This window comes from Malania oleifera, chromosome 2 (assembly GCF_029873635.1).
Source record: "Malania oleifera isolate guangnan ecotype guangnan chromosome 2, ASM2987363v1, whole genome shotgun sequence".
Lineage (NCBI taxonomy): Eukaryota > Viridiplantae > Streptophyta > Magnoliopsida > Santalales > Ximeniaceae > Malania > Malania oleifera.
Window position 1 is genome coordinate 101,665,891 of NC_080418.1, and position 144,179 is coordinate 101,810,069.

The 144,179-nt window shown below is 35.2% G+C and overlaps 1 protein-coding gene across 1 annotated transcript; it reads left to right on the forward strand.

Moving 5' to 3' along the window:
• The first annotated feature begins 99,452 nt into the window (after positions 1-99,452).
• Positions 99,453-101,426, forward strand: LOC131148290 (scarecrow-like protein 14). The gene has a single exon (XM_058098008.1). It carries the CDS (start codon positions 99,453-99,455, stop codon positions 101,424-101,426), a length of 1,974 nt encoding a protein of 657 aa, XP_057953991.1.
• The last annotated feature ends 42,753 nt before the right edge of the window (positions 101,427-144,179 follow it).

The following is a 144,179-nucleotide window of genomic DNA, read 5'->3' on the forward strand; positions in this document are numbered from 1 at the left end:
AATGGGGCTTGATGAAACTTATAAGGCTATTAAGGCACACATTTTACTGATCAAACCTTTTTCCAGCCTGAATGAGGTTTACTCTATTATTCAGCAAGAGGAAAAGAGAAGAGAAATCTCTATAAACAGCCTAGGGAGTGATTCTATGGCTATGGTGAGCAAAGGGAATTTTAGCAAACAATCTACTAGGCAACAAAGAAGGGAAAGGTATTATTGTACCTTCTGTAAAATTCCAGGACACTCTTTGGAGAGATGCTTCAAAGAAAATCCGAACAAGCCCACATGTACTCATTGCCAAATGTTGGGCCACACAGCAGACAAATGTTTCAAACTGCATGGATACCCAACAAGATATAAGGGAGAAGGGAGGAACAAACCTGTCATAAACCTGGCAAATGCAAATGCAGCAGTTGGTCTAGAGTAGGAGGTTCTAAAAGACAAACCTCAAATGTCACTGACTCAAGAGCAGTGTACTCAGCTTCTCACTCTCCTGAAACCTGTCTCTAGCAACCAAGTCTTCACTCCCTTAGTCAATCATGTCCATGCCATGGTTACACCTTCATCCTCAAATGCAAATACTCACAAAATCTCTGGTATATCACCGTGTCTCTTTGCTTTTACTACCAAATCCAGCAATATCTCAGAAACTCCTTAGATTCTTGACACTAGAGCAACAGACCACATGATCTGCTCCAAGTCTTTATTCCATTCTATCCCAAGAACTATTTCCTCCTTTGTAGCCTTGCTGAATTGTGAGATTGTGCCTGTTACTCATATAGGAACAGTCAAAGTCACCAAAAATCTTACACTGCATGATGTCCTTTGCATCCCCAGTTTCTCTTTTAATCTGATTTCAGCAAAGAAAATGACTCAAGAACTAAATTGTTGTCTTGTTTTCTTCTTTGATTGCTGTTATATTCAGGACCTTTTGACTTGGAAAACAACTAGCATGGGTAAAGTAAGGCAAGGACTCTATCATATGCTGCAAAAGGAAGTCTCTCCTTCAGCTTTATCTGATGCTTAATCCAAATACAAACTCAAAACCAGCCTTTCAGCCTCTGTCAGCAACAACAGTGAATTTTTTTTTATCTCTGGCATTATAGATTAGGCCACTTTTCTTACTCTCAATTTGACACAGATACCAAAGTTAGCTTTCCAAAACCTTCTGATGATCACCCATGTCTCATTTGTCCTATAGCTAAACAACACAAGCTGCCATTCCCTACTAGCCAGCATCAATCTAAGAAATGTTTTGAACTGATACATTGTGATATATGGGGTTCTTGTAATGAGATTAGTCATGATGGCTGTAGATATTTTCTGACTATTGTGGATGATTTCAGTAGGTGTACTTGTACTTATACCCTGAAATTGAAATTAGAAGCCAGCATCAATTTGCAAAACTTTTGTGCAATGGTAGAAACTCAATTTGAAACAAAAGTGAAAACTATTCGAAGTGATAATGGAGGTGAGTTTGACATGAAAGAGTTTTATCTAAAACATGGGATTTTGCAGCAAAGAACATGCATGGAGACACCTCAACAAAATGCTACTGTTGAAAGGAAACATCAGCATATTTTAAATGTTGCAAGAGCATTAAAATTTCAAAGTAGCATTTCATTGAAGTATTGAAACCACTGCATTCTTATGGCTATATATCTCATTAATAGAACTCCATCTCCACTATTAAATCATAAAAGCCCTTTTGAGATTTTTTTCAAAAAAAAAAAAACCCAGCTATGCTCATTTAAAGGTTTTTGGGTGCCTGGCTTTTGCTACCACCTTGGTCAATGGAAGACATAAATTTGATCCAAGGGCTAGAAAGTCTGTATTTATTAGCTATCCTTTTGGTGTCAAAGGATATAGACTTCTGGACTTAGATACTGAAAAGATTTTCATCTCTCGAAATGTTGTGTTTTATGAAACTATTTTTCCATTCAAAACAGACAAAATCTGCCATCCTGACACTAATCTCAACAACACTGATCCACTTCCAAATCCAAAAAAACTAAGTTTTACTCAGAACCCTGTCATTTCCATTCCCACTCTTGTTTATAACCACTCTGAAGACATTATCAACCCCAATATCATTTCAGAAGCAGAGCCAATGCCTACTGTGTCACTTGATTCTCAAAACAACGAACTGATCAGTTATCAAAATGACTCTAGACCAGAAACAGAAACTCGTGACAACCTCCATACACACTTACCCCGAAGATCAACCATAATAAGGAGAGCTCCTACCCATTTGCAAGATTTCATATGTCAGCAGTCAACCTTTCTTCTCCCATCTCAAGCCTTGGAGAAGTAGAAAAGCCAAATCTTATTAGGTAAGCCCTCTCCCCTAAGTGCCAACATATCTAATGATAAGTTGTCTACACCGCACAAGACTTATGTGACCTCCATAAGCTCACACACTGAACCTAGAACTTACCTAGAAGCCAGTACATCATCTAAGTGGGTCGAGGCCATGAAAACTGAAATTGCTACCCTTGAACTCAATGACACTTGGGTTATTATGGATTTACCTCCTGAAAAAGAACCAATAGGCTATAAATGGGTTTACAAAATCAAATTTCTTACTGATGGTAGCATAGAAAGATACAAGTCCAGGCTTGTTGCTAAGTGGTACACACAGCAAGAGGGGCTGGATTATCATGAAACTTTTTCTCTCGTGGCAAAAATGGTTACTGTGAGAACCTTGTTAACCATTGTAGCAGTAAAAGGGTGGTTTTTGCAGCAGTTTGATGTCAATAATGCCTTCTTGCATGGGGATTTAGAGGAGGAGGTGTACATGGAGTTGCCCCCGGGGTATCCTAATGAAAGTGGGAGAAAAGTATGCAAGTTAAACAAAATCTTGTATGGTCTTAAACAAGCTTCATGTCAATGGTACTCAAAGCTCTTAAATTTCATCATTCACCAAGGATATGTTCAGTCCAAGGCAGACTACAGCTTGTTCACAAAGATAACTGAAGGTTCTTTCATAGCTATTTTGGTATATGTGGATGATATAATTGTTGCTGGAAATGATATGGATGCGATTGATCAATTGAAGAGATCTCTTGATGATCAATTCAAAATTAAAGACCTTGGTAAGTTAAAGTATTTTATGGGTATTGAAGTGGCTAGGACAGCAAAGTTAATTTTTCTATGCCAACGCAAATATGTTTTATATATTTTAGGAGACTCGGGTACCATTGGCTCCACTCCATCAAAGATTACTTTAGATCAAAATGTGAGAATGTCCAAAGAAGAAGAAGAATTACTTCCTGAGCCTGCTCTTTACAGAAGGTTGATCGGCAGATTATTGTACCTGACCATAACCAGGCCTGAACTAGCTTACTCAGTCCAAATGCTAAGTCAATTCACGAACAATCCAAGAGTGTCACACCTGTAGGCAGCTCACAAGGTGCTACGGTTGATCAAAAGGTCACCAGGACAAGGTTTGTTCTATCCAGCAGACTCAGAAATTCAACTTAGAGGTTTTAGTGATTCAGATTGGGGGGCTTGTCCAGACACTAGGAGGTCCATAAAAGGCTATTGTGTGTTCCTTGGGAAATCCTTGGTATCTTGGAAGTCAAAGAAACAAAGTGTGGTCTCTAGGTCTTTTGCAGAGGCAGAATACCGAGCTATGGCAAATGTTAGCTGTGAATTGACTTGGCTGAGGTATCTACTTAGAGACTTACAGATTGCTCATTCACAGGCCGCCTTCTTGTCTTGTGACAGCAAATCAGCTATACACATTGCCACCAATCCCATATTCCACGAGAGGAAAAAGCATATAGAAATAGATTGCCGCTTGATTAAAGACAAGATTCAAGAATGTTGCATCTCATCGAAGCATGTGACAAGCAAGCGGCAAGTGGCAGACATCCTCACAAAGAGCTTAGGCTCACAAGCCTCTTATTCGTGTTTATCCAAGATGGGAGTAGAAGACATCTACTCTTCATCTTGTAGGGGGCTGTTGAAGATTGAAGGAAGTTGAACTGCTTGCGAGCAGCAGTCCATAACGGCTCAGATTCCCTTCCCTTTCTTTGTTTTTTATTTATTATTCTTCTTTTCCGTTACAAAAATTTGTTAGGAATACCAGTTTTTTTTATTCCTTCAGTTTGCAACTAACTCCTTCCTTATTTCCATTTTTTCTTTCTATATATACTGCTCTTGTACAGTACTTTAACACAGAAGAAATACACGTAAATTCCTTTCCATCTCTCTTTCTCTGTTCTCCCCTTCTTTCCCTCTTTTCGATCTGTCTTGCTCTGCAATTCACACTCACAGCAAGCAGAGGCAAAATCTTATATTAGAAGGGGAGCAGCTGAAACAGAGTGAGACCCACTTGCTTGATCCAATTCAGCTTTTGTCAGCCCCAAATGAGTAGCATTACTCTATCTTTTTCTATTATGTTAAGGCTAGCTAATTGAGCTTGTTCAAGGTATTATGTTTGTATATGATCGCTTGTTTTATGCATATATGAGTAGCCATTATGTAATTAATAGTATAGGTTTTATATAAGGGAAGAATGCGTGGATCACAATCAAACCAAAACATAGCATGTCTAGCCTAAAATCATGTCACATATTCTTTCATTAATTCTATATTTGTAATTGATTCTAAGTTTTTACATTATGATAGCAACATACATTTAGTTTCAATGTTTGTATAATTCCTAAATTAGCTACTCAACTATTGTGTATATAAGATAGAATTGTTATCAATGAAATGTGTGGGAAATTATTCATTGAAACTACAGTAGCATATGTTTCTTTACATGGTATCAGAGCACAATCTCTAATGAGCCTACTATCCAAGTCTCCACAACGTCTTCCTCCTATAATCAAAATCCAACCTTTAACCTCCACACCCAACCTTCTTCTACAATAGATAAACCACTCATTGCTCTCAATATCACTGCCCAAATCAATGAAAAATTAACTCCCTCCACCTTTCCTCAATGGCGTGCTCAATTTGAAGCATTCCTCATTGGTTATGATTTACTCGGCTATGTCAAAGGCACCCTTCATTGCTCCTGTTCTGTTGGTACCGGCGCTGATGAGCTGCGCAAGACCCACTAGAAGCAATAGGATAAACTTATCATGAGTGCTATTCTAGTCTCCACATCTCCTTCAATCACACCACTCATTGCTACGACAAAGACCTCTTATGAAGCTTGGAAAAAGCTAAAAACCCTATATGCTAACCGATCAAGAACTCGTGCTATGCAGTTAAAAGAGGAGCTCACCTTAATCCAGCGCGACGATCGATCGATCACATACTATCTCCATGTTGTGAAGGCCTTGGCTAATGAAATAGCCATTATTGATCATTCAATTTTGGATGATGACCTAACCCTTTATGTGTTGAATGGTTTAGGTCCAGACTTTCAGGAGATCGCAATGCCAATTTGAGCCAGGGAGTCATCATTGGCCTTTGAGGAGATGCACGATCTTTTGGTTTGACATGAGGCGTATCTGAGGCATCTGGAAGCTGCAATGCAACACATGGTTACCTCTGTAAACTACATGAAAACGAAGCAGTCCACGCATAGTGGGAGTCACCAGTGGTCTTCTAAGCAACATGGGCCAACTACTAAACATGGGTCTCAAGGCTCCAGCACAGGCTAAAACTCAAGTGGAGCCCAATGTGATGGACACAATTTTGACAACTTTGGCAAGCCCAACAATTCAAATTGGCGTTGTCAGCCCAAATGCCAAATTTTAGACCAATTGGATCACATCGCCAAGTCCTGTCCTCAATTCAATTCACAAAATGTCTCCATCAATTATGCTACAACCTCTAACAGACAGGACAAATATTGGTTACTTGATTTGGTCGCTTCTTATAATATCATGGGTGATCTTTCAAATTTATCCATTCATTCTGAATATGATGGAACTGATGAAGTAATTCTCGGTGATGGTTCAGGTTTTGCAATCTCACACATTGGTTCTTTGGCTTTGCCCTCTCCTCAGTGAACTTTTACATTGCATGATAATCTTTGTGTTCCAAACCTTTGCAAAAATTTAATTTCACTTCATCATCTCACCAAACAAAATAATGTGTTTGTTGAATTTCATCCTTTTCATTTTCTTATGAAGGACAAGATCATGGAGGCGATCCTACTAAAAGGAGCATGTAACAATTGCATCTATACCTTCCCGGAATCAACGGTGGTGTCCTCATCCAATAAGGTTGCTAATGTGCATGAACAGACTTCAATTAATGGATGGCACAAGTTTTTTGGGCATCATTCTCTTAAAATAGTCCATCATCTTGTCAAGAATTTTTCTCTTCCTATTTCATTGAATAAAAATTTTTCTTTACTATGTCGTTCATGTTCTATTAATAAAGCACATCAACAACCATTTCGTGTCACTAGTCTCCAAAGCCATGAGCCACTTGAACTTATTTACACTGATGTGTGGGATCCCTCTAGTTATACTGAAATTGATGGATCATGATATTATCTTCTTCTTTTTTTTTTTTTTTTTTTATAATTATACAAAATATACAGGGTTTTATCCAATGGTCACTAAATCAGGTGATTCTAGTATTTTCCCGCATTTCAAAAAGTTTGTTGAAACCCATTTTCAAAAAATCATCAAAACACTATACTCCGACAAAGGTGGTGAGTTCATTGCCATTACACTTCTTCATGATGCAAATCTCGATTTCTCGTATTGGCCCTATGCTTTTCAAACAACATCTTACCTCATAAATAGACAATCAACTCCTCTTCTCCAAGGAATATCACCTTTTGAAGCTCTCTTTGGTCAAATACCAAATTATTTGAAATTCAAAAAATTTGGGTGTATTTGCTACCCTCTCACACAGCCCTATAACTCCAATAAAATGCAGCCCAAATCCAAAGCATGCATTTTTCTTGGCTATTCCCCAACCCAAAATGCATACAAGTGTTTTGAACCTCAAACCAAAAAATTCTTTATTTCGCGACATGTGTTTGATGAAAATTAACACCACTTCAGCTTGTCCAAACTTGTGCCTTCCGTGACAAATCATAAAACTCAAGACAATCGCAAATGTCTTCCTCTCTTCTTCGATGCTCAGCTGCCTGCAGTGCATCCACCAATGAGGTCCAGTGTGCGAACCTCAAAATTGCATCCGAAAGGTTCACTTGCCATCTTTGTATCCTCCTTAGGTAATTTCGAACACTCTCATGAAAATCCAAATGGTTCTTCAAATTTTCAATTACAGTCTCATGATTCAAACCTAGCTCCAAATCATAATTTCCCAAACCCGAATTCTACAACCCTTACCGAAACAAATAATCCTCCCCAACGCACACATAACATGACCACAAGATCAATGAACCAAATTTTCAAACCCAAACAAATCCATATCATGTCCAAATATCCTATTCCCCAAACCATTGAACCAATGAGTGTGCACTAAGCAATATATCAACCTCACTGGTGTGAGGCCATGTCCAATGAGCTTATTGCTCTAATGAAACACGGGATTTGGGACCTCATTTTATCATCTTCAAATTGTAAACTAGTGGGTTGTAAATGCGTATTCTGAGTAAAAAGGAAAGCCGATACGTCAGTGGATAGATTCAAAGTCTGTCTATTTGCTAAGGGCTATAATCAACGTCCTGGTGTTGATTACAAAGAAACCTTTAGCCCTTTGGTGCAACTATTCGAGCTGTTTTATCAATTGCAGTCATGAATGGATGGGATTTGAGGCAAATGGATGTCAACAATGCCTTTCTAAATAGTGAATTAACTGAGAATGTGTTTATGGAGCAACCCTAGGGTTCAAAGATTTGTCCAAACCTAACCATGTTTGTAGGCTAAAAAAAGGCAATCTATGGGCTTAAAAAAGCCCCACAGGCTTGGTACACAACACTTAAAAATGCCATTATTTAGTTGGATTTTTCCAACTCCAAAGAAGACTCCTTTTTCTTTATTTACAGACAAGGATTAACTCTTTGTTATTTCCTGGTTTATGTTGATGATCTTATAATTACAGGAAATAATTCAAGCTCTGTGGCCTATATTATTAAATAGCTGGGTGACATGTTTTATCTTAAAGATATGGGTTCCCTTCATTTTTACTTAGGGATTGAAGTGATCCCTACCTAGGCAGGATTATTCGTATCACAACATAAATATTGATGCGGTACCCCAAGAAAGAACGTCCGGAAACCCCAAATCAGATTTATCAAAACCTCAAATCCAAAATAAGATTTGGCATGGTAGTGGATCCTTGACCTATTGTTTGATGTGAAGCACAAACCAAGAATATCAAATTAATGGATGAACGCCAAAAAGGTAGCACCTTTGATAAGTTCAGTGAAAGTTCAATGAAGAGCTTGAAGAGAAATAAACCTCACTTGGAATTGTATTCAGCCAAAAATATTCCTTTTCAATACGATAGAGAGTTGGCTACTTATAGAAACTAAAATAAACCCATGATATAAGTTCAGCCAATAAAAATAGGCTATGACATCAATCTGGCCAATAAAAATTTCCCAAACAGCCCCTATTGGCTTAAGGTTCCAACTTCACATGTCTTTAGACAATTTACCATCTTAGGCTCTTTAAGAAAGTCCTTTTCTTTAGTGTTCATTGCCCTTATTGACTCTTGCCCACGCAACTTCTCAATTAGTCCTTGCGTAGCCTCCTTGACCTTCTTGACTCTAGCTCTTGTGATGCGTCCGCTTGGCATGTGTAGAACTTCCTATGCAATTGGAGTTTGTTGGTTCATATCATTCCCCCTCTCCTCAGAAGGATTCATCCTCGAATCATTACCTACATGAAAAGGGGACAAATCAGAAATGTTAAAAGTTGCATTGACCTTATACTCACCTGGTAGATCCAACTTGTATGCATTGTCGTTGATCTTTTCTAGAACTTGAAAAGGTCCATCACCCCTTAGGTGTAGCTTTGTTCCTTTTAGTAGGAAACCTCTTTTTTATCATATGCATCCATACCCATTCTCTTGGTTCAAAAGGAACAAACTTGCACCCCTTATTGGATTTAGATGAATATTATCAGTTTTTCTTTTCAATGTGCTGCTGTGCTTGCTCATGGATCCTCTTCACCAAGTCAGCCTCGTGTCGTCCGTCTAAGCTAGCTATCTCATTCACAGGTAGCGGCATCAAATTCAATGGAGTCAAAGAATTAAAATCATAAACAATTTCAAATGGAGAAAAAATAGTAGAAGCATGCACAATTCTATTATAAGCAAACTCAACAAGTGGTATGCATTCTTCCCATGATTTTAAATTCCTTTGAATGATCGCACGCAATAAGGTAGCTAAGGTCCGATTAACTACTTCGGTTTGACCATCTCTTTAAGGATGACAAGTAGTAGAAAACAATATCTTAGTTCCTAACTTTTCCCACAAAATCTTCCAAAAGTAGCTAAGGAATTTAACATCCCTATCACTCACAATTGTCCTAGGAATGTCATGTAATTATATAATGTCCCTAAATAATAAATTGGCTATCTTTGTGGCATCATTAGTTTTATGGAAAGGAATAAAATGTACCATTTTAGAATATCTATCAACCACCACAAATATAGAATTCATACTCCCTTTGGACCTAGGCAAACATATTATGAAATCCATTGAAATGTCTACCCAAGGTTCACTAGGTATAGGCAAAGGAGTATAAAGGCCATGAGGTAAGGCCTTAGACTTAGCTTGATTACATGAAATGCATCTAGAACACACACTCTCTACATCTCTATGCATATATGGCCAAAAGAAGTGTTCATGCAGAATATCTAAAGTCTTTTGTACCCCAAAATGTCCTATCAAACCCCCGCTATGTGACTCTCACACAAGGAATTCTCTTAAGGAGCAGTTAGGCACACAAAGTCTATTCTCCCTAAACAAATATTCATCATTCCTATAGAATTTATGAAACACAAATTTATCACATGCCTCATGCACATTTAAAAAATTAGAATCTTTAGCATATAAATCCTTTATGTACTCAAAACCCAATAGCTTAGTGCCAAGTGTAGTAATTAAGGCATGCCTGCGAGAAAGCGCATTAGCCACGACATTATCTTTCCCTTGCTTGTACTGAATGACATGTGGGAAGGTTTTGATGAACTCTACCCATTTTGTGTGGCGATGATTTAGCTTACCCCCCTTCAAATGCTTTAATGATTCATGATCAGAGTGGATCACGAATTCTTTAGGCCACAAGTAGTATTGCCACGTCTTCAATGCCCTTACCAAGGCATACAGTTCTTTATCATACATGGAGTAGTTCAATGCTGACCCATTGAGCTTTTGTCTAAAATATTCATTGGGATGCTTATCCTGCATCAAAACAGCTCCAATACCAATCCTCGAGGCATCACATTCAATCTCAAAAGTTTTAGTGAAATCAGGTGAAAGCAACAATAGAGCAGAACATAACCTATCTTTAAGCATTTTAAAGGCATTTTCTTGTGCCTTACCCCATTTAAACCCCACGTTCTTTTTTATCACCTCAGTTAAAGGTGTAGCAATGGTGCTAAAATCTCTCACAAACCGCCTATAAAACTAGCCAACCCACGAAAACTACGTACATCAGTTACAAATTTAGGTGTTGGCCAATCTTTTATTGCTTTCACCTTTTCTTCATCCACTTCTATGCCTTTAGCACTCACCATATAACTCACGAAAATAACCTTTTTCCATGCAAAAATTACATTTTTTTAGATTAGAAAATAATTTTTCTTTTCTAAGAACATCCAGTACACTTTTCAAATGATCCAAGTGATCATCAAGATTCTTTCTATACACTAGGATGTCGTCAAAGTAGACAACAAATTTGCCTATAAATGCACGCGACACATGATTTATCAAGCGCATAAAAGTACCAGGTTCATTTGTGAGACCAAATGGCATAACTATCCATTCATACAAATTGTACTTTGTCTTAAATACAATTTTCCATTCATCACCCGGTTTCATTCTTATTTGATGGTAGCCACTTTTTAAATCAATTTTAGAAAAGATGCAAGAGTCATGCAGTTCATCTAACATGTCATCTAATCTAGGGATAGGATGGCACGATACATTATAATGATTTTATTGATGGCTCTACAGTCTATGCACATCCTCCATGATCCATCTTTCTTCGGTACCAATAGCATGGGTACCACACACGGGCTCATGCTCTCCCTCACATGCCCCTTGGCTTGAAGTTCCTAAACTTGTCTTTGAAGTTCCTTAGTCTCTTCAGGGTTGCTCCTATAAGTCGAACGGTTGGGAATCGTAGCCTCAGGGATGAAGTCAATTTGATGCTCAATTCCTCTAATCGGTGGCAAACCATTGGGCATGTCTACAGGAAAGACATCCTTGTACTCCTACAATAAAGAAACAATAGCACTAGGCAAGGAAGAGGTGAGTTCATTACTACTCAAATATGCCTCCTTGTACATGAGTACAACTAGAGATCTTTGTGCGTAAAAAACTTTCTTACACTTTTTTTCTTTGGCATACAAACTCACTTTTTCCTTTTTTACTATTTTTCCATCATTTTTACCACTTTTCTTTTTTTTTTTCTTTCTATTTTTAGCTCCTCTCTTGCCCTCATTTTCACTCCTCTCTTTTCTTTTTCAATGCTCTCTACCTCTCCTTTTGTTTTATTCTCAGTCTTTTTTTTTTGTTTTTCTCATCATTTGCTTTTTTCAATCTTAATCGATCTTCATACACTTGCTTAGGAGTCAATGGTACAAGGGTCACACTCCTCCCATCTTTTATAAAGGAATAACTATTCTTGAACCTATAATGATTGACATGTCGATCATATTGCCATGGCCTATCCAATAAGATGTGACTAGCATGCATAGGGACCACTCAACATAGAATCTAATCCAAATATTTTTCAATTGAAAATACAATCAACACTTGCTTATTCACCCTAACCTCCTCACACTCATTCAACCATTGAAGTTTGTAAGGCTTAGGATGTTTTATGCATTGAAACCCCAACTTCTCTACTAATGTGGTACTAGCTACGTTAGTGCAGCTTCCTTCATTGATGATCATGCTCCACACCTTATCATGGATGTAACATCGAGTATGAAATACATTCTCACGCTGCTCCTCATTTTCATCTTTCCCCACATGCATATTTAAAGCTTTCCTAGTTACTCATGCCTCACCATGGACAACATACTCAACATCACTAGACTCTTCTAGTGAAGGCATGGACTCATGATCACTCTCTTCATCATCGGTCTCAATAGTACCATCATCTCTCATAATCATTACTCTTTTATTTGGGCATTGTGATGCAATATGGATAGTCCCCAAACACCTAAAACACTTGGTATTTCTATACCTACTAGGTTGAGAAGAAGTTGTACCTTTTTCATGGCTTCCCGCTTTGTCTTTGCCTTTCTCCTTCTCTTCCTTGGATTTGGAAACAACTCTTTCTTCTTTTGATTTCCCCCAATTCGGTTTCCATGTGGACTGGGAAGTCGAAGTTGTTATAGCATGCTTGTTTCCACCCTTGTGTTTGAGTTGCCTCTCCACTTTCATTGCCATATGCACCATGTCCTCTAACTCCACATAGTGCTGCAGCTCCACTATGTTAGCAATTTCTTGATTCAACCCATATAAGAATCATGCCACATTTTTTGTGGCTACCCACTTTGTCTTTGCCTTTGCCTTTCCCCTTCTCTTCCTTGGATTTGGAAACAACCCTTTCTTCTTTTGATTTCCCCCAATTCGGTTTCCATGTGGAATGGGAAGCCGAAGTCGTTGTAGCATGTTTGTTTCCACCCTTGTCTTTGAGTTGCCTCTCCACTTTCATTGCCATATGCACCATGTTTTCTAATTCCACATAGTGCTGCAGCTCCACTATGTTAGCAATTCCCTAGTTCAACCCATATAAGAATCGTACCATTGTAGCTTCTTTATCTTCCTCAATATTTGCCCGAATCATAGCCATCTCCATCTCCTTGTGGTAGTCCTCCAAATTTTTGGTACCATGGGTAAGGCTTTGAATATGTTGGTGTATGTCTCGGTAGTAGTGGTTTGGAACAAACTGCTTCTCATCACCACCTTCATTTCAGCCCATGTATCAAAATGGCCTTTCCATGTTTCTACACCTACTAAGAAGAATTTGATCCCACCATACCAGTGCATAGTCAGTGAACTTCACAACTTCCAATTTCACCTTCTTTTCTTTGGAGTAGTTATTGTTGGACTTACAAGGCTTAACATCCTATTTTGATGCTAACAAACAAGTGGAACTTAACATATTTGATTAAGTGATGATATTTCAAGACTCAACTATGAGAAAGTAAGGTCAAGTGTTCAAAAGGATTCGTGAAAGCTTATATTTCAAAGAAGGATGATCATATGAAGCTTAAAGCATGGATTCAAGGATGATTTATTAAAGCTTGAAGACAAGAGAGCCAAAGAAAAGCAAAAAAAAAAGACCAAAGAAAAGCAAAGCAAAAGAGCTCAAAGAAAAACAAGCATGAAGACTCAAGCACTTAGAATGTCTAAAGTCATAATAAAGTCTTTATGTAAGTATTTCATATTTTAAATATCTTATGTAAATATGTTTGAAGCACTTCTAGGGTTAATTATGGACTTAGAGACCTTATTTCTAAACCCGGAAAATGTTTTATGAAGAAGCAAAGTAAGAGAGCAAAAATGACTTTTGAAAATAAAGCTGAAAAAACTGAAAGTGGTCTGCTTAGACGATTGAGGAAAATCCTCAGACGACTGAAGAATTCTTTCAGAAGTCTAAAGATTTAACTCAGAAGACTGAAGATTTTATTTTTGAAACACAAAACAAGCAGAACACCGTCAGACGTCTGAATGGTCAGTTCAGTCATCTGAACAGGAACTTCAGAAGTCTGAACCTATGCTTCAGATGTCTGACCCTGTGACTAGTTCAATTTTTTCAAAGCATTAAAGAATCTCAGATGACTGAAATCGATACCTCAGACGTCTAAACACGGTTAACGGTTATAAATTTTAAATGTTTTAAATTTCAAATAAAGGTTTCTTGTGCCCTAAAATAAATGAAAAGTTGAGAAATACTCGAAGTAAACTTGGGCATCAAGAAAACACTTTTCTAAGCCTATGAATATATGATTTTGCAAATCAACATCAACATGAAGAACAAAAAGAATTGAAAAATCTGTTTGTTAGCTGAAAGCTCTTGCTGTTCTTTCTTGCTCACTCATTGAAAAATCTAAATTGATGAATTTTTGAGTTGCTGATCCATCCTACTATGAGTTTCTACTGCTGATATTCATTTAGAGAACAAATTGGTGAAATCTATACTTGAGCTTCAATTGTATTTCATCTTGATATTTAATTATTGAAGTATATAGTACTGAATTTGTACTAATCTGCTCTGTTTGAGAGTGTTCTTGTATGCAACATTTATTTCGTATTTCTTGTAGTTCTTGGACAATTCCAGGTTGTTGGATTGTTGACCAAGCGTGGGGTATCGCTTGGAGAGGTGATTACTCTAACCTATTGAAGGAGTGCCCAAGCGTGGGGTATCACTTGGAGAGGTGATTACTCTAGCCTATTGAAGGAGTGTGTAAGGTTTTGTTCCACCCAGAAAGGAACAAGTATAGTGGAATCCTTATGTGGTTTTCCTAAAGTGAGGACATAGCCTAGGGATAAGCCGAACCTCATAAAAATCCGGTGTCACTCTCTTTCCCTTACTCTCTTTATTTTCAGCATAGATTAACTGCGTGGATGATTTATATTTCTTAATCATAAAAACTACGTGGATTGGATTTTAAATAAGCTGAAGTTTAATTTATCTTTGAGATTATGGAAACCGAAAGGAAGTATGTTGGTTGATCAATAATTTGTGGAAACCTTAAGGGAGTACGTTGATTGGTTAACAACCCAAAACCTATTAACAGAACGTTTATTTGAAATCTGAATTTTGTGAATAGTGTGAATGTTATATTGATTATCATATAGAAAGATCAATTACATTAACCACAAGGCTTGAATCAAATTATCATAAATACCAGGCTGCATACAACTCAATATCTTGAATTCTTGAAAAGTTGTAAATTGCCAAAAGAAGTTGCATAATATATCTTGATTTGAATATTGATTGGTTGATTACCTTTTGTTGTGCGATTGTGGATTGAATAAGTAAGTAAACACTTTGCTGTGTGATTGTTAAATCAACAAGAGGTTAAGAATCTTAGAGAGAATTAAAAGAAAATTTTAAATAACCCAATTCACCCCCCCTCCTCTTCGGACTACATATTAGTTTTCAGTTATGACACTCAAAGATGAGCTCAACCTTCCCCTCCCATTCAAGGTTTACATCCGGGTTATTTTTTACTTAAAAAGGAGGGATCTTCATTTTGATGCTTTCAATGTTTCTATCGATGTTATCTTGACCCATTGGCTCCCATCGAGGTTGCCACTCTTGCCTAGCACCTCGATAAGCAAATATGCCCATACCATCATGTTCATCATCACTTGCTTCATTGCTACCTATATCATGTTTAGATTCAGCAATCGAAGGAGTAGGTGGCATTTGCCACCTTTCATTGGATTGCCCTCTTCTTAGTCCATCAATTGCAGTGTCTTGTCTATCCAATCTGTCTTTTAATTCTCTAACAACCGTATTAAGTCTTTCAAACTACTGTTGAATGGCTTGTAAGGTGAAGAATGAGTCTTGTGGAGGGTTCTCATTCTTGCTACCTTTGTTGGAAGTTTCCGCGCTAACCACCTTTCTACTTATGATTTCAAATCTGCAAAAGGATATTAGAGAGAAAAAAATTCCTCACTCACTCCCTTATGTGTTTACCCTCAAACAATGACACTCAACGCTTATGTTTTGACACAACTTTTTTTTTTTTTTTTTTTGGCTTTTTCCCTCTGATACGCTCACACACTTGGGCCTATTACCACTCATGATTTCTCTTTTAGTTCTTTAATGAACTAATACCAAACAAACCCATAGTTCAACCAAATGCAGCAATTGAATCAATGAACTAGAAACAAGATATCAATGAAAACAAAAATAGAACAACTAAATTAGGACACAAAACAACGAAGGAAAGACAAAAAGAAGTCAAGAAAAAAATAATGACGCAAACGAAATAAGAAAAAATTCAATGGAACAAAATAACCAACTCGACCAAGGATATATTCAAAGAAAAATTGAATAGATTTTAGAATTGACTAAGATAAATTCAAAGGAGAATCCAAGTTAAGTGCAGTCACAAATTGCACAAACCTTCAAGTTGCTGCCTTCTCTTTTTTTTTTTTCGAATGCACAAAATGGTGTTTTTGTGTGTGTGTGTGTGTGTGTGTGTGCTCTAATTGGCCTTGCTGTGTTTCTTGCAATTTCTAGCCACAAAAGATTCAATCTTGGTGGTGGATGATATTAAAAAAGAGATGGAAAATTTTAGAAACAAGAAAACAAGATAGGTAGATCAGATGATAGAAGAATATGAAATAAGGATAAATGATTATAAGATAAAAGAATTTTCAAAAGCAAACAAGAAAAATAAGATAGATAGAACCTGATTTGAACTAAAGCTCTGATACCAAATGATTCGGAACCCCAAGAATGAACGTTTGGAGACCTCAAATTAGATTTATCAAAACCCCAAACCCAAAATAAGATTCGACATGGTAGTGGATCCTTGACCTATTGCTTGATGTGAAGCACAAACCAAGAATATAAAATTAATGGATGAACGCCACAACGGTAGCACCTATGATAAGTTCGGTGAAAGATCAATGAAGAACTTGAAGAGAAATAAATCTCATTTGGAATTTTATTAAACCAAAAATATTCCTTTTCAATACAACAGAGAGTTGACTACTTATAAAAAATAAAAGAAACCTATGACATCAGCTCGGCAAAAAAAAAAAGGCTATGACATCAATCTAGCCAATAAAATAGCCCCACATAACCTTAAGCATGCCATGTCATTTAATGAAACATGTGCAAGTCACATGCCATATGTCATGTCATTTAATGAAACATGTGCAAGTCACACGCCAATTGACACAATTGGCCCACTATTTAGCCTATACTTTAATTAAAATAATAAAAATTTCCCAAATAGCCCCTATTAGCTTAAGGTTCCAGCTTCACATGTCTGTAGACAATTTACCATCTTAGGCATTTCAAGAAAGTCCTTTTCTTTAGTGTCCATGGCCCTCATTGACTTTTACTCAAGCAACTTCTCAATTAGTCCTTGCATAGCTTCCTTTATCTTCTTAGCTCTACCTCTTGTGATGGGTCCGCTTGGCATGTGCAGATCATCCTGTGCAATTGGAGCTTGTTGTTTCATATCAAATATGTTCGTGAACTTTTTGCCAACACAAGTATGAGTGGTGCAAAAAAATGTCTCAACACCTCTCTCTAAAACTCAATCTCTTCAATTAGTTGATGGCACCGCTGCTATGGACAGCTTAGAATTCCGTAGAATCATTGGTAGCCTTCAATACATTTCCCTGACGCGTCTTGATATCTCATTTACAATCAACAAACTCTCTAAATTCATGCACAGTCCAACTACAAATCACTGGACATCAACCAAAACGCTCCTTCACTACTTAAAACAAACCATTTTTCATGGTATCCAGATCACCAAAGATGGAACTTTGATATTAAGGACGTACTCCGATACTAATTGGGCTAAAATATTGATGACCGCACGTCATCATTTGCATATATAAGTTTTTTAGGTTCTAATCGCATTTCTTGGAGCTCAAAGAAACAAAGAGTAGTTGCACAATCCACAATAGAAGCTGAATACCAGGCACTAGCAAATGCAGCTTTCGAGACGATGTGGCTCTCCACTCTTTTCAAAGAACTAGCATTTCAAGTCAAAGAATCCCCTCAGCTGTTATGTGAAAATCTTGGAGCCACACATCTCAATTATAACCCAGACAATCATTCACGCATGAAACACATTCAAATTGATATTCATTTTGTGGGTGACTTAGTGCAAAACAAAAGCCTCAAAGTCAGACATGTACATACTCAAGATCAACTAGCTGATCTGTTAATGAAGCCCTTATCAAAACAATGCACAGAAATACTCCGCAATAAGATTGGTCTTGTCGATGGAAACTCAATCTTGCGGGGGTGTATAAGGGAAGAATGCGTGGATCATAATCAAACCAAAACAGAGCATGTCTAGCCTAAAATCATGTCACTTATTCTATCATTAATTCCATATTTGTAACTGATTCTACGTTTGAATTCAATAGCTGTACATTGTAACAATAGCATAGATTTAGCTTCAACGTTTGAATAATTCCTAAGTCAGCTCCTCAACTATTGTGTATATTAGATAGAATTGTTATCAATGAAATGTGTTGGAAATTATTCATTGAAACTACAACAACATCTATTTCTTTACATTTTATTTATTGACCGTGATAATGCATTTATGTAAAATGGGAATATGACTGCTCGGTCAATTTTATGATTCCTAGTGCCAGAGCTAGAATAGTGTAGAAATCTCTCTAGGACAGGGTGATTGAGCATTTGTCAATTTGTTTATCCCACATGTCTCTCTTGCTAAACACATGTTACCTATGGAAGTGTTAAAGATGAATTACATTGTTTTACTATTCACCGCATAACTCTAGAATACTTGCTTATTAGTTTATTACTTTTGCTTAAATTTCTATTCAGTGGTTAAGAATTTGTTCATGTGAAAAAATCATGGCACCCATTTGGTTTACTAGTTAAGTAAGAGTGTTATAAATAATGTTGCATGGTCCTTCACAATGTGAAGAATTCGGCCCATGACAATTGGTAGTTTGATTAATTGCTTCATGAATTTATTTGTCTTCATATTGTGAGATTGTGTGAAGCATCAGCAAGAGATTATGTCAACGAATATTGAGAATTGTGTAATTAGATGGTGCAAGCTGAGATGAAAGATTAAAGAGATCACAAAAACATCAACAGGGCTCTGCTGTGGAAATGCCATAGGACTTTTCATGTTATAGTAGAAATTTTACAAATTCATATGCAGGACTTAATGCTAAGATAGTTCGTGCTATTGGAAATTTCAACTTTATAGGGATAGAATATATATATATATATGGAAAAAACAAGAGTCCTATAGCTAGTGTGGCATGACCCAGACAAGACGTGAAGTGTTTGGCTCATAATACAAGCCAAACATTATATAATGTTTTTAGAATAAATTAAAATACTATATAACAACATTAACAACCAATAAAGAAGAAGAAGAAGAAGAAGAAGCTAGTCATCATCATTATCTCCATAGATCAAAGCCAAATAATGGCCTGGGAATTTTGAATAATTATAATCTAATCTGCCTTAGACCTCAATAAGAGGAGCTAGGAAGTTGGGAGCTTTTGTCTTCAGATGGCGTGCGACTTCTGCATTAAAATAGCTATCACGCAACTCTAATTGATTGGTATTCAAGATCATTTCCCTCTAAAATATATATATACACTCTACTACTTGGGCTTCAATCCTGTTCCTAATTTTGGAGTCTGAAGTTCAACGATCTATGCTTTGAAATCAAAATTAAATTGAAAGAATAAAAGTAAATGAATATATATATATATATATATATATTTCTTTAGATTGGATTTTAATATCAAGAAGACCCATGGATGTTATTATTAGTAGCAAAAGAATGATCGTCATTTATATCCCGTCAAAAACATTGCGACCCACTTCTAAGCATATAGTGGATGAATTTTCGAGGACCTACGCTTAACTTGAAATCAAAAGTCAAAAGTAAATAATATAATTTTTTTTTTAAGAATGATATCAATTTTTGTAATTGAGTAAAAGTAATTAACTTTTTTAAATACGAAATTTTTTTTTTGTAAAATTTTAAAAATTTCACGAATCTCTCTTCATATTTGATCTTAGAATGCTTGTGTCCGTCTCTTAATTTTGTATATTTCATGGGAGGTTAATATTTCTTCTGTCACCTTATTTTATTTTATTTTTGTGAAAAATCTATGTTCAAATAATTATCTTATCCTTATATTATTATTATTCACTGTAAAAAAATGATAATATACATGTAATATTACGTCAAAAAAACATCTATGCTGCTATCTCAACGATTCAAATGGGTGGGAGTTTAATCATTTACCATAAAAGAAAAACGTACTGCACACCAGCACATGCAAAGCATAAGTACTATTAACTCCCATGGAAGAGCTTAAAAGCTGGGCCTACAACATGCGTTGCATTCATAAACCATGCTTCTAGATATATCTATATATATATTCACTAATTTTTCTATGGAACTTGATTGGCTTGTGTGCTGACTGGGGCACTAGGAAGTCAAGCATCCGCAGACACGCATGATCTAGATGGAATGAGGAGTCAAAAAACCAAAAAAAAATTATAAATAAACAGAATAGAAAAATTCCAAGTCGTGCATAATGAAGAAGAAGAAATTGAAGAAGAAGAAGAAGAAGAAAAAGAAGAAGTTGAAGCTACAAATTTTGAACTTGTTCTACTAGGACCGTGGGAGGAATTCAAATGGGATTTCTAATTAAGGAGGGCAATTAAAATGAGATTGAGATGCTGTGTGATATCAATCCTTGTGGTGTAATATTTATTTTTAATCCGATAATGCAATTGATTGTGATGCTTGATACACTGAAAAAGGATAGATTGGGTGTGAAATAAAATAAAAAATTATATAAGGAACATTTAAAAATATTAAATTTCATTTCATTTTATTCAATTTGTTCTTCTATATGAAACTATTGCAAATAAAAAATTGAAACTATTGCAAATAAAAAATTGATCAAGTTAATCGGATCAACCACGATCTCAACCACCTATTAAGAATAGAAAAAAAAAAAAAACTTGGAGTGCCTATGTGTACTCTCGGAGATAACTCTAATACCTAAATTAGGGAATATATATGGAAAGATTGAACTATTGCAACACTAAAAGTATATGTAAGAATGAGATACCTTGACTTTTCTTATGAAATCACTTTTATAGGCATTCAAGGGATATTCTTATTGATTTCTTCATATATAAATGAGAAATTATTAGAACTGTGGGAATTATGGCTTGATTTGTGGTATTTATTGGGTTGAATTGATTTAAATGTCATATACCACTAAACGCGTCTTGTCCCTCGAAGCAGGTTCTTCCTCTTTTAATCTTTTGCATGTCAACATTGAGATCCTTTTGTGTTATATCAGTTGTCCCCCCCCCCCCCCCCTCCTTTTACTTTTGAGCTTTAAAATTACTTTCTTTAGCTTGAGAGCGATCCATATTATTCACTTAATCCAATTTCGTTGGAGTCAAAAAATTCGAACAAAATCCAAGCCAGCAAATGAGCCTCAAGCGAATGAAGGAGTCCCAAACTAGCTTTTTGGTAAGGCCTAATCTAAACCTAAATTTAAAAGGTCTTGAGTTAACTTTGGGCTCAATCCGCTCCGAATCATGAACAACTAAGCTACATTTGGTGGAGACACTCCAATCGAGTCATTATATGGGCTACTAAGTTGGCATGAGTTGATGAGGCTCAATTTGAGCTATTGAGTCGATATCCTTTGGATGTGACTCAATCAGAGTCGTTATGTGGGTTGTCAAGCGTGCATGAGTTAAGGTAGCTCAATTTGAGTCATTTTGTTGAGCTGTCGAGCTGGGAAGGATGAATATGGTCCAATTTGAGCCATTCAATTCAGCTGCTGAGTCGAGGTAAGTGAATTTGGCTCAACCCAAACCATTCTACTAAGTTGCCATGTCAGCATAAAGAAATATGGCTCAATTTGAGCTGCTTTGTTGAGCTACTAAGCTGGAAATGAATTTGGCTCAATCCAAGTTATTTGGTTTAGCTGTCGAGCCGATGTAGGTGAATTCGACCTAACTCGAGTCATTTTTCTAAGCTACTGCATTAGCATGAGTTAAGGTCGCTCAATCCGAGTTGTTTTGTTGAGCTATTGAGTTGGAAAGAATGAATGTGTTTCAATCTAAACCATTCGGTCTAGCTCTGATCTGAGGTAAGTGAATGCGGCTCAATTCAATTTGTTCTTGGTTGAGCAATCATGCCCTTTCTTGATCCGAGCAACCTTATGGAGGAATTAATGATTTTTTCTTCTAACCATATCTTTATGAACTGAGCAATTCTTTGATTGAGCAAATTCTATCTACTGCGTAGCTCCTTTATTTGCTAAGTAGTTCTTTAACTAAGTAGATTCTATCTGCTAAGCATTTATTTAGTCAAACAGATTTTATCTGCTAAGCTACTTTTTTATCTGCTAAGTGGTTCTTTAACCTAGTAGATTATATCTACTAAGCAGTTCTTTAGCTGAGAAGATTCTATCTACTGAGCATCTCTTTATTTGCTGAGAAATCTTTGATCAAGCAAATTCTATTTGGTAAGTAGCTCTTTGGCCAAGAAAATTATATATGTTGAACAACTATTTTATCTACTGAGCAGTTCTTTCACTGAGCAAATTTTATCTATTGTGTAATTCTTTTATTTATTGAGAAGTTCTTTAACTGAGCAAATCTACTAACCAGCTCTATAAGGAAGGAAGTCGGAAGACATGAACGACACATGTTGGAAATAGTTGGAAGCGAAAGTTGTGGCTACTATCAGGCTTTGTTCGATCGATGACATGATGGTGTAGTAAGGTATGGTGAAATGGATGACATGAGTTGGAAACAAAAGTTGTGGTTACTATCAAGCTTTGTCTGGCCGATGATGTGATGTATCATGTCATAAATGAGGAATCACTGGCAGTAGTTTGGCTGAAACTGGAGAGCCAGTATATGTCCAAGTCTTTATCAAACAAGTTGTATCTTAAGCAAAGACTTTATGAACTTAATATGGGAGAGGGTTCATATCTGAATCAACACATCAATGTATTCAATCATATCATACAGCGATTTGAAGTGAGTTGATGTGAAGTTCAAGGATGAAGACAAGGTGTTGATGCTGCTAAATTCCCTACCTAAGTCTCCTATATATAAAAATCTAGTTACAACTCTCACATGGGAGAAAGAAACCCTAAAGTTGGAGGATATTACGAGTGCTTTGTTGGGTTCCATCAGAGGAAGAGGGCAAGTGATAAGAGTTCACAAGGTGAAGGGCTTGTGGTGAAGGGTAATCAAGATCGTGGGAGAGGCAAGTTCTAGAGTGGATCAAGTAATAATAAAAATCAGTCCTAGTCTAGGAGAAGGAAGGACATTCGGTGTTTTAAGAGCAGGAAATTGGGCCCATAAAATCAGAGTTTCTGAAGTGGAAGAAGGAGAATGCAAAAACTTAAGACGGTTCGTCAAAATCAGTGCATGTAGTGGAAGAAGGAGACTCGGGGAGCAGTGATTGTGATATGATTTCTATTTTATTAGGTTCAGAATGCTTTACGGATTTGTGGATCCAAGACTCGAAATGTTCTTATCACATGATACCCAGCAAAGCCTGGTTCACCACTTACATATTGGTGAGTTCTGGTTCTGTTCTGATGGGAAATAATGTTACTTGCAAAGTTATCGAAACGGTAGATATTAAAATCAAAATGTATGATGGTGTGGTAAATATGTTATGTGATGTAAGGCATGTGTCTGATCTACCGAAGAATGTGATTTCATTGGATACTTTAAATTGTAACGGGTACAGTTATAAGTCTGAAAGTGGGACAATGAAGGTGTGTGAAATCGCCTTGCTAGTGATGAAGGGACAGAAGTTAGCGGAGAATATCTATGCACTACTTAGTAACACAATTTTTGGTGGAGCTGCAACTACAAATTCTGAGTCATGTAATATTGTTTTGTGTAAAATAACTACACACAAAATGGAGGGTATTCTCAACTACATTGTTTTGGATGCTTGGGGACTGGTGAGGGTAGCATCATGGGTTGGACATAAGTATTTCTTGTGTTTATCACGAAAGGTCTGGGGGGTACTTAATGCACCATGTGAGGAATAGTGTATTCCCAAAAAGGGAGTGAATTGGGTATTTAAAAATTTCTAGGTCAAGTGTGTCCTATTTTTAGAATCACAACCAGTATTACACAACCCTAGGGTCTTTCTAAGCAATCGCAAATGCCACAAATATTAAATAAAAAATATTTAAATAAAATATAACAATCATAATGAATTAAATATTAACATGCAAGTGCTGAAAATTAACATTCCACTACCCTGCTCACTTAATTAGGCAGAATAGAAAGCCGTTTACTGCTCCTTATAGGGTGGAGTCCTCCTAGCTCCTTTAAGTGGGTGGAGCCAAACCATTACAACTACTCCTTATAGGATTGAGCACCACCTCCTCACGCAATAATCCACGCCTGGAACATGGTTCACTACTCGAACCGTAGGGATACAAAGATATGAAATAAATTTTTGTGTACAACAAGATGCTTCTCAAAATAAGTTAGTGTGTACAATGAAGTTCTATATGCGCTCTTGTATAATAGGATTTATGCTCAAAAGAGTTTGTATGACTTTTCTCTCAACTATATATATATATATATATATATATATATATATATATATATATATGAAATATATGAGAGAATAAGAAACTAAATGATTTTTTATTTAAATAAGAAGTATGCAATATATGCTTTCAAATATCTTTAAAACCCCAAGTGATTTCTTCCAAAAATAATATTCAAAAGTTTGTTCGAGGGAAGCTAGGGTTTTTGCTCAAAATGATTTTGCAATAAAGACTATGTGAGCTTTTGAATCTTGCAATGGAGATGCACAAAGATTCACAAGCTATAAGAAATTTCTCCAAAAATATTTATCAAGAAAATAAGTAAGAGAAACTCTAAGCTTACTCTCAAAAATGATTTTCAATATAGAAGATTGAGTGAGTAAAAGCTTTAAGATGATAGAATAAATGGCCAAATAAATGATTCTTCAACAACCTTCAAGAGCAATAAATTTTCAAGTGAAGGAAGTGAGAAATAATCAAAGCGCTCTTTTAAAAATATTTTTCAAATGATTAAGAGAAAGAAAGTAAAATGCTTGCTTGAATGTGTAAGTATGGGAGAAATAAAACACAAAATACTTTAGAGGATTTTTAAGATAATCAAAAGTTGTTAAATGTGTTTTGAGTGGGCTATTTATAGAGTCTCTGAAAAAATTGACTGTTAAGGGACCTTTTGGGCATTATTGGATTTGTTTAATTAAAAATTAATGACCATTTTTGGCTAAAAATTTGCCGAACTCGAGAGGTCTGGTTGACTAGGCAAAGCACCAAACAGCTGAGCCAAGGTGATTTCCAAATCACCAAGGTTGGCTCAACTGGGGCTCAAGATACGGTCTATCAGATCATGAGGCCGATCAACTAGCCTTTTCAAGTACAAATTGGGCCAGTCGGTTAGGACTTTATGAATCAGGTCAAATTTGGTTGACTGGGGCTTATTAAGCATTAAGGGGGCCGGTCGACTGATGCTTTGAAAACATTGATTTCTGGCCTAAGGGCAGGGTCGGTTGACTAGGGCTTATAAAGCATATAAGGACCTGTCGAATGGGCTTAGATAAAATATGATTTTGGCCTTGTTTTGAATTTAAAACTTTTCAAATCTTTTGTATATGAGTATGACATTTTATGAAAAATTTTTCCTACAAAGTTTTGGTTCCCTAAGGTCAATCTATGGTCTATGTTGAGCATCCAATCACATCATGAAAGATATGCAATATTACATACCAAACTTAATGCATTACAATTCAACTAAGATATATTCATTCATTGCTCTTCACTTTGCCATGCCGCAAACCAAGTGATGTGAGCTTTCAGTTCCTTATGACTTCCATTGCACCTCAAATCTATGTGCCTTCTAAAAGAATTTTCTGTTCAAGCACTAGATGCACAAGTGAGATACTTTGGATTTTTCATAATCAAAATGGGATATGACTCATAAAGTTAACAATCTCCCCCTTTTTGATGATGACAAATACAAGAGTAAAAGTGGATACAGCCTGAAAAGGCTCCCTTTAAGAACATGCATAATTAAAATTTCACAGTAGTTAAGGCATATCTAGGAAAGAAGACATTACAAAACAATATGCATTTAAGTTTGACATTGAAGCTCAGATACCAAGTGTAGAGAAAATCAGATACACAGGAGAATGCAATAGGAAACATTTTTCTCAATTAATTCTCTCCCAAGATTTCTTACTCAAGTTTTATGCAATTTTGCTAAGATATTTCTCCCCCTTTGGGCATTAGAAAAAGAGGCGAGGTAAGTATAAAATGATTTGAACATAAAAAAATTTAGCTAAAAAAGAGAGCTCCCCCTTTGACATAAATAATTGGGCATAAAAATTTATAGCTATTTGAAAAAATATTTTGCAATTTTACACACAAAAATGGTATAACTGACCATTTAATATTAAAATGACATGTTAAACATGGTTAGACTAGAAATATCCACAAACTATTTCAATTCAAACATTTCATAAGACCCATAAAAGTTTGGAGTTCATAACGTATGACATATGATAGTTAAGTGTAGGTTTGAGCATAAATTCATTGTAACTAGTTTGTATGTTTTTTTCATATATAATCAACAAACCAGTTATGCAATTCCCTTTAGAAAAATCATATAAACAATAAAGCAAAAGATAAGATGTATCTTAGTTAAAAAAATAAAAAAAAAACACTTCTTACCAAACAAAATTTATTTTGTAGAAATATTTCCCCTTTTGATATGCACAAAATATACTGGGGACTATGCTTGCTATATAATAATTTTAATCACTGAGGTTCAAGCAAGCATAAATTTTTCTGGTAAGCATTTAAGAACATTTCAAAATATAACAAAAAAAAAAAAAACAACCATACAGATCTAAAATATCATAAAATATTAATGTGAGATCATATGGCCAGGAGAAGTCCTATTTTCATTTTAAAAATTACTATGAGCAAAGAGACAAGAGATTATGCTTTGAAAACAATATGCCACAGTAAGTCGTTAATCTAAGCCGAAAGTAGGGTGAGCATAACAAATGAAATTTTTACAACATCTCCCCCTTTTGATCTGAATGCAAGCATGGATGAAATGAACCACTTATACTTATTAAGAAATGATTTCACTAAGTATGCCAAGTAGTATAAGCTATCATTTTAAAGCTTTTAGAACAACTATTTTGAATATAAAATAAACCTTTTTTTTTTTTAACAGGCATCTAGTATAATCATTCCTATAGACCAAAAATACACTAGAAAATACATACTAAGGCATAATATAGCGTTCATAAACTTGAGAACAATCCATATATATATATATATATATATATATATATATATATATAGAGAGAGAGAGAGAGAGAGCTTTAAGAGTAGGATATGATGTTCAGGGTTTTCAGAAGAGTCTCAATATTCATAAAGCGAAACATGATGCATATGAGTCCTTTATGCTCTTTCTCTAAGATAGGATGTAATGACCCAAAGATTAGTGTTAGTTAAATAATAAAGAGAGAGGGAAATGAAAACAGAATAGAAGGAGGCATCAGACTTCGTTGACGAACACTTTGTGTTCGTCGACGACCTTGCACTTTGGGCTCGTTGGCAAGGGTGTGCTTCGTCGACGAGTAGATACTAAGAGGATACCTGAGTGACTCTGAATTTCGTCGATGAGGGGGGAAGTTCTTTGACGAGTTGCCTTCTTAACCTCATCGACGTGGTGACATTGCTCGTCGATGAAGGCCACAGTATAAATAGTGCTAAACTTGGATTTTTGCACGAAAATATCAGCAGAAACCCTCTCTCTCTCCTCTCCACGGTCCCTCCTTCCTCTCACTTCAATTTCGGCCCCGTTAGTCACCAAATCGACAATATGAGGCCACCACAATGCTCCTAATAAAGTTCTCTCCAAGTCTGTCGGAACGTATCGTTGGTGGAACGAAATTGAATTTCATTCCAGATTCAGGGTAAGACCTTTTATTCAAAATTAGGCTTTACAGTAGTTATAGGAAATATAGTAGACATAGAGATAATGATATTTTTTTTCTAGGAAATGTTGCTTTCAGGATGTTGAGTGGGGAATCCTGCGGGTGTAGGACCCGTCATAATAGGGGGATTTTCGCAGGAAGCAGGTAAGGGAAATATGCTATACTAGGTGTCACGAGCTAAGCTTATTCAGGGCATTATGCTTGCCTGTGACCGCTTATCTCGTGTGCTTAGGATGGGTTTTCATCATGTAAATACTAGTGTAGGGTTATTTTCTACTAGTAGAGTCGTTGTAAGCCAAATAAGGCGGTATGACTCCTCGGTCACTTTGATGTTTCCTAGTGCCACGATGATAATTACATAAAAACCTCTTTAGGGGAGGGTGAGTGTTCATCATTCATTGTAAAACTCACTAGCAATTGTCAACGTGCTTAGCCTACTTGCCTCGCTTGCTAAGTACAACATGTCAATGGAGGATTTGTTAATGAATTATGTTTGCTTCAATGTTTACTACTTGGTTACCATGGCTTTCATGAATTGATTATTATCTCCGCTGCCATCTAAATGAATGTTAATGAAAGTGCTTTGTGGATGAATGTTGGGAAATGATAGGCTGGCTAGTTAAGCAAGAGTGCTTTAGCTAGCACCGCACGACCCTTCACAACGGTGTGAAAAGATTCGGACCGTGACATTTGGTATCAGAGCCAAGTCGGTGACACTTGGTGAGAGCCCAAGGCTCAGTTGCTATGAGAATTTAGGTACCTTCGTTGTGGGATTTTGGAAGCTTTTGTAATTGACCATGGCACCAAACAATGCTAAAAGACTTAGTGCACTGGAAGCACAGGTTGAAGAGACAACCAACAACAAGGCCAACGAGATGGCCCAACTAAGGGGACTTGTTGATGAGGTGATGGGATCACAGCAACATCAAGCAAGTTTGACAAGTGAAATGTCAGAGGACTTTCACCACACTGTGGAAACTTTGCAAGCCCGGATGGCAGATCTAGATGCAAAGGTAAATGTGATGGTTCTTGCTATGGGGAACTCCAACACTTCGAGAGTTAGCAAGACCAAGGTGCCAGAACCCAGGACGTATAGGGGTGCCCAAGATGCCAAGGAGTTAGAGAACTTCTTGTTTGATATGGAGCAGTACTTTCGCATTGTGAGAATGGCCTCAGAACAGGCAAAGGTGGATACTGCGACCATGTACTTGGTTGGTGATGCCAAACTGTGGTGGCGTACCAAGTACAGAGAAATTGAAAATGGAAACCGTGTAATTGATAGTTGGGCAGACTTGAGGAAAGAGCTCAAGGCCCAATTCTTTCTTGAAAATGTTGAGTATAATGCAAGGAGAAAACTGAGAGATCTCAAGCATACGGGGTCAATCAATGAATATGTGAAACAATTTTCTGCTTTAATGTTGGATATTCGGGATATTTCGGAGAAGGACAAGTTGTTCTATTTTCTTGAGGGGATGAAACCATGGGCAAGAACTGAACTTCATAGACAAAGGGTTCAAGACTTGTCAACTGCACAAGTGGCTGCAGAATGCTTGATAGACTACGTTGGTGATAAGACCGCTTCTTCCAAACGGTTTGGCAAAGAGGGAAATAGTGGAAAGTCTTTCAGGAATGGCAAACCCAAGAGTGGGGGAGCCGACTCTAAATCATCAACCTCACAAGAAGCTTCGTCGTCTCAAGGGTTCAACACACCCAATGGAAAGGGAAAAGGTAAACTTGGGTGTTTCTTGTGTCGAGGTCCTCATAGAGTTTTTGAGTGCCCTCACAAAGCATCACTCAATGCTTTACAGGCTTCCATTGCAGAATAGGTAGTGGAAGACGATGGAGAAGAGGATGATGCCCCAAGGGTGGGTTCAGTGCAGTTGGGAACGCACTGGAAAAGCAGACAAAAACACCGAAAGTTACACGAGCAAAAGTGTTAATGTTTATGGAATTGAGGATAAATGGGAAGAGTACTCGCGCTATAGTGGATATGGGGGCTACTCATAATTTTTTTTCACAATTCGAAGTAGTGAGACTCAACTTATCCTTAGAGAAGGATACAAGATGCATAAAAGCAGTTAACTTTGTAGCCCAGCCTACTCTAGGAGTAGCCAAGCAAGTGGCTATAAAGCTTGGACAGTAGAAAGGTCATGCGAATTTCACAGCGGTGCCATTGGATGACTATCCAGTCATTCTAGGAATGGAGTTCCTAATGGGGACAAGGGCAGTGCTGATGCCTTCGGCTGGTTCCCTGGGTCTGATGGGAGATCACTCGTGCATGATGCAAGTCGTTGCAGTGAAAGGAGATGACGGGAAGTCCCTTTCAGCCATACAACTCAATGAAGAATTAGGTCAGGCTGAGCAGACACGTCTAGCCACGGTGGTGGCAGACAAAGAAGTAGGCCAAGATCTGGAGCCTACGACCATACAAGCGGTGTTGGATAAGGATAAGGAGGTGTTGCCGGATAAGCTGCCTCAAAATTTGCCTTCACGACGGACTGTGGAGCAAGAGATCAAGTTGTTATCAGGAGTGAAACCACCTGCTAAAGGCCCATGTTGGATTGCACCTCTTGAGATAGTAGAGTTGGGGAAACATCTTGATGAAGTGGAAGTTGGATGTGTTCTCCCTTCCAAAACACCATTAGGAGCATCGGTGTCATTTCAGAGGAAACATAAAGAGCATCTACGGAAGGTGTTCGACAGGTTGAGGGGAAATAGTATGGATTTGAAGAAGGAGAATTTCTCTTTCGCTCGGCGGAGCAACAAATTCCTTGGTCAAGTTGTTGAGCAAGGTTGTATCCGGAGGGGTATGGAGAAGGTGAGGATGATTCAAGAACGAAGATCCCCACGACAGTGAAGGAGTTGCGTTCCTTTCTTGGCCTTACTAGATATTACAGGAAGTTCGTTGAGGGGTATTCGCAGAGAATAACTCCAAGGACAGGACTACTGGGGAGGTATTATTGGCCACACACGCGGGATGATGTGGTTGATTATACCAAAACTTGTCTCACTTGCCAACAAGACAAAGGGGAGCAGAAGAAGTATGGTACTTTCATGGCCGCACCAAAGTACTGTTCAGTAGAGGGGACGACACAATTGTTCCTTGTGACTATTGTGAGATATTGGGGTGTTCCCCAAGTTATTATTTGTGACCAAGATTTAATATTCACTGACAACTTCTTAACAGAGTTTTTTAGGATATTCAGGTCACACCTTGACATCCCTTCGAGTTATCATCGACAAACAGACGAACAGATGAAGAGATTCAGAGAGCTGCTAGATGAGTACTTATGCCATTTTGTCAACGACAACCAGGAGAATGGCGTGCAACTACTTGATGTGGCTCCATTCTGTGGCAACGCCCAAAGGCGCTCAACAACCAACAAGAGCCCTTTTGAGCTTGTTATAGGCCAGCTTCCACTGTTACCTCACACAGTGGGCGAGCCGTACAGACGAAAGAGTCTAGGGCGTACATCTTCACCAGTGAAGGGAGACAGAATGTAGACTTTGCCCAAGCCTATCTGGAGAAAGCTTCTAAGCAGATGAAGAAGTGGGTAGATCAGGAGAGAAGACCGTAGTTTCATGTCAGCTGCCTCAAGCCATTCAACGCCAACACCAACAACCTGAGCAAGAGTCAGTCAAACAGCGCAGAATTGAAGATAGTGCAACTTGACAGACATGAAGTTGAAGAGATCCTTGTAGAAAGAAAGTTCATATCCTCAAGGAAGAAGCGGCAGAAGTTCCTAGTGAAGTGGAAGTGCCTTGATGACAAAGAAATCAGCTGGATTTCAACAGAAGATTTGAAGCCATTCGTGGACAAAGTTGAAGTGTACCTACCGCCAAAAGTTTATGAGGACGTCGACCACATAAGTGGGGGAGAATGTCACGAGCTAAGCTTGTTCAGGGCATTATGCTTGCCTGTGACCACTTATCTCGTGTGCTTAGGATGGGTTTCCATCATGTAAATACTAGTGTAGGGTTATTTTCTGCTAGTAGAGTCGTTGTAAGCCAAATAAGGCAGTATGACTCCTCGGTCACTTTGATGTTTCCTAGTGCCAGGATGATAATTACATAAAAACCTATTTAGGGGAGGCTGAGTGCTCATTAGTCATTGTAAAACTACCTAGCAATTGTCAACGTGCTTAGCCTACTTGCCTCCCTTGCTAAGTACAACATGTCAACGGAGGATTTGTTAATGAATTACGTTTGCTTCAATGTTTACTACTTGGTTGCTAAGGCTTTCATGAATTGATTATTATTTCCGCTGCCATCTGAATAAATGTTAATGAAAGTGCTTTGTGGATGAATGTTGGGAAACAATAGGCTGGCTAGTTAAGCAAGAGTGCTTTAGCTAGCGCCGCACGGCCCTTCACAACGGTGTGAAAAGAGTCGGACCGTGACACTAGGCAATTCTAGTATAATTTCAATGCGAATTATATGTTTTACCAGATTATTATTTTGAGCAGGAATTTATACAGTTTATCAATTATGTTTAATATGTTTTAAATTACAATGTGGCATAAGAATATGGATACAATATAGAATCATGTTTTATAGTATTTACACAGAAACATGTTTTATAGTATTTTTAGGATTATATTTTCTAGAATATACAAACAGGGAACATGCTTTACAATATTTTTTAGAATACCATGATTATAAAGTTTTACAGTACCATGACACAGATTTACAATTTATTTCAGAAATACAGTTAATATAGATACAATTTATTACAGCGACATGGTTAATATCGTTATTACAGAATCATGGTAAAATAGATAGTTGTATATAGAAACGTATTATGTAATATCAAACCCTGATGGACCATTACAGATACAATTTATAGAGCACGATACCATAGCTATTTATAGTTTAGAGTGCAACCACATAACTTAGATAGTATGTGGATTATAGCAGTCGATCGTGCCTACGAAATGGACAGGCTCCCCATTAGATATGGGTTGAGAAGTCCGATCGGACTTTTGTGGAAGAGTGATTTATCTTGGTAGGCTAGCCAGTGATAAGTCTCGCCCACGGGCCGCACAACCCTGTCATGATGGGTCAAATCATGACATGCAGTCATCCAAGGAAGTTTCCTAGTTATTATATGTACATACAGTTTTACAGAAATAGATAATACACTTATCTATATTAAAAGTATTATGAATAGAAAACCTAAAAAAAAGATATGTTAAGCAACATGGATAAAGAGGGTGTTGTATATTATTTGCACTGTATTTTATGATTCAGTTACTCATGTATATATATTTAGATTTTTATAGAAATGTAACTCAATTGTCACACACTAGCAATAGAATATTTCGTCTTGCTGAGCGTTTTCATTCCATTACTTTAACATTTTTAAGGTGATCCAGCTAGGTGAGTTGATGAGGCTCGCAGGTAAAAGGGCTTCAGTGCTGGCCTGACAATAAAGTGAGTATTTTGGTTGATAAATTTTTGTATAGTTCTAGTATAGAAGAAGGTGTTTTTGAGGAACAGTTGTATATGTATATTTTGGGGAACATCTTAGTACTCTGGTATTGTGTATTTATGTGTTAATGGTTATATGGATATAGTTTCCTGCTACTTAGGTTGATGGTTGCATATATATGTCAGAAGGTATCAGAGATATGGAATTTCATAGTATTTAATATTGGAAAGTTATAAAATATAGTAGGTCATTACATGGGAGCTCAGCTCCCCTATATATGTTCTTACTCATGCATTTTCAGATAGCGATGAAGATCATGTCGCGACGTTTTCAGACGGGAACTGGACGAGAGGTGGTGAAAGGTGGTTTTGAAAATATTTTCTTGGAAAACATGGTGTAATGGAGTCACCACTAACCTTTTGGGGTGTGGTTAGAACATTTGATTGCTACCAAATTAAGGGTAGAATAGGTTTGTGTTACAAGAGTCGGGTTTGGGAGTTCGATTATGCGAGGGTAAGTTAATAGCACCCCCTACGTGTCCATTCTTACGAACGGTACATAATTAATTGAAAATTATCTCATAAATTAAATTTAATAAGCCTTTGAAATTACTTCCTTTAAAAAATTTGTAAAGAAATGCACAAAATAAATACTCGATAAGTATTTACTCAGAATCGGGGCATATCGTACTCTAAAGAGCTCAAGCCTCCCTCTAAAATCATTGGGATTGGAAAATCGAGAAATTATGGTGCAGAATAAACTCCCGACATCTTGAAATTTCGTAGGGTTTTTCTAAGTACGAAAATAATATTTTAAGAGGTCTTCGACTTTATTTTGGATAGAAAAGAGTGCCAAAAATGATTTTTAAGTCTCAAGATATTTTCTGATTTCTTTTTTTTTTTTTTTTCTATTTTTTGAATTTTTTTAATATTTTTAATATTTTTTCGAAACTTTGAAATAACAAAAAGACAACTAAAGCAAAATAGTGAAAATCAAGTCCCAAAAGCATTTTTAAAATTTTATCTTGAGTTTTTTGAAGTTTTTATGATTTTTAGAATTTTTGTGCTTTTTATGATTTTTCCAAGTGCCCAAATAATTTTCTAACCTTAAAAAATATATTTTTTTAGAAATTTTCTATAATTTATTTGAATTTTTTTTTCCTGATTTTTTAGATTATTAAAACAAATAAAATAAACCAAATGAGAAGAACTGGTGGAAACCGGTTTAGGAGGGAAACCAGCCAAACTTTGACCAATCTAGGGGGAACCGATTTAAGGTCTGGTCAAAACCATACACATGGCAGTGCTCGATTGGGGGTGCACGTGGGCGATGTGGGTTGATCCAAGCCATCAGGCGGAGGAGATGATCGGATGGATTATGAGAAGCCTTGTGAGGTGTTTGAAGGAAAGGCACATGGGAATCCACGTGTCAGCGATCAGGTGGGGGAGCGATGCTCGAGGCGAACTCTTGACACGAGGTCAACCATTGATGCAAAGTCGTGATCCAACGACTGTGGAGTGGCCGCGTGAGGTGCCATAATGAAAGGAAGGCAGGGCGCCACGTGTTGGTCTGCGGTCGGATGGGTGGATACTGAGGCTACTGCTAATGTGAGATGATCTTGGCCGTTGCTGAGGAGTGGTAATCCAACGGCAGTGATGAGGCATGCACGAATTGTTGACATGTCCAGATCTGGAACTGTTGCTAGGAATTTTGATCGTGTTATGAGCATTCAAGGCACTTGGATTAATTACATGGCATGATCAGAGTCGTATGCAAGAAACATAATATGGACGGAGATTAAGAAGCCATGTATGCCTTCTAATCGAACGGACAAAGACATGCCACATGTTTGAATTCGGCGGTCCCTAGGCAAAGCATACTTAAACTAAGATTTTTTTTCTCCCTTCTCATTTTCACACTCTCTCTGAAAACTCTCTCTCTCTCTCTCTCTCTCTCTCTCTCTCTCTCTCTCTCTCTCTCTTCCTCTTGTCTTCTCTTGTGCAAATAGAAGGCTTAGGGTTTCTTGTTCGACTCCCTCTCGTCTCCTCTGCAACTCATCATCTTCTCCCACTCATCTCCCTTTCCTCTTTCAATTCTCTTTGTTTTCTCTTTAACTTTCTCTCAGAAACCCTAACACCCCTCTGAAACTTGCCATCTTTTCAAAGCTTTCCATCTCCTTTTCACAGAAACTCTCTTAATCTCTTCTTTGCCCATTCTCCTTTGAACTTTTCTTTAAAACCCTCTGTTCAATTGAAGCCTAATCTCAACTTCTGTGAAGAAATGATATCTTGATCCTTCGAACATTCTGAAACATCAGGGTTTCAGAATCTTGGCTAGTCTTCTTCTAAAACTCTCAGTCATTTTGAAAAGTTAGGAGACTACCAACCCTATGCCTTTCCATCCCTAACAATCAGAGATCCTAGTTTCACCTCCATGACATCTTCTCTCGAAATCCTCACCAACCTAGTTCATTTTTAGGATGGTGTATGGTTGAATACCTGAAGGCGTTTGAGGATTCGAGATACAAGGGAGATATTATGTTCATTTCTTGCATCCAGATAAGTATCTAACTCCCTCCCGCTCTGGTGCGAGTGTGATTGGTGAATACTGGTCGTTTGATGTTGTTTTCTAACTCTTCTAATTTTTGCATATTGGATTTTACACTTGGATCTACTAGGGTTTCTTGATAAGAGCTCTTGGATTGTTAGGGTTAGGGCTAGGTTTCAGGGCAAGAGGTGGAAGACGAGTTAACTCATCTCCACTTGGTGAGTGGCATCGAGGTGAGTCAACCCAATGAGTTGTAAGGCATCAGGTTAGCTCAAGTGGGCTCAAGGTGATTTGATAATGGGCTTTGGCTGATTTATTAATGGGCTTCGACTAAATTTCTAAAAATGGGCTTGAGGTTATTTTTCAAATGGGTTTGGGGTTGATTTTTTAAAATGGGCTTGGGCAAAATTTCTAAAAACGGGCTTAAGGTTATTTTTCAAATGGGCTTGGGGTTGATTTTTTTAAATGGGCTTGGGACAAGTTTTGAAAACAATTGGGCCTCAGGTATTTTTGAAATGGGGTTGGGTTGGATTTTTTTTAAAAATGGGCTTCGAGTTAATAGTTAAAAGTGGGTTGGGGGCTAAAAAATTTTATAGGCTTGAGTTAAAACATTCCAATGGGTTTGGGTTTAAACATTTTAATGGGCTTGAGTGTCAGGCCAAAACAGGGTTCTGATCTGGGAGGTGACTCGAAGCTGGTTCAAGTCTAGATTGGTTATGGGGTGAGTTAGGTGGCTCAAACTTGAGTTCGGGTATGGGTGGTTTCTCAACATGGGTTCGAACCCAAATTCAGGTTCGGGTCAAGGGTCTGAGAAACTGGGATTCTGGTTGGACCCCATAATAGTTCAAATTCAAACCTAAGATGTGGGATGAGCACCTATATTCAAACTCACCAGTAGCATGTATTGTGTTAGCATTATAACTTTAGAGAAGGGTACATATATATATATATATATATATATATATATATATATATATATATAACCTAAATCCTCTTTTTCCTTCGATCTTCTCTTCTAGTGAGTGGATCTGAGCTAGTTTGCTTCTGCGTTGTGACCGCGTGAGTGCACTAAACAGTGCTCTGAAAAGCAAGGTGTAGTCCCAAGAGGGGGGGGTGAATTGGAGTTTAAAATTTTCATCTAATTCCTTTTGAAACTTCTTAACTTCTTTTATTTATTTTAACCAATTCTTGATTTGTTTGTTTAATTTGTCAATAACACTGGAACTTAGTTTCTTTTATACCTCAACAATTTAAACAATCAAATATCTAATTAATCAACCATACTATCCAAACTAATCAAAAAATTCAATCAAGATATACGTTGTAACTTAATGAAAATTCTCTTTGTCTAATCCACAGCCACAAAACAAATGACCAATACAAAGTTCAATCAAAGAACCAATTGATTTGCCAAGTACAAGTTAATTGCAGCACTATTTAGTTTGATGAAAGCTTGCAAGATTCATCTCTTCTGGGAATATAAACACATTCCAATCAATATCAAACTTTAAACCATTCAACAACAATATTTTTAATCAATATATTAGGTTCCACTTTCAACTTTTGTTGTCGGCCTTGGGTATATAAATTTGAATCAAGCCTTGTATATATGAAATTTTTTCTTCAATGCAATCCACATCTCAAATCCTAAACAACTTAGAATTTAAATAAACTTTTAGTTAATTTTTCTTTGGGTGTTAACCAACCAACGTACTTCCTTTTGAGGTTTCCGCAAAAATTTGATCAACCAACATACTCCCTTTCCATTTCCACAACCCCAAATCAAAATTGAACTTTAAGTTTATTTAACTTCCAAATTACGTAGTTTGTATGACTACCAATTAAACCATCTGCGCAATTTATATGTACTGAAAATAAAGAGAGTAAGGGAAAAAGAGAGTGAGATCGGGATTTTTACGAGGTTTATCTTATACCTAGCCTACGTCCTCGCCTTTGGAAAACAACCAAAGGATTTACTAAACCTGTTCCTTTACCAGGCAGAACAAACCTTTACACACTCCTTCATTAGGCTGGAGCCCGCCTGTCCAAACGATGTACCCTCGTTCGGTCACTCCTTCAATTAGGCTAGAGCCCGCCTCTCTAAGCAATATCCCCTTGCTTAACCAATGATCCAAACAATCCTTTGAATCATCAATCTACAAGATACAAATCAAATATTTGTGTACAAAGAATTGCTCCTCAAATAGTTGATTGGAACAGTTCAAAAACTCTATACATCAATAACATTCACAATACGAAATTGAGATTGAAGCTCTAGGAATGTTTCACCGTATGATTCTTTCTTTGGATGAAAGAATTGATAGTTGAAGCACAATATCAGTGAGAAAATCAGAAAGACTTCAGTAGACTTCGTGCAAGATGTAAGCAATAGAGAGCTTTTAGAATTTTAGAATACTTGAGAGAAATTTGATTGTTGAATTGAATTCTTGGTTATCATAACCAAATCAATGTATCTTGAGGGTATTTATAGATGTAGAAGGATATTTAACTTGTTCACCAAGTTTACTTGGAGGAGGGTCCAAGTTTTATATTAGTTTGAGCCTTAAGTAATTAAAAATTCAAAATTATGTCCGTTGAGTATTTTGAAATTTGCCACGTGAGAGATGACTGTCCCTTTTTGGCAGTCAACTATCTAGTTATTTCAAGTATAAAAATGTATAACCAGTAAGGTGGCATTCGCCTGTCACCAAACAGTTAGACGCTTGGCACTGAACAACTTGATTTTAAAAGCCATATAGAAAAGTGGCAGACGACTAGAAAAACACTCATAGTCGTCTCATTTTACCCTGACAGTCATCTGTCAAGCACTAGACAGTCGTCTGTCAAGCTACTGTCTTTTTATTAAAGATCTTTTAATATGGTAGTTGATTGCCCATGTGCAGTCAGTCGCCTGTCAAACACTTATTTCTCATTTCAAGACAATTTTGATTTCTCTCTTCTTTGTTTATTTAGACTTGGAATCTCAATTTGTTTTTCTTCAAAAGAATTAGTTCCAAGATTTCAATCTATGGTCTCTAAGTCTTGTTTGCCTAAAGAGCTCCAAAATTTAAAATCATATTTGAATCATATTTGAAGTACTTACAAAGCTTGTCCTAAAGACTCATTTGATTCTTCTTTGCTTTGAGTTCTCTTTATAGCTGAGCTTCAATGATCTTGAATTTGATATGAGATTTCAATTCTATCACTTTTGATCTTTCATCACTAATTTAGACTTTGAGCTTCATTGATTTTTGAGTTTTCCATGTTGATCACTTGGGCTTTCATTCTTGAAGCTTTTTCTTTAATATCAATGCTCTCATGATCTTCAAGTTCTAATCCATGCCTCAAGCTTGATATAATCATCTTTCTTTGAAGTACAAGCTTTCATAAATTCTTTAACCTTGCATTCATCATTGAGTCCTAAAAATACATCACTAAACAAAAGCATGTTAAGTTCTACTTGTTTGTTAGCATCAAAATAGGATGTTAAGCCTTGTAAGGCCAACAATCTCACCCTTTTTGATGATGACAAACAAGAAGCAAAAATTTGAGTGAGCTTTAAAAAGACTCCCCCTTTCAATAAGCATCATCTTAACAATATTCGCAAGATCAATATTAATTTCAAAACTCTTTTACAATCATGCTCATCACTTCATTTTATATATTAAACTCATCACTTTATTCAAGTTCAAGTTTATCAATCAATATCAAGTACTTCTCCTCTTTTTGATATATGTTATGTTCATGCTCAATTTTTACAATACCACGCCCAATTTTTGCTTAAACCTTCTCCCCCTTTTGACATCAATCAAAAAGAGGAAAAAAAAATGATTAAGTTCAAATAAAATCATATTCTGAGCATATCATCAAACATGCATATCAAACATATGTACACACTCAATTTATTATTTTTCAATATAGCATGTGTAGTGTGTTTTAATAGTCATGTATATGAGTTGTAACATCTTTACTAATAGCTTTTTCCCCTTTTAACATTATTCAAGATACCAATTGTTGATTTTATGATACCAATTTAAAATTTAAATTTAAAATTTAATTCAAGATATCAATTTAAAATTTTATTAATTCATGATATCAATTGATTGATAGGAGAACAATTATAATATAAACAATAAGTCATAACACTCCCACTGAATTCAATACATTCAGTTTTGTTACCAATTATGCTTTTATAATCCTATGTTTCAAAACATTGATTCACATCACGTATCAAATATCAATATCATGCTAATATCATCAATGTCATACCATGCTCATAGACATAATCATACTTGTCATGCTCAAAAAACAAATTGAACTTTTAGATTGTGATACCAAGTGAGCTTTTAAATTTTAATATCAATTAAAATATTCATGGATACCAAAGTATTTTATAGATACCAAAGTCATTATTATATCATGCATAGCTCATGAATACCAATATAACTATTATATATTTCATTGCTCATGGATATCAATATAAAGAGCAGTAAGTTTATCCATATGATTCATCAATAGCATGCATGATCAAGAATTAATATCATATCAAAATTCATGCTTATGCTTAATAATCTCATGCTTAAATTTTCAACATAGTGAGAAATAAATTTTCAATATAAGTCAAGTCATATACATGTAGCATATATCATATCAACACATCGCATAAGTAGGAAGCATATCATATAGTTCTGTAAGCATGTAGCATATAGGCTTTCATTCTCAAATATCTTTTTCTTAATTAAGGTACTAATGTGATAAGCTCAATTTGATATTTTCTCAATATTTTCTTAAGTTAAGCCTTATAAAAAAATCATCCTATGATGTTTGCCAACAATGCCATTTTGTTATAATAAGCTTTTAAACTCATCTTTAAGCTTTTATATTTCAACTAGTTCGTTTGTTGATCATGAATTAAGTTAATTTCTCAATTTTCAAAGGGGAATGACTTAATCCATAGTGTTTTTTGTTTATGAACTAATCTTTCATCTTGGTACCCATACTTTCTTGGGTCTGGTTGGTTTAATTAAGGATGTTTCTTTTACTCTCCATACTTTTTTAGTTTTCACACTCTTTCTCTTAAATGGGCATTCAAACTTTATATGCCCATTTTTCTTACATTGATAGCATATGGTGTTAGTGTAGGCATCAAAGGATGTGCTAGCATAATCTTTTGATGTTTTCAAAAAATAACTCATGTAAAGATTCTTTTTCTTTTCATTTTCAACCCCATAATACCCTCTTTGTTTAACATCATCCTTTGTGAGCCTATCATTTTGTCAAAGTTTGTCTTTCCTTTTGTGAAGTTATAAATGATTTTTTCTTTATCTTCAATTTGATTTTTGAGATCATTTATCTCTATCTCTTTCTTGTCGTCAACCTTTTTTAGTGATTTCTCTAATTCTTGAGATAATTTTCTTATTTTATCCTCTAATTCAAATATATATATATATATATATATATATATATATATATATTTCTCATATACCGTAAAGGATAGGGAACAAAGGTCTTCTATAATTTTTTCATTCTTGCTTTCTAATTCTTTGATTTTCAAGTCTTTTTCTTTTTCAACAAGATTTTTATATTCTAACTCCTTTGTCATAGCTTCATTCTTACTTTCTATTTTCTTAATTCTTGAATCCTTTTCTTTTTCTGCAGTTCTAAGGGATTCTAACTCTTTCATTATACCTTCATTCTTATTTTTCAATGACGTGTTTTGTTTAGTTACTTTAATTAGCATCTTATGAACTTTGAATAAATCATTTTTTAATTCATCATAAGATGGCAAATACTCATCATTGGATTCATCACTATAAGAATTATTTAAAGATTTAGATGAGGAGCTTTCCTCATCATCCCAAGTCATAAAGCACGTATAGGCAACCTCTTGGTCAATTGATTCATTTTCCGAACTACTTGTACTCATGTTGTCCCAAGCAGTGGCTTTCATGGCCTTTTTGTATGTCTTCTTAAAAGCTTCATATTCACTTGTAAGCATATCAATCCTATTATCCCTAACATCTATAGTGCCTTCGTAAGTAACTTCTAGCTTGTCCCATATTTCCTTAGCTGATTTGCAAAGCTATTACTCTATTAAATTCATTGGCATCTAAAGCACAATATAAGGCATTCATGGCACTAGAATTTACTTGCAGCATCTTATGGTCTATATCTATCATATCATTTTTCTCCTTAGGAACTTGTCTTCCATCTACTAGTTTAAAAGGAATTTTGTCACCATCCATAAAAACCTCCCAAGCTTTCCAATTCATAGTTTGAAGATAGATTTACATTCATTTTTTTTTTTTTTTCCCAAAAGGTACAGTTATGTCCACAAAAGATAGGTGGCCTAGTTGAAGATTGTCCCTCTCTAAAGCGAGCTACGCCTAAGTGAGCCATTAAGATCTTTTTATAACTATTAATTAAGATTTGCTATAAACCCTCTCTGATACCAATTGAAAAGCAAGGTGTAGTCCTAAGAGGGGGGTGAATTGGAGTTTAAAAATTTCTTCTAGTTCCTTTTGAAACTTCTTAACTTATTTTACTTCTTTTAACCAATTCTTGACTTGTTTGTTTAATTTGTTAACAACACAAGAACTTAGTTTCTTTTATACCTCAACTATTTAAACAATCAAATATCTAATTAATCAACCTTTCAATCAACCACACTATCCAAACCAATCAAAAACATTCAATCAAGATATACGTTGTAACTTAATGAAAATTCTCTTTGTCTAATCCACAACCACAAAACAAATGACAACACTATTTAGTTTGATGAAAGCTTGCAAGATTAAGCTCTTTTTGGAATATAAATACATTCCAATCACTACCAAACTTTAAACTATTCAACTACAATATATTTAATCAATATATTAGATTCAACTTTCAACTTTTGTTGTCAGCCATGGGTATATAAATTTAAATCAAGCCCTGTATATATGAAATTGTTTCTTCAATGCAATCCACAATTCAAATCCCAAACAACGCATAATTTAAATAAACTCTTAGTTAATTTTTCTTTGGGTGTTAACCAACCAACGTACTTCCTTTTGAGGTTTTCGCAAAAGTTTGATCAACCAACGTACTCCCTTTCGATTTACGCAATCCCAAATCAAAATTGAACTTTAAGTTTATTTAACTTCCAAATTACGTAGTTTGTATATTACCAATTAAACCATCCATGCAATTTATATGTACTGAAAATGAAGAGAGTAAGGGAAAGAGAGAGTGAGATCGGGATTTTTACGAGGTTCGACTTATACCCAGCCTAGGTCCTCGCCTTTGGAAAACCACCAAAAGATTCACTAAACCTGTTCCTTTACTGGGCAGAACAAACCTTTACATACTCCATCAATAGGCTAGAGCCCGCCTCTCCAAACGATGTACTCTCGTTCAGTCACTCCTTCAATTAGGCTAGAGCACGCCTCTCTAAGCAATATCCACTTGCTTAACCAATGATCCAAACAATCCTTGGAATCATCAATCTACAAGATACAAATCAAATATTTGTGTACAAAGAATTGCTCCTCAAAGAGTTGATTAGTACAGTTCAAAAACTATATACTTCAATAAAATTCACAATACGAAATTCAGATTGAAGCTCTAGGAATGTTTCACTGTATGATTCTTTCTGTGGATGAAAGAATTGATAGTTGAAGCACAATATCAATGAGAAAATCAGAAAGACTGCAGTAGACTTCATGCAAGATGTAAGCAATAGAGAGCTTTTAGAATTTCAGAATACTTGAGAGAAATTTGATTGCTAAATTGAATTCTTGGTTATCAAATCAATGTATCTTGAGGGTATTTACAGATGTAGAAGGATATTTAACTTGTTCATGAAGTTTACAAGGAGTAGGGTCCAAGTTTTATATTAGTTTGAGCCCCAAGTAATTAAAAATGCAAAATTATGTTCGTTGTGTATTTTGAAATTTGCAGCGTGACAGATAACTGTCCCTTTTTGGCAGTTGGCTGTCTAGTTATTTCAAGTATAAAAATGTATAACCAGTAATGTGGAAGTTGCCTGTCACCAAATAGTCAAGCGCCTAGCACTGAACAATGTGATTTTTAAAAATTATAAAGAAGAGTGGTAGATGACTAGAAAAACACTCACAATCGTCTCATTTTTCCCTAACAGTCGTCTATCAAACACTAGACAGTCATCTGTCAAGCTACTGTCTTCTCATTAAAGATCTTTTAACATGGCACTTGACTGCCCATGTGCAATCAGTCGCCTAGCAAACACTTATTTCTCATTTCAAGACAGTTTTGATTTCTCTTTTCTTTGTTTATTTAGACTTGGAATCTCAAGTTTTTTTTCTTTAAAAAATCAGTTCCGAGAATTAAAACTAAGGTCTCTATGTCTTGTTTTCCTAAAGAGCTACAAAATGAAAAATCATATTTGAATCATATTTGAAGTACTTACAAAGCTTGTCCTAAAGACTCATTTGATTCTTCTTTTCTTTGAGTTCTCTTTATAGCCGAGCTTCAATGATCCCAAATTTGACATGGGCTTTCAATTCTTTATCTCTTTTGATCTTTCATCACTAATTCAAACTTTGAGCTTCATTGATCTTTGAGCTTTCTATGTTGATCACTTGGTCTTTCATTCTTGAAGCTTTTTCTTTAATATCAATGCTCTCATGATTTTCAAGTTCTAATCCATGCCTCAAGCTTGATATAATCATTCTTATTTGAAGTACAAGCTTTCATGAATTCTTTAACCTTGCATTCATCATTGAGTCTTGAAAATACATCACTAAACAAAGCATGTTAAGTTCTACTTATTTGTTAGCATCAAAACAGGATGTTAAGCCTTGTAAGGCCAACATGCTCTCTGCTCCCTACTTCTGTAGAATTCTCTCTAAGACTACATCCCCCTGATTGCCTGTCACTCTCAGAATGGTAGTGTTCTCTATTTTTCTCTCTTTTCCTTTTTCTCTCTCCATTTCAAAAGAGGTTTTCTAATGCTTCCTCTCTCTCAGCTATAGTGCGAGCCTCCCTATTTATAGGGAGGCTCTGGGGGGGTTTGGTGCCAAAAGCCCTAACAGAATTCCCCTCCAACCAACCTGGCAGGGAATAATTCCATATCCTCCCATGTGAATTTCTACCTTTTGATTTTCATATATATATATATATATATATATATATATATATATATATATATTGAATTTAGTAACCGATTGCCTTGTTATTTCCTCTTTGTGAGCAGGTGAATGGGGAAGGTCCTGCTATGACACCTAGCAACTTAGAAGTGGAGGGCTTTGGATTTTTTATTCCCTATATTTATTATTTTATCTATTCGGGTGACCGAACCTATGGCTCGGTCGACTGAAACTCTCGGGTCGACCAAATTTTTTCCATGGTTAATTGGGGTTAAATAGGGTTAATTTCTTAAACACATTTTAAACAATTTTGATAATTCCCTGAGTGTCCCTAATGGTTATAATTTTGGACTTCTTTATATATATAGGTTCATTTGCACAATTAACATAAGATTAGCATTTGGATTAGCCTAACAATTCTTTGATTTTATGAGTGTATATTTATCAAATCCAAAGCAAATACGCTATTCTTTTGTCATTCCCTTGATAAATCAAGCTTCCTAAGAGTGTTTTTGAGTGATTCCATTCGCTTAAAAACTCTCCTTGTTCTAGATTGATTGGTTGTTTTTATTGAGAGTTTTAGCCAAGGTTTTTCCCCTAGTTTAACTAATAAATCTTTATATGGGAAAACTTTTGTAGCTAGTGAGTCTTTGCATCTTTGTTGCAAGACTCATCATGCTTGTGGTTTTTGATTGTGCAAAATCCTTTTCACAAGCATATTTTTCCAAATATCATTGGAGCTATTATTTTGAGAAATTATCTTTAAGATATTTTGAATACTCTAGTTGGAACTCTTTGAAACTTGTCGTGATTGATTAATATTGATACTTTGTTTCAAAGATTGTTTGAAAATACACTCTAGGAATTGATTGTATATTTACATTAGATTGAGTGTTAGCACACTTCATTGGCACTAAGTATAAATTCTATTGTCTGTCTGCGCATATTTATCTAGACTATATTGTAGTACACAAATGCTTATGTAGAAGCGCTTAAATTGTATGCAAAATTTCATATCTAATTGTATACCCAACATGTGTTTGGAAGAGGGAGACTTGCCTTATGAAAAGTCCCGAATTGGCTTTGACTCGGTTAGGAAAGGTAGGTGCACCATCCTGGTAAGGTGTTGTATGCAGTGTCACTCCACCCGTGAAGTGAGCCTTAGTGGAATCCTTATGCTTGTGAGCCAAGATGGGGACGTTGGTAGTATTGGCTGAACCCTAATAACGTATTTTTTGTCGTCTCTCTATTTAAATTTCCACACTTTCAATTCCGCACATGTATGCTAGTACTTGAACTGCTGTTAATGTCATGCCTCGAACCCATAGATGGGCCCTAGGTGTGAATCAGTAACCTAACCTGTATCTGTATCAATTAAAACATACATGACACTACACTGAATGAGGGCCCAACCCCGTGGGGTGCATGTATACCCTATACGCATTCAAATATACATACAAACGCATCACGTACGCCTCAAAAATATCCTTTCTAATACATACAACGTACCATACCAGAGTCTACACATAACCAGAGTCTACGCTCCAAAATGTAGTACATATCTTGGGTGTCTACACAACCCAACAATGACCACCCAGTTACAAAAAGTTGTACTTACGTACTATATGCAGCTAACCAATAACCCCGCTATCGAATGCTAGGATGCTAGTTTTGGCTACTCGAAGGACCTGAAACACATTTGTATATTCGGGGTGGGACACCCCTCAGTAAGGAAGAAACATGTTATATCAATGTGTGATACATAAGTGTTATTTCAACATTTTCTAGTATTTTCACAATCTAGTTCCGGTACATATGATACAAAACATACAATCAGTGTCGTCACACTCTTTGACTGAAACCGACTGCATTACATGGAGCACCCGATAACCTAGCATTAGCCGAAGCCCCACAGTGATATGGTTGCTAATACGGTGTCAACTAACACCCATTGGTGACCAATCGGAACAAACAGGTGATATTTCATACCCTCGGATATAGAGCCGGACACTCTCACCCATGGTATTTAGCCAAGAAATGGCGTTTGCCCATGGTAATTAGCCGAGGCGTGGCAATTTCACAAAACTTGAAACATTTTGGAAATCATATTCCTATACCTCTCAGCTTACAGTAATTAGCCGTCATGACTGTTTTCACACACCTAGAACATTGTACATACAACTGTTCATTCCACACTTATTTGGGTATACAACAAAACATATCGTTTTCAATTCGATAATACAGTTTAATACAAATACAAGTACAATCATATCAATACCATAGTTTATACAAATATACAATTTTCCAACAGAAACAAAGACGATACCCGAAACCCCCAATTTTCCTTAAAAACTGTAACCTAAAAATCCCATATTTTCACTCGATAGATTTTTCCAAATAAGTACCAAATCATATATACAATCGTAAACTACATGTTTATCAATTTTGATTTTGAAAATAACTGATATAAACAAAATCCCCTTACCTTTAACTCGAAAACCAAAACACGAACTCTACAGCTCCAAAACTACGAACCGAGTCAAAACCTAAACAAAAAAGAACAATACTTCCTTACAATCCTATTCTATACATATCTACCAAAACAAAAATGGATTCAGAGCCTTATCTCGGTTTTGGGTCAAAACCCGAAAATCTTCAAAATGAAGATCTGATTCGCTATCCTCAAAAAGATTTTCCTCCTGATCCACGTAGCAACGTCGGATCGTTGATTCCGGCAACAAAAGGCCTGAAATCCTATAGAGAGAGGGAGGGAGGGAGGGAGAGGAGAGAGAGAGAGAGAGAGAGAGAGAGAGAGAGAGAGAGAGAGAGAGAGAGAGAGAGAGAGAGAGAGAGAGAGAGTGTGTGTGTGTGTTTGAGTACTAGAGAGAGAGAGAGAGAGAAAGAGAGAGGATTTTGGTTTTTTCTTCATTAAGCAAATGATTTAGATATTTATAACTTGGTTGACCTGGCCAAACTCATCGATGAGACGGTGTCCATGTTGACTGGCCGCAAAATAAAGTTCATTAACTCCAAAGTGGACTCATCGACGAGCCTGAGATTTCAAGATTTTTCAAAATCCCTCGATATCTGCTCGTCAACGAGCTACTGAATCTCATCACTGAGTTGCACAAAAGACTTCGTCGATGAGAAAAGAAGCCTCGTTGAAGAGCCCTGGTGATTTTTACCTTTTTAATTTTCCTTCTCTTTTCTTATTTATTTAACACACCTATCTCTGGTCGGGTTCTTACAGTGAATATTTTTAATTGCTTTAAATATTTGCATACATACTTGCTTGGGGAATTGACTCTATCTTAAAAAGACCCTAGGTTGTGTAATACTATTACTGGATTAGTTGAACCTAGGGAAGAAATTTTTAATTCTCCAATTCACCCCCCTCTTGGGATTGCACCAAAGTCAACATACATTATGGATGGTATGCTGCATTTTTGTTCTTATAAAGGCATATAGGCATGAACAAGGTAAGATCATGAGAGCATTTTATTTAGAGAGCTATGAAGTTACAAAGATAAATGCTCCCCCTCAATTATGCACTCTACACATCACCATCATATGCCTTTTTCATCATTTAATTTCTTAGCCAAGTGCCTTAAATTTTCAATGATTTAAACTTGGTTTTGAAAGCTTGGGCTTAGAGGACCAAAAAGTACTAAATAATATCCCTTCAGTGTAATAGGCCAATTATGCAGCATATGAAGGGTTTAGATTGAAACCTAGGGCAACCAACTTAGTCATTCAACACCATTCAAAGGATATAAAGCTCTAATGGATTTGATTTTAAAGACGTGAGCTTTTGAGAAGAGTTTGGATTGATACTCTTTTAAAAGATAAATCACTATTAAGTTCATAAGAGTATTTAGAATTGATTGTGAGAGGACAAAATTTAAAATATTTTTGTGCTAGCGAATATGTCCTAGCAGCTTAGGCAAAGAACATTTAGGAGTATATTAACTTTCTTGAACACTACTCTTTGGTCATTTTGATTTTCCACAACTGGAAGGTATCCTTTAAATATAATCACCAAGTAGAGCAAGGATACAACCCAATGAATTGATGAATCTTTATCGAATGTGATTTGGGTTGGTGAAGATTTCTTTGGAAAGAGGAAGCTTTTTGATGAATCAAAATTAGATAGTTTTTACATTTTAAGCACAAAGGGAATATTTTAATATGAATGATGAATGGCTTCAATCCCTTAGTAGATGTCCCTAATTTGATTATAAAGGATGTCTTTTAAGTAAGCACTTGTAGAATAGGATTTTTATGATAACCAGTGCTTATGACCTGAGTGATGACTAAATCTTGATCAAGCATTTAAGGGTCCAAGTGAGTTTAAGATTAGATGTTAGATAATAAAATTTACTTCCTAAAGCTCAAACTTATGCAATGGACAAAGTATGCTTAACTTTAGATATTCATATTTGAGCATGAGTTAAGCGATAAGAATTATTAACCAAGTAAAGATTCCTTTGTCCAGTTGGAAGTGGATTTATTCAAGCATGCCTTTGAGATTTTATTTAAGAGAATATGATTTATGTTTTTCTTCTCATAAATATAAGGTTCTTGATATTATTACTAATTATGCCCTAAACCTTCACTTTGAACATTTTGGAGGAATGATATGAATTACGTGGAGACATAACGTCCCATTCAAGCAGAGAGAAACTTATTCCTTTTCAATTCAAAGAATTGCATGCTATAGCCAATATTTTCATATTTTAACCCATGATTATGATGTATATGCATTAAGTCCAGATTGGATAAATTACTTGAGTTTTCATATTTACTTGATTTTCTGATGTTCTTAGTATGCAAATATATATATATAGTGAATGCATATGTTAAGATTTATCATTTTAAGTGCAGACCATTTCCCAAGCCTTTAGTTATCACTACCCCGCTATAACTAAACCTAAGATCTAAGGAAGAATTAAATAATTATGTAACTCCTATTGGAATCCATTCTTTCTTTGGTTCAAAGGGGTTTGCTATCCTGATTACCCATATCATTTTCCTATCCTTGCTTCTAGCGCCTCTATATGGGCATGAATAATGAATGTGCCCTTTTCTTTTACAATATAAGCAAGTTTTATAAGCATGTGAAAGATTTTGATTATTTATTCTATTTTTATTTGATAAGGCATAAGAATGACTATGGGATTTATAAACTGAACATGAACCCTTTTTGAAAAGAATTTTCTTTTTAATGCCCAAGGGTTTATTCGAGTTATTCTCTACACTTTCAACCTTGGATGTTATTCCAGATTGATTTTCCATCTTTCTCTTCAAGCAGGTGATCAAGACCATCACAATCTTTTCTCTTTTCTAAGGTGGCATGATATTCTATTAGATCTTCTAATTGTATTTCCAACCTTTTATTTTCAGTTTTCAAGATTCTTTTCATCTTAGATATCCTAACTAGAATCTTATGTATTTTGAATAAACCATTTTTTAGTTGTTTGCAAGAAGGCATTGTTGGCTTTACGAGGCTTAACATCCTATTTTGATGCTAACAAATAAGTGGAACTTAACATATTTGGTTAAGTGGTGATATTTCAGGACTTAGCCTTGAGAAAGCAAGGTCAAGTGTTCACAAGGATCTTTGAAAGCTTATATTCCAAAGAAAAATGATCAAACGAAACATGAATTCAAAGATGATCTAATAAAACTTGAAGATTATGAGAGCATGAATATTAAATAGAAGGCTCAAAGTATATTAAATCTTGAAGAAAAGATGGAGCAAAAGCAAGCATGAAGACTTAAGTGCTTAGAATGTCAAAGTGTTAAGAAGTCTTTATGTAAGTACTTCATTCAATTTCAATATGGATACAAAAAGCTCTTAGGTTAATTTATTGGACTTAGATACCTTTTAAAATACTTGGAAAATATTTTTATAAGTTAAAAATATATTTCAAAATGGTTAAAATTATTTTTGGAATGAAAAGCACCAAAAAGAGGATTTTCCAAATGTTTTTTATTTTTTCTACATTTGCATTGATATGTCTTGTTCTCTATCAAAACCTAATTATTTTAATAAGTGTTCAACATGAAAGTTATAGGATTTTTTCTTATCTTTATTTTGACACTAAGAACGTCAAAATCAAAGTTATACAGAAAATTTTATGACCAAAATACTAAAATGGGGTCGAAGTTGTTAGCACCTTAGCAAATTATCTGGTCAGCCAACTGACCAGAATGAACTAGTTTTGTCAGCCAACTGACAAGTCAGCCGACTAACCATTTTGACTTGTGTTTAGTCAGCTGACTGGCCATCTAACAGAATCAATTTTTGGCAGAGAAAGGTCTTAGTCGCCTGTCCAGCCACTTGACCCTATATAAACACCCACCTAGTCGCCTATCTAGCCAACTGACACTACGAAAATTTAAATTTTTAACTTTAACAGAAAAATTCTAAAAATTAGTTTTTAAAATCTAAATTTTATAAAAAGCTTAGAAGACACTCAAAGAAACTTGGGAGACAAGGAAACTCACTCTATAAATACATGGTTTTGCAAATTAAATTATACCAAGAAATCACTACAAAAAATCAGGGTATTAGTGATGGATCAAATTCATCACTAATAATCATAAATTCGTGACTAATAGTATTAGTGACGAATTAATGATTATTAGTGACGATTTTAAAATAGTTGCTATATGTGTCATTACTACTAACTTTTCAATTAATTGAAAATCAATTCTCAAAGTTGAAACTCTCATACTCTTAAAAGCTCTCATGCTCTCATCTTTGCACATATGAATTGCTAAGATTTTTTGAAAGCAACTGATCAATCATTCTCTATGTTTCTGAATTGTTGATTCTCATCTAGAAGGAAAACTTGGTGAAATCTCTTTTGTGCTTCAATTGTATTTCATATTGATATTTTGAATTGAAGTATATTAGTTTTTAATTGTACTAATCAGCTCTATCTGAGAGCACTCTTTTGTACACATCTATTTCTTGTATCTCTTGTAGATTGTGGTGATTCCAGGATTGTTGGATCATTGGCTAAGCGAGGGGATATCACTTAGAGAGATGCTGCTCTAGCCTATTTGAAGGAGTAACCGAGTGAGGGGATATCACTTGGAGAGGCGGGCTCTAGCCTACTAAAAGAGTGTGTAAATGGTGTTGTTCTGCCCGACAAAGGAACTGGTTTTAGTGAATCCTTTGGTGGTTTGCCAAAGGCGAGGACGTAGGCTGGGTATAAGCCGAACCTCGTAAAAATTGTGGTCTCACTCTCTCTTTCCTTTACTCTCATTACTTACAACATTTACGAACTGCGTGGATGTTTTAAATTCCTTAATCATAAACACTACGTGGATTTGATATTAATTAAACTTAAGCTTAATTTGTTTTTGAAATTTCGGAAACCAAAAGGGAGTACGTTGGTTGATCCATTCTTTACGGAAATCGTAAGGGAGTACGTTAATTGGTGAAACACTCAAATACTCTTTAAACTAAAAGTTTATTTAAATCTAAGATTTTGTAAAGAGTATTGGATTTTATATTGCACTTCATTTTAAGAAAGCAAATTCATTAACTCCAGGGCTGCAAACCAATACAAGTTGAATCTTCTATCTTAGTTTGAATATTGTGGATGATTGGAAAATTGATTGGTTAAGTACTTTGTTGGTTGTGGATTGAATTTTGTTTTTAAATATTTATTATTTTAATAAATCAACAAAAAGTAAAGAATTCATTAAAATAAGAAAAAGAAGTTAAGGATTCTTGAAAAGAATTAAAAGAAAATTTTTAAATCCAATTCACCCCCTCTTGGGACTACACCTTAATTCATTACATGATTCATCACAAGATTTATCACAATAATCTTCACATGGATCAATGCATGCATCATTAATAGAATTATTACTAAATTTATCAGGTAATTCGTCACATAATATATCACAAAGTTCAACACATGAATTTTCACATGAAGCATACAATAAAGAAGACTAAGATACATATACCTCCTCATCGACTAATGCAGTTATGCAACAAGTTGCTTTCTCCTGATCATTTGTAGTCGAACCAACTGGAGTACTGATCTCCTTTTCTTTGGATCCTCCATATCTCTTATCTAGCTCCTCCTAAATATCTCTTGCACATTTACATGTCATGATATTATGAAAAACAATAGAATCTAAAGCACAATATAATATATCCATGGCATTTGAATTTGCATGCACCAAGCTAATATCATTTTCATTCATAGGCATACAAATTCCATCAACAATCACTTGTCAGACCCTCCAGTCCATAGATTTTATAAATATGCTCATTCTTTGTTTCCAGATGGTGTAATTAACACCATGAAATATTGGAGGCCTGGTAAATGATTATCCCTTATAAAAAGAGGATACACCAAACTAAGCCATTGCGATCTTTAACACAAACGGTTAAGCTTTTTGCAATAAGGCTTTGATACCAATTGTGAGAAATGGTGTATTCCCAATAGGAGAGGGGGTGAATTAGGTATTTAAAAATTCCTAGGTCAAGTGTGTCTTATTTTTAGAACCACAACCAGTATTACACAACCCTAGGGTCTTTTTAAGCAATCGCAAATACCACAAATATTTAAGCATGCAAATATTTATAACAAATATAACAATCAAAATGAATTAAATATTAACATACAAGTGTGGAAAATAAATACAAAAGGGAGAAAGAGCACAGACACAATATTTTTATGAGGTTTGGCTATACCTGTCCTACGTCCTCGCCTCAAGCCAACTCGCTTGAGGATTCTACTACCCTACTCACTTAACAAGGTGGAGCTGAAAGCTGTTTACAGTTCCTTATAGTATGGAGTCGCTCTAGCTCCCTTAATTGGGTGGAGGCAAGTCATTACAACCACTCCTTATAGGATGGAGCACCTCCTCCTCAGGCGATACCCCACACCTAAAACACGATTCACTACCCGAATCGTAGGGATACAAAGATATGAAATAATTTTTTGTGTACAACAAGATGCTTCCCAAAATAAGCTAGTGCATATAATGAAAATCCATATGCTCTCTTATATGATAGGATTTATGCTCAAAAGAGTTTGCATGGATTTTCTCTCAAATATATATATATATATATATATATATATGAAATATATGAGAGAAAAAGAAACTAAATGATATTTAATTTAAATAAAAAGTATACAATAGATGCTTTCAAAGATCTTTAAAATCCCAAGTGATTTCTTCCAAAATTAATATTCAAAAGTTTGTTCAAGGAAAGCTAGGGTTTCTACTCAAAATGATTTTTGTAATAAAGACTATGAGCTTTTGAATCTTGTAATCGAGATGCACAAAGATTCACAAGCTCTAATAAGTCTCTCCAAAAATATTTATAGAGAAAATAAGTAAGAGAAACTCTAAGCTTACTCTCAAAAATGATTTTCAATATAAAAGATTGAGTGAGAGTAATGTTGACTTTTTGAGTCCGATCCCATTTTGATTATGACAATCCACTTGTATCCCATGTGTGCACTTAGTGTTTAAATAGGTTTATGATTCAGCACACACATGAGGTAAAGGAGAAATGGAAGCTCGAAGGACTTAAAGAATATATTGTCCGGCATATTCCATGAAGAATCAGAAGAGCAAACAAGAAGAAGATATTCATATCATTTGATTTGTAATTACATTTAGTTTATATTCGATCTGTAATAATGCTGCTCCACGTGATATGATGCTAAGCTCAATTGACCATAGATTGACCTTAGGGAAACAAAATTTTCATAGAAAACCCTTTACTTAAAATGCCATACTCATGATCATAGGGTTCAAAAATTTCAAGGTCAAAATAGGGCTAATACTTAGTTTTAACTAAGCTCGGTTGACTGAACCCTCCATGTTCAAACTATCTCAGTTGATCGACCATGTCTTAGGCCAGAAATCAAATTTCTACAAAGCTTAGTCGACTGACAATTTTGCCACTTAACTTTCCTTGATCGACCGACATTTGTGAAAATTTGAAAAATGCTTTAAGGTCAGTCGATCGGTACATTCACCACTTGACAAAACCTCGTTCTCTGGTCATAATCAAAGCTCAGTCAACCATCCATGGAAGCACAAAAAGTGTCCAATCGACTGACCTTCGATGCTCAGTCGACTGAAGCATAGCGTCAGCCGAACAAGTATCGAGCACTTTGAAAATCATCTGAGGTCAGTCAATCGGTGCATGCCTCAATTCACCGACCCTCTTGGGTTGCTTATAATTTCAATGCTAAACATGCTTAATTTTTTTTTTATTAAAAAAATATGAAATGACGAGCGTGTCCTTTAACGGCCAGATTTTCAGAAAATCTATAAATAACCCATTTATAACTTTAATTAACAGCTTTTGATTAGCAAAAAAACCTCCCAAATATTTTGGGCATTTTATATCAATATCAAAAGCTCCACTCCATCCTTTTATTGCAAATATTTTTTGGAGTGCATAAAATATAGCTTTTCTCCCACTTTGCTTTGAAAATATTCTTTGGAGAAAACTCTTTCTTTCGAGTTTAGATTCTTAAAGGAGCTTTTATTGCATATCTTTATTTCTACTCATCCTTTCAAAAACAAGAGTATATTTACACTCTTCTACTTTTCATATCTTGTTTTACAAAATATCCTTGGGTTGATTTTAAAAGGATTAAGCACATATTTACACTCATATATATGGTGCTAGAAAAGCCTTATTGCATTTGAGCTTTTTTATATAAATCTTATGTTTGAAAAAATAATTTGAAAGCAACCCTAGGTTCTCCAACATTTTTATAGAAAATTATTCTTTGGAGAAATGTTTATTAGGGTTGAATCATTGAAGCTTTTATCATATACATCTTAGTCAAAGACTGCAAAAATTATTTTTGAGAAAATAGTCCCTTACTCGACCGAGCTATTTCATATCATTAGAGAGTGCATATTAGAGCTTCAATGTGTACATCCCTGCTTGTTTTTCATAAGCATTTTATTTGTACACAAAAATTATTATCTTTGTATTCCAGGCACGGTTTGAAGAGGAATACATCATCCTGTAAGGTGTAACGATTTAGCTTTAGCCTGATTACGTGTGCTAGGAGGCACACCATCCTGTAAAGTGGGCACGGTTTGGTTCCACCCGAAAAGTGAACTGAGGAGACTTTGCCTCATAAGGAGAACTGGTTGCGGCTTAGCCCTGTAATTGAGTTGGAGTGACTCCGCCTCGTAAGAAAGAACCAGTTTAACTCAGCCTAATAATTGAGTTGTGGAGACTTCACCCCATAAGGAGAACTAGTTTGACTCTGCCCAATAAGTGAGCTGGGGAGGCTCCGCCCCATAAGGAGAAGTGCAAATGACTTATTCTCTGCCCGTTTAATTGAGTAGGTTAATGGAATATTTGGGGGGTTTTCCCAAGGTAGGGACATAGGTAGGATTGGCCGAACCTCGATAACAAATCTTGTGTCTCTCTCTCTATCTCATTTAATTTGTGCACTTTAAATTTCGTACGTGTATGCTTGTTCATTTAATGTTATAATTATTTTTCAAATATACATTTAATTTAAATGATATGTGCTCCACACATGTATATCTATACTTATTACTTAAATCATTTTACATACACGCTTATATTTTTGAACAGGATATGATTTTTGGTGAATGGTAAATTTAATTTAGCCAAAAAATTTTAAAACCCAATTCAATCCCCCCTCTTAGGATCACACCATAACTGTCAATTGGTATTAGAGACTAGATGCAATTAGCTTAACTACTTGTTGTATAAAGATTACAATGGCTCAGATTTGGTGTATCCCTGTTTTAAGGGTCAACCCTTTGCAAATGCTCCATTGTTTTTATTGTATAGATTTTACCATTTGATTATTGAAAATGATTTTTTGTAAAATCAATTGATTGGAGCTTTTGGAAAGTGTTTGGCAAAGGAAATCATATCCCATTTAAAATGAGTTTGAAATGCAAAGTTTCCCAAACCTAAAAATGATTTGAATGGGCATGACATGAACTTAATGCATATTATTTGAGTGTCATGCATATTTTTGTATTGTGCCTTATGCTACTAATGCTTTTGAAGAGATTTATATCTTATACTAGTAGTGCTAAGGAGGTTTGGGAATCATAAGAAATTTGGAGAAATCGAGAGAGAATAAATGCCACTCCAAGCTTAAATGATTAAGAAGGATTAAAAAGAAAAGGTTTATCTCTATCCTTCTACCTTATTACTTATTTCATGTCATGATTCATGTGATGTTGAATCTTTTATGAATCATGAGTAATTATTGGATGCTATCTTATGAAGTGCTTATAAAGGAATTCTTTAATACTCATAAAATTTTTATTAGGATATATTATATATGGGGTAATGATGATTATGTGCTTAAATATTGTTTTGCACTTAAAATTTAAATTTTAGTATACACTATTGTAGTACTAAGATTATTAGAAAGGCAAGCCAATATGAAAATATTTATTGGTATACCCAATCTATGCTTAATATACATATATCATTATGATTGGCTAATATATTTATTGGCTATAGCTTGCTCAAATAAAATCCCCTCAAATGGACAAATGAGTATTTTTTTTCTAAAAGACTTTTAATGCTATATGTGTTTTAGTATAAATATCTTAAATATAGCATATTGTTTTGTCCATCACATTGAATTGAGTAATAGGAGATTAAATTCATTCCATGCATCATACTTTCCTAAACTCAGCATAAAAAGCTAAATGTAAATCAATCGAAAATATAAATCTCTTAGCTTAAAAATTAATGCACACATAAGACCAAAAATTAGGCAAAATGAGCTTATTTCTTTATAAGGATATTTTGTGGTCAAATTTAGTTTGTAGCATAAGAAAATTAAAATTGAGAACATTATGATAGTAATGCTCAGGCTATAAAACTGAGGGGGAGTTCTTTAAAATTCATCCAATGTGCAATCTACTGCATTGTGCTTAATTTAGAAATATCTTATTGTTTCATTTATACTGGATGACTTGAGAGCTGAACTCCAACTATCCATTCTTAGCTTAAAGTTACATCAATTAATGGATAATTAATTATAATCCTTTGAGCTAACTGCAAATATTCATCTGTGCTAAATGTTTATACTATGGATGGATAATTTATTTTTGCATAAACTATTATTTAAACTACTAAATTGCATGCTTAAACAGGCACGCCAACTGCATGGCTGATGCAGTATTATAAAATTCATGCTAGTAATTGATCTTAGGAGTGCATGCTAACTAAACTAAACGCCACCTGCATGGCTGATGCAGTGAATTGTGAATCGTATGTTGGTAGATATTTTTAGGTTGTTGCATGCTTAGTATGAATTATTTGCTAAAAACAACCATGTTTTGGTGCATGTTTATATGAGAAAATGTTCAATTTATAGAAGTCATATTGTCAAAATTTTGTCAAAAATTTCCCAAAAATAATCGAAGTGCATAAATCATGTGCCAAAATAGTTATAATATGATGCATGTTGGAACTCTTTTTAAACGATGACTATTTATTAAATGAATATGTAATTTTCATCCTTATCTAAAATTGCATGCATGAGAACATATGCATCATGCATGTTTAGCTCTTTGAATATTAAGGCTCTTTCGAAAACCTTGAACGTCATATTTAGCTCTTAAAGCTCTATATTTAGATATGGATTGTTCTCAGTCATGTGCAAGACAATATGCCCTAATATTTACATTTCTGATGCATTTTTCACCTATAGGGACAACTATACTGATCAGGTGATAAATATAGTTGATAAGCATTCAGTATAGTTGGTTTAATGAATTTAAAATGATTTCTTATTCTAATTATCACTCTTAATAAAATCAATCTTTGATTAGTATAAGAAGCTTATTTCTCTTTCCTAGGATGCTAAATAACTGAATAGGTTTGTAGATGTTAATCCAAAATGCTATATAAATTGAAATCATGTACACATTTTATTGTCTTAGGAAGGACTAGTTCATGGACACCATTTGGTCCAACTTTTTGGGTTATGTTTCACTCATGACCCAAATGGTAAAGCATCATCCATTTAATCAAATGGCATATGTTTTGATGATAGTCCATAAACTAGGACTATTGCATGACATTAGGGTAGTTTTCATTTGTAACACACTCATTGAGTATTTTGAGTAGTGTCATCTTCATTTTGAACCCCTATTACATAATGCTTGAGTATAGCCTTGACTGGCTATCATGTTTTTAAATTGAAATGCAATATGTCATGTTGTGTGCTGAATGACCAATATTTGTTGCATGCTGAAATCCTTTGAAATGATGAATATATAATAATTGCTCTTGAATGACGATCATCCTTGAACTAAATGTAAGTATGTATGCATGCAAGTATACATAGAGAGCTTAAGCCCCATCCTTGGAGATAAAAGATTAAAGTCACCTGCCCCATGGACTCATATTATTTTTGTTTCTACTTTTTGAGTCCTAAGTCTTTTCTGTGTACCATGAACATCATATCCTTCACCTATTGAATTGATATCTAATATGGATTGTTCTTGGGGCATTTGAACACCTTGCTCAAGATGTAATATTAGATTTCTGGTGCATGTGTGTTCTAAGAATGGTTTTACTGGTGAAATACATATTTTTTAACATAAATCCAGTAAGATTTGTTTAAGAATGAAAAATAATACTTATACTATTTGAACTCTTCATAAGTTTCTCACAGTTAGTATCAGTATAAGTAGTTAACAGAATCTAAGAACACATTCAAAATTGAAAGGGGGAGCAACTAAATTTAAATTTCTATCTTGTGTGCACACCCACATGGTTAGCTTAGATTAGTAATCTTCTGTGGCTTACGCTAAAATGTGATAATTTGAAAATTTTAAATATTAACTAGTTGCTTGCCACAAGTTCCTTGAATTTGCCATATGATCTTGTGTTTTAATTGTCTGGTATCTTTAAAATCCGTATGCTTGACTTCTTTCTGGTTATATTTTTTTGGGAATGTGCTTAAATGCTTAACTAGAAAAATGTAGCTTGTTTGAACTTTCATGTTAAAGTTTCTTTTTCAGCAAGCATCATCCCCAACACTTCTTGATAATATCAAAAGAGAAAAATACCTTTTATGGCAAGAAGTATCGTTAAATTAGGACATGTCTTATCTCTTGCCAATATGTGCTTAAATGCTTTCATGACATGTGTAATTGCTTTAAACTCAAATTTTGTGTCATGGAGTTTTATTTTATAGAATTTTCAGAGGGGCATTGCATGACTGGTTCATTGATCATACATAAAAATGCATGCGAACCAATTAGACCAATCTTTTGCTCAAACCTACACTTACTATCATATGTCGTATGCTTTGAATTCAAATATTTTACGAGTCTTATGTAGTGTTTTAACTGCAATGGTTTGAGGACATTTTCTGGTCTGACCTTGTTTAATGTTATTTTAATCTTTTAAATGGTCAGTTATACTGTTGTTGTGTGCTTACTTGCAAAATCTTTCAAAATATCAATGAAAGTTCTTTCATTGGCCCAAGCCTTATGTCAAAAAGGGGTACTTCTCGTTTTAATCTAAGAAACTTTGTTTAATGATTAAATCGTTTTATACTTAGGTTAACCCTTTTGCTTATGCCAAAAGGGGGAGAATTATTTAAGCAAAATGTTGCTAATCTTTTCATACTCCCTGCATTTTTGAATGTTCAAATAGGATGAGTGTTTGTGCCTTAATGCTAAATCTAAATGCATAATTAAATTGTAATGTCTTCTTTTTTTAATACGCTTGAGCTTCATGATTTATCTTTAAGCTATCCATATCATATGGGGGAGTCTTTTCAAGCCACACCCATTTTGCTCTCGTGTGTTTGTCATCATCAAAAAGGAGGAATTTATATGATTTTTGAGTTCAATCCCATTTTGATTATGACAAACCACTCGTATCTCATGTGTGCATTTAGTGTTTAAATAGGTTTATGATTCAGCACACACATGAGGTAAAGGAGAAATAGAAGCCTGAGGGACTTAAAGAATATATTGTCAAACATATTCCACGAAGAATCAGATGAGCAAACAAGAAGACGATATTCATATCATTTGATTTGTAATTGCATTTAGTTTGTATTCGGTCTGTAATAATGCTGCTCCATGTGATATGATGCTAAGCTAAATTAACCATAACCTGACCTAGGGACCCAAAATTTTCATAGAAAACCCTTTACTTAAAATGTCATAGTCATGATCATAGGGTTCAAAAATTTCAAGGTCAAAACAGGGCTAATACTTAGGTTTTAACTGAGATCGGTCAATGGAACCCTCCACGTTCAAACTAGCAAAATCAACGGACCATGCCTTGGGCCAAAAATCAAATTTCTACAAAGCTCTGTCTACTGACAATTTTTTCACTTAACTTTCCTTGGTTGACCGACGTTTGCGAAAATTTGAAAAATTCTTTAAGGCTAGTCGATCGGTACATTCACCACTCAACTGAACCTTGTTATTTGACCATATTCAAAGCACAATTGACCATCCATAGAAGCACAAAAAGTGTTCAGTCGACCAACCTTCGATGCTCAACTAACCGAAGCATAACATTAGTCAACCAAGTATCAAACACTTTGAAAATCGCCTGAGGTCAGTCAACCGGTGCTTGCCTCAATCGTTCGACCCTCTCGGGTTGCTCATAATTTCAGCGCTAAACTTGCTTAATTTTTTTTTTATTAAACAAATATGAAATGATGAGTGTGTCCCTTAATAGTCAGATTTTTGGAAAATTTATAAATACCCCATTTATAACTTTAATTAACAACTTTTAATTAGCCAAAAATCCTCCCAAATATTTTGGTCATTTTAAATCAAAATCAAAAGCTCCACTCCATCCTTTTATAGCAAATACTTTTTGGAGTGCATAAAATATAGCTTTTCTCCCACACTTTGCTTTGAAAATATCCTTTGGAGAAAACTCTTTTTTTTAAGCTTAGATTCTTAAATGAGCTTTTATTGCATATCTTTAATTTTACTTATCCTTTCAAAAATAAGAGTATATTTACACTCTTCTACTTTTCATCTCTTGTTTTACAAATTATTCTTGGGATGATTTTAAAAGGCCTAAGCACATATTTACACTCATATATATGGTGCTAGAAAAGCCTTATTACATTTAAGCTTTTATATATAAATCTTATGTTTGCAAAAATCATTTGAAAGCGAACCCTAGGTTCTCCTACATTTTTATAGAAAATTATTCTTTGGAGAAATGTTTATTAGGGTTGAATCTTTGAAACTTTTATCATATACATCTTAGTCAAAGATTGCAAAAATTATTTTTGAGAAAGTAGTCCAAGCTTATTTCATATCATTAAAGAGTGCATATTAAAGCTTCAACATGTACATCCCTACTTGTTTTTCAGAAGAATTTTTTTTTTTTTGTACACAAAAATTATTATCTTTGTATTCTAAACGTGGCTTGAAGAGGAATACATCAGTCTACAAGGTGTACCGATTTGGTTCTAGCTTGGTTAGGTAAGTTAGGAGGTGCACCATCCTGTGAAGTGTGTACAGTTTGAGTTCGCCCGAAAAGTGAACCGAGGAAACTTCGCCTTGTAAGGAGAACTGGTTGTGGCTCAGCCCTGTAATTGAGCTAGGGAGACTCCGCCCTTTAAGGTGGAACCAGTTTGGCTCAGCGTGGTAATTGAGCTGGGGAGACTCCGCTCCATATGGAGAACCGGTTTGGCTCTGCCCAACAAGTGAGATGAGGAGACTCTACCCCGTAAGGAGAAGTGTAAACGGCTTCCGGTCCACCCATTTAAGTGAGTAGGTTAATGGAATCCTTGGGAGTTTGCCTAAGGCGGGGACGGAGGCAAGATTGACCAAACCTTGATAACAAATGTTATGTCTCTCTCTCTCTCTCTCTCTCTCTCTCTCTCTCTCTCTCTCACATTTAATTTTCACACTTTAAATTCCATACGTGTATGCTTGTTCATTTAATGTTATCATTATTTTGCATACACATATTTAATTTAAATGAGATATGCTCCACACTTATGTGTCTATACTTATTACTTAAATCATTTAACATACACGCTTATAATTTTGAATGAGATATGATTTGTGGTGAATGGTAAATTTAATTTAGCCAAAAAGTTTTAAAACCCAATTCATCCCCCCCCCCCCCTTGGGATCACACCATAACTATAAGTAAAAGCTTTAAGATGACAAAATAAATGCTCAAATAAATGATTCTTCAACAATCTTCAAGGGCAATAAATTTGCAAGTGAAGGAAGTGAGAAATAATCCAAACTCTATTTCAAAAAGATTTTTCAAATGATTAAGAGAAAGAGAGTAAAATGTTTGCTTGAATGTGTAAGTATAGGAGAAATAAAGCACAAAATACTTTAGAGGATTTTCAAGATAATCAAAAGTTGTTAAATGAGTTTTGAGTGGGCTATTTATAGAGTCTCTAAAAAAAATGACCGTTAAGGGACCTTTTAGGCATTATTAGATTTGTTTAATTAAAAATTAATGACTGTTTTTAGTTAAAAAATTGCCCAATCCGAGAGGTCTGGTCGACTGGGCAATGTGTCAGTCGGCTGGTCTAAGGTGATTTTCAAAGTCCCGAGCGGTGGTTGACTGGACAAAGCACCGGTCGGTTGGGCCAAGTTGATTTCCAAATCACCGAGGTTCGGTTGACTAGGGTTCAAGATTCAGTCTACCGGATCATGAGGCCAGTCGACTAGCCTCAAGTATAAATTGGGCCGGTTAGCTGGGGCTCTATGAGTCAGGTCAAAAGAGCATGCCAGTCGACTAGGGCTTATTAAGCATTAAAGGGTTTGGTCGACTGATGCTTTGAAAACATTGATTTCTAGCCTAAGGACAAGGTTGGTCAACTGGGGCTTATAGAGCATGTAAAGGCCAGTCGACTGGGCTTAGATGAAATATGATTTTGGCCCTGTTTTTGACTTTAAAACTTTTCAAATCTTTTGTGTATGTGTGTGACATTTTATGAAAAGTTTTTCCTAAAGAGTTTTGGTTCCCTAAGGTCAATCTATGGTCTATGTTGAGCATCCAATCACATCATGCAAGATATGCAATATTATAGACCAAACTTAGTGCATTACAATTCAAATAAGATATGTTCATTTCTTGCTCTTCACTTTGCCATGCCACAAGCCAAGTGATGTGAGCTTTTAGTTCCTTATGACTTCCATTGTACATCGACTCTACATGCCTTCTAAAATAAATTTATGTTCAAGCACAAAAAACACAAGTGAGATACAATGGATTTGTCATAATTAAAATGGGATAGGACTCATAAAGTCAACACGCCACAAGTTGGAGATGTTTTCCAGGTTTAATTTGTGGCTGAGGTGGAAAACCAGATTGGGACAAAGATCCTTAGGTCATACATTGGAACTAAGTATGCTAGCGTTCAAAGAGTTTTGTGAGCAACATCTTAGGTTGGATACATGGTGTTGGAATTGATGCATTCCCAAGAAGGGGGTGAATTGGGTAATTAAAAAATTCACTCCTAGCTTAAAAAGAAATCAACAGTCTTTAACAACCTAGGGTCTATCTATGCAATTACCAATCACCCAACAATTTAAAACTGAGTAGAAAATATAACAGTTATAGCGAACTCAATATTTCCTAAGAAGATATGTATGCATAAAATCAAAGCATATAAAACATTCACGATAATTTAAGTGCAAGCATACATATACTGGAAGTAAAGAGATAAGGGGAAGAGAAAACAACACACGATATGTTATCGAGATTCGACAACCATGCCTACGTCCCCACCTCAAGCACAACCCACTTAGAAGATTTCCACTAATAAACCTTGCCCACTTAAGGGTAGAGCGGCACCAAATACAAACCTCCTCTCCTTATTGGGCGAGAAATTACCCCAGGTCACATTCACAAAGCTAAGCACAACCTTTTACAAACCCTCCTTCATAGGGTGGAGAATACCCTCTTCAGGCCAGACCTAGAATACAAAAATAATATCAATGTTTGTGTACAATACAAATGCTTCTCAACTAAGCAGATAAGTACACCAATAAGCACAATACACTCACAGATGATAGGACATTAAGTTCAAGTGAGATTTGGTCAAGTATATATCAACTCTCAAAGATGTGTATATATCAATGTATGTGTGTGAGTGTAAAATCTTTGATTTCAAGACAACATCTTCACTATATGCATTATCAAAGAATCTTTAAACCCCTAAGCAAATATCTCAACAATATTTTCAAATAATAGCATAGTAGATAATGGGGTTAAAGCTTGCAAAAATATATTTCTAAAAAAAAAACACTAAGCAAGCTATTGGATCTTGCAACAAGAATGCAAAGATTCACAAGTAAATATAGAATTTTCCCAATCAATATTTATGAGAGAAATACAATGGGAAGAACTCAAGCTCACTCTCAAAACTCAATATATAACAATGTAGAAATAGGAGAGTTTAAACTTTGAACTAACAGTTGAAAAATACTCACAATGATACACACTCAACCTTGCTTCAAGATGCAATCAAGTGCAAATAAGCAAGGTGAGATAATATGCTCTCTTCAAGAATAAGTAAGCAATCAAGCGTATGAAGGAGAGTAGAAAATTTAAGCTTTGAATGTGAGTAAAAAACTTCCTAAATTAGCACAAAAAATTGAGAGAAAAAAAATTGATAAAGAAGTTGTTAATTAGAAAAAATGATAGGGTATATATAGAGTTTCCCAAAAATATAACCATTAGGGACACGTTCGGTATTTTGAAAAAGGTTAATGATGAAATAAATTACTTTTTAATGCTTAATAATTCCACCAAATTGAGAGTTTCGATCGACCGAATTAAGGGTCGGTCGACTGACCATGTATGTTCGGTTGGCCAAGCAAAGACACCTGTCGGCTAAGCCCTCACAAACATTTAAAAAATTTTAAAATTTGGGTTGTTGAGCATACTGCCAGTTGACTAACTCATGAGTGATTTTTTGAACCTTCGGATTTTCAGTCGACTAGGATAGTTTTAGTTCATTTGGTCTATCGACCGTAGTAGGTGAAAAGTCTCTGGTTCAATGTTCGGGCGATTAAGGAAGTTATGATCATTTCTGGTTGGTCAACCAAGGCCTCACCAAACATGCCTTACGTGGCAATGTCGGTCAATCGAAGCATTTAGTACGAATGCTGTCGGTCGGTCGAACCAAGTAGAAACTTGAGTTTTGGTCCCCTTTTTGGCCTTATGCTTATATGAAATTCCTTGAAAATGTTTAATAAACTTAGTTGAAGGATTTTTGTGTAAACATGTGTTCCCTAAGGTTAGTCTAGGGTTATGAGTTGAGCTATGATTCCCATCATGCATGAATGTAGTTATTACAGACCAATCAACTAAATACTACTATAGTTTGTTGACCTAATATGTCATATGCGGTTTTGATATGACAAATACTTTGATATTTAATGACTTTTGAGTTTGTGTGCAGGTTTAAAATTAGCAGGTCAACAAATGGCACATGAAGACTCAAAGTGTAAAGACCCTGAAGATTCATTGTAATTTATATTTTCTATAAGTTGGATCTGTAATAGTAATATAGGAACGGTCTGTAATCATTAATGCATGGCATGCATGTAGGAACTAAAGCTCAAACACTGTAGACACCTTAGGGAACACCCTTCCAGCACCTAAACCACTAAAAAATAGATTTTTGATAGAGTCTGTTCGGGTAACCGAACCTCTGGCCGGGCACCCGAACCTCTGGTCGGGCGACCGAACCTCACGTGTTAAAATATTTTTTACCAAATTTTTAAATGGGGTAAACTGGGTTAATTTTCTTAATGGCTTTTGAAACAATTTTAATAAAACCCATTGTGTCCCCAACGGTAAAAAAATCCTCCTTGCCTATATAAACCCATTCATTTATCATAATTAGTAAGGGATTAGCAAATTTGGTTAGGGAAAAACTCTCTCAAAATCCCAAACCCTATTTTAGCCTGTACTACTCAAAAACACCCATATACTTCATTTTCTTAGATCTTTCAAGTTTTGTGAGTATTTCTAAAGTTCTTGTATCCAATCTAGCCTGCTCATACTCTCATTAGACTATATTGTTTGTTTGATTTTATTGAGAGTATAAGCATCAAGTTCTTCCATTGATTTAACTTGATAAATCTTGAGTGGGTAGATTTGGAAGGTTGTGGTTCTTGCATTATTATTGCTAGTAACCTAAGCCGATAATTTTTTGTATAAAAGTCATTTTCAAAGTTTGTTTTCAAACAACACTTGTGCTTGCAACATTGAAGAAAATATTTTTGAGTTTGTTTGAATATTATTTCTAACATCTTTGAAACCCTAATTTGAGATTGAGATATAGTTTATTTGGTTTTCAAAGAATAGCTTGTTTGAAATACACTTGTGCTTGATTAGATAAAGTCATTATTCTGAGTGTTGATTGCACACATAGAGCACCGAGCTTATAGTTCATACATCATTGAGGTGCATTGATTATATTGCGCATATTGGGTACATATCTACTTTACATGAAAGCATAATCATTGTACCATTTGATTGTGAATAATACTATTGTATTTCTAGGTGTAGCTTGAGGGGGTTTGATCTAGTCTAGAAGGATCAGGTTGGGGTCAGCCCTATGAATTTGACCTAGGGCCTTCTCCGCCCTACAAGGAGAGTTTGTAAAGGTTGAGGTCAGTCATGTGCTATTTGACCTGGTTGTATTAGGTGCCGCTCCACCCGTTAAGTGAGCCTTTGGTGGAATCCTCGAGCTTGTGAGCTAGAGGTGGGGACGTAGGCATAGTTGGCTGAACCCCGATAACATATCGTGTGTCTATTTATATTTCCACACTTTATAATTACCACACATGTCTGTTATAGTTGGTGAATGTTGCGTATGATTTTAATTTCCGCACGTTATATTTATCTGCGCATTTGGAACTACATAGACAAACCCTAGGTTGTGAATGTACTGCTTCTATTTAGCTCAAACCTAGGAAAAAGTTTTAAATTCCAATTCACCCCCCTCTTGGGAATACACCAAAGCTAACAATTGATATCAGAGTCTCGTTGCACTTGGCTTAACAGCTTTTGTAAAGATCGCAATGGCTCAATTTGGTGTATCCCCATTCGGAGAGGGACGATCACCTTCAAGTCCTCCATCATTTTGTGGTGTTGATTACACCGCCTAGAAAACTAGAATGAGCATATTTGTAAAATGTATGAATTGGAGGGCTTGCCTGGTGATGGTTAAGGGAATTTGTGTGCTAGTAGAAAATGATATTAATTTTATGCATGCGAATTCATATGCCATGGACATGTTTTATCTTACATTATATTCTAATATTTTTATTGAGTTTGTGGCATGTCAGATTGCAAAGGATATCTGGGATGAACTCGAAAGGAAATATGGAGATTCTCAGGAGAATGAGACCACCACTCAGGAAGTGGTAAATAATAGGGCAATTGCATTAACAGATAGTGGGGTATATGTTCATATCTCAGCCTCCAAAGATGATTCTATTGCTGAATGTTATGTTGTATCTAATGTTGAATCATCTGTTGAATATTGTCATAGTTATGTTATTGATGCACTTGATGATTCTCATGTTGAATACTGGAATATATCATGCAATGAATCATCCAATTGCCCTAGTGACAATTATGCTATTAGCTCATGTAATAATCCATGTGATGCATGTGGTGAAGACTCTTATGCCAAATCCTGTGATATATTGTATGATGAGTCATCTATTGGTTCTTATGATAATATTGTATGCATTGATTCATATGAATGTTATAGTGATAAACTTTGTGATGAATCATGTATTGAATCTTACAATGAAAGCATGCCCTCACACATAGCACTAGAAAATGAATCATTTAAAATGCATAAGATTCTAATCGAGATGTTTAAGAAGAAAACCTTTTTGAAAAATGAGAGTAATAGGTTGGCAAAGCAATTAGAAAAGTTAAAAGAGTATCATGCCATCCTTGAAAAGAAAAAGGTTAAGAAGATCTTGAAAATCATCTGTTTAGAAAAAGAAATAAATGATTTTTCTAGAATAACACTCGAAATTAAAAATGAAAAGAATAATCTTAATAAACCCTTAAGATTCAAAAGAAATAAATTTTTCAAAAAGGGTTCATATTATAAATCCCACAATCATGCTTCTTCACCTAAACATAAAATCAGAAAGCATACTATATCACACACATACATAACTTGCTTACACTGCAAAAGAAAGAGGCACACTAAACTTAATTATTCATCTGGAGATGCCCATGGTTTAGATGAGAAAATGATATGGCTTATCATGAAAGCAAACCTCGTAGATCCTAAGGAAAAATGGATTTAAATTAATATTACTTTATTAAATGTTTCCTTAGATCCTAGGCTTAGGTTAAGGGGGTTGTGATGACTATAGGTTTGGGAAGTGGTTGTTGATTAAAATGAAAATCTTAGTATACGCATTCACTAAACACTATCTTGTTATACTAGAATCTTTATCCACTTCCAAATGGACATGGCATTTTTGCTAGGTAATTAATTTCAAATGCTTAACTTATGCTTAAGTATAACACCTTAAGTTAAGTCACTGTTGTCCATTGCACAAGATTGAGTTTCAGGGTTCCATCTTATATCATATATATCATTATACCCTAAACTTGCCCTTGAGTATGAAAAGCCTAAATCGAAATCAAGTCATCACTCTAGGCTTAAGCACTAATGATCATTAGTCCCTATTCTAACTAGTGCTTATTTAAGACATCCTTCCATAATCAAAATTAGAGGCAACCACTTAGGGATTCTAGTTCCATTGACTAACCAAAATGTTCCCTTTTGTGCTTAAAACATAAAAATCCTCTAATTTTGGTTCATCTTATCCATAGGAAATCTTTACCACACCACGATCATATCAGGTAGAGATTTTGTTTATTCCTTGCTTCGTATCCTTGATCATAATCATAATCATATCTAAAGGATACATACCACTGTTCAAAGAGTTGTATTCAAAATTCATATATCCTATATGCTCTTTGCCCAAGCATGGACATGATTAGCATCACAGAAATATTTTGAAAAATGTCTTGTCTATCCTAAATACTCTTCTATACCCATTAGTGATGTAAATTTTCAAAGAGTATTTATTTATCTTCCCTTGACAAGCTCTCAAAACGTTAAATCATATCCTTTAGAGCTTCATATCCTTTGAAATAAGTTGAAAGTTGATTGCAGTAGGTCTAAATGTAGATGAATGCATAAACTTCAAGGATACCTATGCACATGCATTTGAAATTCATAGCCATTCGAACTTATGCCTCTCATATGTATTGAAATTCATATCAATAGAGGCAATATTGGCTTAGCTCACTTAAAGAAATATCTATTGTGACTTTTTGGTCCTCTAAGCCTATTCATCCAAAGCCAAGCATATATAATCAAAAATCTTAAAACACTTGGCTAAAGAACTAGAAAATGAAAAAGACATGAAAAGAGTTAAGTGCATAACTGAGGGGGAGCTTCTATCCTTCACATCTATATAATTAAAATGCTCTCATACTCTTTTATCATTTATGTCGTTATGCCTATATGTGTATAGCATTGCAGTACTATCCTTAATTTAATAAATTGTTAAAATTTCTTTGATGGATAGTTTATGTATTTTTCTAGCACAAACTTTTATTAAGCTATATTGAATATCTTGAGTTGTTTATACTACTGGAATGTATGCTTAGTATAGAATGCCTCTCGCATGGCGGATGCAGTTGATGAGAATTGCATACTGGTAGTAGATTATAGGTTCTCGCATGCTCAAATTGATTTATTTTGAATTGATTGCTTGAATCTGTCAGGTTTGGGTGCATGAAAATTTGGGAAATGTCCGATTTACAAATGGCATGCTGCCAAAATTTCGACAAGATTCTTTCCTAAACCAAAACTTTGTGTTAAAAATGATTATGATAATAAAAATATTAAAATGTTTTTGAAAAGATGAGTGAAAATCAATTGAATAATTAAACTTCATCCTGGCATAATCATCAGATATTTAGAAAGGCTCAAATCCATCCCTATATGAAGCGCCTAAATGATCCATATACATCACTTCACCTTTTAAAATATTGAGGCTCTTCTAGTATCCTTGAACATTATATCCTGTGCTTAAAGTCTTATGTTTTGATATGGAATGTTCGTGGATTATGAACTCTATTACATGTCTTAATATACACTTTTATGATGCATCCATGGTCTATAGGGACAACTATACTGATAGGGGTAAATAGAGTTGATTAATATTTAGTATAGTTGATTTTAAAGTGTCAAAATGAATGGCTTATATTGCTGAGCAAAATGAAATTAATCTTTGGATAGTATAAGTAGTTAAAGAATCTAAGCACGTACTCAAATTGATAGGGGTGGCATCTAAAATTAAAATGTCTATCATGTTATGCTCACAAATTTTGTAGCTTAGATATGTTGTTGAATCAAATGTGGCATATGCTTAAATGTGTTATTGTCATAGCAAATCATAAATTTGAAATGTGTTGTTATTGCCACAGTCATTTGAGTTGCCATGTGATCCTTGCTTTAAATTGTTTGACATCCTTAGGATAATTGTGGTTGTGATTTTCAGGTTATATTTTAGAATGTGCTTAATAGACAAACCAGAAAACTTGTACTTGCTTGCATTAAATTAAAATCTTATTTTTCCAGCAAGCAACCCCTAGTTTTTTATCAAAAATTTTAAGGGGATATATTTTTATACATATATATACATTTATAGAAGCAAGAATTGAACTTATATAGAATATATTTTGTGTCTTGCTTGTGTGCTTAAATGCTTTCATGACTTGTGCCTTTCTATGTTAAAATTTTATATTATGAAATTTTATTTTTAAAAGGGTATTATGTAACTGGTTCATTGACTTACATGAAAATGCATGCGAACTAGTTAGATCATTTTTATGCTCAAACCTACTATTTGGTATCATATGACGTGTGTTTTAAACTCAAATCTTTCACGTGTCTTATGATATGTTTCAATTGCCATGGCTTATGCATATTTATGGTTTAATTTAATTGTCATGTCATTTAAATCTTTAAATGGCCAGTTATACAATTTGTGTGCTTAATTGTTAAACATGTACTTGTTTCATACTCTATAAATTTGTTTGTGATATGAAATGCATAACTATCATATCTCTTATATGTTGATAGTTATACTTATGTTTTGAGAATACGAATTGTTTGAGTTGATTGTTTTGGATATATTGTAAATCTAAAACTCAATCAGATCATTTCTATACAGGTATTGTTGGGAAAATGCTTTATTTTCAAACGGCTTTCTACCAAAATTTCTAAAAACTTTTCCCAATCTTATCATGTATTTAAATGATTCATACTCAAATGCCTTGCTTACATGCTTTATATTTATAGTCCTTTTTACTGTTGCCAAAAGGGGGAGAAAATACAAAATTGGGTACTTTGCTAAAATCTACATTCAATTACCCACTAATAAATCATTTAATTTGAGCTTAAATTGTCTTTGTGCATAAAGTCAGGGGGAGACTACCCACTTTTACATAAAGTATTTGTCATCATCAAAATAATGGAGATTGTTGATCTGATAGGTCATACTCAATTTTGATAATGACAAATACTTTGGTATTTGATGACCTTTGAGTTTGTGTGCAGGTATATAATTAGCAGGTTAACAAATGGCACATGAAGACTCAAAGTCTAAAGACATTGAAAATTCATTGTAATTTATATTTTGTATAAGTTGGGTCTGTAATCATTAATGCATAGCATGCATGTAGGAACTAAAGCTCACAGACTGAAAAGACCTTAGGGAACACCCTTCGATCGACTGACGCCAAGATTTTTGGCGTACTTTAAAAGGCCTTAGAAAGACCTTAGGTCCCAACACTAAGAACACAAGTCCCCTACATCACTTATCATAACCAGGCGAATCAAAATAAGGCTAAAATGCACTTAATGGGAAAAATGAGAGGGTTTGGGCGACTGAACCTATGCCGTGTAAAGTGGCTCAGGTGACTGAACCAGTCAACATGTTGACTTCGTCTTCGGGGACCCGTACCTATTTTGAACGTATCTTCCTCAGGCACCCAAACACATATCAGAGCACTTTTCAACTACTTAGGCGACCGAATGCTTACATTCAAAAGAGGGGTTGGGTGACCGAATTGCTTAGTTCGGTTAACCAAACTATGAGCTAGGCACCCGAACTAACGAACAAATGCTACTGACTTTTGTTCGGCTGACCGACTCACTCTTCGAGCACCTGAACCACTAAAAAATAGATTTTTGACTAAGTATGTTCAGGCACCCGAACCTCTGGCCGGGCGATCGAACCTCGCGTGTTAAAATATTTTTTACCAAATTTTTAAATGGGGTAAACTGGGTTAATTTTCTTAATGGCTTTTGAAACAATTTTAATTATACCCATTGTGTCCCCAACAATCAAAAAATCCTCCCCTTGCCTATATATACCCATTCATTTGACATAATTAACAAGGGATTAGCAAATTTGATTAGGGCAAAACTCTCTCAAAATCCCAAACCCTATTTTAGCTTATACTACTCAAAAACACCCATATACTTCATTTTCTTATATCTTTCAAGTGTTGTGAGTATTTCTAAAGTTCTTGTATCCAATCTAGCCTGCTCATACTCTCATTATACTATATTTTTTGTTTGATTTTATTGAGAGTAGAAGCATCAAGTTCTTCCACTGATTTAACTTGATAAATCTTAAGTGGGAAGACTTGGAAGGCTGTGGTTCTTACATTGTCATTGCAAGTAACCTAAGCCTATAATTTTGTGTGCAAAAATCATTTTCAAAGTTTGTTTTCAAACAACTCTTGTGCTTGCTACATTGAAGAAAATATTTTTGAGTTTGTTTGAATATTATTGCCAAGATCTTTGAAACCCTAATTTGAGATTGAGATATAGTTTATCTGGTTTTCAAAGAATAGCTTGTTTGATATACACTTTTGTGCTTGATTAGATAAAGTTATTATTCTGAGTGTTGATTGCACACATAGTGCACCGAGCTTATAGTTCATACATCATTGAGATGCATTGATTATATTGCGCGTATTGTGTACATATCTACTTTACATTAAAGCATAATCACTGTACCATTTGATTATGAAGAATACTATTATATTTCCAGGCGTGGTCTGAAGGGGTTTGATCTAGCCCAGAAGGATCAAGTTGGGGTCAGCCCTATGAATTTGACCTAGGTTCTCCACACCGCAAGGAGAGTTTGTAAAGGTTGAGGTCAGTCATGTGCTAATTGACCTGGTTGTATTAGGTGCTGCTCTACCCGTTAAGTGAGCCTTTGGTGGAATCCTCGAGCTTGCGATCTAGAGGCGGGAATGTAGGCACAGTTGGCTGAACCCCGATAACATATCATGTGTCGATTTATATTTTCGCACTTTATATTTACCACACATGTATGTTATAGTTCGTGAATGTTGCGTATGATTTTAATTTTCGCACGTTATATTTATCTGCGCATTTGGAACTGCATAGATAAACCCTAGGTTGTGAATGTACTGCTTCTATTTAGGTCAAACTTAGGAAAAAGTTTTAAATTCTAATTCACCCCCCCCCCCCTCCTGGGAATACAAAAAAGCTAACATAGTTCAAAAGCATGGTAAAATATTTGGTTTTTGCATACTATAATTCCATGGAATACTCAATAAAATGTGATCTTTTATGCTCCATCTTGGCTTCCATACTTCATCATCACGTGTGCTATTAAAGGTTCTACTTATTCATTCACTGAGCACAATTATAAGTGTTGACTTTTTGAGTTCTATCTCATTTTTTATAATGACAAATACAAGGTATTTAATGTCTGTCAAGTTTTTGTGCAGGCTCAGATTAGTAATATCATTTTATGGCACGTGAAGACTTGAAGACTAAAGACCAAGAAGATTTATTTTGTGTTGTAATTCATATCATGTTTAATTTGGGTCTGTAATAGTAAAGTAGGATTGGTCTATAATAATTGATGTGCATCATGCATGTAGAAACTTATAAGATCAAGACCAAATTGACCTTAGGGATCGTCGACCGACGCCAGGTTTTTTAGGCCAAGTTAAATAGCTTCAAAAGACCTTTGAAAGACCTTAAGTCCATGCACAAACACATAAGAAGTCCTATAAATCAATTGCATTATCAGGGGAATCAATTAAATTGAATAGGACATAAACACCAAATCTGTGAGAGGTTGGGTGACCGAACCCTCAGTGTTCAAAACACCCCAGGCGCCCGAACCATGGACTGGTCAACATATTGACCTGAGTTTGGCAAACCGAACTAAAATACATGTATCATCCATGGTCGGCCGAATTGCTGATTTGATCTTTCCCAACAACTTGACAGTCCGAACCTCAGTGTTAAAATCATCCTTAGGCGACCGAACACATGAGTTCGGTAAACCGAACTTTAGACCGGGCACCCGAATCTCGGACAGTGTGGAAATCACCTTGGTTCAGTAAACCAAACCCATGCTCAGGTGACTGAACTTCAAAAACTAACTTTTTTCATTGTTTCTATTCGGGAGACCAAACTATGGTTCAAACACCCGAAAACTCTCAGATTGTTTTATTTTTACCACGGTTAAACGGGGTTAATATATATTAATGGTCGTAAAATAATATTAATAATTCCCTTTATATCCTTAACGATTATAATTTGGCCTACTTCTATATATAGGGTCTCATTTGTGAAAATTAGCACAAGATTAGCAAGATCATTAGTGAAAAATCCTCTCAAACTCAAAATGCTTATTTTGCCTATACTACAAATACTCTCATACATTACTTCCTTTGATCAATGCTAGTATTATGAGAGTTTCTATTGTGCTATTGCTTAATTGTAGATTGCTTGATACTCTTATTAGATTTCTTATTGATTGTTATCAATTTTGGAGAGTTAAGCAAGAGTTAACCCATAGACTTAACATCATCCTGGAGACTAACCCTGTGGAATAGTCTCAAATTGGCTTAGAACCGGTTAGGAAAGCTAGGTACATCATCCTGGTAAGGTGTAGGTTGAGGTCAACCCCATGAATTGACCTGATTGTAACTGGTGCCGCTCCACTCATTAAGTGAGCATTAGTGGAATCTTCGGGCTTGTGAGCTAGAAGCGGGGATGTAGGAAGTATTGGCCAAACCCTGATAACATATTGTGTGTGCACTTTTTTATATTTTTACAATTTATATTCCTGTATGTGTATGTTATAGCGTGAATGTCGCACATGATTTCATTCCTACATACCATTTATCTATGCATTTGGGTTTATGTGTATATGGACAGACCCTAGGTTGAGTATTACTGCTTGTGGAATTGAAATCAACTTAGAAAGTTTTAACTATCCAATTCACCCCCCTCCTCATAGGAATACATCAAAGTTAACAATGGGATACTGTAGTTTGTCAGAATCAGAACTGGGATTGGACTAAAAAAGCCAACAATCTCCCCCTTTATTGATGATGACAAACACTGAAGCAGAGTTGGGTACAGCCGAAAAGGGCTCCCCCTAAGACTATGCAAATTTTAGAAGATTTAATCAATAAAGGGCATGCATATATATGAAGAATTTAGCATATTTAAATTTAGAATTTTAGTTAAATGGTTGTAATGTGCAGTATACCTTGAAGCGTACAGAGTTTACCATTTAGAAATTTAAAATATAATGAGAGGAGAATAATGAATTGTGCTCATAAGCCTTCTCCCCCTTTTGTCATCAGCAATACGGTTAAGCTATACGATAATTTAAGCATGAAAATTCTCCTCCTTTTTAAAATACTTTGGGCATAAAAGATAGCTCTTTTTGAAAAATATAGCAATTAAGAACACAAAAACACTAGTGTAACTGGTCATAAAAAATAAAATGCCATGTTAGACTTGGTTAGACCTGAATTATATACAAACCCTTGCAATTTAATCATATCATAAGTCCCGTGATAGATTTGAGTTAAAACAAACACATGTCATATGATAATTAAGAGTAGGTTTGCGAATAAAATTAACCTAACTAGTTCATATGTATTTTCATATAAAACCAATGAACCAGTTATGCAATTTAAAAACATATAAATATATATATATATATAAAATAAATATACATGTATAATAATAATAAATATATATATACATATATAATAATAATAATAATAAATAATAATAATAATAATAATAATGATGATGATAATAATAATAATAATAATAATAATAATAATAATAATAATAATAATAATAATAATATAAAGAATTTTAGGTTCGAAAACATTTCTAGCCAAAAAAGAACTCCCCGTTGAAATTTTCAAGAAGAGTTGTGGGTGTGCTTGCTGAAGAAGAAATTTTAACAAGATCAAGAAAGCAATATCATTCTAGTTTAGCATTTAAGCATAATTTTATAATATAACCAGAATCACAACCATATGGATCCAAAGAGAAATTTAACAGTCAAATATAAGATTATATGGCAAAGAAAAACCATTGTGGCCAAAAAATATATTAGATTATGATTTTCAATAGACTCATCACATTTACACACAAACCACAATGAATTAAGAACTAATCTAAGAAAAAATTGGTGAGCATAATATTATAGACATTTAATTTTGGGTCTTCCCCCTATCGATTTGAATCCTAGCTTAGATACAGTGAACTACTTATACTAGTCAAAGATTAAATTCATTTAGCATGCCAAGCAGTATAAGCCTTCATTTTTAAATCTTTTAAAAAAAATATACTGGATTAAGATTTATTCATGTTACCATAGGACCACTATAATCATCACTATAAGTCATAGATGCATAAGAGAATATATATTAAGGCATGAATTTGTACTTATAACCAAGAAAAATAATATCTATTTGCAATGCTTTAAGAGCTGGATATGATGTTTAAGGCTTCAATAAGAGCCTCAATATACAAAAAGCGTAATGTGATGCATATGAATTCTTTGTGTTCTTTTTCTAGGGATGGAATTCAGCTCCCCTAAGCATGCGATGATTGTGTAAGGATGAAGTTTGAGATTTTTAGTTTTCACTCATCCTTTCAAAAATATTTTAACTTTTATCATAATCATTTGAGCACATGGTTTTATCTTGGGAAAATTCTAACGAAATTTCGACAACAAGCCATTTGTAAATAGGACATTCCCCCATAAAACATGTGCATGAAGACTGGTTGTATACAACAAATAATTCATATGAAGAATGCAACAACCTAAATAACTATCAGCATGCAATTCTCATCACTACATCCACCATGCAGAAGGCATTCAATACAGGCATGTTTTCAGTAGACAAGAGCATTTGAACTGAAATGACTATCCATTAGGCATTATAAGCATTAAGAAAAAATAGGATAGTAAAGGTTCAGTGTAGTGATCAGGTTTTTTTTGAAATGGCTTTCAGATTTAACTACTCATGCATAGGTTTCTTTTGAAATATGAATTTTCCTTAAATTCAAACCTAGTGCAATTATTTTAGTCGTTCAACTTCACTAAAGATATGAAACTTTAAAGGATTCGTCTTGAGGTTTGATAGCTTGTAAAAGAAGCATATGATACATACTTTAAATATTAAATTTCTATTATGTTTAGAAGAGTATTTAGAATGAGTGGACATGAATCTAAGAACTTTCGTGGAAGAAAATATGTTCAACTTTTTTGGGCAAAGAGCATTATGAAATATATGAATCTTTCTTTGAGCAAGCTCTCTTGGATATGATCAGGCTATAATGCTCCAAAATGAATTTTGGGGATAGATGAACTATAACAAAATGGATTCCCTAAAACTTGAATTTGTGCAATGGACAGAATAAGCTTAACTTTAGAATATTGATATTTAAACATGGATTAAGTGTTTAGATTTAATTAAATGACAAACATGTCACATCCATTTGGAAGTGGATTTTTACTTTGGCATACTTTGGCTAATATTTTCATAATTTACCCAATCATTATGATGTATATGCATTACGTTCATATTGGATAAATTGCTTGAATTTTCGTATTGGCATGATTTCACTAAAGTTCTTAATATACAAATAGTGTATAGTGAATGTATATACAAAGTTTTGATTTTGAGCACACACACCACTTCCAAGCCAATAGTAATCACCACCCCTTAACCTAATCCCATGACCTAAGGAAGGATATAATATTTATGTAATTCCTATAGGAACCCATCCTTCCTCTTGTCCTATGGGGTTTGCTTTTCTAATTATCCACATTATCTCCTTATCTAAGCCTATGGCTAAACAAGTAAGCTGAAAGTGCCATTTCTTTTTATAGAATAAGCATGTTTTATATATGTGTGAAAGATCATGCTTATATATAAATTCTATTTTTACTTAAAGAGGCATGACTATGAGTTTAATAAACTAAACATGAACCCTTTTTGAAAATATTGTTCTTTTAACTCTTAAGGGTTTATCAGAGTTATCTTCTTCACTTGTGGATATGAAAATGATTCCATAGTAATTTTCAGTTTTTCCTTGTAAGCAAATGATTTTCAAAGCATTCACAGTCTTTTTCTTTTCTAAGGCAGCATGATAATCTTTTAGATTTTCTAATTGTGCTTCTAGCCTTATACTTTCATTTTTCAAAAACTTTTTCTTTTTAGAAATATTAACTAGAAGCTTATGCATTTCAGATAAAGCTTTTTCTAGTTTTCCGTTAAAGGCTATCCTTTCATCATTGAATTTAATGCATGATTCATCATAAGATATATCATAATAATAGTCATATGAATCAATGCATGCATGACTAGCAATATTAACACAAGAGATATTAAATGATTCATTATATGGTATATTGCAATTTTTAACAAAAGAATCTTCAGATCCATCATATGAGTCATTTAATAAAGAAGGTTAAGAAATGTATACCTCCTCCCCCACCAAAGCATTTAGTTCATGATTGTCCATTTCAAAATCATTTGGGGTTAAACTATTTGGAGTAGTATACTCCTCCTCTTTGGTTCCCCCATATCTCTTTTCCATCTATTCGCATATATCTCTCGCACATGCACATGCCATAATATCAAGAAAAATATTAGAACTTAAAGCATAATACAACATATCCATGGCATTAGAATTTATCATCCTAAAATCATTTTTGTTTATTCGTGCACAATTTCTGTTAGCAATCACTTGCCAAGCCCTCTTGTCCATTGATTTTATAAATACGCTCATTCTAATTTTCTAGTGAGTGTAATTGACACCACAAAATATAAGAGGCCTAGTAAGTGATTGTCCCTCACCAAATGGGGATACACCAATTTGAGCCATTGCGATCTTTAATGCAAGCGGTTAGGCTTTTTGCAATGAGGCTCTGATACCAATTGTTGGAATTGGTGTATTCCCAAGAGGGGGGTGAATTGGGTATTTAAAAAATTTGCTCATATGTTAAATAGAAATCAACAATCTTTTGCAATCTAGGGTATGTGTACACTACTACCAATCATCCAACAATTTTAAAATGAGTAGAAAATATAATAGTTATAACGAACTCAGTATTTCCCAAGAAGATATGTATGCATAAATTCAAAGCATATAAAACATTCACAATAATTTAAGTGTAAGCATAAATATACTGAAAGTAAAGAGATAAGGGGAAGAGAAAGCAACACACGATATGTTATCGAGGTTCGGCAACCGTGCCTATGTCCTCGCCTCAAGCACAACCTGCTTAGAGAATTTCTACTAATAAACCTTGGCCACTTATGGGTAGAGCAGCACCAAATACAATCCTCCTCTCCTTACTTGGCGATGAATTACCCCAGATCACATTCACAAGACTAACCCCAACCTCTTACAAACCCTCCTTCACAGGGCGAAGAATACCCTCTTCAAGCCACGCTTGGAATATAAAAATAATATTGAAGTTTGTGTACAATATAGATGCTTCTCAACTAAGAAAATAAGTACACCAATAAGCACAATATACTGATAGATGATGCGAGATTAAGCTCAAGTGAGGTCTTGGTCAAGTATATATCAACTCTCAAAGATGTGTATATACCAATGTACGTGTGTCAGAGTAAGATCTTTGATTTCAAGATAATATCTTCACTATATGCATTATCAAAGAATCTTTAAACCCCTAAGAAAATATGACAAAAATATTTTTAAATAATATACATAGTAGATAATGGGGTTAATGCTTGCAAAAATATATTTCTCAAAAAAAAGCACTAAGCAAGCTTTTGAATCTTGCAACAAGAATGCAAAGATTTACAGGAAAATATAGAGTTTTCTCAATCAATATTTATGAGAGAAATACAATGGGAAGAACTCAAGCTCACTCTCAAAAGTCAATATCTAACAATGTAGAAATAGGAGAGTTTAAGATTTGAACTAACAGTTGAAAAATACTCACAATGATACACACTAATCCTTGCTTCAAGATGCAATCAAGTGCAAATGAACAAGGTGAGGTAATATGCTCTCTTCAAAAATAAGCAAGCAATCGAGGGTCTGAAGGAGAGTAGAAAATTTAAGCTTTGAATGTGAGTAAAAAAACTTCCTAGATTAGCACAAAAAATTGAAAGAAAAATAATTGCTAATCAAGTTGCCAATTTGGACAAATGATGGGGGTATATACAGAGTTTCCCAAAAATATAACAATTAGGGACACGATCTGTGACAACCCAAACAAAAATGATATTTAAAATAACAAAGAGAAAGGGGTAATTATCAAAGGCCTCATCGACGAACACAGGGTATTTATCAACGAGGGTATAAAAGGACATTGTCGACGAAAGTCAAATTCGCCGACGAGGAAATACCGAGAGAGGTTTTTTAGCAAATTGAATTTCGTCGACAAGGAGTGGATTTCATCAATGAAATTATTGAAACCACCACGACACTCCTGGGGAAGTTCTCCCCAAATCTGCAGGGGTGGATCGTTGGTGAAAGTAAGTTGGAAATCATCCCCGAGTTGAGGTAAGGTTTTTTAAGTCAAATTTGGTCTTGCGATAGTTATAAGAAATGATATTCATGCAAAAATACTGAAGTTTAATACTGCGAGTTTTCATTTTCAGGGTATTAATCAGGAAATCCTACGGGTGTTAGACCAGGATATTTTAGGGGACTTTCTCAGTAGCCAGGTAAGGGAATAAACTAAAGCAATTATTTTTCATGCAAATTACTATTATTTATGAGCAAATTGACTTCTTGAAAAATATGTTTAATATTTGAATATTATGGAATAAATGCACGTTTAGGAAAAATACTGTTATTATGTTGAAACGTGTATATGTGTATGAGATGCCAGAAATCATGATTTTTAGAATACAATGTATGGTTTTATACAGCAAATGTGTGGCATGAATATTATTTACGTGGAGAAATATTATGATATGATGTTGATATGAATGCAGTATGGTTTGAGAAATTATGAAAGTATACAGTACATTATGATTGAACCTTGAATTAAGAGCAAGAGAGATGAATTAATTAGGAGAATATATTATATGAGTTGGATAATATGTATAGAGAAGGGGGTTTTGAGTTAAGTTATTTGTTTTCAGGATGGACCCTAGTGGCAATAGTGCCCACACCAGTGGGAGTGAGGGTGCTAGACCCTCAGGCGCTGTGGGTAGTGATTCAGATGTCGTCCTACGCAGCATGGCACAGCAGGTTATGGCAGAAATTGTCAAGAGTTCGAGGGAACAGGGTGGTCCATTGGTAGGCCTCGATAGTTCGATATAGAAATTCGTAAAAATGAGTCCTCCAGCTTTCTCAAGAGGGACAGATCCTGCACTCGCTGAAAACTAGGTGCAGGAGATAGAAAAAAATATTTGTAATATTGCAGTGTTCTGAGGAGTAGAGGGTGCTGTTTGCCACCTACGGATTGACTGGGGAGGCTGAGAGATGGTGGTCGGCAGTGAGATTATTAGAGAAGTAGAGGATTGTACCTGTAGAAATGACATGGGAGCGGTTTAAGGAGATATTCTTTGACAGGTATTTTCCAGCCTCGTCCAGGGAGGCTAAGATTGAGGAGTTTCTGAATCTGAGGCAGGGATAGCTGTCAATGCAGTAGTACGCAGCGAGGTTCATCGAGCTATCTCTCTTCACCCTGTATATTATACCAGATGAAGCAAAGAAGGTACGGCAGTTTGAGAGAGGTTTGAGGAGAGAAATTTATAAGCAGGTATCGATATTGAAGTTGCATGATTTTACTGAGGTGGTGGATAGGGCCACTATAGCAGACATTGGGGAACGGTTAGAGGCTGAGGAGCAGAGGCAAAAGAAGAGATCTGCACCTTCCAGTTCCCAGTAGGGAGTTGGCCGTGCTTCGTGGAAGAGAGGTGACTATTATAGAAACCGAAGATAGGAGATCGGGAATCACGGTTTCTAGGGTGTACATCCATCTCCAGCTTGCCCATCTTGTGGGAAGAGACACTTGGGGGAGTGTCGTGTTGAGCGAGGTGTCTGCTACAGGTGTGGGGAGCCAGGACATATAATGAGGGAGTGTCTGACACAGATTGGTATTGATCCTGCTCCTAGACCTGCTCAAGGAGGCTGCCAGGCACCACGTGGAGGCCAGCAGAGGAATATGGCCCTAGCTAGGGTTTTTTCTTTGACCCCAGGTGATGCTGAGGTGGCCGGTGACGTGGTGACAAGTATGGTTAATATGTTTTCATTTAAAGTTATTGCACTTTTTTATTCTGGTGCCACATAGTCATTTGTGTCCTTGGGATGTGTTAAATTGTGTGGGGTTGAAACACGATCTCTAGATGTCGAGTTATTAGTTGCTACACTAACTAGGTCAGCAGTGAGATGTAGTAGGATACTCCATGGTTTTCCAGTTGATGTTCAGGGGAAGATTTTATCTACTGATTTGGTGGTGATGGATATGCACGAGTTTGATATCATCTTCTGCATGGATTGGCTAGTAGTTAATTCTGCTATTATAGATTGTCATGCAAGAGAAGTGATATTCAGACCTCTAGAAATGCCAGAATTCAGATTTACAAGGTCACGAGTGCAATCTATACCTCATATGGTTTCAGCTGTTCAAGCAACAAGACTGCTCTTGAGTGGATTCCAAGGATTCGTGGCCTTCGAAAGGAAGCAACAGAGAATGAAGTGAAGCTCACCAGTATGCCAGTGGTAAAGGAGTTTATAAATGTATTTCTAGATGAATTACCAGGTTTGCCACTGGATCGTGAGGTACATTTTCCCATTAATCTACTTCCAGGTACAGCACCGATCTCTAAAGCACCGTACTGAATGGCGCCAGAAGAATTGGAAAAATTGAAAATCAGTTGCAGGATTTGCTTGATAAAGGCTTCATATGACCTAGTGTATCACCATGGGGAGCTCTAGTGCTGTTTGTGAAGAAGAAGGACGGGTCTATGAGGATGTGTATAGATTATAGAGAGATTAATAAAGTGACAATCAATAACAAGTATCCTCTACCCTATATCAATGACTTATTCGATCAGCTCTAGGGTACACAGATATACTCTAAGATCGATCTCAAGTCAGGTTACCATTAGGTAAAGGTGAGAGAAGAGGATGTATCAAAGACAGCTTTCAGGACCAGATATGGGCATTATAAGTTTCTTGTTATGCTGTTTGGTCTGACGAATGCTCCTGCTATATTTATGGACTTGGTGAATCGGATCTTCCATCCATTTTTAGATCAGTTTGTGGTTGTTTTTTATTGATGATGTACTGGTCTATTCGAGGAGCTTTAAGGAGCATGAGATACATTTGAGGCAAGTTTTGCATATGCTTAAGGAGAAGAAGCAATATGCAAAATTCAATAAATGTGAATTCTAGCTCGAGAAAGTTGTGTTTTTGGGGGCATGTTATTTCAGGGGATGGATTTTCTGTAGATCCTAGTAAGATTGAGGTGGTAGTGAATTGGGCTAAACAGAGGAACGTCTAGGATATCAGGAGTTTCTTAGGGTTAGCCGATTATTACCGTCATTTTGTTGAGGGGTTCTCAGCTTTATCAGGACCTCTAACACAACTGACTAGGAAGAATGCCAGATTTGAATGGGACAACAGCTGTGAGCAGAGTTTTCAGGAACTGAAGCAGAGGCTAGTCACAGCACTAGTACTGATTATCCCGTCTGGGGGTGAGGGTTATACTATATACAGTGATGCGTCCTTGAAAGGACTTGGTTGTGTATTGATAGAGCATGGCAGGGTAGTGGCGTATGCGTCCAGACAGTTGAAAGAATACAAAAAGAACTACCCTACCCATGATCTTGAATTAGCTGCAGCGGTACACGCATTAAAAATTTGGAGGCATTATCTGTACGGTGAGCAGTGCAAGATTTTCTCTGACCATAAGAGTTTGAAGTATTTCTTCACCCAGAAGGAATTGAATATAAGGCAGAGAAGGTGGTTAGAGTTAATTAAAGATTTTGATTGTACCATCAGTTACCACCCCGGGAAAGCAAATGTGGTAGCTGATGCGTTGAGCAGGATGACCACGAGCCCAGTGTTAGTAGCTATGGAGATCTAGCATCTAATTATTATGGATCTGGAGAGACTTGATATAGAGTTGGTAGAGAGTATTCCTTCAGTATGTATCGCCAGCCTAGTGGTATAGCCTACTCTGTAGGAAAGAATTAAAGCTGCTCAAAAGGAAGATCCAGAGTTAGTAGAGGTGATGGACAGAGTGCAGAATGGTCAGGGAGAGGAATTCTACATTTCAGATGATGGAGCTTTGCGGTTCCATTCTATACTGTGTGTTCCTAATGATGTTGACATTAGGAGAACGATTTTAGAAGAAGCTCACAGATCTTTGTATACGGTTCATCCCGGCAGTACGAAAATGTATAGGGATCTGCGAGAGTTTTACCAGTGGAGTGGTATGAAAAGGGAGATTGCCGAGTATGTAGCCCAGTGCTTAACGTGCCAGCAGGTAAAAGCTGAGCACCAGAGGCCAGCGGGTTAGTTGCAACCGCTATTTATTCCCAAGTGGAAGTGGGATCATATATCTATGGATTTCATCTTGGGGCTGCCGTCGACATCACATGGCCAGAATGCGATTTGGGTGATAGTAGACCAGTTAACTAAGACCGCCCATTTCCTCCCTATCAAGATCAGCTATCCCCTTAGCTGTTTAGCGGAGATTTACGTCCAGGAGGTAGTTCGTTCTCATGGGGTGCCAATATCTATAGTGTCAGATTGAGACCCACGATTCATATCACTATTTTGGAGGAGCTTGTAGGAGGCTCTAGGGTCTCAGTTATTGTTTAGCACGGCATTCCATCCTCAGTCAAACGAACAGACTGAGAGGACGATACAGATACTAGAAGATATGTTATGTGCATGTGTTTTAGATTTTGGGGGTAGTTGAACTCAATTCATGTCGCTGGTAGAATTTGCATATAATAATAGTTACCAGTCCAATATTGGCATGGCACCGTTTGAGGCTTTATACGGTAGGAGATGCCGATCTCCTTTGTATTGGGACAAGATGGGTAAGGGGCAAGTTGTGGGTCCAGAGATGGTGCAACAGGCTTATGACAAGGTTCGGCTTATGAGGGAAAGAATCAGTGCAGCACAGAGCCGACAGAAAAGTTATGCGGATAATCACCACAGGAATTTGGAATTCGACGCTGGTGATCATGTGTTTTTAAAGATAGCTTCATTAAAAGGAGTTATGAGGTTTGGTAGGAAGGGTAAACTTAGCCCTAAGTTTATTGGTCCATTGGAGATTTTAAAGAAAGTGGGACCAGTGGTCTACAGGCTAGCTTTGCCACCTACACTATCCAGGATGCACGGCATATTCCATGTATCTATGTTGAGCAAATACGTCTCAGATCCTTCTCATATTATCAGTTATGGTGAGTTAGAGCTCAGTGATTCGCTAGTACATGAGGAGGTACCAGTGCAGATTCTAGACCGAAAGGAACAGGAACTACGTAATAAGAAGATTCCTTGAGTAAAGGTTCTATGGAGGAATCATGCAATAGAAGAGGCTTCTTGGGAGCTCGAGGAATAGATTAGACAGAAATACCCGCAATTGTTCCAAGGAGTCTATACGTAAATATGTAATGTTTCTTGTAAGGTACATGTAATGTTTTAGGTAGTATAAGGTATTTTAGGTTTTGGGGAATTTTCTTTTGGTATATGTAATCTCCCAGGACTTGAGATGTATTCCTCTGCCATAAGTGAGGGTAAGTAATAAAATAGGTAGACCATTTTGCCTACTAAAGGATGATAAATTACGTGAATCGTAAATTTCAAGGATGAAATTTTATAAGGAGGGGAGAATGTGACAACTCGAACAAAAATGATATTTAAAATAACAAAGAGAAAGGGGTAATTATCAAAGGCCTCGTCAATGAAGACAGGGGATTCGTCGACGAGGGTATAAGAGGACCTCGTCGACGAAGGCCAAATTCATCGACGAGGAAATACCGAGAGAGGTTTTTTAGCAGATTGAATTTCGTCAACGAGGAGTGGATTTCGTCGACGAAATTATTGAAGGACTCATTGACGAGATGACGTGGCTCGTCGACGTATCCAGTCCTATAAATACTAAAAATTCATATTTTTACTTCAAGATTAAGCAAACACTCACCTTTTCTCTCTCCCTTCAGCTCCCTCTCCTTCTTTCTTCGATTTTAGGCCAAATTTATACCGAATTGACAATCTGAAGCCACCATGACGCTCCTGGGGAAGTTCTCTCCAAATCTGTCGGAGCGGATCGTTGGTGAAAGTAAGTTGGAAATCATCCTTGAGTTGAGGTAAGGCTTTTTAAGCCAAATTTGGTCTTACGGTAGTTATAGGAAATGATATACACGCGAAAATACTGACGTTTAATACTAGGAGTTTTCATTTTCAGGGTATTAATCAAGAAATCTTACGAATGTTAGACTAGGATATTTTAGAGGGCTTTCTCAGTAGCCAGGTAAGTGAATAAACTAAAGCAGTTATTTTTCATGCAAATTACTATTATTTATGAGAAAATTGATTTCCTGAAAAATATGTACGATATTTGAACATTATGGAATAAATGCACGTTTTAGAAAAATACTATTATTATGTTGAAACGTGTATATATGTATGAGATGCCAGAAATCATGATTTTTAGAATACAATGTATGGTTTTATACAGCAAATGTGTGGCATGAATATTATTTTACGTGAAGAAATATTATGATATGATGTTGATATGAATGCAGTATGGTTTGAGAAATTATGAAAGTATACAGTACATTATGATTCTGACAAATACATGATAAAATGATTATTTTCAGAATGACGTATTTATGAATAATTTTTCAGGAGACCCTGAGAGACCGGCGGGTCACGATCGTCGTTGACTTTGTCGAGTTACCCCATTAGGAGGGTAAGTCTTGTACTAGAATCAGTAGATTTTTGTTGTATGATCTTAGGGTTATTTTGATATTTTTAAGATTGTATATATATATTGTATTTTGATAATGAAGTAGACTCTAGTATTGTGTAATTAATGGTTTGATGGATGGAATTTATTTTTATTGCTGCTTAGGTTTCCGCTGTGTATGTCAGGCTATCCCCGCTACCCATGGGTTCGGGTTGATGTTGTTATTATTTATGTTTGTTATGTGATAAGTTAAGAGGGTCGTTACACGATCAGCATTTTGTAAAAGATTAATAATGAAATTAATTACTTTTTAATGCTAATAATTTAGCCAAAGAAAGAGTTTCGGTCGACCGAATTAAGGGTTAGTCGACTGACCATGTAGGTTCAGTTGGCCGAGCAAAGATACCATTCGATTGAGCCCCCACAAACATTTAAAAACATTTAAAATTGGGGCTACCAAGCATATCACCAGTTGATGAAGTCATGAGCAATTTTCGAACCTTCGAAGGTTCAGTCAATTGGCAGAGTTTTAGGTCAGTTGGTTGGTCGACTGTGGGAGGTGAAAAGTCCCTCGTTCAATGATCAAGCGACCGAGGAAGTTATGATCATTTTTTGTCGGTCGACCAAGGCCCCATCAAGCATGCCTTACGTGGTAGTGTCAGTCAACCGAAGCAATTAGTACAGATGTGGTCGATCAGCTGAACCAAGTGAAAACTTGACTTTTGGTCCCCTTTTTGGCCTTATGCTTATATGAAAATCCTTGTAAATGTTTAATCAACTTAGGTGAAGGATTTTTGTGTAAACATGTGTTCCCTAGGGTCATAAGTTGAGTTATGATTCCCATCATGCATGAATGCAGTTATAACAGACCAATCAACTAAATACTATTATAGTTCAAAAGCAAGGTAAAATCTTCAATTTTTGCATGTTGTAAGGCCATGGAATACTTAATAAAATGTGATCTTTTATGCTCTGTCTTGGTTTTCATACTTCATCATCACCTATGCTATTAAAGGTTCTACCTGTTCACTTACTAAGCAGAATTCTAGGATATTGTAGTTTGTTAGAATCAAAATCGAGATTGGACTCAAAAGGCCAACACATGGTATACAACGAACTTCTTAGTCAAGTCGATGAGTATAGCGTATTTCTCGTTTAACCGATCACCAAAGGTATCATTAGATGGGAAAGTTGCAAAGGATGTGTGGACAAGTAACGAGGTAGACTGCTCCTGATTGAGTGTATCTGGGTGTCTAGCTTATGCGCACATTCCTACTAGGAGAGATCAGTCAGTGGTGCAAGTGGAATTAGAAACTCGGGTTGGAGATGATAATGATCAAAACACATGAAGCTCTAGCTCGAGTGACCAGCAGTCTTGTCGTAGTATAGCTATAGACAAACACTGACAAATCTTCAGGCCACCCCCATGTACGAATTTGATGATCTGGTGTCTTATGCACTTATCACTAGCAGCGGAGATCCTACTACATTTTAAGAGGTCGTGCATAGCTAGTAGAAAGGTAGTTGAATAGGGGCTATAGTTGAGGGGATGGAATCATTGCATTAGAACTAGACATGGGACTTGGTGGAGCTTCCGGCAGAGAAAAGGGCAATTGGATGCAAGTGGGTTTACAAGAAGAAAGAGACAATTTCAGAAGAACAAAATAAAAAGAAAAGTACAAGACTCGCTTGGTAGCAAAGGGATACTCGCAGAGGAAGGGAGTTGATTATGATGAAATCTTCTCCCTTGTGGTCAGGCACTTTTCCATCAGGGTAGTCTTGGGATTGGTGGTGCAATATGACATGCATCTAGAGCAAATGGATGTAAAGATGACATTCCTTTATGGTGATTTGGAGGAGTTGATTTACATAACACCTTTTGAAGTGTTTTTCAAACCTGGACAAGATCACTTAGTTTATAAATTGAAGAAGTCACTTTACGATCTGAAGTAGTCTCCGAGGCAGTGGTACAAAAGGTTTGACACCTATATGATCCGTATTGGCTACATGAGGTGTGAGTATGATTGCCACATCTATGTAAGGAGTCTTGAGGATGGTTCTGTCATATATTTGTTGATATATGTCGATAACATGTTGATTGTTGCAAAATACATGACTAGGGTGAATCTGTTGAAGACTCTATTAGGTAAAGAGTTTGACATGAAAGACTTGGGTGTAGCCAAGAGGATTCTTGGCATGGAGACTCCTAGGGACAGAGCTGCAAGGAGATTGTGATTATCTCAGGGTAGCTATGTGGAGAAGGTGTTGGAGAGGTTTAGCATGACTAATGCTAAACCTGTGAGTACACCATTAGTGAGTAATTTTAGGTTGTCTACGACACAGTGCCCAAAGACAGATGATGAGGTTTGTGATATGTCAAAGGTCCCCTATGCTAGTGTAATGGAGTGTTTGATGTATTCCATGGTGTGTACAAGGCTGAACCTGACACATGCTATCAACGTGGTGAGTAAGTTCTTTTCAAATCTGGGTTGACAACATTGGGATGTGGTCAAGTAAATTCTTAGGTACTTGAGGGGTGCAATTGGATATGACATTATGTTCAGCAGACAACATAGTGATCCATTAGTGGTAGGGTATCTAGATGCTGACTACGTGAGAGACTTAGATGACAGGAGGTCTACCATAGGGTACATATTCACCCTTGTGGGAGGACCTATTTATTAGAGATCTATGGTGCAATTGCTCGTCACTTTATCTACTACTAAGTTGAAGTACATGGTAGTGGCTGAGGCTGCTAAGGAAGCGTTGTGGTTCACCCTTGTGGCTGAAGGCACATTGATATACGATTTCACAGGATCATAAAAAAATTGCTTCAGGTGAACTTCTACTTAATAAGGTTCAAACTTCTGACAATGCAGCCGATATTTTGACAAAGTCTTTCACAAAAGACAAGTTCAAGCATTGCTTGTACTTGATTAGCGTCTCCAGGTGCTAGACAGGAGGTAGTCTCAATCTACTATCTCGGGTGGAGCAGTAGGTTTCACTAAGGTGGAGATTTTTGGAGATGTGACTCATGTTTGAGTGGAATGCATGCATCAGAAAAGCATAGTGATGCAAAGAACAAGGAAGGAGGCCGAAGGAGGAAAACCATCGATGGTTGCATCAACGGTTTGCTCTCAGTGTTAAATCGTCGACGGTTTTGTTCAGCAGGGGTCTTGAAATTTGAATCGGGAGATCAGTAAATTGGGGGATTTTTAGGATTTTCCTCCGGGATTTGCTATAGGAGTATTTTAGGTAGTATTTATACCTCTTGTATGCAATATAAAATCTAAATTTGTAACCCTTGATCTAAGCTTTACAATCTAATAGTAAAAATTGGTCATTTGCTCACGTGGATGTAGGCACATTGCTGAACCACATAATTTCTTGTCTCATTGATTTTATTGCTTTCCATTATTCTCATTATGGGTGATTGCTTGTTCCATATATTCATTGTTAAGTTCTTGCATTACTTGTTCCGGATTGATTCAAGTTTGGAGGTTTCCACTGTGCATTCACTTCAACATTTATCTACTAACCAGCTCACTAACTAAGTAGATTCTATCTCCTAAGAAATTCTTTGGTCAAGCAGATTCAATTTGCTACGTAGATTTTTTATTTGCTATGTAGTTCTTTGACAAAGCAAATTCTATCTACTAAGCAGTTCTTTTATTTGCAGAGTAGGTATTTGGTTTAGTAGATTCTATTCATGGAGAAGTTCATTGGTTAAGTTGTTTCTCTCTGCTGAGCAGTTCTTTTGCTGAGTAGATTTTATTTGTTAAGCACCTTTTTTATCTGTTAAGTAGTTCTTGGACCAAGCATATTCAATCTACCGAGCAATTCTTTTATCTATTGAGCAATTCTTTAGCCGAGTAGATTTTATTTGCTAAGTAGCTCTTTTATATATCGAGAAGCTCTTTTGTAAAAATATTTTTATTATAAATGATAATTTAAGAATAGTAAAATATTAGTTCAATGACTTCATTATTTTTATAAACCTTTTTTTTTTTTTTTTGTAATTTTGTGGGTATTTTATTTTGAATTATATTTTAAATTCATACGGAATTTATTTAAATTTTAATTAAAAACTGCATATAAAATGAATGATTTAATCTACAAAAGGAAATGATAGATATTATAATTTTCTAGCAATAGGTTATAAAACTAATAAAAAATTTAAAAATTTTATTTATTTAAATATTTTTTTGAGAAAAACTAAAAGATGATGATAGAAGTAGAAAATTAACGACATAAACGAACTCATTTTTATAATATATGTTTTCACTGTACAAAAATAAAAATAAAATGATAATAAATAGACCCTAAGATATTCATATTTGTTATCAACAATGTAAATCAATGGATTGACATCTATTGACACTACTAGCTAGATAAAAGTGAAAATATATATATATATATATATATATATATATATATATATTTTCACTTTTATTATTCTAAAAAGAAACAGTCACATAAAATGTTCATCTTCTATTATTATAATAATTTAAAGCTAGAGCACAATCATAAATACTCAAAAATATTTAAAATAATATCAGTGTATTTCTCTTGCACATTCTTTTTTTCTTGAAAAAATTTTAATCTCTAAAAAAAAGAACTTTATTTTCAATTTTTTATACTATTTTCATTATGCATCACGACCAATAAGCATATAAACAAAAACAAAATTCTAAAAACAAAACATTCAACCTACTAACAACAATTAGTTAGTCTAAACTAAATAAATTCTAGAAAATTCTAAATATGTGAATTGGGTAGTTCTTGTTGCTATCCTCTTAGAAACAGCTTCTTGTTTCTACAACCTCTCCTCTCATATAATGATCTTTTAGTAGTTCATTTGTTATAATTACTTAATTTGAATTTTTTCATTTATATTTAATGTATCATCTTAACTAGTAGTGGTTCTTTCAAATCTTAACTATTTTTTTTCTTCAAATCCTTATTGGAATACAAAGATTATTGGAGAGTAATAATTTTTTTAGAATATTTTAGTGACTTAGTATTGTACTTAAACTTAAATTTATTACGGATGTTTTACATGAAGATGACTTTTTAAAATATCAATTTTTTTTTTTTATTTTCTGTCTAGTGAGATATAGTTGATAATGAAATATGAACATTTAAAGTATTGTAATTGATGTGTAAAGATTCACAAGCTATAAAACAAGTTTCCTCAAAAATATTTATCAAGAAAATATATGGGAGAAACTTAAGATTTACTCTCTACAAATGATTTTCTAAAAAAGATTATTATAAGAGAATAAATGCTTTTGATATAAAAATAAATGCCCAAACAAAGTAAATGATTCTTTAAACAATCTTCAAGAGCAATGAATTTGCTTTTGAAGAGAGTAAAAGAAATAATCAAAACTCTCTTAAAATGTTTTTTTTTTCTTTTAATAAATGAGAGTAAGAGTATGAAACTTTGAAGGTGAAAAATATAGCAAAAATATTTGAGAGAGTTTTTCAGTTAATCATCTTACTAATTATGCTTATGAAGGGGGTATATATAGAATTCTTAGAAAATCTGACCGTTAGGGACATATTGCGCATTTTAACATTTGTTTGATTAAAAAGTAATGTCATTTTAGAGCTGAAAAATTAGTCAACCCAAGAGAGTCGATTGACTGAGCAAGGCGTCAGTCAATTGACCAAGCCAAAAATTCAAATATTTGCTAGGCTCGATTGACTGAGGAAGAGGTCGATTGGCTGACCCTAGCGATTCCTCATTCTTTCATAGGTTCGATCGACTAATGCTTAAGGTCAGTCTTCTGAGCCTTGAAGGTCGATCGATTGAGGCCATTTTTTGAGTTAAAGTGACCGATCAGCTGTCCTTTAGAAACTGGCCAAAAACCAAAGGTCGATTGGCTGATGATTTTAATTATAAACAAGGCCGATTGATTGAGGCATTTTAAGCCTGAGGGAGTCAATCGATCGATCGAGGTCTTTATAAAACTCAAGTTAGGCCCTATTTTTTACCCTAAAATTATTTTAAAATTTTTTGTATGTTTTTAGACTTTGATGAAAAAGGTTTTTCATGAAAGTTATGGTCCCTAAGGTCAGTTTATGGTTGATCTTGAGCTTATCATCCAATATCATGCATTATTATAGACCAAATATAAAAACTAAATGCATTACAAATAAAAATAACATGTCTTCTTCTTTGTTCTTTGATCTTCAATGGAATACACCGAAATGAAATGGTCTTTAAGTCTCGTATGGCTCCCATTTCCCTTGTCCTTATGTGTGAGCTGAAATATGAACATATCCAAGTACTAGGCACACACATGAGAAATTAGTGCTTTTGTCGGCATCAAAATAGGGATTGGATTCAAATAATCAATATTTAGGAATCAGACACACAGACACGTGGACAAGGAGGTCTCCCACATAATTTCTCCTAAATCAATTAGAATTCTATTTAATGTTAGGATTATTTAATGTTTGTTAGGATTTCCAAATCATTAAGAATTCGAGGGGATATTTTACAGTCCTAATAGGAGTTAGTTTCTCTATCTTATATACACGTGACCGTTACAGGGATTTTGGCATTCAAAAACAAGTTGTTAAAGATATATGCTGTTGGTCCACAACCTACAAGCTTTTGGGTAAAGGGATAATCTAACATGGTATCAGAGTCGTTTCCAAGAGATCCTGAGTTTTAATCCTATTGCCAACGTTTATTCTATGGTGTTTAAAAAAAATTGTGTTCCCTATCTTAAGTCTTATTTATCGTGTGTTTATCTCTTCACATACTATCGGGCTACACATGCATGAGAGTGTTACACGTGCATAAGAGTGTTAAAGCTTGATATACATTATAGATCCACAACCTAAAAGCTTAACCTTTTAGGTAAAATGGTAATTTGACACAAGTAATGAAGTAATAACATAATTCACATCTTTTGGCTAATTTCACTACAAATTCTCTCACAATGATCAACTCTATTTCTCTTAATATTTTCCATTCTATAAAATTTTTCAATTTCTCTATGATTAAATCCTAAGATCTTAGCACCCACTTTTGAGGGTGTGGTACTCCTCAACCAAATTTGAGAAATTATAGAGGGATATTATCAACTCTATTTCTCTTAATATTTTCCATTCTATAAAAATTTTCAATTTCTCCACAATAAAATCCTAAGGTCTTAGCACCAACTTTTGAGGTGTTAGCCTTGGTGGCTACATTATCATGGTTTATGTGTTCTGATAATATTAACCTATCTATTATACTTAGTGCATTCCATCTTTGCAGATTATGTTTAGTACAGGTACAAGTGGCAAATACTTGAAGTACCAAGTCAAAGGTAAAGATTAGACCGAGTTGATGTTCAAATGGGAAGACCAAATGGACATGTACTCGGAAGGACCCAAGCACAAACAAAGGATGTTTTATGTTGAATTATATGTAATATAGGTTGTGTGAGGTAGGAACTTTTTGTAACACTTGTGGTTGTGTTTCTTGCATGATTTCTGAGTAAGAGTTGAGCAAATGCATACATACTAGGACACATGAGTTTATAGGATTTCACCTAAAGTCACAAACTTAACATTCATGGTTTTCAAAGTTAACTCAAAGAGTTTGTCAAAAGATTTCTAAACTCAAAGTTGTTTTTCAAAGGGACAATTTTTAAACATCTTGGTTTTACAATCTTCTTCATACTTAGTCCCGATTTTAACAAAATGAGTTTTATGTCCAAGAGCTTCATGAAAGTCAAGCATATTTTCATAAAGGACATGGAAGCTTATAAGATATCGAAACGAGCTTTCAAATTTCATAAACAAGATATCTCATATTCATGGGAAAACTCTTTTGGACAAGTATTTAATTAACTTAATTGGACTTAATATATTTCAAGTATTTTTTTCCAAATATGTTTTAAGTTTTTAAAAGGCTTTTTGCATGGGTTTAAAACCTAAGTTATGCACCTATCAAATGTCTTGAACACCTTTCGGTATTTGGGGCATAAATTTTTCTAGAGAAGTCCAAAAATGACGATCTTGATGTCCCTGTAAAGCTAAGAAAAAATCCTACAACTTTCATGTTGACGACTTTTTCTAATTCAGAACACTCGTCGACGAGTGGGGGACACTAGTCGATGAGTGCAAGGCACTAATCGACGAGTCTAACGAGCATAATGACGCTAACGACTAGAAAATGACTAGTTCTTAAGCAAATCACATGAGATTCACTCCCAATGCCTAGTTAACATTCATATTGGCTCTTTGGCTATAAATAAAAGCTATTAGGCTTGTTTAGACATGGTTTTGAGCATTGTTGATCATATTGGTGAAAATTATCATTTTATCCAAAACCTAAGCACTTAACACTTTGCCTCTTTGTCTTTCATTAAAAAATGCTCAATCTCTCTAACTTATTCATATATATATATTTGATATTGCCAGGTGTCATGAGCTTATGCACCACACTAATCCCACGCCTATACCAGTTGTGTCCTCGATCAACACATAGAAGGTAAATTGTGGATGTGCGCTGCAAGCTGCAGAATTCGAACCCCAGACTTCACCTTTGTCCAAGGCTGTCTGACGCAAGTCCTTACCACTTGAGCTTATGCCTGGGGGCCTCTTGCTCATTCATCTTGTTTGAATCATTCCTTATGAGAGTAGTGTGAGGTTTGAATTATATTTGATATCAACTCAATAAGGAGCATTATCTTTGTAAGTCATCTTCTTGGTGTAAAGGTTCTATGTGAACCGTTGTTGGTGAAGGTTCTTTATGAACCAAAGGCTCTTTATGAGCTGGTAGGGATTTGTTCTCGAGTGTAGGGATTTGTTCACGAGTTGTAAGGCTTGCTCCGCCGGTGAAGGAGTATTGATAGTTGATTGTGGAATCCTTGATTTTGTGCTAAGGTATGGACGTAAGTTTGGTGTTGAACCACGTTAACTACAGTGTTAAGCTTTCTTCTCCCTACTCTTTATTTTATTTGTCTTGTGTAAGATTTATATTTTGTATATTGTGATTTAATTGCTTGAATCTTGTCAAGAATTTCATTTTAGTGAGAAAATTTTAAATCAAAAAGAGTCCATTCACCCCCCCTCCCCCCCTCTCTTGAACTATATACGCCTAGGCTGGGTCAATTAACAACATTAATTACATATATATAAATTGAGGGGTTTAATTTCAACGAATTGGTGGGCAATATGTGTTCACTTTTGGGGACACATATTGCTTTACCATGTATCCATAGATTGGATTCTAACTTAAAAAATAAAAATAAAAAATTGACCCTAGACTTAGGATCTTTACCTTTTTTACTAACACGATGTATCCTATCAAAAGATTTCCTGTCTAATTGGTAAATGGTCAAATGTTGTTTTTGGCTATGTCATTATTATGAGAAATTATTAGATCATACAATCTAATTGTGTCATATTTTAATTTTAAAATTTTTTTTAGTGATTTTAAAAAAAAAATTAATTTGAACTGATAATTTTTATTTCAAAATCAATTAAAATTCAAGGATATGTTTTTTATTCTTCTTCTTATTATTATTATTATTATTATTATTATTATTATTATTATATATTTCAATTTTCCATTTCTATTGTGTGTTTTCAATTGTTTGTGGAAAAACTGAAAATCTAATTTTATGATTTTTAATTATTTTGGCAACCTATTATCAAAATATTTTAGTATCCAAAATTAACTTTTTTGAGTCAAATAATTTATTTTATACATACTTTATTAAGTAAAAATCAAATTAAAATGATCATATCACTTTTAAAATATAATTTTAAAAAATAACTATAACATGACAAGAAAATTTAAAAATTATTAATAAAAACCATTTATAAAATATTTTTACTATTTTTAATTGTGATGTACAATAAGATTATTCTCGTAAAATGAATCTTGAAACATAATAACTAAGTCAAATTATCATAATAATTTTTATTTTTATCATAGGATTTCTAATTTGTATTATTTTGTGCTTTTATTAATTCATTCATATTTTTAAATTGTTATTTGATTCAAGGATAAAAAAGAAGTTTAAATTTTCATTTATTTTAGTTTTATAAATATTAACCAAAAAAGTTATTAATTTTTTGGTTTACTTTTTGATTTTTGTTTTCATAATTTTTTACAGCAATACCTAACGGCTCAACGAAATTACTTATCTAAAATGAAACTTGATTAGGTGAACTAATTCAATAATTTCTCCATCATGCCTTTACTCCTCTTCTCTCATTCTCTCATGTTATTTAGAGATGTGAGAACCTGGACCTGATGCGTAAGCAGATCCAATATTGTGAAATAAGATTGTTCTTTCAAATGTATAATATAGTAATTAAATAAAATAATTCTAATAATTTATATATTTACTATAACATTTTTAATTTGTCTTATTTTATACTTTTTTGTTTATTTTAATTTAATTTAAGGACAAAAAAATGAGCATTTCTTCAATAAAGTTTTTATTTTATTTTAGTTCTAAAGTTAATTAGAAAAGCTATTGGTTTCGGTTTTTAGTTTTTATTTATGATTTTGAGTTTTCTTTTATGATTTTTAGCTTTATAATTTTCCTTCTATGAATTATAGTCACAACTTTATACCTTTAACTTCAATCTTCCTCTAAATTAAATTTAACGAGAACTTCAAAAGAGTATGTATTTTTTTTTTAATTACTTCACAAACTAAATATATGCTCACATCTAAACTCTAAGAAATGAAGTGCTAATTTACTGTTAAGAACAGAAAATTTTAATTTACAACATACTCAATACTCATATAATTAATTAAGCTTTTGGGTCTCCCGGGGCTCGATGAAGAAAAACAAATAGCGAAAAATAAGGCTAATCTCTCGCTCTCTAAAGAAAAACAAGTACCAAGAAATACGTCGACTTAATTCTTATTCAATGACCGTCTCTCTCTCTCTCTCTCTCTCTCTCTCTCTCTCTCTCTCTCTCTCTCTCTCTCAATGCTTTGCTGCTGCTATATCTAAATTATCCATAGCTTTGTGTTTTGTCCAGCAAAGGCAAAGTTGGAGGAAGGTTTGTTCGTGCTTGCAGTCCTCCTCGAAGGCGAGTGACGGCGACACAAACCGTGGAGTTGTTTGTTGGCTAGCATTTTACGGAAGCGATCGATGTCTTGGAACCAACCCGAACCAAATGGATACAGATCTAATGAAGATAACGTGGTTCATCCCAACTCAGCAGATCATGAATTCAATTTCAAAGACGGTTCTTTTGATCTCACCAGCCGGGAGCGAGACCCTGGTTATTTGGTTCTGCCTTCCACGATCACAGTAGTGCCGCCGGTGAAAAATTATGTTCAAGACGACGCTGATGACTCGCCTGATTCTGCATTCAAGGAGATAGCGAAAATGCTCATGGCAGACGACACGGACCAGGAGTCGGTGGATACATCCTTCAACCCTTTGGCTCTCAAAGCTGCCGAGAAATCTTTGCACGAAGTTTTGGGTCAAAAGTATCCTCACTCACACGATGATCAGCCCGTTCTCTACGCCAACAGCTTGAGTGGGATGACTCACTCTTCTCCAAGCGCACTCCCTTTTACTAGTTCTTGTAGTGGGATGGAGGAGCCTAGTAGCTGTAAATCTTTCTTCCCCTGTTCATCGATTATCGATACTGAAAACTATGATGTGCCTCCCATGTCAAAGTGTGACACTCCAAAGAGAGAGAGGGAGACTCTGCGTAAGGGTGCAGAGAGGAAGAAGGATCTGCGCGGGAAGAATGTAGATTATGTAGAAGAAGGAAGGAATAATAAGCGATTAACAGTTTATACCGAAGAAGATGAGTTAGCAGAGATGTTCGATAGGATTTTCCTTTGTCCCGACGATAGTAAAAAGCCTCAGGTGTTCACTTCAGATGATGATGAGGTTCCAAAAAATGGACTAACAGGCATATATAATGCTAAGAAGAGTAGCATGACGAAAACTCACGGTAAGAAAAGAAGAGTAGAATTGAGGAGACTCCTTCTTCTCTGTGCACAAGCTGTTGCTTTCAATGACAGCGTCACTGCACGTAAACTATTAAATCAGATTAGGCAGCAGTCTTCTGCTCTTGGTGATGGATCCGAAAGGACTGGCCATTATTTTGCCAATGCCCTTGAGGCACGCTTGGGCGGCACAGGGTCTCAAAGTTATGCTGCTTCATCTCTCCAAAGGCCATCAGCAGTCCATCAATACATATTTTATCGAGCTATTGCCTTGGCGTGCCCATTCATGGGGATGCATTTTTCTTTTTCCAATCACAACATTCTGAATTTAGTCGAAAAAGTAACAACACTTCATATTATAGATTTCGGTATCTCCTACGGTTTTCAATGGCCCAAATTTATTCATGATCTTTCTGTTAGTCTGGGTGGGCCTCCCAAGCTTCGCATTACTGGAATAGACTCTCCTAAAATTGGTCTCCAAGTAGCAAAAATAGTTGAGGATACAGGGCGTCGTTTGAAAAGGTATTGCAATCGCTTCAATGTTTCATTTGAGTATAATTCTATTGTGCAAAAATGGGAAACTATCCAAATAGAAGATCTTAGGATCAATCGAAACGAGTTAACCATTGTGAATTGCCTACAACAGCTTGAGTATCTATTGGATGAGACAATTATGGAAAATAGTCCAAGGACTTCTGTTCTAAAGTTAATCTTGAAAATAAATCCAAGCATTTTCATCCATGGTATAAATAATGGATCCTACAATGCGCCCTTCTTTGTCCCACGCTTTCGAAACACACTTGATGGATTCTCATGTTGGTTTGATATGTTTGATAGTATTTTAAGTGGTGAAGAATGGGCAAGGTCAATGTTTGAGAAAGAGTTTTTTGCGTCCAATATTATGAATATCATAGCATGTGAGGGTTTAGAGAGAGTTGTTAGGAGTGCGACATACAAGTATTGGCAGTTTCATATTATGAGAATGGGGTTTAGGCAACTCCCATTAGATTCAGAACTCACGAAAATATTGAGGGCTAAGACGAAATCTGACTATGACAAGAATTTTTTTATCAATGAAGATGGTCATTGGGTGCTACAGGGGTGGAAGGGTAGAGTTTTGCGTGCCATCTCGTGTTGGATTCCTGCAAGAGAATCTTAAAATGCATTTTTATTTTCAAACTGAAGAGTAAATTAGTATGAAATTCATTTAAAGCCTTCACTAATGCCTTCTATTTCACTGTTGTATCCTCCGAAAGATTGAGAAGGTTTACAATAATACTTTGTCTTTGAATTTAATCTCTCTCTCTCTCTCTCTCTCTCTCTCTCTCTCTCTCTCTCTCTCTCTCAAAAGAAACACACACACACACACACTCATGCATTTATCTTTGTTATTTAACTTGTTTGTTTGCCAATCAAATTTGTTGTTGTTGTTATTGTCACTTGTTTGTACGAACTTTATTATTAGTATTATTCTAACAACACATTGATCTTCAAATATTTGTTAACAAAACATGATCATGAGCTTGACATCATACCAAATATCCATTTACTTTTATTTTTCTAATTTCAATTTATAAGGTGTGTGTGTGTCTATATATATTGTTGCAAAAGCTCTTTATTTTTTATTTTTTTCTTGTTTCTTTCCCATGAAACATAACCAAAATGCGTTTTAACTAACTCTTTCTCCCAAACAATACTAGCTTAATAATAATTATTATTATTATAATTATTATTATTATTATTATTATTGACACGCCATTTTTTCCGTGGCTTGTTGTAGCAAAATGCAAGTTATTTAATTTCTCTATTTCGTTATCAAAAATACAAAAAAGAAAAAAAAAATGGAGGGATCATTTCAATTTTTCAAAGTGTTCAAAATGTCTATTTTTGGTTTTTCTTATGCTATATCTTTGTCTTTTTCTCCCATCTCACTGCAGGAATAAGACGTCTTCTTTTCACAAAATTTTTAAAAAAATAAATACAAAACAGTAAAAAAATTTCATTCACATCATTTCAGAAAATATAAAAAATTAAAAAATTTTAAACATGTTCCATCATTCTTGAGCACTTGCGTGCTCTAGGAGATTCAAAGAAGAGAGGAAAGAGTCCTTCATGTTGCCATATAAAAAAAGACAGCCCCTACAGGTGCCTGCCTCAAGCTTACTTGAAGATTCAATTCAGCACCTGCAATCAACAGGTACAGATTTTCCAACCCATATTCAATGCCCTTTTACGCTGGATATTTGGCCAATCTATCTGCTTTTTAAATCGAGTTTTAATTTTGCAGATTGTTGTGTATAACCCCAACCCCAAATATGCACAATGATATATATATATATATATATATATATATATATATATATATATATAATGCAACAATCTAAATAGTGAATACAGAATAATTCCACAACCACAACCACAACAAGTAAATAAAGTAGTAACAATAATAATAATAACACCAGAAAATATGTGGTTCGGCAATGCCTACATCCACGGGAGCAAATAGTAAGGATTCACTATCTTCTTGTCCAAATTATAAGAACAATATAAGAACCCTCTTAATAATACTCTTAACCACACTTGACTCACTATATGCAACATATGCTATGTAAGCCTACGCGGAGGTTTCCCCCTCGAAACCCAATCGTATTAATGTCCACTTATTCAAAATTTGAAAACTGTGGTGGGCATCCCGAGCCAAACCGTCGACGGTTTCAGGTACAATAGAACACTACCCCCAAAACGTCGACAATTATTGGGAAACCGTTGATGATTTTCCCTGCTACAATGTTGCATCCTGATTTCCTTCATGTTTTCCTTTAGAATGCGAGTCATAATTCACAACAAACTCCACCTCGACGACATACGCCCTTTAGGAGAAACTTAAACAATGAACTCGTTGCTCCACCTTGAACTTAGGACAATAAGTTGGGACCGGCTCCCGTCTAGCAACTGGAGACAAACATCAAGTCCAAGCAACGCCGCTTGAACTTGCTGATGGCAGCTTCGGCTTGTACCATCAACCCCGATTCAGTTGTAGATGCAACAATCTAAGACTTCGTCCTAGGCTTCCAACAAGGCCTTCCCACAACAGTAAACACAAACGCTGCTGCAAGCCTTCTATCACCAAAGTCCCCTACATAGTCTTCAACATGCCAAAACACCCCATTGCACAATCATGAGAGACTTTTGACATATTCCGAACATCACAATGCATCCTTGGGTACCGAGCAGTAGACATTCCATATCGATTCTCCACAAAATCCCATGAGATGGAAAACGAAGTCTCCTTGCGGTTCCATCTACAAAGTCACCCTGAGATAACACTAATCTTCTTACAACTCTGTCTTTGGGTACCGAGCGGTAGACATTCCATATCAATTCTCCACAAAATCCCATGAGATGGAAAATGAAGTCTCCTTGCGGTTCTGTCTACAAAGTCACCCTGAGATAACACTAATCTCCCTACAACTCTGTCTTTTCGAATCAACAAACAAAAGACCATTCTTGGTCGTACCCAAGACATTCATGTCAAAACCTTTCAATAGAGTTCCCAACTGATCAACCTCAATCAAAGCTTTCCCAGCCAATAACATGTCATTCACACACAATAGATACATCACTCCCTTGCATCCTATCACCCTCTTCCCAACTAGAAGTCTCACCAACTCACACACCTAGTACATATGCAATACTTCCATTTCCTTCATCATAGCACTCATCCACCTATTTTTTCCTTTGCCATGCATTACAACTTGAAAAATAGTAGGAACCATACTGCTGGTAGTAATGAATGCAAAAAACTCCAGAATGCCAAATTTATACCTAAGTGGCGGTTTGATAGTGCACATGGGCCCACCGTGATCCTACTGATCTCTGAATTAAAACTCTATACAATATGAACAACGTCATCTTTGCCCTGAGTCTGTAACTCTAACTGCATCACATGTCCATTCATACTATGATATTGTTGACCCGAGATAGAACTCCCCGCATTTCTCCCCTAAGTATATAACTCCATCTGAATTACATGTTTGCTATTGCCGCAATTTTCTGCCATTTGTTTCTCTTTATTTACCTTAGTACATTGCCCCATGGCTCCCATGGCTTTCTCACCAAAAGTCATGTCCTTGATCACCCCTTTGTTTGCCACATGATCACCCAAGTTGCGCCCACCTTTCTTATACCCCAAAAAGATGTACTGTCCAAAACATAGCACCAAGGCAGGGTCCTCCATCACTAGAATAGTGCACTAGTGGACATCCACTCACAGTCGAGTAGTCTGTCGCAAAACCTATCCACAATTCACCTACAACTCCCCTATCTAGAGATACCTTTGGTGATCGGTCACACGAGAAATGCATCACACTCACTGACTTCACTAAGAAGTACCCTGTAAGCCCTACATGTTGCTCACAAAACTTCATGAAAAAAACCAGCATGCTTAGCCCCAACGTCTGACCTGAGGATTTCTCTCCCGGTTTGGTTCTCCACTTCAATGTAAGTTAAATTTGGGAAACACATTAGGTTTGTGCCGCATGAGATAAACCAAGAACTTTCGTGATACACCCACGAAAATCATATGTCTACCCCGTTATGCTATCCTCATCGGTCCCCAAACATCTGAATACATGTAGTCACCCATATGCCTTAACAACATAAGTCACAAAACATTTGACTCAGATTCTCAGCTGCAGCTACACCTACAATTGTATCACCTTGCAGTGCATAGATATTTCTTGCTACCTTTTCTCCTTTCATCACTATCGAGTCACCTTCACACACTTTCATTTCCCCATTTTTCGACTTGTAACTATACAAGTTACAGTCTTAAATGCCCAATGAAATAACATTCTTCCTTAGACCCAATACATGCCTTATATCACATATAGTTCTTACAACACCATCATACATTTTTATTTTGACATTTCCAATACCAAATATTTTGCATGAAATATCATTTCCCATCAAAACACAACCGGTATTAACTGACCTGTAGGTGTCAAATCATTTTCTATTTGTTGTCATGTGATAAGAGCATCCGGTATCTAGGATCCAAGAACTCGTAAGGCACTCCGAACCCAATGAAACACATAACATATCCCTATCACTGCATTCTAAATCTTCATCCACTACATTTGCAAATTTTTACTAACCCTCAGACATATATCGGCTTTCCAGTTTTCGCCAAACTGATGCCGAAGAATCCTCATCCATGACGTGATGCAACACATCATCAGCCAAACAAATTTGGATGGTTGATATTGTCGTTGCCCCCAATTCATTCCAAGTCACTTCATCCATGCCTTCCAGTTGAATTCTGTATAAGGCCTTCACCATGCCTTACTGCACCAAAAAATCCTTCACCCTTCTCTGCCACAAATCGAAATTCTCAGTTCCATCAAAATTGACAATGTAAAATTCCATAGATGAAGATACAAAGGTCATTACAACAATGCCTTGATACCAATTGTTGTGAATAAACTCGAATTTGCATAGAGAAATTATATATATTTGTGTAAAAGGATCAAACACACACTGCAACACTTAAATGGTCAATACAAAAAAATTCCACAACCACAACAAGTAAATGGAAGCAATAACAATAATAATGACACTAGGAATTACGTGGTTCGGCAATGCCTACATTCAGGGGAACAAATGGCAAGGATTCACTATCTTTTTGTGTAAATTATAATAACAATACAAGAACCCTCTCAATAATACTCTTAACCACCAACCAACACAAAAATCACCATATACAATGAATACTATGTATATATAAGCCTTGTCGAAAGTTTCCCCCCTGAAACCCAACCATATTAACGTCTATTTATTCCAAATTTGAAATTTGCATTGGGCATCCTGAGCCAAACCATCGACGATTTGGAAATATTTACTATAAAAAGGGCTATACTGAGCCAGAGTATGTATTTTCAAATTTACATAGTAGTACAGTTTTATAATGTCAATTAAATTTATTTAAATGTTAACAGTATATGTACACACGAAATCTCATGCTAGCCACACACTGAGAATAATATAATCCGTCTTATTGAAAGGTGTCTTACCATAGCATACAAATGTTGTTTCAAGTCCTCTCGAGGATCGAGCCTAGCATGTTGCCAGGAAGAGTTAGATAGTAAACAGTCCTTGTCAAAGCTGGTAAGATTTTATTCAGTGTCTTTCATTGGAAGTAAAAGCTATGTATTATGAAGATACCTAATTATGCTTTTAAATTTTATCCTTCCATGCTTCATATATTAACTATTTCAAGTAAGTGCTCATGGATACCAATATATTTCATAGATACCAATAGTAATAACATATCATGAGCTGCTTATGGATAGCAATTTATGTTCATAGATACTAATTTTTTTAATTCAGCTCTCTCTCCCCCTTTTTTGACATTAATAAAGGAGGTTATCAATAAGCATATGTATTCTAATGCAAGGTACAATACAAGACAAATAAGCCTTGGACAATTCATCCATTGATTGTGACCAACAATATTATTTTCATTTGTTTCAATATGATAAGTATCAATAAGCTCGGAAACTCATCCTTATCCCCTATTTCAACATGTCTAATATTTTTGTATTGTTAAATAATCTTCAATAGATTTGATCAAGGAGAATTTTCTTTCTTGAGTCAACCGTATGCTATGAGCATAAAACAAGTTCATTGTACCTACAATACTTTAATTAGCTTTATTTCATATTTTTCAATTATGAGCTTTGTTAGTGATTGATTTTCCAAATCTCAAGTATGTGCAAATAATTTTATATGTTGTGCTCTTAAAAAATTTCAACCTTATAATAGTTCATCTAAGATTATGCTTTTTCATCCCTTTAGCTATAGCTGAAATATTCACCATGATATGCATAGTTAATATAGACTTTCAGATTATGCGTCAAATCTTTAAGGTAGACATATCTATTTATATTTTATGAGTTAAGCATATCTATTATCAGAGCACATTTATAATTATCATTTTATTTCTTTTAGGATTGGTTAACTTAAATTCTATATATAGGTTGTTGAGTCATTACCAATCCATTTCATTTCAGCATAATTTTAACTCCTAATAAGAGAATATTCATACCTAAAATCTATGGTTTATGAACTAGTCTTTCATCTTGGTATCCATACTTTCTTGGGTCCGGATGGTTTATCAAGAGATGTTTCTTTTACTTTCCAAACTTGTTTATTTTCACATTTTTCCTCTTTATTGGACATTCAAACTTCATATGTCCCTTCTTCTTACATAGGAAGCATATAGTGTGAGTATAAGCATTAGATGAGGTGCTAGCATAGTTTTTGGAGGCCTTTGTAAAGTACCCCATATAGAGGCTCCTTTTCTTTTTATTTTCAATTCCATTAAACCCTATGCCCTCTTTATTTAAAGACATTCTTTGTGCACCAATCATTTTATCAAAGTTCTCTTTTCCTCTTGTGAAATTGTAGATTATTTTAGCTTGATCTTCAATTTTTCCTTTAAGATTATTGATTTCTATGTCTTGAGTATTTTTATTCTTTTCTTGCACCTTTTCTTGGTTTTGAGACATCTTGGTAATTTCATTTTCTAGTTCAGAAATATATAAGTCCTTTTCATTATCCATGGAAGTTTTGGACTTAATATCTTCTAGTTCTTCTATTACCTTCTTATTCTTACTTTCTAGTCTATGGATTTTTAAATATTTTTCACTTTCAACAAGTTTTAAAGATTCCAACTGTTTCATAACTCCTTCATTCTTGCTTTTCAATGATTTGTATCGTTTAGTCACATTAACTAAGAACTTATGTACCTTGAATAATTCATTTTGAAGTTCTTCAAAAGAAGGTATACTTTCATCATCGGAATCATTAGATGAATCATTACAAGAACTATTAAAAGATTTGGATGACGAGTTTTCCTCATCGTCCCATGGCATGTAGCAAGCAACCTCTTGGTCACTTGATTCGTTATCGAAACTACTTCTACTCATATTGTCCCAAGTAGTGGCTTTCATTGCCTTTTTCTTTTTCTTTTTGGAATCTTTCTTAAGTTTTGGACAATTCGGTTTTAGGTGTCCAACTTTCTTGCAAATATAACATATAGGGATTTTATTCCTTGATTCCTTTTTATTGTTTTCTTCTTCATCTAATTCTGAGTCCCTAACTTTTCTAGTAAATTTATTCTTCTTCCTAAGAATTGTGGCAAGTCTTTTGGATATGAAGGCTACTTCTTCTTTATACATCTCTTTGTCATTCTTGAGCACTCTGTATGCTCTAGGAGATTCAAAGAGTAGAGGAAAGAGTCTTTTATGTAGCCATATAAAAAAAGACAGCGCCTACAGGTGCCTTAAGCTTACTTGAAGATTCAATTCAGCACCTGCAATCACAGGTACGGATTTTCCAACCCATACTCAATGCACGTATTCCTTTTACGTTGGATATTTGGTGAATCTATCTTCTTTTTAAATCGATTTTTAATTTTGTGTATAATCCCCAAATATGCACAATGAAATATATATATATATATATATATATATATATATATATATATGTTTGTGTAAAAGATCAAACACACAATGCAACAATCTAAATGGTGAATACAGAATAATTTCACAGCCATAACAAGTAAATAAAGTAATAACAATAGCAATAACACCAGAAATTATATGGTTCGGCAATGCCTACATCAACGGGAGCAAACAGTAAGGATTCACTATTTCTTGTCCAAATTATAAGAACAATACAAGAACCATCTTAATAATACTCTTAACCACACTTGACTCACCATATACAACATATACTATGTATATATAAGCCTACTCGGAGGTTTCCCCCTCGAAACCCAATTATATTAATGTCCACTTATTCAAAATTTGAAATCTGCGGTGGGCATCCTGAGCCAAACCATCAACAATTTCAAGCATAATAGAACACTACCCCTAAACCATCGACGGTTACTGGGAAACCGTCAACAATTTTCCTTGTTGCACTGCTGCACCATGATTTCCTTCATGTTTTCCTTTAGAATATGAGTCATAATTCACAACGAACTCCACCTTGGCGAACATACTCCCCTTAGGAGAAACCAAAACAATGAAATCGTTGCTCCACCTTGAACTTAGGACAATAAGTTAGGACCGGCTCTTGTCTAGCAACTGGAGACAAACACCAAGTCCAAGCAAAGCTGCTTGAACTTGCCGATGGCAGCTTCGGCTTATACCATCAACACCGATTTAGTTGTAAATGCAAAAATCTAAGACTTCGTCCTAGGCTTCCAATAAGGCCTTCCCACAACAGTAAACACAAACGCTGCTTTAAGCCTTCTATCACCAAAGCCCTCTGCATAGTCTTCAACATGCCAAAACACCCCATTGCACAATCATAAGAGACTTTTGACATATTCCGAACATCACAGCGCATCCTTGGGTACCGAGCGGTAGACATTCCATATCGATTCTCCACAAAATTCCGTGAGATGGAAAACAAAGTCTCCTTGCAGTTCGATCTACAAAGCCACCCTGAGAAAATTCTAATCTCCCTGCAGCTCTGTCCTTGCGAATCAGCAAAACAAGACCATTCTTGGTCGTACCCAAGACATTCATGTCAAAACCTTTCAATAGAGTTCCCAACTGATCAACCTCAATCAAAGCTTTCCCATCCAATAACAAGTCATTCACACACAATAGATACATCACTACCTTGCATCCTATCACCCTCTTCCCAACTGGAAGTCTCACCAACTCACACACCTAGTACATATGCAATACTTCCATTTCCTTCATCATAGCACTCATCCACCTATTTTTTCCTTTTCCATGCATTGCAACTTAAAAAATAGTAGGAACCTTACTGCTGGAAGTAATGAATGCAAAAAACTCCAGAATGTCAAATTTATACCCGAGTGGTGGTCTGATAGTGCACATGGGCCCACCGTGATCCTACTGATCTCCCGAATTAAAACTCTCTACAATATGAACAATGTCATCTTTGCCCTGAGTCTGTAGCTCTACCTGCAACAGATGCCCATTCATACTATAATATTGTTGACCCAAGATAGAACTCCCCGCATTTCTCCCCTGAGTATCTAACTCCACCTGAATTACATGTTTGCTACTGCCACAATTTTCTAACATTTGTTTCTCTTTATTTACCTTAGTACATTGCCCCATGGCTCCCATGGCTTTCTCACCAAAATTCAAGTCCTTGATCACCCCTTTGTTTGCCACATGACAGCCCAGGTTGTGCCCACCTTTCTTATACCCCAGAAAGATGTACTATCCAGACATAGCACCAAGGTTAGGTCCTCCATCACTAGAATAGTGCACTAGTGGACATTCATGCACAACCGAGTAGTCTATCGCAAAACCTACCCACAATTCACCTACAACACACTTATCTAGAGATACCTTTGGTGATCGGTCACACAAGAAATGCATCATACTCACTGACTTCACTAAGAAGTACCTTGTAAGCCCTGCATGTTGCTCACAAAACTTCATAAACAAAACCAGTGTGCTCAGCCCCAACGTATGACTTGAGGATTTCTGTCCCGATTTGGTTCTCCACCCCAACCATAAGTTAAATTTGGGAAACACATTAGGCTTGTACCGCATGAGATAAACCAAGAACTTTCATGATACACCCATGAATATCATATGTCTACCCTGTTATGCTATCCTCATCAGTCCCCAAACATCTGAATACATGTAGTCGCCCATATGCCTTAACTGCATAAGCCACAAAACATCTGACTCAGATTCTTAGCTGCAGCTACACCTACAACTGTATCACCCTGCAGTGCATAGATATTTCCTACTACCTTTTCTCCTTTCATCACTATCGAGTCACCTTCACACACTTTCATTTCCCCATTTTTCGACTTGTAACTATACATGTTACAGTCTAAAGTGCCCAATGAAATAACATTCTTCCTTAGACCCAATACATGCCTTACATCACATATAGTTCTTACAACACCATCATACATTTTTATTTTGACATTTCCAATACCAAATATTTTGCATGAAATATCATTTCCCATTAAAACACAATCGGTATTAACTGACCTGTAGGTGTCAAAGCATTTTCTTTTTGCTGTCATGTGATAAAAGCATCCGATATCTAGGATCTACGAACCCGTAAGGCACTCCAAACCCAATGAAACACATAACATATCCCCATCACTGCATTCTAAATCTTCATCCACTACATTTGCAGATTTTAACTGACCCTCAGACATATATCGACTTTCCAGTTTTAGCCAAACTGATGCCGAAGAATCATCATCCATGACGTGATGCAACACATCATCAGCCAAACAAAGTTGGATGGTTGATAATGTCGTTGCCCCCAATTCATTCCAAGTCGCTTCATCCATGCCTTCCAGTTGGATTTCGTATAAGGCCTTCACCATGCCTTACTGCACCAAAAAATCCTTCACCCTTCTCTACCACAAATCGAAATTCCCAATTCCATCAAACTTGACAATATAAAATTTCGTAGATAAAGATACAAAGGTCATTACAACAATGCCTTGATACCAATTGTTGTGAATAAACTCGAATTTGCATACCAAATAAATAAATAAATATATATATATATATATATATATATATTTGTGTAGAAGGATCAAACACACACTGCAGCACTTAAATGGTCAATACAAAAAAATTCCACAACCACAACAAGTAAATGGATGCAATAACAATAATACTGACACCAGAAATTACATGGTTCGGCAATGCCTATATCTAGTGGAGCAAATGGCAAAGATTCACTATCTTCTTGTGTAAATTACAATAATAATACAAGAACCCTCTCAATAATACTCTCAACCACCAACCAACACAAAACTCACCATATACAACGTATACTATGTATATACAAGCCTTCTCGAAAGTTTCCCCCTTAAAACCCAACCATATTAATGTCTATTTATTCCAAAATTGAAATCTACATTGGGCATCCTGAGCCAAATCGTCGACGGTTTGGAAAATTTACTATAGAAAGGGCTATACTGAGCCAGAGTATATATTTTCAAATTTACAGAGTAGTACAATTTTATAATGTCAATTAAATGTATTTAAATGTTCATAGTATATGTACACACGAATCTTATGCTAGCCACACACTGATAAAAATGTAATCCGTCTTACTGAAAAGTGTCTCACTCTAGCATATAAATGTTATTTCAAGTCCTCCAAGGGATCAAGCCTAGCATGCTGCCAGGCAGGTTAACTACCTGCTAAATTAACTAGGATTTTTTTTTATACCATGAAATTTATAATGCTCTGATATCTGCTAGATTAAACCAAACCATCACCCTAAGCAGCGAGAAGCTAAAATCACACAACCACCACCATATATAAATATGTACAATACCAGAGAGCTACAATGTTTCCAAACTATACATATATGATTGTTTCCCAAAATACCCTCAACTGGGCTTGGGCTATACAGAAATACTCCCAAAAATACTCACTCTACTGACAGGGCAGTACTTAAGCCCCTCTACCTGCGAGCCTGATCTGCTCGCCTCGTTGGATCACCTAAAAAATATTAATTTAATAGGATGAGACGACGCTCAGTAAGATGAAATATGCTATTGCTAGTGTGTGGCAAATGAGTTACAATACTATGAAAATATGTTTCTATATAATCATGTATAACTGAATTTTTAAATACAGTACAAATAATATAAACCACCACCTTTTTCCATGTTACTTAACATATCTGTATTTTAGGCTTCTATACATAATACTTTTAATATATGTACGTATATTTCTTGTTTCGGTGAGACTATACATACATAATAATAACTGAAAACTTCCCTGGATGGATAACTGTATGTCATGATTTAACCCCTCATGATAAGGTTGTGCGGCCCCGTAGGCAGGATCTAACCTGGTTGGCCGACCAGGGTAAACCACTATACTCCATCAGTCTGATACTATATAATACATCTCTATATACAACTATCTGTCATACCATAATTTTGTAATAACTATATCAACCATAACGCTGTAGTAAACTGTATCTATATCAATTGTGTTTCTGTAATTAACTGTAAATTTGTATGTCATGGTACTGTAAACTATATAATCATGGTATTCTGTAATTGCTATAAAACATATCCACTGTCTGTATATTCTGTAAAACATAACTCTGAAAAATACTGTAAAGCATGTTTCTGTACTATATCTATATTCTCAAGTCACACAGTAATTTAAAACATATTATTCATAATTGATACACTGTATAAAGTTTTGATGTGAATAATAACATGGTACAAATATACATTTCATACTGAAAATCATTCTAGAGCTGCCTAGCATAACATATTTCCCTTACCTGATTCTTTCTAAAAATCCCCTACTATGTCAGGTCCTACCCCCTACAGGGTTCTCAACACCCTCAAAAACTATATACATTCCAGAACAAAATATTACTATTTCTACGTTTACAGTATTTCCTACAACTGCTGGAAAGTCAAATTTCAACAAAAGACCTTACCCGGAATCTGGGATGAAATCCAAGTCTATCCCACCGACGATCCGCTCCGGCAAACTTGAAAAGAACTTCCCCAAGAGCATCGTGGTGGCCTCAAATCGTTGATCTGACGACTAATGGGGCCGGAATCGAAGAGAGAAGGGAGAGTAACTGAAGAGGAGAGAGAAAGTAAAGTTTTTGCTGAAAATTTTGCTTAAAATTCGAGTTTACCACTATTTATAGAGTGTCACCTCGTCGACGAGTCCTGTAGAAAGTTTGTCGATGAACCTGCACCCTCGTCGATGAATTTCAGACTTCCAAAAGTCCTCCCTTGATATCCTCTCATCGACGATACAGGTCTTCGTCGACGAGACCCTGAAGAACCCTCGTCGACGAAACTCCTAAGTTCATCGACGAGGCCTGGGAGAATTTCTTGGGTCATTGCATTCCAAAGTGCAATGTCGTCGACAAAGTCGGCTGCCTCCTTCTGTTATTGTTCCCTTTTCCCTCCCTCTTTATTATTTAAATATCATTATTATTCGGATCGTTACAGGCAGAGTTAGATAGTAGACAGTCCTTGTCAAAGCTGGTGAGATTTTATTCAGTGTCTGTCATTGGAAGTAAAAATTATGTATTATGAAGATACCTAATTATGCTTTTAAATTTTATCCTTCCATGCTTCATATATTAATTATTTCAAGTAAGTGCTCATGGATACCAATATATTTCATAGATACCAATAGTAATATCATAGCATGAGCTGCTTATGGATAGCAATTTATGTTCATAGATACCAATTTTTTAATTCAGCTCTCTCTCCCCCTTTTTGACATTAATAAAGGAGGTTATCAATAAGCATATGTATTCTAATGCAAGGTACAACACAAGAAAAATAAGCCTTGGACAATTCATCCATTGATTGTGACCAAGAATATTATTTTCATTTGTTTCAATATGATAAGTATCAATAAGCTCAGAAACTCATCCTTATCCCCTATTTCAACATGTCTAATATTTTTGTATTATTAAACGATCTTCCATAGATTTGATCAAGGAGAATTTTCTTTCTTGAGTCAGTCATATGCTATGAGCATAAAACAAATTCATTGTACCTACAATACTTTAATCAGCTTTATTTCATATTTTTCAATTATGAGCTTTGTTAGTGATTGATTTTCCAAATCTCAAGTATGTGCAAATAATTTTATATGTTGTGCTCTTAAAAAATTTCAAACCTATAATAATTCATCTAAGATTAGGCTTTTTCATCCCTTTAACTATAGCTAAAATATTCACCATGATATGCATAGTTAACATAGACTTTCAGATTATGCATCAAATCTTTAAGGTAGACATATCTATTTATATTTTATGAGTTAAGCATGTCTATTATCAGAGCACATTTATAATTATCATTTTATTTCTTTTAGGATTGGTTAACTTAAATTCTATAGGTTGTTGAGTCATTACCAATCCATTTCATTTCAGCATAATTTTAACTCCTAATAAGAGAATACTCATACCTAAAATCTATGGTTTATGAACTTGTCTTTCATCTTGGTACCCATACTTTCTTGGGTCCGGATGGTTTATCAAGATATGTTTCTTTTACTTTCCAAACTTGTTTAATTTTCACATCTTTCCTCTTTAATGGACATTCAAACTTTATATGTCTCTTCTTCTTACATAGGAAGCATACAGTGTGAGTATAAGCATTAGATGATGTGCTAGCATAGTTTTTGGAGGCCTTTGTAAAGTACCCAATATAGAGGCTCCTTCTCCTTTTATTTTTAACTCCATTAAACCCTATGCCCTCTTTATTTAAAGACATTCTTTGTGCTCTAATCATTTTATCAAAGTTCTCTTTTCCTCTTGTGAAATTGTAGATTATTTTAGCTTGATCTTCAATTTTTCCTTTAAGATTATTGATTTCTATGTCTTGAGTATTTTTATTCTTTTCCTGCACCTTTTCTTGGTTTTGAGACATCTTGGTAATTTCATTTTCTAGTTCAAAAATATATAAGTCCTTTTTATTATCCATGAAAGTTTTGGACTTAAGATCTTCTAGTTCTTTTATTACCTTCTCATTCTTGCTTTCTAGTCTATGGATTTTTAAATCTTTTTGACTTTTAGCAAGTTTTAAAGATTCCATCTCTTTCATAACTCCTTCATTCTTTCTTTTCAATGATGTGTATCATTTAGTCATATTAACTAAGATCTTATGTACCTTGAATAATTCATTTTGAAGTTCTTCATAAGAAGGCATACTTTCATCATCGGAATCATTAGATGAATCACTACAAGAACTATTAAAAGATTTGGATGACGAGTTTTCCTCATCGTCCCATGCCATGTAGCAAACAACCTCCTTGTCACTTGATTCATTATTGGAACTACTTATACTCATATTGTCCCAAGTAGTGGTTTCCATTGCCTTTTTCTTTTTCTTTTTGGAATCTTTCTTAAGTTTTGGACAATCCGATTTTAGGTGTCCAACTTTCTTGCAATTATAACATATAGGGATTTCATTCCTTGATTCCTTTTTATTGTTTTCTTCTTCATCTAATTCTGAGTCCCTAAATTTTCTAGTAAATTTATTCTTCTTCCTGAGAATTTTGGCAAGTCTTTTGGATATGAAGCCTACTTCATCTTTATCCATCTCTTCTTCACTACTAGAGTTTTCTTTTAAAGCTTCAAAAGCAATTGATTCTTGGGCTTTAATTTTTCCACTTCTTTCATTCGTGGCCATCTCATGGGTGAGAAGAGATCCTATGAATTCATTTAGGGATGTATTTTTGAGCTTTCTTCTTTCCGTAATTGTTGTAGCTTTAGGTCCCTATATTGGAGGAAGTCCTCTAAGTATTTTCCGGATCATTTCGTAAGTTGAGTATGTTTTTCCTAAAGCATTGAGGGAGTTTATTATGTGAGTGAACCTAGTGTACATATTAGTTATGGTTTCATCCTGGTTCATCTTGAAAGCCTCATACTCACTTGTGACATGTCTATTCTACTATCTCTAACATCTATGGTCCCTTCATAGGTTACTTCTAATTTGTCCCAAATTTCTTTGGCTGATTTACATGCCATGACCATATTGAATTCATTTATATCAAGAGCACAATATAATGCATTCATAGCACTTGAGTTTACTTGTAACATCTTATGGTCATTGTCGGTCATGTCTTTTTCCTCTTTGGGTACTTCTTTTCCATCTACAAGTTTTGTAGAAATTAAATCACCATGTGTGACAACCTTCCAAGCCTTCCAATCCATTGTTTGAAGATAGATTCTCATACGTTGTTTCCAAAATGTATAGTTTATACCACAAAATATGGGAGGCCTAGTTGAAGATTAATCCTCTCCAAAGGGAGTTACTCCTAGGTGTGCCATATAGAATCTTTATATAGCTACCAGTTAGGATTTGCTACAACCCCACTCTGATACCAATTGAAAGTTAAGGAGTTGTCCCAAGAGGTGGGTGAATTGGATTATTAAAATTTCTTTTAATTCCTTTCTTGAATTCTTAACCGCTTGTTAATCTAGCAGTCACACAACCAAACCTTATTTGGACAATCAATCCACAAACCAATACTTCAACACAACACAAACAAAATTGGTTTATAATCACTAGTTCAGCGGAAAATTAATTAAGTTATAAACCTTTATAAATAAGTGTAAGTATGGTAACTTGAATACTTTGTAGATTTTCATATATTCTTCCAACAATTCAATTCAACCAAAATGATTAAAACAAGATACACAAGTTAGATTGATTCCAGCAATGCTTTCAAGATTCAGCACTTTAATAACTCAAAGTAATCAATCACAAAATACAATATCCAGCACTTTGGCAATTTTCAGCTTTGTTTGTAGCCCTATGTATATGATTGATTTAAGCCCTGTATTGATAGATTTAATTTCTCAATATGATGCTCAATATGTAATCCAACACTCTTTCCAAAAACTTAGACCTTAAATAAACTTTCAGTTAATAAGTCTTAGGTGTTGAACCAATCAACGTACTCCCTTACAGTTTCCGCAATTTATATTGATCAACTAAGGTACTTATTTTTGGTTTCCACAAATTCCCAAAAACAAATTAAGCTTTAGTTTATTTAATATCTAATCTACGTAGTGTATATGATCAGAAATTAAAACACAACCACGCAGTTAATATTTGCAGGAAATTAAAGAGAATAGGGAAAGAGAGTGACACCACGTTTTTTACGAGGTTCGGCTTATCCCCAGCCTACGTCCTCACCTTTGGCCAATAGCACCAAAGGATTCCACTGTACCGTTCCTTTTCGGGCAGAACAAACCTTTTATAAGCGATACCCCACGCTCAAACACTCCTTAAGTAGGCTAGAGCAATGCCTCTCCAAGTGATACCCCACACTCGATCACTCCTTCAATAGGCTAGAGCAGTGTCTCTCCAAGTGATACCCCACACTCGGTCAACAATTCAATAACCTGGAATCGTCAAGAAACAAGAAACAATATCTGTGTACAATAATACTCTTACGAGAGCAGATTAGTACAAATTCAATCACTATGTACTTCAATATTAAATATCAAAGTGAAATACAATGAAGCTCAAGTAAGAATTCACCAAGTTCTTTCTAGATGAGAATTAGCAACTCAAAACTTAGTAGTAGGATGTTCAGCACTTCAGAAATTCAGCAGTTCGGTTGAGCAAAGATTTGAGTAAGAAATAGCAGCAAGATAGCTTTCATCTTGCAAATAGATTTTTCAATTCTTTTGTTCTTGGATATGATTTGATTTGCAAAACCATGTATTTATAGGCTTAGAAAAGTTATTTCGTGTTGCCCAAGATTACTTGGAGTATTTCCCAAGTTTTCATTAATTTTGAGGCACAAGAAACCTTTATTTGAAATTTAAATCATTTAAAATTTCTAACCGTTAACAGTGTTCATACGAATGAAGTATCGGATTCATTCTTCTGATGTTCTTTAAAGCACTAAAAACTATAGTCTGGATACAGGGTCAGATGGCTGAACTAAGGGTTCAGTCTTCTGAAGTCCTAGTTCAGATGACTGAACTGAGGGTTCAGTCTTCTAAGGGTGTTCTGCCTATTCTGTATATTAACAAATAAATCTTCAGTAGACTAAACTAATTCTTCAGTCTTCTGAAGAAATTCTTCAAACGTCTAAAGTAAAACTTCAGTCGTCTGAGGTACATCTTCAGACTTCTAAGGATACACCTCAGTCGTCTAGGCAGACCAAATCTAGAATTTTCATTTTAGTTTTCAAAAAACCTTTTTGCTCTCTTGCTTTGTTAACTTATAAAAAGTTTTCCAAGGTTTTAAATAAGGTCTCTAGGTCAATGAATAACCCCTAAAAAGTTTCAAAAATATTTCATAAGATATTTAAATACGAAGTACTTACATAAAGACTTCTTATGACTTTTGACATTCTAAACACTTAAGTCTTCATGCTTGTCTTTCTTGAGCTCTTTTGCTTTGTCTTTCTTTGGCTCCATCTTCTCTTCAATCTTTAATATACTTTAAGCTTTTTAGCAAGTCCTCTTTAACATCCATGCTATGACTCTTTAAGCTTCATTTGTTCATCTTTCTTCGAACTATAAGCTTTGAATGATCCTTATGAGCATTTGACCTTGTATTCACATACTTGAATCTTGAAATATCATCACTCAACCAACTATGTTAAGTTCTTTTTATTTTTTATCATCAAAACAATATTTTAAGTCTTGTAAGGCCAATAGTTTTCTACCTAGATTAGAGAGAAACTTACTCACTGCACTCACTGCATGTGTCAAGTCTGGTCTTGTACACAACATGGCATACATTAATCTTCCCACAGAACTAGCATAAGGAACCTTTGACATGTCCCAAATTTCATCATCCGTCCTTGGGGAATTGACGATAGACAATTTAAAGTGATTCGCTAGAGGTGTACATACCAGTTTATCATCAGCCATGCTAAACCTTTCCAACACTTTCTCCACATAACCACCCTAAGATAACCACAATCTTCCTGCAATTTTGTCTTGGCGAATCTCCATCCCAAGTATCTTTTTGGAAGTATCAAGATCCTTTATTTCAAACTCTTTATGCAATAGATTCTTTTACTGATTTAATTCAATTAATTCCTTCATAGCTATTAGCATGTCATCAACATACAGTAATAAGAAAATAAAAGAACCATCATCTAGGCCTTTCACATATACGCAACATTCATATTCACATCTCTTGTAGCCTGTCCGGATCATATAGGAACCAAACTGTTTGAACCATTGCCTCAGAGATTGTTTCAGCGCATAAAGAAACTTCTTCAATTTGCAAACTAAGTGCTTTTGCTCGGGTTGACTGAATCCATGTGGCCGTACCATATAGATGTGCTCCTCTAAGTCACCATGGAAAAATGCCTTCTTCACATCCTTTTGTTCCAAATGTAGGTCATAATAAGCTACTAATCCCAACAACACCACCCTAATGGAAGTGTGTCGAACCACAGGTGAGAAGATCTCATCATAATCTACTCTCTTCTTTTGTGAGTACCTATTTTCCACTAATCATGCCTTGAATTTATTTTCTTCCTTTTCTGAAATTTCTTCTTTCTTCCTATATACCCATTTGCAACCTATCACCTTCTTCCCATCTAGAATCTCCACTAAATCCCGAGTCTGATTCTTATGCAATGACTCCATTTCCTCAATCATAGCACCCATCCACCTATTTTTCTCTTAGTTATGCATTGTCTATTAAAAAGTAGTCGAATCCCTGCAACTAATAATGAAAGCATAAGATACCAGATCATCAAATCCATGCCTAGGCAGTGGTCTGATAATGCACCTAGATCTCCATATAGGAACACTGTCGACTTCTGGTTTTTGAGTTAGAACTCCTTACAACTGGGGGACCAATATCATTGTCCTTGCCCTGAGTTTCTAACTCCACCTAAACAACATGCTCATCTCTACTCTAGTTTTCTAGCTCTTATTTCTCATCATTATCTATTTGAGTACGCTTCACCATAGCTTTCTCATCGAAAACTACATCCCTACTGATCACCACCTTGTTTGTCATTAGGTCCTATAGCTTGAACACCTTCGCATCTTTTTTATACCCCAAAAAGATGCAGTGTCTATACTTTACATCAAGCTTCGATCTCTCCTCACTAGACATGTGAACATAGGTTAGACAACCAAATACCTTCAATTTGGAGTAGTCTACCGCATTTCCAGTCCATACCTCCTCTGCCACTTTCCCCTCTAGTGATGCCCTTGACAATCGGTTTACCAAGAAACAAGTCATACTAACTGCCTCGGCCTAGAAGTTCTTCGCTAGCCCTGCATTTAACCTAAGACACCGAGCTCTCTCAACTAGAGTCTAGTTCATCCTTTCAGCCACACCATTTTGTTAAGGTGTCTAGCGAATAGTAAAATGTCTCGTAATGCCCTACTGCTTACAAAACTCCATGAATCTAAAATTAACATACTCAGTCTCATTGTCTGATCTGAGGTATTTAATCCTCCTCTCGGTTTAGTTTTCCACTTCAGTTTTCCATAACTCAAACCTAGCAAACATATCTAACTTGTGTCGCATGAAGTACACTCGTACCTTCCATAAGTATTCGTCAAAAAAACTCACAAAATACACATGTCCTCCCTATGGTGCTGCTCTCACCGGCCCTCAAACATCTGAGTGTATGCAATCAAGAATACCTTTCATCTTATGGATAGTTGTTTGAACTACACCCTATTTTTCTTCCCAAGAACACAAAACTTGTAGAAGTTCAGCTTGCATGTTTTCATACCCTTCAAGAGCTTCCTTTTGTGAAGTTCTTTCATATCATGCTTACCCATATGCCCTAGCCACATATGCCACAAGACGGTTTCATCAAATTTAGAATTTATGGCTGCAGCTTCACCTACAACTATAGTGCCTGGCAATGCATAAATATTTCCATCTAACTTTTGTCCTTTCATCACCGTTAGATTGTCTTTGCATTATAGTCCAAAGTACTTAATGAAATTAGACTCTTTCGTAGGTCTGGAATGTGTCTTACATCACATAGAGTTCTTACAACACCATCAAATATTTTAATTCGAACATCTCCTATTCCAATGATTTTAAAAGAAATATTATTACCCATAAGAACTGAACCTAAATTAACCAACCTGTAAGTATTGAACCGCTCCTTGTTTGGAGTCATGTGGTAAGAACATGCCGAGTATAGGATCCAAAAGTCCGTAAGGCGATCCGACCCCAACCAAATTGAAAGCATATCACCATCGTTGCATTCTGAATTTCCTTCTTCAAGTACATTTGCTGATTTTGAAGTGCCTTCTTGTTTTCAGCATTCCCTTTCTTCCACTCTAGACATTCCGATTTTATGTGCCCTTTTATGTTGCACTTAAAACACTGGATTTCCTTTTTCTTCTTAAACTGAGATTGGGATTTATTTTGACTCAATCCATTTATGAATTTTCCTCTTCCGCATTCATGGTTACCCTTCACCACAAGCCCTTTACGGTGTGAAATTTCATCGCTGACTTTCTTTCATTGATGAAAGTCTAGCAACGCACTTGTCACCTCTTCCAAATTCAAGGTCTCTTTGCCCCATGTAAGAGTTATAACCAAGTTCTCATAGGTATAAAATGCCAACAAGGAATTCAGTAACATCAGCGCCTTGTCATCTTCCTCAAATTTCACATCAACCTACATTAAATCACTTATGATTTGATTAAATGCATTGATGTGTTGGTTCAAATCTGAACCCTCCGCCATCATAAACCAATAAAACATTTGCTAAAGAAAAAGTTTATTCGTAAGAGACTTAAACATGTACCGTCTTTTAAGCTTTTGCCATATAGCCGCAGGAGAATCCTCTTCCATGACGTGATACAGCATATCATCTGACAGACACAATCTGATTGTACCCACCGTCTTTGCCTCCAATTCCTTCCAATTTGTTTCATCAATGCCTTCCAGTTGAACACCATACAAGGCCTTCACCATTCTTTGCTGCACAAGCAAATCTTTCACCCTTCTCTACCATAAACCGAAGTTCCTAGTTCCATCAAATTTGACAAAGTCAAATTTTGCAAATGAAGTACCCAAAGTCATAACAAAAATTGCTCTATTACCAATTTGTCGTATATAGAATCGTATTTGCACAACGGAATAACAATGCAGCAATCAATGAAAACCAAATACAAATCACACCCACACAGTTTATATGAAAGCAAATAAACAACATAGGGAATTACAAGGTTCGGCAATGCCTACATCCACGACTGCAATCGACAAAGTACTTTTTACTATCTTGGTGTCAAAAGACACTTACAATGATCTTATTACAATGAAAATACACCCAGACCAATGTATATATAAAATTCTTGGACGGTTTCCCTCCAAGCCCCCAACCAACCTAACGTTCACATTCAAAATTTAAAATCAACATTGGTGCCCTGAGTGAATTCGTCGACGATTTCATCAAACCGTCTACGGTTTTCAGTCATCCATCAACAAAAAGATATTGAGAGCAAACCATCTCTGCACGTTCAATAAAGCTGTCAATAGTTCCTTAGATGGAAAGATACTGAGAGCAAACATTATGAAAATTCAGCCAAACCATTGACGCTAAGAGCAAACTGTCGACAGTTTCCCCCAGCACACTGATTCATCCGTGTGTTTCTCCTTGTGTATGTGATCCACTCAAAGATATGAGTCACAAAACACAACACTTGAGCACAATGGGCTTCCGAAAGCCAATTATATAAATATATATATATATATATATATATGTATATTGGAATTTTTTTATAGAAAAATGGATCAAAGGCCCAAAAATAGATTTTTTGTGATTTAGATGGACAAAAGCAAAATAAAAATAAATAAAATGAAGTTTATTTGAGCAAAAAAAATCCTCCTTGTTTTCTCTATGAAAATTTTAAGTTTCACTTAAGCCCACAGCTTTTATTTTTATGTTTTCTGAACAATGCACCAAAATGAATGTATGGAGTGAAAATTGCTATGCTTGTGTTCAATTGTCTATTGACCCTATGGGTCATACCCTATTTTGATTATGACAAATACTCAGGTATTTAATGACTGCCGAGTTGATGTGCAGGTTTATCTTGGTAGTATCCTATGATGGCACTCGGAGACCCAGAGGAAAACGAAGACCCTGAAGACCTTAGATATAATTTATTTGTTGTAATTTATATTCGGGTCTATAATATTTAAGTAGGAAAGGTCTGTTATAGTAACTAGGGCTCTGGTTTGTAATAACTCACACACATCACATGCATGATAATACGTAAACTCAAACAAACAGTGAATGAAAAATGACCTTAGTGACCCTAAGACACTCACACTTGCACATATGTATGTTAGGCACTTCATTAGGATTTTTGTGTGTTTAAATGGGACCGAAATGCACACTTGGTGCACTTTCGGTTGACCGAACTAGGCAGTTCATTTTGCCTTGGTCGACCAAACCAAGCCTAGGTCAACAGTTGACCAAGGCCCTAGTCGACCGAACCAGAATAGTTCAAAAAGCCTCGGTCGACCGAAACCCTCTCTGGTCAACATTTTGACCATCTGATCGACCGAACCAGGAAGTTCAAAAAGCCCTGGTCGACCGAAACCTCCCTGCGTCTACATTTTGACCATCTGGTCAACCAACCCCTTTTTGCACTCCAACTACCTAGTCGACCAAGGGTCCTTGAGAGAAATCCCAATGGTCTGGTCAACCGAGCCAGCCAGTTCAAAATGGTCCGATCAACCGAACTGCGGGAAATTGAGAAATCGCCCTCTCCTGGTCGACCGAGCCCTTAGTTCAAAATTTCCCTGGTCGACCGAACCATATAAGACCTAGTCGACCGAAACATTTCTAGTCGACCGGAGCTCTCGGGTTGTCCTGATTTTTACCGCAGTTAAATATTTTTTAAACAGGTTTAAAATGCTTTAAACATCATTAAACTTTCTTAATAATACCCAATAGGTCCCCAACGGTCATATTTTCTCCTATGCCTATATATATGAGATCATTTGAGAAAATCAGAGAGGATTAGCTACTTTGATTAAGGGAGAATTCTCTGAAAATCCAAAAGCCTATACTACTCATTTTTTAGCCTCATTCACTCAAACTTACCCTCTATTAGTGTCTAAATCATTCGTAAGTGGATTCAGTGTCTGTTTACAAAGGTTTGCTCTCCTTGTTCTATTTGATAGATATGATTTTATTTGAGAGCAAAACCTAAGGATTCTTAGGGGACTTTATTGATAAGTCTATCCTAAGAAGACTTTGATAGATCTTCTAAGCTTGCACCTTCATTGCAAGATCTTGAGAAGATTGTATTTGTTTTTGGTTGCAAAATATTTTCAAAAATACCTTCAAATATCTAGTGTGCTTTATCTTGATAAATATTTTAAAGAGATATTTGTTTGTGTGAGAAAAATCTTTGTTGCAATATTCATTGATTCATATCTCTAGTTGAATACAAAGGTTGAACTCTTTTTGCAATCCAAGCATATACTTTATTTGATACTTACATGCTTGAAATACCCTGCTGATTCAAGTACTTGAGACTTGTCATCTTTGTGTGAACTTATTGGCTGAATATCTTGTGATACAAAGATTGCTTGTTTGACACTATCACGTATGCATTACACTGATAGAAAATACTTTTAAGAGTTGAACCATCTAGACCACATTGAGCTTACATATTGAATCATATTGTAGTGTATGTTATTACGCGCATTTTGGTACATATTTGCTTTACACGAAAGCACAATCACGGTACCCTTTGATTGTAATACACACCTGTTGTATTTCCAGGCACGGGCTTGAAGAGGGAGACTAGCCCTAGAATAGTCCCAAATTAGCTTAGACCCGGTTAGGAAAGTTAGGTGCGCCATCCTGTTAAGGCGTGTAGGTTGAGGTCAGCCCCGCTAATTGACCTGGTTAAGGTTGATGTCAGCCCTGTGTTAATTTGACCTAATTGTAATCGGTGTCGCTCCACCCGTTGAAGTGAGCTATTAGTGAAATCCTCGAGCTTACGAGCTAGAGGCCGGGATGTAGGCACAGTTGACCAAACCCCGATAACATTTCGTGTGTTTGTTTATATTTCCGCACTTTATATTTACCGCACGCGTATGTTATTGTGTGGATGATGCGCTTGATTTAAACTTCCAAATATTATATTTATCAGCGTATTTGGAACTACATAGAAAGTCCCTAGGTTTTAATATCTTGCTAACATCTAATTCAACCTAGAAGAAAAGTTTAAAATTCCAATTCATCCCCCCTATTGGGAATACACCAATTCTAACATTGTCCCTCTCGACAAAATATGGTTCCAAAGAGTGCTTAATGGCATAATTATAATTGTATCAATACAAAGAGGTTGGGTGGAGAACTAAATCTACTTTAAAAACTAACACTAGAATGATCTATTTAAAGATAAACAAGCAATAATGCAATTTATGAAGCAATAAATAAGATCAAGGATGGACGAAATGTAAACCTTTATATTGGTTCAACTTCCTCAAGCCTACATCCACTCTCTTAATAACAATTAAATTTATGACCCCACGAGCATGGTGCGGTTGGAAAGGCATTAGCACGTAAGAAGGAGCATCAGGAGTTTAATTCCAGGTATATACACTCACGGAACCAACGGTACCTATAAATGGTGAGAGTTCGCTCTGTGAGCCAACGGGGACCATGGATGGTGAGAATTCACTCTATGAGCCAGCGGGGACCGTGGATGATGGGAGTTCTCCATGAGCCAGCAGGGACCATGGATGGTAATGGAGATGTGTCCCGAGGGTCAGGTTGATCAAAGGTCCAACTGATGCACAAAAGTCGTGTCTGTATCCGGACTTTACCTTGATTAACGAGACCTAAGGGCGGAAGACGCTAATCCGTAGGTTTGGTGTCGCATTAGGGGGTCCGAAGGGCTCATTGGTGGCTAGAGTTCCTATGTAATTTTAAAAAAAGTAATAATTAAATTTATCGATTTATTTTTATTCACAAATACTATTATAATTTTGTACTTTATTTCTTAAATTGGTAATGTAATAATTAAATTAATATTTTTAAATTTTCCTATTATAATTGAATTAAAAATTTTAGTAATCATTAATAAATGGATTAATTTTTTAATTAAAATTTTAATTTAATTTTTTAGCGACTATTAATAATGAATTAATAATTTAATAATGATTGAATCAATTTTTTCTATAACTATAAATGAATTAATTAATGAGATAATAAGTAAAATAATTAATACTTTAAAAACTTTCCATATATAAAATAGTTAGTATGTTTTAAAAATTATCTATAAATAAAATAGTTAGTATTTTGAAACTTTCTGATATGTTTATAATTTAAATTTTGTAATAGTTTATAATAATTGATTTAATATCTTATTAACTATTAATTAACATTAATTTAATAATTAAAAACATTATGAACCTTCAAAAAACTCAATCCAAATATAAAGTTAGTCAAATAATTTTTATAAGTTTTGTTTAATTTAATTATTTTCTATCCTTATATATTCTTTTCCAAAGAAACTAGTCCAAAAAACTTTCTTATAGTTTTGTAATTTATTTTCTAAAATTGATAATATGATAATTGAATTACTATTTTAATAATATATATTAATAATTGAATAATTTTAGTAATCACTAAAAAAAATGAATCAATTTTAAGATAAATTTTCAATTAACTTTTAAACTACTATTGGTAATGGATTAATATTTAATAATAAAATGAGTATTTTAATAATTTAATTTTCTAATTGTTGTTAATAAATTAATTAATTTATGATACAATAAATAAAATAATTATTATTTTGAAAACTTCCATAAATAAAATTTCTTAGTATTTAAAACTTCACATAAGTTTATAATTTATTTCTTGTATCTGTAAATAGTAATTGAATTATTATTTTTGTAATTGCTATTTATTACTAAATTACTTTGTGAAATAAAAAAATAATAATATTTTAAAATTGTGTCATAAATTAAGTTATTACTATTAAAAACCTCTTTAATTTTCTAATTTTTTTTAACTGATTATAATATCTAAGATAATATTTTTTAATCACTTTTAAAAATTAAATTAATAAATTGATTAATAAGTTTTTTAACTACTATTACTAATTAATTTATCTAATAATAAATAGGCATATTAATTATTCAAATATTATTTATTAACTATTCCGTAAACAGATGTTATTAGCCTCATTTTATATCTCTTTTTAAATATCCAGCTGTAAAAATTGTATTCAATTTTATACTTAATATTACATAATTGCATTCTAATTTTATCATATAAATTTTTAGAGCTTGTGTATAGCACAAAATCTTGGTTAATAATCACAATTAAAAAAATAATTTGTCAATAGGGTATTCACCAATGCTTCGTCAAGACCTAAATATCATTATCGTCTAATAAGTTAATGGTAAGACGAGATGAGACGAGACGCAATCGCCAAGTAATGTGTTATGTTATAAAATGCTAATGTCTCCTAAATCATCTTTTGTAGTGGTCATGTCCTCTCCTTAATGAAACTCCTAATAGCAATTTCAGTTCTCCAAGTTGGGCCCATGCTCCTCAACTTCTTAAACCAAGTTTTAATTCACTGCAAACAAACAATAACAAGGCGTCTTTTATTTAATTGGAATTATGAGAAAAACAAAATACAAAAAGACAGTGAAAGTAATCATATTAGCACACGCAGCCAAATGCAAACTTATGGTCGGATTTTAGTTCACATGTTCAAAATGCAAACTGCCTCTGCAAAGTGGGCCAGGGTAATTAGTTGGAGAGGGAGGGGGCCCGTGATTTAACGGTGAGAGAGGGGAGCATCGAATTAACTGAGTAAATTCGATCGGTTTAGTTGGGTTAAAAATTTATTCGGCTCGGTTTGATTTTCATTTTCATTGAATTTTGGTTTTCGATTTTTGGTTTCGATTAATTCAGTGAACCAAATTAACCGAATAGTATAAAGTAATAATAATTAATTATATATTATATATTAAAATATTTTATATATTATATATATACTAAAATTGTATTTATTTTTTGTATATTTTATATATATTATTTATATTATATAAATATATATATTAAAAATCTATATTTTATATATATTAAAATATTAAATTGGTTAACCAATTTAATTGAAATTTGATTCGGTCGATTTTGAATACGGTTAAATATGAAATTTCGGTTGGTTCGGTTCATGAGATTTTTTAATTGAACCGACTAAATGCTCACCCCTAACTGTGATGCAGTGAGAGAGGGACCTGCAAAGGTAAGGTGTGGGGTCAGTGGAGCATGCATATTATATTATATGATAGTATTTTATAGAATATATATTATAGTATGTATTACATAAATTTAAAAAGAGTGTTATTGTATTATTATATAATATAATTATAAAATATAAGTCAAATTATTGGATTGCATGGTGTTGATTTTTAATAATTTTAAAATTTTAATAATCAAACTTAAATTATAAGTCAAATTATTAGATGTTCATGTCTCAAAAATTTTGATAGAATTAGTGGTGTCTAAGAAATAATAATTTTTTTAAAAAAAAATATTACTTTTTAAAAATATATATATAATTAAGTATGGCTTGAGAAACAATAAGAAAGAAATACCCATCATGGAATATTCTTAATTTTTAATTAAAAATAAATTAACTTTAAAAATGTTGACCTTATAGGTCATTCTCGATTTTGATAATGACAAATATTTTTTGTATTTAATGGCTTTCAAGTTTGTGTGCAGGATCATAGTAATAGGATTATATTGATGGCATGCGACAACTTAAAGCAAATTGAAGACCCCGACATATTTGTTTATTATAATTTATATTTATCATTTTGGGTCTGTAATAATTTAAGTTCAATGGTCTGTAATAAATAATGTTTTACCTGCATGGTAGGATAGATAAACTCAAGACCATAGATTGACCTTAGGGATCACCCTTTGGTCGACCGAAGGTAAACCGATGCCGAATTTTTTTGGTGTCCTCAAAAAGACCTAGAATGACCCAAGGACCCACATGCATGCATAAAGAAATCTGTTTATATGAATAGGATTATTGTATAAGGGGATTAAAATCAAAATACATTAAAAATGCATGTTCGGCCGACCAAACTAGAATGTATAAAAGCATTCAGTCAACCGAATCGGTTAGAGGTCAACATTTTGACCATAGCACGGTCGACCATACCTTGCCAAGTTCACACAACTTGGTCGATCAAACTCCCACCGAGTCAACATTTTGACTCCTCGATCGATCGACTAGAATTATACGGATAACGCTCTGATCAACCAAACCCCCACGTGGGAGAATCCAACTGCCCGGTCAACCAAACTACCTAGTTCAAAATTACCTGGTCAACCGAATCGCGCGGAACCAGAAAAATCGCCCTTGAGACCCTTAATCTAGTTGACTGAACTCTCAGTTCATTTTTTTGCACAATCGACCGAACTTTGTCACTTGGTCAACCAAACCTCAAGTTCGGTCGACCGGTGCTCTCGGGTTGGACAATTTTTTTTTATCGCTGTTAAATTTTTAAACAGGATTAATTGTGCTAAAATGTTTTAAAACAATCTTAATAATACCCTATGTATCCTGGATGGTTATAATTATGGGGTACTCTATATATACCCCCTCATTTGAAAAGATTTGCACCCAATTAGCAATCTTGATTAGCAAAATTCTTTGAAATTCAAAAATATCATATACTTATTTTGTAGCCTCCTACACTCACTCTTGCTAGTTCTTATTGCTAAAATACCTTTGTAAGTGTGTGCTTAAGTGTTCTTATCATTCAGTTATTACTCTCCCTTGCTTAGTTGATTGAGATTATTTTCTTTGGGAGCAAAGCTTTAAGTTTTTCCTGGGAGACTTTATTGATAAGTCTTCCTTAGGAAAACTTCATTTGAGCTTGCGAGTATTGCATTCTCATTGCAATATCTCAAGGAGTTCACATTGCATTTTGATTGCCAAAAATACTTTTCAAATCATCTTCAAATATCTCGTGTGGTTTACTTTGAGAAATATTTGTTGAGATATTTGTCCATATGCTAAAAGATCTTTGTAGCAATATCCTTCGATTGATTTTATCATCTTGAACACAAAAATCAAATTGTTTTTATAAACTAAATCTGAATATCTCTTCAGGTTTATATTTTGAGAAAAATATTTTTTGAGATATTTAAAGTGTGCTAAAAATTTTTGTTTGTACATTATGATTGAAATCATTATTTTGACACAAAGATCATATCACTTACACTCTCACGCACTGATTGCATTATTTGTATAAAACTTTGAGAGTAGATACTAAGACCACATTGAGCTTATCTTATCATATCATTTGGTGGTGTATTGATTACATTAGTACATGATCTGTTTAGTTGAGAAGCATATTTGTTGTACGAAAATTTTATTGAGAAATCTGTTGTATTCCAAGCATGGCCTGAGGGAGCGATAATCCAGCCCGGTTAGGATTGGTTGTTAAAGGTTGAGGTCAGTCATGTGTTAATTGACCTGGTTGTAAAGGTTGAGGTCAGCCCTATGTTAATTGACCTGATTGTAAAGGTTGAGGATAGCCTTGTGCTAATTTGACCTGATTGTTTAGGTGTCGCTCCACCCGTTAAATGAGCTTATAGTGGTAATTCTTGTGTTTGTTAGCCAAAGCAGGGACGTAGACAATTTGCTGAACCTCGATAACATTTTTGGTATCATCTCCTTTACTGCTTGAGTGTGCATGCTTGATTAAATTTCTATTGCAGTTAAAATTCCGCTGCATATTTACATTGATTTATTTTATATGAACTAGATTGACCTTAGCTTGTGTAATACTGATGTTAGTGGATTGACCTAGGGAATAAATTTGTTAAATACCAATTCACCCTCCTCTTGGGATTGCACCAAAGCTAACAAAAAATATAAAATTAACTTTAAATTTATAATGTGTTTTTTTTAAATATGAAAATACTTTTTGATTGTAAAACTTAAAAGGATTGAATGTTATATAGTGCTTTTATTATTTCATCTTTTGGTTCAAGTATAATTCAAGTTTTAAGAAATATGCATTATCTCTACTTAGAGACTATTGCAAAGATATTATTCTTAAAAATTAAATTTAAAAAATTTTAAATTATTATAAAAAAAGTTTATTATTTTATATATCTTTCTTTCTACTTTAAGACTATACAACTCAACTATGGGTTCCAAACTTTTTAAAATTATATTTAAATGTTTTAATTTTTTTGTAATAACTATTGTAATACAGAAACTTTAATAATCTATATTTATAATGTTATAAGTATACTATATGTTGACCTGATTGGTCACACCCAGTTTTGATTATGAAAAATACTCTTGGTACTGATGGTTGTACTAAGACTTGCATGCAGGTTCACCTTGTGCGCGCTTTTGGACTAAAAGACATATCATGATGGCGTGCAGTGTTCATGTCGAAGAATGAAAAATTGTGTTATGTATTTGTATTTATTATTTCATTTCTTCATTCTGAGATGTAAAATAATTATGGACTGTGCGCTCCTATGACTTGTAATAATTTGCATCATGCATAGGTAGGTATGCTCAAATAGACCCTAGTTGGACTTTAGGTACTTACACAATCCATAGAAAGACCTTAGGGAATACCCTTCGGTCAACCGAAGGTCAACCAACACCAGATTTTTTCGGTGCACTCAAAAAAACCTAAAATGACCCTAGGACACTCACTCACTCATGTGTATGTGTTAGTCATTTGAATAGGGTGTTTGTTGGCTGAAACAGGACCGAAATGTACAAAGTGTGCACACTCAGTCGACCGACCATTCATGTTCATTTTGCCCCCAGTCGACCGAACCTGGACCGGGTCAACTGGTTGACTACAGTCCTGTCGAACGAACACCCTAAAGTCAATTTTATTGACTTCCTGGTCGATTTAGCACTTTTTGAATACCACCAACCTAGTCGACCGACCGGCTCAATTCAAATGGTACCGGTCGACCAAACCTCGCAAGAAGGAAAAATTGCCTTTGGAAATATAAGTCTAGTCAACCGAACATGCAATTCATTTTAGTCCCAGTCGACCAAACCTCATAAAAAGGCTTCAGATTTATAAGTCTGGTCGACCGAACTCACAATTCATTTTACTCTCGGTCGACCAAACCTCTAGAACTTAGGTCGACCGAACTTGCCCTGGTCGACCAATGCTCTCGGGTTGTCCCATATTTTTTACCATGGTTGACTTTTTTAAACTGGGTTAAATTAATTAAATATTATTAAAAAAATTTAATTATTCCTCTTATGTCCTTAACAGTTATAATTCTAGGGAAGTCTATAAATACCCCCTCATGTAGAATAATTAGCAAGAAATTAGCAAGATCATTAAGGCAAAAATTCTCTCAAATTCAAAAATCATTTTATAGCCTATATTAATCTCATACACTTCAAAACTCCATATTTTCTTGATCTTTCAAGTGTTGTGAGTATCTCTAACTTTAGTGTGCTTAATCTTACTAGCTAGAACTCTCACTTGTTTTATTGTTTGACTAATTTTACTTGAGAGTTTAGCATTAAAGTTCTTCCACTGATTTCATTTGATAAATATTGTGTGGGAAGACTTTTAGGGTTGTGGTTCTTGCATCATCATTGCAAGATACCTAAACCTACGTTTTGGTGTGCAAAAAACCTTCTCCATTGTGCTTAGTATATTGAAATATCTCATTGAGTTTGCTTGATTCAACTTGCTTAGCATATTTGAAACCTTGATCTGATTTTGTATTATTCACATACTGTGTTTCAAATCTTACTTGAATATACACTCTAGATCTAAATTGAAAATCTATACTTGATTGAATGTTTAGCACACATTAGAGCAACGAGCATATTTACATATCATTTGTACTTGCAATATTGATTGAGTTGTATTAGTGCACATATCTGCTTGTCTAGAAGGTAATTTTTATGTACACATTTTATACACTTTGGTTGTATTCCAGGCACGGGCCTGAAGAGGGAGACTAGCCCTGTGGAATAGTCCCGGATTAGCTTAGACCCAGTTAGGAAAGCTAGGTGCGTCATCCTGTTAAAGCGTGTTGGTTGAGGTCAACCCCTTGAATTGACCTGGTTTGTATAGGTGCCGCTCCACCCATTTAAGTGAGCATTATAGTGGTAATCCTTGTGCTGGTGTGGCCAAGGCAGGGACGTAGGCACAGTTGGCTGAACCCCGATAACATATCGTGCGTGTTCTTTACATTTCCACACTTTACCTTTACTGCACATGTATGTTTATTTGTTGATTGCGTAGACTGACCCTAAGCTGTATTACACTGTTGATAAAACCAGTTAACCTAAGCGATAAATTTTAAATATTCAATTCACCCCCCCTTTTGGGGTTGCACCAAAGTTAACAATTGGTATCAGAGCCAGGTTACTTAGACCTAAATGGCACTTAGTAAAAGATCATGATGGCTCGTGTTAGTGCATCCCCTTCATGTGAGGGAAGATTGGTCACACACCCACCTGTATTCTGTGGTGATAATTATGCTGTGTGGAAATTCAGAATGAATGTGTATGTGAAACCTTAAATTGGAAATTTTGGAAAGTCATTGATCAAGGTGATTGTGTGCCTATGAAATCTATTAGGTGTACTGATGTTCCTAAATCTGAGTGTGAACTGAATGATCATGATAGGGACTTAGTATAGGTAAATTTTGATGCCATGAATACCTTACTGCATGCTTTAGATTCTAATGTTTTTTATGAGGTTATGGCTTGTAGTAGTGCTAAGCAGATTTGGGATGAACTTGAGAGGAGATATGGCATGTCCACGCTAAAGGAAGTCATCTCTCCATGCGAATTAGCCTCCACTAATCTCGAGGGAGGTAACCAGTGTTTTACTACTTTATCTGATGATGAGGTTTTCTCGTTTCCTTCTACTTTAGTAGATAAATATGAAAATGATTCATGTGCTGATTTGAATGATGTATCTGATTATGAATCATATGATTGTAGTGATAGTGAAAGCATGTCATCTTATGAGGAACTACAAGTTGAATACATTAGGACTCATAAGTTACTTGTTAAATCAAATAAGAAATACTCTATGATAAAAAAACAAGTATGATGCATGCATTAAAGAATGTGACTTAAAAGTTTTTTCTGAAAGAGAAAATAATTTGAAAATGTAAAGACTAGAAAGCAAGAATGAATCATTAGAAAAGGAATTAATTGTGTTGAAATCTAAAGTTTATAATGATGATAAAAAGAACCACTTGATTGCAGATCTTGAAAATAAAGCAAACAATATGTCTAAAGAACTCATGAAACTTAAGAATGTTTGTAAAGAATTGAAAAACTCAAAAATTCAAGATCTAGAGAAGAAAATAGAAGACCAATCTAAGATCATCTACACGTTCACTAGAGGCAAGGAAAACTTTGAAAAATTGCTAGGTTCGCAAAAGATGACCTTAGATAAAGAAGGTATAGGTTTTAATGGAGTTGAAAATAAGAAAAGGAAGAACCTATACATGGGGTACTTTTTAAAAGAATCGAAACATTATGCTAGTACCTCCTCTAGTCCATATACTTACACCACATGCATCTTATGTAAAAAGAAGGGGCACACAAAATTTGATTGCCCATTTAAAAGAAAAGGTGTGAAACCCAAATAAGTATGGAAAATTAAAAATCACCAACTCCTAACCCATCAAGAATAAAAGGTAGAAAAATGGTATGGGTTGTCAAGAAAGCAAACCCCTTGAAACTCAAGGAAGAATTTACTCTAACAGGAATTACATGATCACATAATTCTTCCTTAGCATCTAGGATTAGCCATAGGGGGTAGTGTTGACTAAAGGCTTAGGAAGTGGTTTCGGACTGAAAAAATCTTAGTATATGTCCACTATTTAAAATCCTACATACTAAGTACTTTGAAAAATCAAGTCAATAAGCAAATGCAAGTACATAACCAATATGAACTTAATGCATATATTCATTGGTTAAAATATGAAATTATTGGCTGCTTGAATAAATATCCACTTCCAAATGGACATGGCATGTTTGCATTGTATTTAAATTTCAAATTGCTTAACTCACGCTTAAATATGAATATCTAACGTTAAACATACTTTGTCCATTGCACAAATTTGAGTTTTAGGAAATGAAGTTAAAAATCTTGTCCTAAACTCATCTTGAAAGTCTAAAATGCCTAATAAAATGTTTAGTCATCATTCTAGGCTTAAAGCACTATTGATCATAAATTTCAAATATTTCTGGTGCTTATTAAAAAACATTTTTTTTTTATCAAAACTAGAGGCATCCACTAGGGGATTCAAGTTTCACTGTAAAATCAAAAATTCCCTTTGAGCTTATATTATAAATCCTCTAATTTTGGTTTATATCCTTCACAAAAATCTTTACCTTACCACGATCACATCAGGTAAAGATCCATCCTCTGATTGGTTTGTATCCTTGCTCCAAATTTGTGATCATATCTAAAGGATACATTCCAACCACCAAAGAGCGTCGGTTACTAGTTATTCATATCCTCCACAATGCTCTTTGTCAGAATAAGTTAGGACATATTCTTTAGTATGCTTATCTTGTACAATGTCCTGCTACTACCAAAATACTCTTCCAAACATAATAGATATTAAAACTATAAGAGTGTTTATTTTAATTCCCTTCATAAGCTCTCAAACATTAAATAAAATCCATTAGAGCTTCATCCTCATGAAATAAGTTGAATGGCTAAATTGATTAATATAGGTTTCAATCTAGATGATAGAACAAGATTCAAAGAAACCTATGCACGAACTTTAACATTCAAAGCCATTTGAACTTAGGTCTCTCACGTATTGTAAATCACAAGAAAAGAGGCAATATTGGCTTAGAACTCTCAAAAAAAAAAATAATTATTGTGACCTTTTTGGTCCGTTAAGCCTAAAAACTCAAAGTCAAGCTAGAATCATTGAAAATATTATAACACTTGGCTAAAGAACTTGAAAAATAAGAAAAGGCATAAAATGAATTAGCGCATAACTCAGGGGGAGCATATATTCTTTCATGGTTATATAAATTAAAATGCTCTCATAATTTTATTTCATGCCTAAATGTCCATATGAGTACTGCACTATATTCCTAACTCTCCATGGTTATTTATGGTTTATAGTATCTAGTTGGATGGTTTACGTTTTATATGGATAGTTGATTATACTACCAGAATGCACGCTTAGTTTAAAATGCCTCCTGCATGGCGGATGCAATTGATGTGAATTCCATGCTAGTAGTGGTTTATAGGTTCTCGTGCGCCTTGAACTAAAATATAAATTGCTTGTTTAAACCTATCAAGCATAGATTTTATGGAAAAATTTCATATATACAAACGGCATGCTGCCGAAATTTTTCCACGATTTTCCCATATAAAACCTTGTGTTAAAGATGATTATGATAAAATTAATGTTAAAATATTTTTGAAAGGATGAGTGAAAACTAATTGAAAATTAAATTTCATTCTTGCATAATCATCAAGCACTTAGAGAGTTGAGCACCTATCCTATAGAAAGAACTTATAGGACTCATATGCATCCATGGTCTATAGGGACAACTATACAAATCAAGTGAAAAATGTAATTGACAAATGCTCGGTATAGTTGAATTTAAAGATTTGGATTGATGGCTTATACTACTAAGCATAATGAAATTAATCTTTGGTTAGTATTAGTAATTAAAGAATCTAGTCACATACTCAAATTGAAAGGGGGGGGGCATCTAAGCATAAATTCCTATCTTGTTTTGCTCACAAATATTTTGAACTTAGATCTGTTGTTAAATCAATTGTGGCATGGTTATATTGAAAATCTTAAGTTGAAATATGTAGTTTTGCCACAGTCATTCATCTTTGCCATATGATTTTGCTTTTATCTTCGAATATATCTTTAAATTTCATATGGTTGTATTTGTCTGGTCATGAGACATTTTATGCTTAAATATTCACCAGAAAAATTATGCTTGCATAAGTTTTAAATTGGAATCTTATTTTTCCAGCAAGCAACCCCCAGTACTTTTTGCAAATATCAAAGGGGATATATTTTTAATACCTGCATATATATATATATATATATATATATATATATATTATATATATACTTACTATATTATAGCAAGAAATGCTTTTAAATTAAGCATGTTTTAGTTCTTGCTTGTGTGCTAAAGGCTTTCATGACTTGTGTTATCTATGCTTAAAATTTTAAGTCATGAAGTTATTTTTTGTTTGTTTTAAAAATCTACAAATGATGTTGCATAACTGGTTCAGTAATTTCACATAAAAATGCATGCGAACTAATTAGACTATGTTTATGCTCAAACTTCCTTTTTGGTATCATATGTCGTGTGCTTTTAACTCAAATCTTTCACGGGTCTTATGATATGCGTCAATTGAAATGGTTTGTGCATATTCATGGTCTAATTCTGTTTCTCATGTCATTTAAATCATTTAAATGACTAGTTTTATTATTTGTGTGTTTAATTGCTGAAGTTATCTTTGTCATTCATTTTGCATTATATGGCTATTATATTTCTTGAATGACTGAAAATTGTACTTCTATTTTATGTTTTGAGAATACTGGACTGTTTGAATTGAGTAGTTGTGGATAAATTATTAGGACTTATACACTCAACACAGGTCATTTTTTTATACAGGATTTGTTTTGGAATGTCCTAGTTTAAAACGGCACTCTGCTGAAATCTTTCAAAAATTTTCCAAAACTTTTTGTATATAAAAATAATTTTTACCCATTGCCTTGAGTTCTTATTTCTTATGACCCTTTTTGTTGTTACCAAAAGGGGAAGATGGAGAGAGGCAAAAATAAGTGGGTTAAAAATTGATATTCTTTAATGCATATTAATAGGGGGAGCCTTCTTAAGCTTATACCCATATTTTTTCTTGATGTATTTGTCATCATCAAAAAAGGGGAGAATGTTGACCTAATTGGTCGCACCCAGTTTTGATTATAACAAATACTCTTCGTACTAATGGTTGTACTAAGACTTGCATGCAGGTTCACCTTGTGCGCGCTTTCGGACTAAAAGACATATCATGATGGCGTGCGGTGTTCGTGTTGAAGAATGAAAAATTTTGCTGTGTATTTGTATTCATTATTTCATTTCTTCATTCTGGGATGTAAATTAATTATGAACTATGCACTCCTATGGCTTGTAATAATTTGCATCATGCATGGTAGGTAGGTATGCTCAAATTGACCCTAGTTGGACTTTAGGTACCTACACAAAACCATAGAAAGACCTTAGGGAACATCCTTCGACCGACCGAAGGTCAACCAACACCGGATTTTTTCAGTGCACTCAAAAAGGCCTAAAATGACCCTAGGACACTCACTCACTCATGTGTATGTGTTAGTCATTTAAATAGGGTGTTTGTTGGCTGAAATAGGGCCAAAATACACAAAGTGTGCACACTCGGTCGACCGACCATTCATGTTCATTTTGCCCCATCGACCGAACCTGGATCGGGTCAACTGATTGACCACAGCCCGGTCGACCGAACTTCTGCAGTTCATTTGGCCCAAGTCGACTAAACACCTAGAAGCCAACTTTATTGACTTCTTGGTCGACCGAACACTTTTTGAATACCACCAACCTGGTCGACCGACTAGCTCAGTTCAAATGGTACCGGTCCACCAAACCTTGCAAGAAGGAGAAATCGCCTTAGGAATTACAAGTCCGATTGACCGAACATGCAGTTCATTTTAGTCCCAGTCGACCAAACCGCGTGAAAAGGCTTCGGATTTACAAGTCCGGTCGACTGAACTCACAATTCATTTTACTCCGGGTCGACCAAACTTGCCCTGGTCGACCGATGCTCTCGGGTTGCCCCATATTTTTTACCGTGGTTAACCTTTTTTAACGGGGTTAAATTAATTAAATATTATTAAAACTTTTCCAATTATTCCTCTTATGTCCTTAACAGTTATAATTCTAGGGAAGTCTATAAAGACCCCCTCATTTGGAATAATTAGCAAGAGATTAGCAAGATCATTAAGGCCAAAATTCTCTCAAATTCAAAAGTCATTTTATAGCCTATATTACTCTCATACACTTCAAAACTCCATATTTTCTTGATCTTTCAAGTGTTGTGAGTATCTCTAACTTTAGTGTGCTTAATCTTATTTGCTAGAACTCTCACTTGTTTTATTGTTTGACTGATTTTACTTGAGAGTTTAGCATTAAAGTTCTTCCACTGATTTCATTTGATAGGGAAGACTTTAAGGGTTGTGGTTCTTGCATCATCATTGCAAGATACCTAAACCTACATTTCGGTGTGCAAAAATCCTTTTCAAAAAGATAGTGTTTCAAACAACTCCATTGTGCTTAGTTTATTGAAATATCTCATTGAGTTTGCTTGATTCAACTAGCTCGGCATATTTAAAACCCTAATATGATTTTGTGTTATTCACATGCTGTGTTTCAAATCTTGCTTGAATATACACTTTAGATCTGAACTGAAAATTTATACTTGATTGAGTGTTTAGCACACATTAGAGCACTGAGCATATTTACATATCATTCGTGCTAGCAATATCGATTAAGTTGTATTTGTGCACATATTTGCTTGTCTAGAAGTGTATTTTCGTGTACACATTTTATACACTTTGGTTGTATTCCAGGTGCGGACCTGAAGAGAGAGACTAACCCTGTGGAATAGTCTCGTATTGGCTTAGACCCAGTTAGGAAAGTTAGGTGCGCCATCCTGTTAAGGCATGTTAGTTGAGGTCAACCCCTTAAATTAACCTGGTTTGTATAGGTGCTGCTCCACCCGTTTAAGTGAGCATTATAGTGGCAATCCTTGTGCTAGTGTGGCCAAGGCGGGGATGTAGGCACAGTTGACCAAACCCCGAAAACATATCGTGCGTGTTCTTTACATTTTCGCACTTTACCTTTATTGCACGTGTATGTTTATTTGTTGATTGCATAGACTAACCCTAGGTTGTATTACACTGTTGATAAAACCAGTTAACCTAGGCAATAAATTTTAAATACCCAATTCACCCCCCCCCCTCTTGAGGTTGCACCAAAGCTAACACTATATATTATTTATATCATAATATTTTTTTAAAATTAAAACTATATTATAATATAGTATAATTATATTACATACTAAATAATTAAATTGAGTAATGAAATGTCTAGATTATTAAAGTTTTTATGAACAACTATGCTCAAGGGAGTTTCTTTCAATATGTGAATGGTTGCATATTCACCTTCCAAATACAAACATTCTACATTCACGGCTGATACACCCTAAATATACCAAGATCAAATGGTAAATTAGCCACAGGGGACAATTAGGGCGCGGTAACAATCAAGGTCATCAACACTCGAAGGCAGCTACTCAGAATGGGTGAAACCCCATAAAAGCCAGAGTAACTCATGCATGCGCCATAAACAGCTAGCATCAACCTCATAAAGGCTAGAGCGATTCACGTCTGCGTCATAACTCGCCAATAAATGGCATTACCTCCTAGGGTCAAACTCTTTTACTATAAATTAGGAATCGGGTGGAGAGGCAAATGTATCTCGTTCTAACCCAATTTCACTATTGCATTCAACCTCTCTAAAGCGTTCCCTTACTTAGGCATCAGAGAGATCCCCGGAGTACACCTCGGGTCCTCCAAGCCACCTTTTTTTTCATCCTTTTCAGGTGACGGAAGGCTTCTCGGAGGTCCTCGACATCTCTATTCCACAGCAATTGGCGCCGTCTATGGGAACACTTCTGAGAGGTGTTTATCACACATTCGGCCCCGATCCCTGAATCATGGCAGCAACTACCAACTCCAAATCTAACCCTACTATAGGCAATCAATCGCCTCTATCCGTGCACTCTACACCCGTAGACTGTTCAGGGGTCACAAGGGAGGAGTTCCTCATTTTCCAAAGGAGAACAGAAACCTCCATGAAGAAGATGGTGGGCATGTTCAACATGCTCTTACAACAAAAGAGTCATAGAGAACTTGCCCCTCACCAACGGCCGATCGATCCTAACTTACTGGAGAAAGCAGAAGACCCAAAGGAGAACAATGGAAAAACAAACTCCCTAAAGAAAGTGGAGGACTTGAATAGCATGGGAGAGAATAGGCAACGATCGAATGAGCTAGTGGAGAGGATAAAAAAGATAGATCAAATAGAAAAAATGATGAAAGAGGGATGAACTAAACCTTCTTTTGGGAAAAGTTTGTTAAAATCGTCAGATCCACCATTTACCAAAGAAGTGATGGAAGTTCCGTTGCCCAACAAGTTCAAGATGCCAACTTTTGAAACATATGAAGGCTCGACTGACTGAGTGGATCACCTGAATACCTTCAAGGTATTGATGCAGCTGCAAGGTGCACTCGATGCAATCATGTGTCATGCATTTGCAACTACCCTTAAAAGTAATGCCAGGGCATGGTATCAAACCTTGAAGCTTGGGTCAATCAGCTCATTCTCAGAGATGGAGCAACAGTTTATAGGCCATTTCATCAGTAGTAGAAGGATCACCAAAACCACAGCCCATCTAATGAGTCTGGTTCAAGGAGAACGGGAGATGTTGAAGAAGTTTATACACCGCTTCATCACAGCAACCCTAGAGATCCGCAACCTGGATCATGGGGTGGCACTGGCTGCCCTAACCATGGCCCTCCAACCCAGAGCTTTCCTACACTCATTAGGGAAGAAGCCACTGGCCGACATGGGGGAGTTAATGGCTAGGGCACAAAAATACATCAACTTGGAAGAGGTAATGGATACAAGGAGAGACTAAGCCGAATTGAAAAGAAATCGGATTAGAGATATTGGCGAACCTTCCAAGGCCGGGAAAAGATAGGAGAGCAGCAAACCTCAAAGTAGTTCCAGAGGAGCGGGACATAATAGTAAGTTCTAATCTTATACTCCCCTGAACGCACCTCGTACCAATGTGTTAATGCATATACAAGAGAAGGGATACATTTCGTGGCCTGAACCTATGCGAACACCTTCGTATAAGTGAAATATGTCAAAGTATTGTCAGTTCCATAGGGATCACGGCATAATACCAAGGAGTGCATTCACCTCAAAAATGAAATCAAGGCCCTAATAAAAAGGGGGCATCTGTTAGGATTCGTGAAAAAAGGGGATCGCCAAAGGGAAGCTTACGAGCAAAAAAAGCCCAAAGTAGAACAGAAGGAAGAGAAAGTTTTCGGAGAGATAGCAATGATATTCGACGGACCCACCAGTGGTGGAGACACTGGGGGCACCCGAAAGAGGTATTCCAAACAAGTACTCGTACTAAAGGAAAGGAAGTCGGATGGTAAGAAACAAAAGCAAGAAGACATTATCACCTTCAACAAGAAATATGAGGAGGGAGTGCAGCAGCCTCATGACGATGCCCTGGTAGTGTCACTACTGGTGGCCAACTATAAGGTGAGACGAGTGCTGGTAGACAACTGGAGCTCGGCCAACATAATATTCTAGTTGGTGCTCCAAGAGATGAAAATAGACAAAGAACGCCTAAAAGTCATCTCCACCTTGTTGGTTGGATTCAGAGGAGACATGGTACATCCGATGGGTACGATAACGCTCCCAGTGACAATAGGGACATCCCCGCAACAAATCACCTTAATGGCGAACTTCTTGGTGGTTGACTGACCATTAGTTTAAAACATCACAATAGGCCGCCCCTCACTCAACGCAGCCTGAGCCATGACGTCCACTTACCATCTAAAGGTAAAATTTCCTACTCCACACAGAACGGGAATGATTAAGGGAGATTAATCAACAACCCAGAATTGTTATGTGATAACATTAAAAGGCAAGAATGAGACACGAAAGGCTCTAACTGTCAAAGACCTGGAAGTAAGGGGAGAAGGTGTAATGCCCCGACCCCCTACGTGGGCCCGGAGTGCTACTAATCCATTCATTTACTTGATAATCCACATTCTAACATCATGTACGCAGCAGAAAACATAAAAATAATCTCCACAAATATAATACCATACTATTTCTATCTATAATCAAAAATAACTATTCATCACCTGTATTCTTATATATACACATCCAGTATTCACAATCATCCATATCTTAGAAAACTTAAAACATAAAACATAAATCATAACTTAATATATATATATATATATATATATCCCAAAAATATCATCAAAATTATACCCTTCTCCTTTCGATAACCTAAAAAAAAATGTTGTAATAACCTCGAGCTCTCTAAGCTTGATCTCGTTGAGGTCCTAAAAAAGATAAATTCATATTCGAATGAGACACATCTCAGTAAGGGAAGAAATAATATATTAAAACAGTGTGTGGCTAACATGAGTTTATATAACAACATAATATTTAA

Excerpts from the sequence above, each read along its gene's own strand:
- LOC131148290 (XM_058098008.1), top strand. The coding sequence starts at position 99,453 with ATGTCTTGGAACCAACCCGAACCAAATGGATACAGATCTAATGAAGAT.